Source organism: Triturus cristatus, chromosome 2_1, assembly GCF_964204655.1.
Source record: "Triturus cristatus chromosome 2_1, aTriCri1.1, whole genome shotgun sequence".
NCBI classification, from domain to species: Eukaryota; Metazoa; Chordata; class Amphibia; order Caudata; family Salamandridae; genus Triturus; species Triturus cristatus.
Window position 1 is genome coordinate 1072957271 of NC_140581.1, and position 144179 is coordinate 1073101449.

Sequence of the window (144179 nt, forward strand, 5' to 3'; positions counted from 1 at the left end):
TCTGAGGCCAGACACACGAACGGGTTAGAACAGCTTACAGTAGGTACACTTTCTAGGAATATTGCAAAGGTAGAAGGCAGATAGTAAAGGTAGTATAGATACACGTCCGGACTTCTTCACCCATGGATTCAAATCAATTGCTGCCACACTCACACTGAATTTACTGTAGTACTGGGTCAATGCTGCTTGGATTTAGCATAGTGAGTGTCTTCCTGAGCCTCATGTGGCTGTCATGGAAGCCATTAGTATAGGTTCACAGGGCATGCGTAACGTTCTGGAAGGGGGTGGAGACTTGACAGGTGGTAAAATAAACAGTCAGTCATTATGTCTTGTGGCATATGAATGTGATGGGCCCTTGCATGGCGGCAGTATGCTTGTGTGAGTGCAAGTGATATAGTTGTTTGGGCCCGTGGCTGGCGGTAAGGAAGTCTTGTGTGTGGCGTGTGAATGGACCATAAAGCGGTTGGTGCCGTGAAGTGGCTTTATGGCTCACCTTCAGAAGACTTAGCTTCAATATTTATATACTTTGATAAGTATTTGTGCTTTGAAGCCAGCGATTCTGGAGGTGCTAAAACCAACCAGTGTAAGTGGTAGATTAGCTTTATCAAATTAGTGTTAGATTTATATTTGTGTCGGTTTAATGGCCTTTTGTAAGATTTGTTTTTGTCAAAATGGGTAGCAGGGAACTTTCTGCTCTAGCTCAGTCGTCACCTGGGCAAACCTTTACATTCTGGAGTATTAGACAAAGGGGGGGGGGGGCGGTTGAAGTACAAGGGTGAATGACTTGCGTGGCTCTCACTGCTTTTTTTTACCCAATATGCCCTGCTGGCCTCATTCAGTTGAAAAAAAAGCTCACTTTTTCCACACATTTTTGTGTGGGAAAGTTGTGGCATCACCGGACTGACACGAATTTCCTAACACCTAGCGTTCCCCCAGGTCTCCCAATAAACATGGTGCCTCACTCGTGTGGGAGGCCCTAGTACCCACGACAGGCAAGGGCCCAAAATGTATTGAGAAGACATCAAAATTGCCTATCAAAAAACAACCTTGTTTTGCGAGGGGGTCCCCTGGGTTTTTGGCCCCGTGCTCGGCGGACAGCTAGAGGAACCTACCAAACCCACACATTTCTGAAAACTAGACACCCGGGGTTTCCAGGGAGGTATGGCTTGCATGGATCCCCCAACGTTTTCTTACCCAGAATCCCCTGCAAACCTCAAATTAAGCTGAAAAAAATTATTATAATAATAATAATAATCTTTTTCCACACATTTTTGTGTGGGAAAGTTGTGGCATTGCCGGGCAGACATGCATTTCCTACCACCCAGTGTTCCGCAAGGTCCCCAGATAAAAATTGTGCCTCACTCGTGTGGGAAGCCCAAGTACCCGCGACAGGAAATGGCACAAAACGTTTTGTGATAGGCAATTGTGATGTTGCCTCAATACGTTTTGGGCCCTTGCCTGTCGCGGGTACTTGGGCCTCCCACATGAGTGAGGCACCATTTTTATCGGAACTTTGGGGAACGCGGGGTGGGTGAAATTTTGTGGATCCCCGCAGATTCCAGAACTTTCCACCACAGAAATGTGAAGAAAAAGTGTCTTTTTGGATAATTGTTTAGGTTTACAAGGGATTATGGGTAACAGAACCTGGTGAGAGCCAGTCAAGTCACTCCGTCCTGGATTCTCCTGGGTGTCTAGTTTTCAAAAATCTATAGGTTTACTAGGTTTCCCTTGGTGCCGGCAGAGCTAGGGTTCATAAACTACAGCTAGGTACTTTGCAAAAAAAGGGTAATTTTTCCACTGTGAAAATGTGGTGTCTCCACGTTGCGTTTTGGGCCGTTTCCTGTCGCGGGCACTAGGCCTACCCACACAAGTGAGGTACCATTTTTATCGGGACCCTTAGGGTAATTCAGATTTGTAAAGCAACTGTTTTTACCTATTGACTTTCAATGCATTTCTGCCTTCCAAATGAAAGACCATGTGTAAAAAAAGAAGTCCATTTGAAAAATGACCAAAAATTCTCATGCTAGTATGAGTATTCCATAGTTCGGAAATGTGCGGATATCTACTGTTTCTAAACTCTATATTTTGTTCCCATTTCAGAAATGCATAGAAGTCTTTCATACCGAATTTTCCATGTATACATTTTCCCAGGATAATTGCTATATACCCGGTACATAATAAAAAACCATTGCAAGACGCTGCTCAGTTTTTGGCTCTGGGTTTGTCGGGTTCTTGGTGAACCTACAAGTCCTATATATCCCCACAACCAGTAAGGTCCAGTGGATGTAACGGTATATTGCTTTCAAAGAGCTGTCCTAATTAGAAGAAGTTACAGGTGAAAACGTTGACACAAAAGGCTGTTTTTTTCAACAAATTTTCAATTTTTCCTATATTTAACTGTTAGTTTCTATAAAGAAACGTTAAGGATTTACACAATTGACCCCTTGCTGAATTCAGCATTTTGCCTACTTTTCTAAAATGTATAGATTTCCAGGATCCATTATTGATTTCATACCCATTTCTACCATCAACTGGAAGGAGGTTGAAAGCACAAAAAAAAAATAGCAAAAATAGGCTATGTCCCAGAAAAATGCCAAAACTGTAAAGATATTTGGTTTTCTGACAAACGTCTGTCATTCCCTAAAAGCAGGGAAAATGGAGATTTCAGCCCCACAAACCCTTTTTTGATACCATTTGCAGGGAAAAACCCAAACACTTTCATATGCAGGACTTTATTCCTATTTTTCCCCAAACATAATTTAGCTGTATTTTGGACTAAAATCTGGGACCCCTCCAGGGGAATCCACCAACCATGGGTACCTTTAGAATCCCCATGATGTTGGAAGAAAAGGACGCAAATTTGGCGTGGATACCTTATGTGGTCAAAAAGTTAGAGGCCTAATCGCGAACTACTACAAATAGCCAAAAAAGGGCTCAGCAGGGGGGGGGGAAATTGCCCAGCAGTTAAGGGGTTAAATAGAGACAGTCATTCAACAATAAACCTTTCCAATGGATGCTAGTATTCATTGGTGTCCTTGAATGAAAAAGAAATAGTTAACTGGAAATGAACAAAAGTTTCAACCATATCATTTGGTGAGGAAGCCCCTAAATTTGAAGATTGAGGTTAACAAAATTAATAATAAAGTAAATCTGAAGGATTCCACTGGTCACATCACAATTCCCTACACTAATCACCACAGAACTAAGATTCATCCATGCTTACTGAATGAGGTTAGTCTGTTTTCTTTTCCACTATGCACCATGATGCCAAAGAGGAGTAGGAGCCTGGTTGCAACAAATAACATACAATTAAACAAAATGGACTGCACAAATCTCAATACCACAAACACTTGCTGTATATATTGCTTAACGCCAACATTGGCTGCATCTTAGAAGGTGGTGTTTGTTAAGCGGTAATCTTAATTGCCTGTCAACATTAGAATTAATGCAGACCAAATAATGTACTTCCTCCCAGATTAAGTTCTCTAAAAGATCCAATAATTTTTGAGTTTGATAAAATATGACACCAATTAGTCTACTGTTCATACTGACCATTAGATTTTTATAACATTTTGAAAGGCTGACTCAAACTTTAACAGTACAAAAACAGACAGGAACATTTAACAATTGGAGATTTGCTCAGGGTTTACCAATTAAACATATTCCAACAGTTCATGTGGAGGAGGGGGTATAGATGCTACAGTATTCAACACACTGGCTTGGAGAGGGCTGAAGATGACCTTTTACTTCATAAGGTAACGTCGCCAAACAAAAAAAAACAACAAAAAAAAAAAACACCAAAGAGCTTGCCTAACTCTAAAGTGCGGCCACACAGGACCTACTCTCCTCCGCAAATGCCCATCATGGGAAGGGTCAGGTGATACTCATTAAGCAAGTCAGAGACGTTTTAAAGAAATTCTAACCTACAAGCAAGAAGCATGAGCCACCCAGAAAACTGTTGTAAGGCGGTTGTACCAAACCAGTAGGACACAGATGTGGGACCGAAAGGAGGGGCAATAACACATTACTACTAGTCTTAATTGTGAAAGACAGGATCTAGCAGGACAAAAAGATCCCCTTATTTCCACTTAAACGGATACTACCCCTGAAACAAACAAATGTCAATGATAGTCTTCAGCCATTTTACAATCTAAAGCAGAATACCAGCTATTTGCCAAGACACCAACTATTAGCTTAATACTGGGATGACTATCACCAGGGATTTAAATCCACAAACTTGTTATTCAAATTATAAAATTCCCAAAACAGACTAGACAGAAAAAAGTATAGTTATCATCTTTATTGCAGAGACGGAAAGAGTGTATGCTTAAACAGTAGGTTTCTGAATAACCCCACTTAATTTACAAAGATCAAGGACGAGGTTAACATTTTAAGCATTTTCCTTTTTGTGGTTTTAGGGATATGATGGGCGCTTTAAAATATAGTGAAGCGATAAGAAAGTGACCTGTTTTCACACGTTACTATTGTCCCAATTAGTACAGATATGCAAGCTTAAAAAGGAAACTGGCAAATAGTCCAGAACACATTTAACGGAGGCGGTCAGGTCGATAAAATACATTGGGAGACTGTTTTAAACAGTTCAAAATCTTACAAGTGAAATTTCTCCAGTCTTGCACTTTTAAGAAAAAATAAAAAAGGAAAAAATGTATTGGGGGCAGGGGGAGGCCTGGTTCACCAATTTCTTTTTAGCAGGAACGAAGCAGAGAAAGTATTTTACTAATAAAGCAATGCAGAGCAGGATAATTAGCAAAAAAATAATCAAAAATACATAAAGTATAAAAAAAAAAATGTCTATATAGAAGCCAAAAGGTGGCACAAATTAACTGTCTACAAATGGATTCAGTTTCAAATTGAGTATTGCAGCAAGAGTTTTCAGTGAGGGCCCGAAGTAGAACAAAACTTACAAGTATACACATTGCTTATATTACCATGTGAATATTAACAAGTTCGCAGTCAGTAAGTGCATATAGTAGGACGTCATGTTTTGCATGTGAACATCAAAAAAGTTGTTTATACCACAACCAGGATTACAGCACTAATAACCATCATTAAGCCATCAAGTTTACCTTGCTCAAATCAAGCACTGTGTTAACGTTACAATACATATATAAAATAAACAGTGCTATAATTACTATTTCATTGTGGAGCAGTAAACGCAATGATCAATAGAGAAACACACTTATTGATGGTTGAATACAGATGTAGAGGTTTAGACAGTACTTCTAGCAAAATAAACTTCTAGAGGAAAAATAATTCATAAAACATGGCTCATATCGGCAGTCAAATGTGCGCTGAATACAAATTCTCCAAATAGTGAGATTTAGCATTTATTATGGAACTAGATTTCAGACTTCAGTCAGCTGGCAAAGTACATCGTGATGCACATAGCTAATAACAGTGCAAGAGGGCTAGTTAAACAAGTTACAAAGGAATCAAACTGATAATACAGAGCTCAAATTAAAGGTTACAGAAGACAGCAATAAATGGGAATGAAAACATCTGGCAACCACTTCTGCAGTAGTTTGAAAACTAAATGGCACAGTTTTATTGTAAAACAAACATTTACCAGCAAGTCTATTCACATTTAGTCACCTCAAAAAGAGATTAAGTGCTGACTATTTGTAATGCTTCAAATGTAAATAACAGACGAAAATGCCCACACGCTGATTAACCACTTCAAACACAACCTCTTCACAACTTTCACTCACACACACTAAAGGACTGGACTAGTATTTCGGTCCCATTAAAACCCTCCACCACACTAAGAGCAGTCGGTGCATCTGCAAACCTACCAACGATCCAAACAAAAGCAGGTTGGCAAGTTACTACTTCCAAGTCACATTTTGAAGATTTAGCTATAAGTCTTTATATCCATTTATACATCTTAAATGTGACATAATGTAGGAAAATTATTTCAACAAAGTATCCAATCTTGAGCTTGACAGCATTATTTTAAGTCAAGACATTAAGAAAATTCTAGCAGTAAAAACAGACAAAAAGCTTCTATGTAGTTACAAAATATTGTGCATTCAACATTGATTAATTCAGGCAGCTAACACATTGGTTTATGCAACTTTATTAAAGAAAAATATACAATAAAAAGAGCTATTAGTTAAATACTCATCCATTTGACACTTGAATTGCTCATTCATTCAGTGTGCGAGTAACGGGCTCTGGAGAGAGAACTAATACCTCCAAGATTCCACTGAAGTGGACCATGATGGGGCTTAAGGGTACAGTAGGGAAGAGACAACATAAGCTACACTTTTGGTGGCGCTCCAAAATAGGAATGACCAAAGGGACTCTCGAATCCATTCAGAGTAACAAAAACTTGTATTATTTGCTAGGCATGCATAATGTTATCTCATTTTCTGTTCCACTGATGGAAATTGTATGGACCCGTTCTTGAGCCGTAAAATCAGTTATGAGCGTCAAGTTTTTGATGTAGCCTTTAAATATCAAACATTGCAATGTTCAAATAAGATAAATCCTGCTGGTGCAGTGTAGCGTCCGTTCATGTGAAACTAAGCATCCATCTTCACTGAAGGTGACCTCCTCAGTATGGGGTAGACATGGGATGGTTTTAGTTCACACCCAAGTATGTGAAGACAATGGACATGAATTATGCTCCATTTTGAAATAACTGCTGAATAATTGTCAACTGAAGTTGTGTTATTTTACACTTTCTAAAAGCAGCATTGTCCAAAGATGATCAATGGTCTTCAGATGAAACGAGAACAAAAAAACCAAAAAAACATACTGAGGTCAGATGAGTCAGTGCGGCAGGAAAAAAAAAAAGTCAAAATTAACAGTAATTTATAGTTTATTCCAGCTGTAATGTAGGTTATTTTGCTTGAGGACCATCACATGGCATATTTCTGAGTCCATTCACGAGCTATTCTATTGTACCTACAAATAAAAAGTAAAACAATAATTAGAGTACAAACCTGAGCAACCTGAAAAAAACTGTTATGAAGACAAACGGAATGCCCCAGTAACTTCTACTTTCGAGGGACAATATAGTGTTTGTCCGCGCATTTTCCATCAGTGCCAAATCGGACTTCAGATTTGTTACCAAACAATTAAAATACAAATAGGAACAGGCGCTTGTAGAAAATCTTTCTCCAGTCAATTAGTTAATTCCTTGCTGCCGCCACCTCCTATTAATTTTACCCAGTTACTAACAAGTCATTGTTAAGTTTTCACACTGAAAATCTTTCATTCCTGCTGCATCTGTACGAGTCTGGCTCAAGAAGTATGGAAATAGGCTTCCATATAAAAGTTCACTACCACACTAACAATCCCCTGGCAAGAACTAATTTGCAAATATTGAAAGAAATTCAATGCTAGTCGTTCTTAAAGGGGATTTCACTGTTAAACCTACCTACAAAAACCTATTGATGAAACAAGTTCTTCTGCACCTCCACAAGCTTCACTTTATTTATGAAACCTTCTCAAGTCAACAATATCAAGCCATCTTAGCCAACAACTTTAGTCCATAATCAACCACTAATAAAATAGATTCCCCCACCTCACTATAAGGAATATGCTATTTACCAGTATGCATCTGTTCTTGGCATGTAGAGCTGCAGAGCCACACACTAAGGATAAGATCGCCATCTGGAGTTGGGCTCGGATGATTGCAGGTTGTTGTCGTCGTCTTCGGAAGAAGTCTTTGGTCACGAGATTGGTGACTCCTCCCTTGGACAACAGTGCGCATGGGCATCCACTCTATCCTCAGATTGTTTTTTGCCATGATGGGAAATGGAGTGTGTAAGAAGTAAAGAGAAAGGATGTCCATGTGTAGTGTCTAATTAAGACAATGCTGGAACAGATACAGGTCCCGGGGAGGCGGGTGGGCGTGTGTGGCTCCGCAGCTCTACATGCCAAGAACAGATGCATACTGGTAAGTAGCATATTCCGTTCGAGGCATATGAGCTGCAGATCACACACTAAGGATAGACTATATAGCAGTGTCTCCCCTAGCGGTGGTCACCTGTATCAGTTGCAGCAGTTTGGAATAGAGTTTTTAGGACAGCTTGGCCTACTGAAGCTTGTTGCTTGGATTGCACATCAACACAGTAATGCTTAGTGAAGGTGTGTTTAGTAGACCATGTGGCTGCTTTGCAAATGTCTAAGGGGATGTTCCCTAAGAATGCCATAGAGGCCCCTATTTTATGCGTGGAGTGCGCCCTAGGGGGAACGGTAAGAGTACGTTTAGCTTTCTGGTAACATATTTGGATACATTTGACTATCCATCTGGCGATACCAGATTTGGAAATGGGGTTGCCTTTGTGTGGTGGTGCGAAAGCAACAAACAGTTGCTTGGTTTTCCGAAAAGGTTTGGTTTTATCGATGTAATAGAGCAAGGCTCTTAACATCTAAGGTATGAAGTGCCCTCTCGGCTACTGAGTCTGGATTAGGGAAGAAGACTGGCAGTTCCACAGACTGGTTTAGATGTAAAGGGGAAATGACTTTAGGGAGGAATTTTGGATTCGTCCTAAGAACCACTTTGTTCCGATGTAGTTGTAGGAAGGGTTCTTCTAGAGTTAGGGCTTGTATTTCACTTACTCTTCGCAGGGATGTGATTGCGATGAGGAAAGCCACTTTCCATGTTAGAACTGCAGTTCGCATTTGTGCATTGGTTCAAATGGTGGACCCATGAGCCGTGTTAGAACAATATTAAGGTTCCACACCGGGGAAGGCGGTATCCTTGGAGGAATGATTCTTTTAAGACCCTCCATAAATGCTTTAATAGCTGGTACCTTAAAGAGAGACATGTGTTGTCTATTTTGCAAATAGGCTGCCAATACCGCTAGATCTAGACGTATAGAGGAATACGCTAAATTGCATCTTTGCAGGTGCAATAAAAAGCAAATGATGTTCTGGATGGAAGCATCCAGTGGTTGTATGTCATTGTTAGCGCAGTAAATGGCAAATCGTTTCCATTTTGCAGCATAGCATGCCCTAGTAGTAGGTCTCCTGGCTTCTGTAATGATATTCATACAGTCTGGAGGAAGGTTGAGGTACCCGAACTCTAAGACTTCAGGAGCCAGATTGCCAAGTTCAGTGTTTGAGGATCTGGGTGTCTGATTTCTCCATGGTTCTGGGTTAAGAGATCTGGGGAGAGATGTAGTTTTTGATGTGGAACTAGCGATAGTTCCAAAAGTGTGGTGAACCAGGGTTGACGTGCCCAAGTGGGAGCCACTAGGATGAGTGTCAGCGACTGTTGTTTCAGTTTGCGTACCACAAATGGAATGAGAGGGAGAGGCGGAAAAGCGTACGCAAATCTGCCTGACCAGTTCATCCATATTGCATTGCCCTTTGATCGCAGGTGTGGGTACCTGGCGGCGAAGATTGGGCATTTTGCGTTTTCTGGTGTGGCGAACAGGTCTATGTCTGGTTGTCCCCACTTTTGGAAGAATGAGAGTAAGACTTTGGGGTGTAGTTCCCATTCGTGTATCTGCTGTGTGTGGCGACTTAAGAGGTCTGACCCCTGGTTCTGAACCCCTGGGAGGTGTTCTGCTAGCAGGTAGATATTCCGGGGAATTGCCCATCTCCAAATTTGTTGCGCCAGTTGGGACAGTTGTAGAGAATGTGTCCCTCCTTGTTTCTGTATGTAATACATTGTGGTCATGTTGTCCGTGCGGATGAGGACAGTTTTGTTCTGGAGATGCACTTGGAAGGATTTCAGTGCTAGGAACACCGCGAGAAGTTCTAGGTGATTGATGTGGAACTGTTTTTGTTGAGTGGTCCACCGTCCCGGAGTGGTGTGTTGAAGGAGGTGGGCTCCCCACCCTGTGAGATGCGTCGGTGGTCAGCACAACTTGTGGAAGGGGCTCCAAGAACAGCCGCCCTTTGGACAGGTTGATGGTGTTCCACCACTTCAGTGAGTACTATGGAGATACATGACGCCATCATGCCTAAGAGTTGCATGAACACTCTTGCAGGGAGAGAGTGTTGTGTTTGAAATGTTTCGATCATACTTTGTATGTTGGCTATCCTGGCTATGCTGGGATAAGCTACGGCTTTGGCTATGTCTATGGTGGCTCCCAGGTATTGTTGTACTTGGGAGGGTTGTAGTTGAGATTTGGGGTAGTTGATGGTAAATCCCAAGTTGTGCAGGGTTTGAATAGTGCAGTGGGTGTGGTGAACGCATTTGTGTAGAGTATTGGCTTTAATGAGCCAGTCGTCCAGGTAGGGGAAGACGTGGATTTGTTGTCTCCTGAGATATGCTGCCAAAACTGCCAAGCACTCGGTGAACACCCTTGGTGCAGTTGTTCCTCCGAATGGGAGAACTGTAAACTGATAGTGTTGACCGTCTACCACGAATCGTAGATACTTCCTGTGAGCGGGATGCATAGGGATGTGAAAATATGCGTCCTTGAGGTCTAATGTAGCAAGGAAGTCTCCTTGTTGAAGTAATGGAAGGACCTGTTGGAGAGTGATCATGTGGAAATGATCTGATTGTATGTACTGGTTCAGTAGTCTGAGGTCCAGTATGGGTCTCAAAGTTTTGTCCTTTTTGGGAATGAGGAAGTATAGAGAATATACTCCTGTGCCCCCGATGTTGTAGTGGAACAGGTTCTATTGCGTTTTTCTGAAGCAAAGACTGTATTTCCTGTTTGAGGAGCGTGAGGTGGTGAGACGTCATGGGACGGTGTCTGGGTGGTATGTTTGGGGGCGGGTTTATGAGTTCGAGGCAGTAGCCATATTGGATAATTTGTCTTACCCATCTGTCTGTAGTGATGGTATTCAAGACAGGTAGGAACTGTTGAAGTCTGCCCCCGACTGGAGTGGAATGGTCTGGGGGGAGTGGTGGAAAGTCACTGTTTGGTGGCTGTAGAGGAACGGGTGTTGTTGTTGCCCCGGCCTTTATTATGGTTTCCCCGATAACCTCCTCTAAAATATCCTTTGTTAGGGGATGTTTGACCTGATGTTTTGAAGGTGGAAGAGTTGTCTGTTCCCACATTTTTGGAAGCTCCTCTATAAAAGGAGCGACGAAAGGAGCTTCTGGGTTGAGTAGACTGCAATACTCCCATAGATTTTGCAGTTTCATTATCATTCTTCATTTTTTCTAGGGCAGTGTCCACTGCCGGGCCGAATAGTTGCTCCCGATTAAAGGGTTGAGCAAGAATGGAGGTTTGTACTTCCGGCTTGAAGCCCGAGATGCGCAGCCATGTGTGGCGTCTAAGCAATACGCCTGTGTTGACCGCCCTAGAGGCGGTGTCCGCTGCGTCTAATGCACATTTAATGGAGGCATTGGATATTAGTTTGCCTTCTTGTATGAGGTCAGTGGCCTGTGTTTTGAAAGGTTCAGGCAGGTGTTGCAAGAGGTCCTCCAGTTGATCATAATGGGCTCTATCATAACGAGCCAATAGGGCTTGTGTATTTGCGATACGCCAGTGGTTAGCCGCTTGAGCGGCAACCCTTTTGCCGGAAGCCTCCAGGAGTTTAGACTCCTTGTCTGGGGGCGGCGTGTCTCCGGTTGTTTGGGAGTTGGCCCTTTTTCTGGCATTGGAGAAGACTAGTGAGTCTAGGGGGAGTTGCGCCTTGATGTACGCAGGATCTTGTGGCGCTGGTCTGTAATTTTTCTCTATTCTGGGGTTGAGAACCCTGGCCCTGACAGGGTGTTTAAAAACCTCAGTGGCATGCTTTATCACTCCTTTAATCATGGGTAGAATGTGGACTGTTTTCTGGGACTGCTCAAAAGTTTCAAGTAGAAAATCCCCCTCAGGAGTGTCGGTGTGCATGGTGACACCATTAAACGACGCTGCTCTGTTAATAAGCTGACCGAACCCTAAATGGTCATCAGGAGGGGAGGGTTTTGAGGGGTATGGAGCGGGGTCAGGCACATCAGGCATAGGGTAAGTCCAGTCATCTACTAGTGCTGTGTCCGGGAGTGTAAAGGGATCAGTAGGATCAGTGGGATAAGTAAAGAAATCTGGGTCTCCTCCCCCCCCAAAATAATCATCCTGTGGAGGTGGTGTATGAGAAGGAGATGGTAGAGGTGCAGGCGGTGGGGGTGGGGGGGATGGAATAGGAGGTAATGTAGGAGAGGAAGGACGCAAGGGTGAAGTGGCACAGTCCTTCTTTGGAGGTGCTGGAGGAGGTGGCGAGTCCAGCTTCCTTTTCTTGCAGGGCACCGCCGTGACATGTCCAGTTTTTGGATTTATGTAAATCCGTTTTTGCTTAGGATCAGGTCGAAAGAGTTCCTCCGTGTCTGAAGGCGGCTGTGGCGCCGACTTTTTCGGGTCTTTATGGACGTGTTTGGGCACCGAAGATGTTTTGGGTGCCGATGAGCTTTTCGGTGCCGAGGAGCCTTTTGGTGTCGGTGGAGATTTCAGCGCCGAAGAACGTTTCGGTGCCGGTGGAGATGTCGGGACCGAGTGACGTTTCGGGTCCGATGGAGTTTTCGGTCCCGAAGCCTGCTTTGGTGCCGAAGGCACAATGGCGTGAGGTTTGCTCGAGCCCGAGCCACCTGCAGGCTTACTTTTCTTCGGAGCCGGACCCAAGGGCGGGGCTTCAGAAGATGTTTTTGGATCGCGACTGGGCCCAGCTGGCAGAGTCTTGACAAATGTCTTTTTGGGTGGTGTTGGGGTAGGGGGGCTGGTACTCACAGGCTGCCCCGTATCTGAATCGTCGGCCTCGGACACGATTTGGAGATCTTCGGAGTCATCGTCAGGGACGTCCTGTGCAAAGATGTCTTCTGGTTCCGGAACCGGCTTGGCCACGATATGGCGTTGAGCTCTCCGGTCCCGGATGGTTTTCTTCGAACGGAATGCGGCGCCGGCTGGACAGCTGGATTCGTTGTGGTCTGGTGAAAGGCACAAATTACAGACCTCGTGGTGATCGCTATGAGGGAACTTTGCTCCACATTGGGGGCATTTTTTTTTTTAAAGGTGTCCTTTCCATCAGCCGCGTCCGGAGTCGGTCCGATATGGTTTTCGACGTCGAGTTTTGAAGTTATGAGAGTTGTAGGGATTTCTATAAGTTTTCTGCTGGAGCGGAAAAAAGTTCATCCGAACCCAATGGCGGAAAAAAACAATCTGAGGATGGAGTGGATGCCCATGCGCACTGTTGTCCAGGGGAGGAGTCACCAATCTCGTGACCAAAGACTTCTTCCGAAGACAACAACAACCTGCAATCATCCGAGCCCAACACCAGATGGCGATCTTATCCTTAGTGTGTGATCTGCAGCTCATATGCCTCGAACAGTACAAGTTATATCCCTAGAGTTGTGTTTTTTTTCCGATGGATACTTTATCTTTCGGCAAGTATCTGTATGGCCGATGATTATGGGGGGTTGCTACTAGGTACTAGAGTGGCGTCTGTCATGTGGCGAAGTGAGCTAAATAAAGAGGATGGATTTAACCCAGTACTGTGACGGGGCAGGGGGGGGGGCTGGGGGAGGCGGAAATTGGGGGGAGGGGGGTGGGAGGAGGTCTGAACAGTTTCAGCGCTCTGTCCATCATCACCTTGGGTTTGCTTTGTTCGCTTAAGTTGTCAGGGTATGCCCAGACGTGGCTCCCTTACTCACTTTGCCACTGGATTCAAGCTAGCCTGGCTGATGATGGCTGTTCGCCCGAAACCGGTCCCAGGATGCTGGTTTCCGGTCCAGGGAAGACAGGACTCGGCAGTTCAGGCTGGACTGTTCCCATGAGGAATGGGGTCACGACTCATTTGCATATAGCTGTGTCTGAACTGGGGGTGGCGAAGTGAGCTAAAGAACGATGATGGCTTCAACCCAGATCTGTGACTGGCGGGTGAGTGTCTGAAATGTTTCAGCGCTCCGTCCATCATCTCCTTGTGTTTGCTTTGCCATATGCATGCTATCATTTTGGACCTAAGTCTCCATAAAAGTACACCCCACATCTAGGGCTAGAGTTCAGTTTTATTTACCTAACTCCAAGAGACCAGAACGTGGAAAAGAAAGAGGAAAACAAATCATGCAAAGAGGACTCAAGTTCAAAATAAAACTATTGGAAAAGTCCTACTTTAATTCATATGAAGAAGAAAAAAAAAACCGAGCAAGTAGCTCTTAAAAAACACTTCTACAACCCGCTCTCTCCCCAAGAACTTTAACTCGATAGATGTTATCAACCATCGAATGATCGAGAAGTGTTGCAAAGTGCTGCAACTTGTTGGTCAGTAGCAAGAAAAGCTATTGCCCAATATCACATCTCCATCACAGGTTAACACCTCCCACCATCAGACACCGCACGCCCGGATTCCAAACCTCAGTGCTCACCCCCATGATTAACTACCAACAATGTCTGGAATTTAAGAAAAACATTAAGAACATGTTCTAGATTACCCCCCTTTGCAAATGTCTTCCAAATGCTTCACTACAGCAGAACCCATACTTCAGTCCCCCAGACACCTTTGCCAAGTGATACTAAATTAAGTCCCTAGTATAATGAGTAAGTATTGGAAACCGAATGCCTGGTTATTTGCAAACAATATAAATTATGCTTGTGTTTGTATAGTGCCAAATTCTATTTTCAAGACCTAACATCGGAAGATGTAACTGGATGCTCTTTCAAGTGGGACATTGGAGGTCATCAACTAAATGTACTAAGCTGTTTGTTAGTAAGAGACTAGGAGAAAATATTGGGAGGGGAGTAGATCAGGATGAAAGTGAATGGTGTTCAACCTTGAGTGTTCATTCACGGTTGGATGTGCAGAAGAGCTTATGCTTTTGGTGGTAGCTGGGACATTGTTCAGCTAGTCAATTGTTAGCTTGCTGAGGCACGCAATCACTGTGCGGATAAAAGGGTGATGTGTTAACATTGGCCCTACTAAGGTGTTTCTTGGGACGCATGGTACTGTGATGTGCGACAGTGCTGTTGGTTTGGCAGTTTTCCAACGATGTAGCACTGGTGCATTGCTAAGTGAATGTGGATCAAAGAGTTCTTTTTAAAGAGTACGGTCTGAAAATGGCCATTTGAAGGTGTCTGAAAGGAATGTGCTCGATACTGAGAGGAGTACATGTAAGGTAGGAGTGGTGTGTTGTGTACATCTTTTAAAGGACATTCGAAGCTTGAATCCCAGCCAGACCATCCCACTTCTCACTAGGAGGTAAGTTACAGTCCGATTCACCATTCTCCAGTTCCACAGTTATGGCAGCAATTCAGTTCACTTCTTTAGTCGTAAGAACTGTTCACTCTTCCTGGACTCAAACTAGTATTAGTCACCTAACCCTCCATATCAACCTTTTGGCCAAATGGTCTTGCGATTAACTACCGCTTTATGCACTCTTGTTACTGTAGGGAGCTAGTAAAGGCAGTGTCAAGGTTAGGCAAAGAACAGTTGTCCATTAGAGCTCAGGTTACCTGTAGCACACCAAAGGCTGCAGTCTTTTGTAAGTAGTGATGGGGACAGGGAAAGCAAAGAGCAAAGGGAAGAGATGCACAATGCAACAAATGGAGACAGTGGAGATTCTTGGTTATATTGACATGCAACTGAAGACACCAGCACCGTATTGACCACACTATCCATCTGCCCAGCAGTTATCAAAGTTGCTTAAATGGGCACGGATTGTTGCATCTGGCAGTCTGTGGATGAGGAGAATGATGATGATGGATTTATCACAGTTAGGCAGATGGGGTTCCTGCCCCCGCTAACACACCGCCATCTTAATTGGCTTCAAGCATTCCTCTCCTGTCTTAATTATGTCCTGGATTTTGATAGAAGTTCTTAATGCAGAGGAAGCATTGGCAACAAGCAGCGAACCCAATGTGTGCTTAGCAGCTAGAGAGAAAGGCCCGATTAAAAGCCAGAAGAGATCCTATGCAGAGATGTCAGGGTGGGAGGAATTTCTGATGACTGACAAGTCAACTTAGAAAAACAAGTTACTTACCTTCGGTAGCACTCTTCCTAGTATAGACTACCTCACTGCAGATGCCTCACCTTTTGGATATTCTCCAAGCCATCAGATGGATTCGAAAAATTTTAAACAGTACGCCTGCCCGTCAGCGACTCCACACCGATGTCACTCCGCACCAGAAGTAATGTGCACAGGCCTATATGTGCACCACCCATGTGCACTGATACCAGTTCCTTTCTTTCTACTCCAAAAGATGTGAATCCCCAGCTACCCCAAGTCTCAGACTATTTTTTAAGTTTTTTTCAAAACATGTTCACAATTTTCTGCAGTGTGCTACGGCTATGCCCACATCAGTCTACAGGGTTTAAGACTTGTAGGGAATGTCACAAACAAGGTCTGTGACTGATCCCACTTGGTGTGCTTGTCGTGTCAGGGGTAAGACCACAACTCCAAGACCTGCAGCGACTGTGCTATGACGCATTCAAAGGCTATTCAAGAGTGGAAGGTAAAGCTTTTTGTTGCCAAGTATCAGAAGACCCTGCTTCAGTTTAAGTCACGGGGGAGATACATGTCCCACTCCCAAAGCCGGTCCCATGAAAGGTCAAGGTCCAGGTCTCAAGGTAAGTTCAATTAGGAGAGGAAGAAGTCAAAGTGGGACTCTGCCCCCTTTCGAGAGCCATTGCAATCCTCAACTGTATCCGAAGTTGTTGTGCTGTGCTGGTTCCCCATCAAACCCTGTACCAGTCCAAACTTCCCAGGCCAAGCCACAATAAATTATGGAGTTTTCAAATGCAATGTTACACATTTTTACATGACAGACTCCCTCTAGGTTGCCTATAGGCACCAAGGAGCATAGGGACCTCCCATCTGGACTTCCGCTGGCAGAACCTCCCAAGGAGCCAATTGGGCACTCTGGATCCGCTCCAGAGTCTGTAGCAGGTTTGATACTGAAGCCCAACATATCCTGCTGCCCCCTCGCCCACCCTAACAAAAACTAGCATTGGAGCAAGATCAGCCGATGCTGGCTGACGGGCAACCCATAGCGCTGACCAGCAAAGACCTTACAACACCGACCAAGGCAGTGCTTGATGCTGCTTATTCCTCCACAGATGTGCAATCCATCTGACACCGATAATGTGCTTTTGACTCAAGGGACTCTGCTTTTGCATTACCTTTTGGGACAGATTCGGATAATGGCATATATGATACTGGGGATTAATTTGTTCAGGCCTACACGGAGTCGCTGGCACACAGCTGCTTCTGGACATTTTCCAGATCAAGTCTGCCGCCATGGGGAACTTCAAAAGGTGGGGAATCCGCGGTTAGAAATCACTATCAGATTTCATACTATTATTACAAGATCTATCCAATCGGAGCACTGCATAAATGCATTAAATGCATGGACCCAAAAGGGGCGGTCAGAATTCAGCATGGAATTCCCTGTTCTGCCAAAGGAGTGGTTTGGGGGTTGAGGAGAGTGAACACAGACCTACTTTGCCTGCTCGGAGCATGCGATATCTGCCGAACCTCTGTGCAAGAGAAGAGAAGGGGGGCTGGGGGGCAGTGGGGGTTGGAGACGGGTAATGAGGGATGGTAGGGGAGACCAGGTTCTATTGACAGGGAGTGTTAGGCAAGGGTGTGTACGATAGAAACATGTTTGCAGATGTTCTGAGGGCAGTAATGTTGCCATAGAATTTGATCAAACATTCTTACAATCAAAAGAAAGGGGGTGGGGGCTAATGGAGTAGGGAGATGGAGGAAATGGGCCATATGCCCATGAAAAGAAAGGTGGCACGTCATTTAAAAAATGATCAACATGGTGTACTGTAGTATGCAGAGGAACAAAGCTTCCTGTGCTTGAAAACCAAACTACTAGGTATCTTACAATAGCTGCCATACTTACTTCGCTCTATCTGTTTTGTAGATTCGTGCAATCTCAGGCACTAGGGGGTCATCTGGGTTTGGGTCACACAATAGTGAACATATCGACAAAAGAACTGCAATTAAAACAAATAAAACAATCACTTAACTTAATACTTATCCTACATTTCAGTAAAACACATCCGCACCACAATGGACTGTTGCTTGAACCATGCATTGGCAAAGTCTAGTGACATAATGAACAAGTTACTTACCTTCGGTAAAGCTTTTTCTGGTGGATATAGTATCTGCCTGTGGAATCCTCACCTTGTGAATATCCCCTGCGCCAGCAACATTTGGAAACTTTTGTAGCTCTCCACGCCGACGAAGTCACAGAAGCACGGCTCCACTCGCGGCTCCGCCCTTTTTTCCGTGCCTTCGAGGCACACGGACTGACAGCAATATATATATATATATGGAATATGCTACTTACCAGTATGCATCTGTTCTTGGCATGTAGAGCTGCAGAGTTGTACACTTAGCATAGGTCGCCATCTGGTGTTGGGCCCGGATGTTTGCAGTTTGTTTTTCTTCTTGGACAGTCTTTGGAAGTCACGAGTTTGGTGACTCCTCCTTCGGTCCGTACTGCGCATGGGCTTCGGCTCCATCCTCAGATTGTTTTTCGCCAACAGGGAAATGATGGAGCGTAGTAATAACAGTGAGAAACCCATGTGTTGTATCTAAATAAGATGTACTGGAACGGATACAGGTAGCCGGGGAGGCGGGTGGGCGTGTACAACTCTGCAGCTCTACATGCCAAGAACAGATGCATACTGGTAAGTAGCATATTCCGTTCGAGGCATATGAGCTGCAGATTGTACACTTAGCATAGATTATATAGCAGTACCCAACCTTAGCGGCGACCACCGGTATCCGTTGCAGCTGTTTGAAAAAGTGTCTTTAGTACAGCCTGGCCCACCCTAGCTTGCTGCTTGGAATGCACATCTACACAGTAGTGTTTTGTGAAGGTGTGCGGTGTAGACCATGTGGCTGCCTTGCAGATGTCATCTAAGGGTATATTCCCTAGAAAAGCCATAGAAGCCCCTAACTTTCTTGTAGAGTGGGCTTTAGGGGGAACAGATAATGTTCTCTTTGCCTTTTGATAGCAAATTTGTATGCATTTTACAATCCACCAAGCTATCCCTGATTTTGAAATGGGGTTGCCTTTATGTGGTGGAGAGAAGGAAACGAACAATTGTTTAGTCTTCCTGAAGGGTTGCGTTCTTTGTATGTAGTATTGTAACGCCCTTTTTACATCAAGTGTGTGTAAGGCCCTTTCTGCAACAGATTGGGGTTGCGAAAAGAAGACAGGTAATTCCACTGATTGATTGAGGTGGAAGGGGGAAATGACTTTGGGCAGAAACTTCGGATTTGTGCGAAGTATGACCTTGCTGTGATGCATTTGTATGTAGGGTTCCTGTATGGTGAACGCTTGTATTTCACCAACCCTTCTAAGGGAAGTGATAGCTACAAGGAAAGCTGTTTTCCAGGTGAGAAACTGTAGCTCACATTTGTGCATTGGTTCGAAGGGCGGACCCATTAGTCGTGTAAGGACTAAATTTAGATTCCATACAGGGGAAGGTGGTGCCCTGGGAGGAATTACTCGTTTAAGGCCTTCCATGAAGGCTTTAATAGCGGGCACTCTGAAGAGTGATAAATGCTGTCTGTTTTGTAGATAAGCAGCGATCGCTGCTAGGTGTAGGCGTATGGATGAATATGCCAGGTTACACCTGTGAAGATGGAGCAGATAGCATATGATGTGCTGTATGGATGCATCTAGGGGGTTGATTGTATTGTTACGGCAGTAAATTACAAATCTTTTCCACTTTGCGGCATAGCATGCTCTAGTGGTAGGACGTCTGGCTTCCATGATGATGTTCATGCAATCAGGGGGAAGGTTAAGGTATCCGAATTCTAAGATTTCAGGAGCCAGATCGCCAGGTTGAGCTGAGCTGGGTCCGGGTGCCTGATTTCTCCATGGTTCTGGGTTAGGAGGCATGGGGAAAGGTGCAGTTTTTGATGTGGTACCACTGATAGTTGTAGTAGCGTGGTGTACCACGGCTGCCTGGCCCACGTTGGAGCTACCAGAATGAGTGTGAGGGAGTGCTGTTGTAGCTTCCTGACCACTAATGGAATTAGTGGGAGAGGTGGAAAGGCGTATGCAAATCTGCCTGACCAGTTAATCCATATCGCATTGCCCTTGGACAATGGGTGTGGGTATCTGGCGGCGAAGCTTGGGCATTTTTTGTTTTCGTGGGTGGCGAAGAGGTCTATTTGAGGATGCCCCCACTGTTTGAAGAATGGGTGAAGAACTTGTGGATGCAGTTCCCATTCGTGTAGTTGTTGCGTTTGTCTGCTGAGCAGATCTGCTATGGTGTTTTGTACTCCTGGAACGTGCTGTGCCAGGAGAAAGATGTTTTGGGGAATTGCCCATCTCCATATGCTCTGGGCTAAGCGGGAGAGCTGGGGAGAGTGTGTCCCCCCCTGTTTTTGTATATAATACATCGCAGTCATGTTGTCTGTGCGAATGAGGACTGCTTTGCCCGAAATTTGTTTTTGGAAAGATTTTAGGGCTAGAAAGATCGCCAAGAGCTCCAGATGGTTGATGTGGAGCGATTTTTGCTGTGGCGTCCATAGACCTTGCATTGTGAGGTGTAGGAGGTGCGCTCCCCAGCCGGAGAGCGATGCGTCCGCTGTTAGAATCACCTGAGGAACCGGGTCCAGGAACGGCCGTCCTTTGGAAAGGTTTGTGGTGTTCCACCACTGCAGAGAGTAATGTGTGCGGCCGTCCACCAACACCAGATCCGTCAGCTGACCCTGGGCCTGGTTCCACTGTTGTGCTAGGCACTCTTGAAGTGGACGCATGTGGAGTCTTGCATGGGGCACTATAAATATGCAAGACGCCATCATTCCTATGAGCTTCATGAACACTCTTGCTGGAAGAGAGTGTTGGGGAAGGAATGCTTTGCGTAAGGCTTGAATGCTTGTGATTCTGGCTGAGTTTGGATAGGCAATACCTTTGGAGGTGTCTATAGTGGCCCCGAGATATTGCTTTGTGTGAGATGGTATGAGGTGGGACTTTTGGTAGTTCACCGTGAAGCCTAGCTGGTGGAGCAGTTGGATGGTGCTGTTTGTATGTTGCACACATTGGTGGTAGGACGTGGCTTTTATCAGCCAGTCGTCTAAGTAAGGGAAGACGTGAATGTGTTGACGTCTGAGGTGTGCTGCTACTACTGCTAGGCATTTGGTAAACACTCGTGGTGCAGTGGTGACCCCGAAGGGGAGAACCGTGAATTGGTAATGTTGCCCGTCCACCACGAACCTGAGGTATTTCCTGTGAGAGGGGTGTATTGGAATGTGAAAGTATGCGTCTTTCAGATCCAAGGTTGTGAGAAAGTCTCCCTGGCAGAGGAGTGGGAGGACTTGTTGTAGAGTGACCATGTGAAAATGGTCTGAATGTATGTAGGCATTTAGAGGCCGGAGGTCCAGAATGGGTCTGAGGGTCTCGTCTTTCTTTGGTATTAAGAAATAGAGAGTAGACCCCTAGATTTCGTTGGTTGACGGGGACCTGCTCTATAGCGTGTTTTTGCAGGAGTGAGAGTACCTCTTGTTTGAGCAGTGTGGAATGTTCTTGAGACATTGGACGGTGCCTTGGTGGGATATTGGGTGGGGTAGATGTTAGCTCTAGACAGTACCCTGACCGAATGATTTGGGTCACCCATTTGTCCGATGTTATGGACTCCCATACGTGGATAAAGTTTTGTAGTCTGCCCCCGACCGGAGTGGAATGGTCTGGGGGGAGCGGAGGAGAGTCATTGTGCGGGGGGGGGGTGGCAGAACGGGTGTTGTTGGTTTTGCCCCTGCCCTTATTGTTGTTACCCCTGTAACCACCTCTCTGATTGCCCTTTGAAAAGGTATTTTGAGGAGGGGACTTGTAGGAGGTAGAGGCGTTATCGGTGGAGGAGCCTCTGCCTGTGCCACGAAAGGACGAGCGTCGAAAGGAACGTTTGGAGGCTTGTGTTTGGAGTGCCCCCATAGACTTTGCTGTGTCTGTGTCTTTCTTCATATTTTCGAGCGCTTAGTCTACCTTTGGCCCAAAGAGTGTTTCCTAGTCAAAGGGGTGATTGAGTATGGATGCCTGGACTTCAGGCTTGAACCCTGAGATCCTGAGCCAGACGTGGCGACGAAGCAGGACACTGGTATTTATGGCCCTAGAAGCAGTGTCGGCTGCATCGAGGGCACACTTAATGGAGGTGTTTGTAATTAGTTTACCCTCCTGTATGAGGTCATGAGCCTTGTGCTTGTATTTTTCTGGAAGGTGCTGCATAAGAGCCTCTAGTTCGTCATAGTGTGCTCTATCATATCGCGCAAGCAGTGCTTGTGTGTTTGCAATGCGCCACATGTTTGCAGCTTGGGAGGCGGTGCGTTTACCAGACGCGTCCAGAAGTTTAGATTCTTTGTCTGGCGGTGGGGCATCTCCTGAGGATTGGGAGTTAGCCCGCTTTCTAGCTGTGGAGACAACTAGGGAATCTAGGGGAGCAGGGCCCTTGATTTAAGCAGGGTCTGTGGGTGCCGCCTTGTACTTCTTCTCTATTCTAGGGTTCAGTACTCTGGCTCTGACAGGGTCTTTGAACACCTCTGTAGCGTGCTTGGTGACACCCTTAAGCATGGGTAAAATGGAAGTAGATTTGTCTTGTATATCCAATGTATCCAGTAGGAAGTCTTCTTCTACTGGTTCACTGTGCATGTCCACCCCATGGTAGTGTGCTGCTCTCTGCACTAAATGATGAAAACCTAAGGAGTCCTCTGGAGGAGACGGCCTTGATGGGTATAGGTCGTCCTGAGGTACATTGGGTATATCAGGGTTATTGTAATCCTCCCATGGATCTGGGGTCCCTGGTGGAGTGGGATCCATTGGGGCGTCCGCCGGGTAATTGTCCGGATCCCCATCATCCGGATCTGGGGATGGGGCCGGATCGTAGTGAGGTAAAGGTGGCGGAGACCTGTGAGGTGGAGGCGGTGGAGGAGGTGGAGGGGGTAGGGGAGGCGGTGGTGGAGAGGGCACTCTGAGGGGAGAAGTAGCAGAGTCCTTCCTTTTGGGTGGAGGAGGAGGAGCCGGAGCATCAAGGCGTCTTTTCTTGGTAGTTAAAGTCAAAAGCCCAGTCTTTGGATCTTTGGACAAAGTCTTTTGTAAAGGGTCTGGTGTAAACAGAGCCAACGGTGTCGAGTCGTCTGTCGGCACCGGTGATTTCGGAACCGGGGGTTTCGATGGTCTGTGTGCGCCATGCTTTTTTGAGGTCTCCGGGTGTTTCGGCGTCGAATGATGTTTCGGCGCCGGAGCGTCGGTGCCGACAGATTTGTGTTTGTGTTTGGTCGGCACCGAGTGTCCAGGCTTCGGCACCGGTGGTTTCGGAGTCGAGCTGGATTTTGCAGCCTTCGGTGCCGGATGCTGTTTTTCGGCACCGGGTGTCGGCTGGCTCAATCCCGAGCTGCCATGAGACTTTGGGTGCTTCGACACCGGGCCCGAAGGTGGGGTGATCGAAGTTTTGGTTTTGGTTTTGCCCAGGCCGGCAGGCGAGGGAGTAACCTGAGTCTCTTTGGTTTTCGGCGCGGGGTGGGAGGGGGCATAGTACTCACGGCCCGCTGCGCTGGTGTAACGTCCTCCACGTCGGAGTCGTCGGCCTCGGAAGCGCTGACGACGTCTTCCTCCTGCTCGGTGTGTTTGCCCCGAAGCTTCGGCGTCGTCTCCGAAGATGTCCGGTGGAGCTGCAGAGGATGAGTGCGCCATGGTGCGTCGAGCTCTTCGATCTCGGATGGTCTTCTTCGATCGAAAAGACTTGCAGGCGGGGCAGTCTCTAGCCTCGTGTTCCGGAGAGAGGCAAAGGTTACACACCTGATGGAGGTCGGTGTGGGGAAATTTAGACCCACATTTTGGGCACTTTTTGAACGGAGTCCTTTCCATCGGCCGGGACCGGAGTCGCGGAGGGCCCGAAGGCCGGTGTCGATGTACGGGATGGAGAAAGTGCCGCTTCGAGAGATGAAGATGATGAAGGAACTCGAAGAATCGAGGATTTTCCGTCGAGGCTGGAACCGTAGAAGTTCGAAGCCGGAGCACGAAGTATCACATCCGAGCCCGATGGCGGAAAAAAACAATCTGAGGATGGAGCCGAAGCCCATGCGCAGTACAGACCGAAGGAGGAGTCACCAAACTCGTGACTTCCAAAGACATTCCAAGAAGAAAAACAAACTGCAAACATCCGGGCCCAACACCAGATGGCGACCTATGCTAAGTGTACAATCTGCAGCTCATATGCCTCGAACATATATATATATATATATATATATATATACATATACATACACACACACACACTATACACAGTACATAATATACAAAACACAGTGTGAAGTTAATACAGGAAGGCAAAAGAAATAACACTGCCTTTGACAGTAACAAATATATTTTGAAACATCATCAGTATTTTAGGTATACAAGGGTGGACAAAGGGGAGGCGGGTGGGTCAGTGAGATCCACAGGCAGATACTGTATCCACCAGAAAAAGCGTTACCGAAGGTAAGTAACTTGTTCTTCTGATGGATACATCTGCCAGTAGATTCCTCACCTTGTGAAAAGATTCCCACAGCAGTCCCACTCCCGGAGGAGGGTGTCCACCCTTCTTGAGGACTTCCTGGTATAGGACGGAACGAGCAAAGTGTCCGTCCCTCCTCACCTCGGAATCCAAGCAGTAATGCTTCGCGAAAGTGTGGAGGGAGGCCCAAGTTGCCGCTCTACAAATGTCCTCCACAGGAACACCTCTAGATAAGGCAGATGTAGAAGACTTTGCCCTGGTAGAGTGAGCCTTTATACCCTCTGGAGGTTCCTTACCGGCCAAAGAGTAACATTATCTTGATGCACAAGATAATCCATCTGGAAAGGGTGCGCTTGTGCACCGCTCTGCCTTTCATGCACCCAACAAAGCCCACGAAGAGCTGGTCATCCACTCGAAAGTCTAATCCTATCGAGGTAAAAGCTCACTGCCCTCTTAGGGTCCAAGCAGTGAAGCCGCTCCTCCTCCTTGGAAGGGTGAGGGGTAGGATAGAAGGTAGGAAGGGTAATGGACTGCCCCAGATGGAAAGGAGTTACCACCTTAGGCAGAAAAGCAGCCCTGGTCCCGAGTACCATTCTTTCAGCATGAATGGTCAAGAACGGGGGTTTTGAACTCAGCTTGAAGCTCACTTACCCTCTTTGCCGAGGTAATGGCAATGAGAAATACCGTTTTGAAAGAAAATAGCCTCAAGGGACACTTGTACAAGGGCTCAAAAGGAGAACCCATCAAGTAAGTTAAGACAAGATTTAAGTCCCACTGAGGCACAATAAATGGAGTGGGCGGAAATTTGTTGGTAAGGCCCTTAAGGGACCGTAGGTGACTTCAACAAGGACGGCTGATCCGGCAAACAAAGGAATGCCGATAAAGCCGATAAATATCCTTTCACTGTAGCTACAGCAAAACCCTGCTGAGCAAGAGAAAGAGCAAATTGAAGGATGTTGGATAAACAAGCCCGAAAAGGGTCAATAGATTTCTCTCCGCACCAAAGAACAAATTTAGACCACCTATAAGAATAGAGTGATTTAGTGTTATGACGTCTGGCAGACAATATTACATCTACCACATCAGGCAGGAAAGAAAAATAATTCAGGTTGCCCCGTTCAATCTCCAAGCAAGAAGGTGCAAGCTCTGGAGGTGGGGGTGTAGAATCTGCCTCTCCAACGGTGAGAGGAAGTCTGCCCTGAGAGGGAGACGGAGCGTAGGGCACGAGGAGAGGTGGAGAAGATCTGTCTACCACACCCTTCTTGGCCAATCCGGGGCGATCAATATAACTTGGGCCCGGTCTTGGCGAATCTTCTCAGAACCAGAGGAATCAAGGGTATGGGAGGAAATGTGTAAAGGAGATGCGAGTCCCAACTCAACTGAAACACGTCCCCCAAAGCCCCCTGCATCGGATACTGGAGACTGCAGAATGACGGACAGCGAGCATTCGTGAGTGGCAAACAGGTCCACCTGAGGAGTTCCCCACGTCCGAAAGACGAGACAAACCACCTCCGGATGGAGCATCCACTCGTGGTCGACAGAGCGGATGACAGACTGTCTGCACGCACGTTCAGAACTCCAGCCAGATGACTTGCCATCAGACAAATCTGGTGTTCCTGAACCCAGGACCAGAGACGCAGAGCCTCTGTGCAGAGACAACGCGACCCCAGTCCTCCCTGCTTGTTGACATACCACATCGCGGTAGTGTTGTCCATCAGGACTTGAACCGACTGACCGCAAAGTGAAGGGAGGAAGGCCTTGAGTGCCAAACGTATCTGCCGCAACTCCAAAAGGTTGATGTGAAACAACCTTTCCTCTGGGGACCAAAGACCCTTGATCTCCAGATCCCCCAGATGCGCACCCCACCCTAAAGTGGATGCATCCGTCATCACTGGCCACCAATGGAGGTAGATGGAAGGACTTTCCTTGAGACAGATTGCCCTCCACGCTCCACCAAGACAGATCCGCTGCAGCTTTTCTGGAGATCCTCACATACTCCCGGAGATCTCTGTTGTGCTGATACCACTGCCTGCGGAGGCACCACTGGAACTCCCTCATGTGCCAGCGTGCATCGTTGACCAACAGAATGCAGGAAGCAAACAGACTGAGCAGACGAAGGACCTTCAGGACTGGAACGACCGCTCCATTGTAAAACAAGGGAATCATTTCCTGTATGTCGACAATCCTTTGTGGAGGTGGGAATGCTCGACACACAGTAGTGTCCAGTACCACCCCTATGAACCGGTTGCGCTGAGAGGGCACCAGGTGAGATTTGGGCACGTTTATCGAGAAACCCAATTCGTACAACAGCTGGGTTGTAACTTGCAGATGATGAAGCACCTTCTCTGGTGACTCCGCTTTGATCAGCCAGTCGTCCAGATAGGGAAAAACTGGAATCCCCGATCTTCTGAGATGGGCTGTCATTACTTTGGTGAAGACTCGAGGTGCAGTAGTAAGACCAAACGGAAGGACCGCAAACTGATAATGTTGCGGCCCTACCGTAAGACGGAGTTACTTCCTGTGCGACTTCAGGATGGGTATGTGGAAATATACATCCTGCAAGTCGATCGACACCATCCAGTCTTCCTGTTGCAGCGCTTGAAGAACGTGTGCATGGGGGAGCATCTTGAACTTCTCTTGCTTCAGAAAAAGGTTCAAGATCCTGAGGTCCAGAATTGGACGTAGCCTGCCATCCTTTTTCAGAATCAGGAAATACCGGGAGTAGCATCCCTGACCCCTCTCCTGCTCTGGAACCACCTCTATCGCACCTTTTTTTAGTAACGCAAGGACTTCCTCCTGCAGGAGAAGGTGGTCTTCCGAGCAAGCACCTTGGCAAGGAGGGTAATTCAGAGGGAATTCCCGAAAGGGAAGAGTGTACCCATTTTCTACAAGATCTAGAACCCAAAAGGTCTGTAGTGACCGATTCCCAATCTTGTAGAAAATGGGTAAGCCGGCCCCCCACAGGACCAAAATGATACAGAATGGTGGATCTAGGGCTGCTTTGCAGTGGTGGGGGAGGGAGGAGGAGGAGAGCTGCCAACCCATAGCACGACCTCTGATTCTGCCCCTGTAGCTCTTATACAGAGTATTCTGTTGCTGCTGGGCTGTCTGTAGGTCCGAAAGGACGACCTCCCAAAACCTCTGTATCTCCTAGAAGAACGCCTAAGCGGAGTCTGCAGACCCAGGGATTTGGCCCTGTCTTTTCTTTCCTTGAATCTTTCCAATGCCGCATCAGCCTTTTTACCAAACAGCCCAGAACCGTCAAAAGGCAGGTCCAGAAGCATTGCCTGCACATCAGGGGAGAACTCTGATGATTTCAGCCACGCACTCCCCTTGTGGCGGATGAGGAGCCCATAATTCTGGCAACAGAGTCCGCAGTGTTGAGGGCACTCTGGAGAACCCGACGCGCATCCGCCTGAGTGTCTGACAGCACTTCATTAAAGTTCTGCCTGTCCTCCTCAGATAACTTAGGAGCCAGCTGTTTAGCGGAATCCATGAGAGCGTGGATATAACGGCCCAAGAGACAGGTGGCAGTTGTTGACTTTAAGGCCATACTCGCCGAGGAGAAAACTTTCTTGGCCGACTGGTCGAGCTTTTTAGCGTCCCTGTCACTAGGAACCTGTGGAAAGGCCCCGGAAGATCTTCGAGCAGGCAGCCTGAACCACCAGACATTCCGGAGAAGGATGGGAGGTAAGAAAGTCTGGATCACCTGGAGCAGCCCTGTACCTTCTAGCTACAGTTTTAGAAACCGCAGGAGCTGAAAAGGGCTTTCGCCATACCTCCATGACTGGTTCAGTGATGGCCTCATTAAATGGAAGTAAAGGCTCTGTCACGGTGGAGGGAGAATGCAAAACCTCAGTGAGGATGTTAAGTTTGAATTCAGCAGTTAGCAGCTGAAAATCCAAAAGCTACGCTGCTTTCCTAATGACCACGTGGTAAGGAGCCACATCTTTAGATGGAGTATCAGCTGGAGGAGTAATCTCCCATTCTGGTGACACATCTAGGCCACTAGCCTCCTTCAATTCCTCAAATAAGTCATCAGACTCCATGAGCTCACCTTCTTCCATCTCTTCAAACTGGTACCTTTGTTTCTCCAGGACCCTTTGTGCTTCGCCTGGACCTGATCCTCAGGACCGGCGTCGGTGGCGCCGCAACCCACTCAGACGGAGCGGAACACGGATCCGGAGGAGCAGCCGGAGTCGAACGGGGTCGAGCTGGAGCCAGAGAAGATGGAAGCGGAGTCAATGTCCTCGGTGCCGGGAAATGCCAAGACTGCGTCGCTTTGGGGGGGGGGGGGGGGGGAGAAAAAAAAAAGGCATGAATGGAGCCTGAGCGTAGGCTTGAGGAACCCCCAGATTAAAAGCCATTGGACCCATGGGACCCGAAGGTGCTCCAGAGGGGTACATCGCTCGTGAAGACGCCATACATTGCATTTAAATAATGGGATGGGTCTTGTCCCGGACCTGGAAAGGGGGGGGATAATGCTCAGATTGAGGCATAACCGGACTAGAGCCTGACGGTGGAGCCAGCGGAGTCGAAGACTCATCAGGAGCCGGAGCTTCTTCAACCGGAGCCAGAGAATGCGTCGGCGATGGAGCCGGAGAGTGTTCCGGTGAAGCCGCAGGCGAGGTCAGGCAAACAGGATTAGAGACAGGAGAGGAAGAAACAGTCCTTATGACGAGTAGGCGAAGTCGATCTCGGAGCCGCCTCCTTATCCGAATGGCGTCGAGAGCCATGCCTCTTCTTTTTATGCTTCTTGGACTTAGAAGCATGTCCCGACTTCGATCCCGACCTGGAGCGTCTTCGACCTCCGATTTCATCCTTGCTATAAACAACTTAGCTTCTCTTTCTTTCAGGGCCTTAGGATTCATTTTGCGGCAGCAAGAGCATCCCTAGACGTCGTGATCCGACGACAGGCACCAGACACAGTCCTCGTGTGGATCCGTGATGGACATGTGCTTACCACACTCTCTGCACGGCTTGAATCCAGACTTCGACGACATCTTTAAACAAGAAGCAAGAAGAAAGAGAATCACCAGCAGAAACACAAAGTAACTAGCCAAAGCTACGGAGAGTCCCAGAAAACCGTTGGCGTCGACGGCGCAGAAAAAAGGGAACTGACGTCATCACACAGACTAGGTCCTCTTATGGATCCAGTGACGTCAGCGGAGCCGCGAGCGGAGCCGTGCTTCTGTGACGTCGTCCTCGTCGGCGTGGAGAGCTACAAAAGTTTGCGAATGTTGCTAGTGCAGGGGATATTCACAAGGCGAGGAATCCACTGGCAGATGTATCCATCAGAAGCTAGTTTATTTTTTGTTTTGCATCGTAGAATGTCCGCCAGCCATGTTCTAATGGTTAAATTAAACAGTCAAAAGAACTGCTGGCGTCTCACACCACATGGCACACGAAATGTGTGCACACAGAAAACATCCTGGAATGGATTTTAGCATGCATTCTATCCATTCCAAGATGTTTAATGCATGTGTGCATGTGTCATCATGCCTGCGCAAACAGGCCATTCCGAGATGGACGAGACAAAAATGTGATGAAAATCAAATAATTTTAATTGTGCTCAAATTACCTCCAAGAATGCCTTACCTACCAGCAAAGTTAGTTTTCGATCAGCAGAATCTTTCATACATCCTTTCACTAGAAGTGGGATGTGTTATCAAATGGGCAACGATGACAGCTGGGACAAGTGAGACACCCCCCTTGCTTTAGAATGTAATACATCGCTGTTCTGTTGTCTCTTCATCAGGACTGTTTTACAGCAAATTACTGTGTAAAATGCAATGAAAACCAAATTTAATTCCGAGCTCCAGGTAATTGGATTGACAAAACTGTTCGAGTCAAGGTACCCTTAACAGTCATGTGATCGAGATGTGCTCACGAACCCCATGAGAGGGGTACCTATAGTAATGGTCACTTGTGGCTGAGAGTTCATAAATGACCCGCCCGCCATCAATTCTTTTTGATTCTACCACAGGACAATGTGCTGGGTTCTGGGGTCGCCTCTTTCAATAAGCCTATGGGAGAGCTTCACCGAACCCCACCTCCTCCCAGTGAGAAAGGTCATTTTTGGAAAGCAGTCCAACTGAAAGAGCGATCCTCCACTGACTGGCTACTCAGTATGCCACTCCCTTCCCTAGCTGCATACATTTTCTCTTTGTCTGAAGAGGAGCACCAGCAGTTGCCTAAACGAAGGTTTTCAAGCAGTATTTATCATCAGTCAGGTGGAACATGGTTTCGGACATTGTCCTGGATTAAAACTGGGTTGCCTGGGGCAGCCTTACACTTCGACCCTTAGTGTGACAATCCTCACCTTGGCAAGGTCCTGGAAGTTGTCCATATGCTTAGTCATGTTTTTTCGCATTTGTAAGCATTAGACAGACTCTCGGATTTAGAAAGGATTTCAACTAAGAAGTTGTCCTCCTCAAGCACATGGATCTTAACCTTTTCTGCTTGTGCTTGCCTTTGGATAACTGCATGGTATGCAGGCGGGGGGTGGCGCGTCATCTTAACCAGGCAGGGGATCACAGGCTATGGCAGGTCAGTGTCCTACTGGGGAGGTCATAGTCATTTTAAGGATCATTCCCATCCTCTGGTGTCACACGATTGTGCTAATCATAGGGGCTACCTTGGACCATCTGAGTGCGGGATGAAGGAATATATATCTGTGGTGACGGACGAAGTGGCAGCATGCAAAGTCGAGAAGGTGGCCATGTACATGACCTTGTTGGAGGTGTATGTGGTCCTTTTGCAAGCATGGTCAAGCCAATATCTTCCTAGTGGAGGGATGAATGAAGAAGATCTTGTGTTACCCAAAAAAGGGTAACTCAAGGAACTGAGCTGCTTTTCACTCAAAACTGATCTTTGCGTTAAGGCCTGCCACTGAGCCAGCTTAGATGTCCATTTCTGCTTTGGAACAGATTTAAGCTTAGATGGTTTTTCGGGTTCTGGGTCGAGTAGAGGGGGAATGGGTGGCTACTGTGAATCCTGTGGCCTTTACTGTAGGATTGCCTGGAGCTGGAAAGGGGATGGGAAGAGGGTTGGGGTGAATGCAGTGTGTCTAATGGTAGAGAGGTCTGAGGGCTTGGAGTTGGACCCCGAAGGTCAGTGTTTCTTTTAGCTTGTCTCAGGGATTGAAGCTAGACTTCAAGAGCAATGCTTGAAACGAAAACATGTGAATGATATTCCCAAGGGGGTAGATTCAAGAGTGTGGAGGAATTGAGATTATAGTGGTAGTTTCTGTTCTGGGGCCTATGCTCTGGCACAACTGAACTTCCTCCTCCTCGACTTGCAACACATAAGAGGTCAAAACCTCAAGGTTTCCGTGTCCTTACCCTGGCTGGAAAGGCCAGCCTCATGTTCAACACTCATTATCTTCGGGCCTGAAAAGGACCGGTGTTTCAAATGTCTGACGCTTCATCTTGTGGTGGGCTCAGCAACATTTACAGCAATAATTCTTTTTACTCATGGGCTCATTGCATGTTGATCAGGTGGACTCCTCGAGCTCTGGAGACTAACAGAGGTTACAAACCAGAGTCTCATCAGACCATGGGGATTCACCGTTGCACTTAGAACAGAAGAGCAAAGGTGTTTTAACTACAACAGCTTCTGATTTCCATGGAAGAATCTGCATCAAAGCAGTTTAAAGTGGCGGGATGAAGGGTGGCCTTGCAAGCCACAGATGGTGGACGCATGAGCTTGTCATTTCTTCGTTTGGGGATCTTCACTTCTTTTTAATTATTTACGTATTCAAACAAACTCATTGTTTGAAGCACAACCTCGTGGTTTTTCACTGATCACAACGAGCTCACAATTCTATAGTTTGACTTTACACGGTTGGTTCTTCTTCTTCTAACATTAACTCTGCTCATTTTCTTCACTTTATCTGTTTAGTAGCGTTCTTATGTCATAACCAAACTGATCAATAGTATTTTAAAACAATTTATGTTGTAAGTATTTACAGCCCTGAAGGCCTCTGGAAGGGTGAAACGCGTTGGCTGTATCCTAAAATACTTAAAGGAGATCTAAAATAAAAGATTTACAACACAACCAACAGTACCTGCGAAAGACTAGTGTTAATCCACTGTTGCTTTTGTCTGTATTGCCTCTCATCAGCCCGTTTGTTTCTTGTATTTATCTGTGGCCATGTAGCAGCTGGCCATTTGAGGTGGGCAATGTGTGCTTAGAAATACTAGTTACCAGACTAGGTGGTGCAGTTGTCGCTAACCCTGTTGCTTCTCTTGTGCAGAATTAAACTAAACCCCCTTAAACTGTAGGCCATGGTGCGACTGGGACCTGGCCAGTGTGGGGGATGTCAGTACTGATTTACAGCACACACTGGCACCTGTGTGCATCTGTGGTACGAATAAGGAACTACACACACACACACACACACACACACACACACACACACACACACAAAGTAACCGGGCAGGTGATACTGGGCTACACCCTGCCCTGGGTTTACTTAGTGGCTGTGCCTCACTTAGTGCAACGGATGCTTGCAGGCACCCTAGGGCTGTGAGATTGTTACCCTTCCCGGGTTGCTGGTAGCAGGATTAACTTTGCCAGTCCGCAGAGTCCAACTTGGACATGCCTGAACCTTGTCAGCCTGAGCTCACCATCCATATTGGGAAGCAGAGGACCAGACCAACAGGCCCACAGCTGGGCTGCGGGGATCCTTCTAAACCCTTAATCGTGGAGACTCAGGGATATTTGCCCACAAATTCTATACTACTCCAACTTGACATAGCAGACCCTAAAAGCAACCTCCAATAGGACATTAGCGCTGTGTCGGTGGGATTGGGCCTCTTACAGGCCGAGCACTGCAAACTAGCAGACCAAGTGAAAGATGTGAATACCTCACTGGGTGAGCTACAGCCGGAACACCAGACACCAAACTGCCGAGTGGCAGATCTGATAGACAGGGTGCATATTCCGGAATATCAAGCTGAAGACGCAGAGCCCCGTAATCATTGAAACATTTGTGTAGTTGGACTCCCCGAAGGTATGGAGAGGGGTAGGGGGTACAGGGAGGGCCTCTGCGTGGGAGGTCTGAAGAAAACACGGAACTGGATGAGCCTGTACATCATAGCCTGCCATTTACCGATTGGCCCCGTGGCAGGAGACTGTAGGTGTTCTACAGACAATGTTTCTACTCTTAGTTTGGTTGGCCAGCTGTTAAGCTGCTCTTGGAAAGGGGATTTCAAGATTGGGGGTTACGGTTATTGGTCTCCAGGGTTACGATACAGGTTGCTGTATGAGGTTTGGACACTAGGGGGAGCCAGGGTTGAATACAGGGCACACAAATACTTTTAGATCAGATGTCTGATCAACAACACATAGTAACATTGCTTGTGGAATATTCCAGGGATGGGCTCGGCAACTAACGTCATACTGAGGTGGAGATTGAATGCCTATGGCGTCAGTGGTGAGGCCAGTTATCCGGTACCTCCTACGCTCGGGGCATTAATATAGATTAGGGCAGGGGCACCCTTCGAACATGTCCACACCTCCATTGACACTATGTCCTTGTTAAGGGTAAATTGCTGGGCAGAGATCACCTTGGGGAGTATTTATGCTTTGAACCATGGCAAAGAAATGCCGCCCCCCCCCCCCCGGGAACACAGACAAACAGGATAGTGGAGGGCATCAGAGTGTGGCTGTAACAATGCAAGATGCTGGATACCTGGAGGACTCACCATAAGGTAATGCAGGATTTACTCCTATTATACGCCTATCTACCAACTACACCCTACATTGGATAAATGTATATGTTTGAACAGGCTCACTCAATAGGTGACCCACATCTAGTACTTAAGTCGTACACACTTGGCCCACAGCCAACTCACGGTTGCTGAGCTTTCCACCAGTGGCAGAGCGAATCCACCCAATGCCGCTTAAAGATGCCTGCTTTAAAGATTCCCTGAGGGAGGCGGTCACTTGATACTTCAAGCGTAATCAGGGTTCAGTGTCCTATGGTCTGGTCAAATGGGAAGCATTTAAAGAGGTGAACCATGGTCATACTTTAGGTCACTCGGTTGAAGTCCGAAGGGAGTTGGACAGGGAATTACAGTCCCTAGAAGACACGTTTCACAGGTTAGATAGTGATCTAGGCACTGACAAGGCTGGGCTCCCTAGACTACAGAGTCCCAGAAACAATATAATACCGCCCTAGAACGCCTACAATGCCACACTTACAAAAACTATATTGCCAGGGCACACGACGAAGGCAAGGTAGGCTCTGGCTCAGCTCAGACATAAAACTCGAGAGGGGCCCATCAAACAAATCCAAACAGGGGAACACAAGACACTATTACCCAAGAGCGATCAATGCCTCCTTTAAGGAATACTATGATACTTTATAGGTGCCCAGTGCTTCCCCGACCAGGGATCCAGACCGTCTTCCTGGAACAGCTGTCGCTTGCTTGAGAAACGGGGAAGACCTGGGGGCCGGTGACAGTCCAAGAGATTCGGTTTGCCATTAGGAAAATGGCTGCAGGTGAAACCCCGGGGCCAGACTTTCAGAGTTTTACTCCACTTTTGTGGGAGACCCTGGCCCGAAGCTGGAGTTTCAATGTTCATTCCCTGGGATTGGGAGCGCTACCGGATTCCACATGGGGCGCGGTTGTGATCTCGCTTCCCAAGACCAAGGTTTAGGGAGCTCATACCTCTGCGTTCTGTTCCATGTCCATGCTCAACATGGACTTCAAAATCCTTAGCAAGGTCCTGTGACTCAGACTACTCCATATGCCCACAATGATCCACAGTGACCAAAATAGTTTAATTCAGGCCAAAGCACTTCCCTCAACCATAGGCCGTTATAACATGGCCTCTACCATCCGGAAGTGCAGTCTCAACGAGAGGGTCACACTTGTCAGTTGACCTTGACCAGGCCTTCCACACAGTGCGCTGGGACTTCCTGTTTGAGGTCATGCAATGGATGGGACTGGGGAGCATTGGATCAATTAAGTTTAACTGCTATACTCAACAAACGCGTCAAAACAGGCACCACTCTCTCCCAACACACAGGATATACAGAGGGACAAAACAGAGTTGTCCCTTAGTCCCTTTTCTGTTTGCATTGGCCATCGAACCGCTGGCAGAGCTTGTTGGGAGGACTTGTGCACCGGCATAGTGGTGGAAGGCCAGGAACGCATCTCTATGTAGACCACCTCTTGCTCTACTTGGATGAAGGCCCAATAGGTGTTGCAGCATTAGTGCCCCTTCTGTCCGTTGGGGCTGCTACCTGGAAGTGGGGCGGAGGGGGTGGGCTGGGGCTAGTGGGAATGGGGGTAAACAGTTTGTATGCAAAACAAAAGTTACATCCCATCCGGCTAACTCAACTGCGACCTCGTACTGGCTTCTTGGGAGAAACAGGAAGCACCAGTGCACCCACACTCTCCGCAGCCAATCACAGCGCTGCAATGCAGCGTTGTGATTGGTCTGAGCGCCGTGACAGGGCGCTCAGCCAGGGGATGGAAAGGTGGGCATTGTCTCCACGCAAGCTGTATTGCAGCCTGCATGGCGAACAGGGAAAGTGAGCATGACCGTTTTGGGAAGCCCAAGGGGGCCAGCCAAACAGTTAATACGTACTTAGGAGTGTTCTACCTTTGCTTCCCAGCTCTGCAGCCCCACCTCCTCACGCAAACTGCCTCAGCAAGAGGACAAAATAACATGATCACATTACATTATCATTTTATTTCTTCCTTCCTTCCTTTTGCGGCTTCATTGCATTGGGGTGACGCTCCTCATCCTTAGAGGAGGAGCCGCCACTGCCTTCTGTAGGAGTTTGAGAAAAAAAAAAAACAAGACCTGCATGTTCCCGTGTCAATGGGCATGCAGCAGCCTCCAGATTTTCTACTGAACTTGACTTGGTTCCCTAAATCCTTTTGGTATACGGGTATTCAGATGTTCAGTTCACCGTAAGCCTTGCAGGAGGGTAATCCAGGGAACGCCCTTCGAGGATTTAAAACCTTTCAGAAATCTCTTAAACTGTCAATTATGGTCTGGACATCGAGTCCAAAATGGGTATGCTCCCGAGGATGCTCTACTTATTTATTAATCTCCGGGTCTGGAACCCCAATTCCTTGGTTCCAACAGCTAGAGAGCCTGCTTGGGGAATGGATATGGAATGGTGGCCGCCATAGAGTTACCTTGGAGTTCATCCTACACCCACCTGATGAGCGGCACAACTTCAGTGGGTCACTCCGTGGCTAAACGGGGCTCACCAGGAGGAACTGTGCCTAGTCGGGAGGGCACAATAACAGGGAACACGGCTGGCAAAGCTGGGTGGCAATTCTCCATCCGGGTGCATTATTAGCGATGGTCTTGAAATGTTGGAGGCACTATGAGTTGAAGACTGCAAGAACACCCCTTTACGCCCCTGAATTACCGTTGGAGGAACTCACATGGGGACCCGCTTTCTTTTTTTACAGCCTTGCAGTCGTCTGATTGGACAGATATGGAGTTGGTGACAGTTGCCGACTTATAAATTGGGCACCCGGCTCCCTCTGGAAGACTTGCTGACCCAGTACACCCTGCCCCTGGGCTGGTATTTGACCCATTAGGCATTGTTACGAACCTTCAAGGACTTGTGGGACGGGAGAAGCCAGTAACACGTGTACTGCAGTTGTTGGAGTCAATGGGTTCAGCATGGAATTCAATGACCTGGTTCTACAGGGCACTAAGCAAGATGGTTTGGAAACCTTTGTTAGCACTCAGGCGCAGGTGGGGAGCGGTACTGGGACACGACCTTACGTACCCAGAGGGGCATAGGGTTCTGCTATTCCTAAAAGTCTCTAGGAACACGAGGTTGAAATACATGCAATATAATTATGTACACCTGTCCTACACGACACCTCACAGAATCCATATCTATGGAAGAGAGCTGCATGGCTGCCCTAGATGTTGACTTCTGCCACATGACCTGGAACTTCCCCCATCTACAGCTGTTCTGCAACACAGCGAGATGTACCCTAAATACTACACTGGGTCACACGCTTGCTTGCACGTTGGAGGTCTGTCTCTTGGGGCAGTTTCCTAGACCTTGACAATGAAAAGTAAGCTCTAGGTTCCCGATTTGGCGCTGGCTGTGAGATGGTAGCGATGGCCTAAAAGTCTGCATTGGGGCCAGTCGCGTGGACTTGGATGAAGGATGTCACCATGTGGGCCAGAGCAGAGGAAAGGGCTCTGCTCAGAGAGGACGTGCAGAGATGTCGGATAGCGGGACTGTGGATGTATGGAGGACTGGTAGAATCCACTGGAAGAGACATAGGAGGGACCTGACTGGCAGGTTGGACCGACTGGTGGAAACTGGGAGTACACCTCAGGAGACTGATGAGGAGGGGAGTGTACACTAGGAGAGGCCAACTCACTCCTTTCCAGTGATTTCTAGCATTAACAAACGTGTGCATCCTCAGATGGTTTGGTTTCTTCTTTTAGGTCGAGCCTGTAACAGCACGCATGCGCTGTTCTGGCGAAGACTTCATGTAGGGGCTTCGGAAACTAACCTACGACTCGCACACGCTCGTGCGTGTGCTTTTTGTTTTGGCCCACGCTATTGCCCTTTGCATGCGTCTTTTTAACAAAGACAGCACACAACTGGCCAAAGGCGGGCGTATTGCTCCGCCCATGGCCTGTTGGTGTTGGTTACCCGCAAGCCTGACATCTGTTTGCAATTATCGTGCACAGAGGCGTGCACGATAATAGGAAACAGATGTCTCGGTGTGGGGCTCGCGTGCGCACCACTCGTTTAAAAAGTTATCGCCTACTTCCTTGTTAAGACTTAGGACGTGTACTGGTCTATAATTTCTCCCGAGCTAATTACCTTTTCCTGGGAGTGGAATACCTTACCCGTCAGTGAGAAGATTGGCAAGTTTGAAAGTGTGGCTCTTCCAGTTTCCAAGCACGATCATTTACCTCCCGTGCCCCAATATTTATCCGCTGCCTACTGTCCATCTGTTTCGGGATCTTACCAATGCATTCTTCAGAAGTGAAAAAGAGCTAAAATCGGGCAACAAAGTCATGCAGTAGCGATGACCTGGGATGTTTTTTTTAAAGGAAGTATTTAAACCACATTAAGATCTCAGTTTCACCCTTCACCACTGTGGTCAACTAGTTACTCAGGACAGCATTGGCCACGGTTTTGAACAATGTTCTCTGACCTAACACCGTACCACATCCAGCCACTTTGCACTTCAGTTAGTCCCAGGAATCCAACAAGCCTTTGCAATGCAATAGGTCTCACAGTTACGCGAGTTTAAGCTATTGGCATTGTAAATAACAATGCCTTTTATTTAGGTTTTAAAAAGGAAAACAAAAATAAAAGGCATTGTTATTTTCAATGTCAATAGCTCAAACTCACGTAAATGCAAGACCTATTGCATTGCAAATGCTTGTAATTTCTTCATACGTTGACTTCCACGTTTCCCCTTTCTCTCAGTCCTTAATAGACAAAGAAAATGACATGATATTGACAGCTACACTCATTGGGACACTTCATAGTTTATTTTACTAGTCATGTCCTGGGCGGGGCCACAGTGGAGGGAGTTGGGGAGGCAAGACCTGAGCAATGCATCTTTATTGGGACCCTGTATTACACTCCACTCCCATCAAGGGACTACTAAGCTGTTCATTTTTCTTTTTGCCCCACATGGGGAGGCACTCCAGCTTGATAGGTTTACTTGACCAGCTTATAATGTAAAATTGTATAGGCATGCCATGCTTTATCGGAGTAGATTTTGCTGATAGTACTAAAGCTGAACTGACTGGAATGTACAAACTCTGGTAGGTGATTGGAGGGGAGGGGGGAGGGAAGATGGGTAATCACAAACTGAGGAGATTAAATATTTGTCTGATGCATTGTGGGCTAAGTAAGGAGTCAGCAGCTTCTGTCTATAAATACATATAACCTGCAAAGGTCTGCACCCAAAAGGTAGATGTCAGGATTGAGCAAAACATGTGAATCTACAACACATCCTACCAATATAGGGTTTTCATCTATGTAAAGAAAAGCGGTGGGGCTGGACCGCGAAGAAGAGCAGGTCAGGGTCGTGGGTGGGGAAAGAAGGGAAACAGGCACTAGAGAGGGATCAACCTGTGGGAGACAGGAGTGAGAAGACCAAGGAGAAACAAGGGTGAGAGCAACAGGAAGCTTGGGAGGCCTAAAGCGCACAAGGAAGACAGCTGAAAAACACATGCAAACTAAAAGGGTTTTTAACAAAAAAAAACCAAAAAAAAACAAAAAAAGTAGTTCCTTGAATATAGGCAGTGGAATGGCAGAAGTAAAGAAAACCTGTGCTCTAGGTGAACGCTGCACAAACAAGTAGTAAGAGACAAGGCACTGAATAATATGCAATCAAATGAGTGACTATAAGGCCAACCAATAGTATGTAATGGGCCGGCCTTAAGCCCATTGCAAGTTCCAGGTAAGCTGACAAGAGGTCTTTAGCAACCTCCATAGGACTCTGCTCTACCTGAAAATTAATCCCTTCGCGCTCCCGTCAGCCAGCGGCCGTCGCGAGCACTACCTGGGTAGTGCTGCGCACGTCCGTTGGCCGACACGCCCCGCCCACTTTTTCAAACCACCGCACCGTGGTTAAGCGGTTAACATCTTATTTACAGGCAGTGGCAATATGCAAGCAGTCTAATGCCAGTTTGGCCTTCATGCGGTTTTAGTGTCAGATCTTTCAAAGTCAAGTAAAACATTTTGATTGCTACAATTCTAAGTTCGACCCAGGGAATAGGCGCTTTGCTATAGGCTGGTGAAATCTGAAGAAAAAAAAAAAGCCACAGCTCCCTAAGGTCTAACAGATTCAGGACAAGAAAGGGCGTTCACAAGCTTTACTAAGGACTAATTATTTCAGTGATGGCCATCTCATTTGCCCGCTTTTACCCATAATGCACGAACCTTTTTACAACGTGTTTTTTCTCATTTTACAATACAAATACAGGGTGGTTGGATACAGTCTTCTCCAATATTTTAAAACAGTCGACTTCTAGGGTCAGTAGACCTCCAAGACACATCCACATTACACGATTATATAGTACGACGTTTATGAGTAGTAACTGACATTTACCACATTACACAAGATTCAATTTGCCATTTCACTATTGGTATCAGAGGTATCATTCTGCCCATTCTCATTTACTGTTGAGTTTAGAAGTTCCGTACATAATTCTCTCCAGAGCACTAGGTCTTTGGCTAATTTTTCTTCCTTTCTTCTGGATTTCATATGCAATTTTTCCGCAAGAGACCATTCTCCTACGTTCAACATGATGTGTTCTTAAATTGATCATGGTCTATGGCTTTTACTTTTGACAGATAAACAAGGAGATCGCATTGATTTCAATTGGAGTGGTTTGAAAAAAAGTGTTATTAGAACAGCCTGGACAACAATGGCTGTTGACGTGCAAAGATATCTACAAAATGTTTTGCGAATGTGTGTGGAGTGGACCATGTTTCTGCCTTGCAAACAGCAGTAATGGGAATGTTCCCCTAAAAAATGCATAGAAGATCCTATTTTCCTAGTGGAGAGGGCTTTAGGTGGAACAAGTAAAGGCTTTTTAGTATAGCAAGTTTGGATGCATTTGACTATCCATCTTGAAAATCGAGATTTAGAAATCACCTTTCCTATGTGAGGAGGGGTGAAGGCAAAGAATTGTTTAGTCTTTCTAAATGTTTGGATCCCGTCAATATAATACATTAAAACCCTTAATATCTAAAGTATGTAAAGCTCTCTCTGCAACAGTCTGATTGCGTAAGGAAAACAGGTAAATGTATTAATATGAAAATTGGAATTTAGAGTTTGTTTTAAGTACTACCATGTCCCTATGAAGTTGAAAGAAAGGTTCCTCAATGGTTAGTGCTTGAATTTCACTGATTCAAAGTGAAGTAATAGCAATTAAGGGTCCTCGGCCCAATCCAGGATTGCCCCCCCCAGACCCATCATTGCCCATGGTGTGAACTTCAGAGACCGTGACAGCATTGCGCCTCGCCAGTGAACGTGGGGACACCATCTGGCAGGGTTCTAAACTAGCTCTTTATCCAGACTTCACAATAATGGTGCAGGAGGCCCGCCGGATGTACAATGGGGTGAAGGCAGCCCTCAGGAACTTGGGTTTCAAATATGGTAGGTTACACCCCGCCAGGTTGAAGGTAGATGTGGGTGGCCGAGCCCGCATATTTGACACTCCTACGGAGGCCCAAGAATTCGGTCATAAGTATAAACAAAACAGTGGTCGGGCAGGGCGACAAGCTTGCGTTCACGCGCGAACCGCAAGCCTTCAGCAGCGCTTTGAAAACTCACCTACTAAAGTGTCTCCGAGCAGCGCATGCGCGCTGACTCAGCGAGGCCTAAAATTGCGCATTACGCCGGCGATGCTTCCGTAAAGCAGCTCGCCTCCGCCGGGTCTTCGGGGACGCAGATTCCCAGCAAGTAATAAAAGCGGCTTGTTTTCTTTTCTCATTATTCTTTCCAGTGTTCGAGTCTTCTCTACCATTTCCTCCCTTCTTTTTTCTGAAGTCCATCTGTGGCTCCTCTTAATCTCGTCCATCTTCCCTTTCTTTCCCTTGCCTTCGATCCCTTCATGCCCCATCTCCTCTTCCCACCACTTTGCCCCATCTCCTCTTCCCACCACTTTGCCTCGCCTCCCTTCTCTCCTCCTTTCACGCCTCCTTTTACACCACTGCCGTTCAGCTTGCTTGCTTCCCTTCCCATGCACGTTTTCCTTTTCCCATGACTCATTGCAGCGTTTCATTCGTACTTTTCTGCATCAATTCCTCCGTTCACTCTTTGCTATATTTCTTTTACACTTTCCTGACCTCCCTTCTAACACCCTGTGGCCCTGTGTATTTTGTCGCTGGCATTTGTTAGTGAAATGTAGCACACATTTGACCCTATACATTTCATCTTGTGTGTGTATGGCGTCTTCCCAGCTCTTATTCGGTCATACTAATTTTTCCTATGCAGCCTCTTCCTCTCTAAGTTTCTATATTATACAGAGGCACATCTCTTTACTAGGCACATGCACTTTTGTCACTTAGGGAGCATGTAGTACTGAGCAGGGTGTTTGCAATGTTATTAAATGGATCTTTCTATGCAAAGATTTCCCTCAAAATGAATTTCTCAACTCTGGTTTGGATGTTGATATTTTTAATGCCAGGAGAAGGCACCATGCGCACACCTCATTGGCGACAGAACACAAATGTAACCCGCGGCTCAACGGCTTGTCTAAAATCCACTCTGATTTTCCTGGCTATCCGTTTTATTACACAGATTATCTAGCTTTTCCGAATCGACTTTTAAGGATGCCATGGAGAAGCACCCAGAACCTTATTAGGACCAACATAAAATAGACACATTTTGCTGCATTTTCCAAAACTATATTCATGTGGGCAGAGTAAGGAATCAATTGTTGAGTGGGTCACCGATAGGGCACCACTATTTGCATGCCTTGTTGGCACTCCTGCTGTGTGGGTCTGCTGGCGATGCCCTGTAAAGGAGCAAGCACACACTCAAGAGGTGGACGAGCCAACAAATGAACAGAGAGCAGAGCCTACCAAGGATATGCCTCAGGCCCCAGTGTTCGCGCACGAGCGGGGCCCTGAAAAGTGTTGCTATGTAAAAAATGCCAAGCAAAACTAAGATAAAGTCCTTTCAAATTTTAGAAAATTCGTGTATTTCTTTAACTTGCGCGAGTATTTCACCTTAGTAAATCAGTTTATAACCAGAGGGTAGCAACGGCACAATACACCTCAGTGCACGGAAAACTCGCCAGATTGCCTGTTAGGCAGGTAGGACGCCGATTGGGCAGAAAGGGCTTTACACCCGCCTCCCCACTCCCTCCACCACCCTTGCCAGCTTACATGGGCTGGAGCTGCAGCCAGGTGGCTCAGTTTGATAATAAGACGGATACCACGTTTCAAGGATTTTGCAATCCTTAGAAAATATAACTAAACGCATTTTGGAATTAGGACAAACGTTTAACTTATAGCTTGTTTTATTTCCTGGTGTTGTGAGGTCTTCCAGAACCGGCGGTGCTATTTAAACGTACACAAAAGAAAAGCCAGGTTGCATTCTGACATTGATAAAGTAAATGTTTGCTACTGTGTTATTTTATTTAATGCTTCGAACTGTAATTCTGCTGTTTGGAAGCACTGGGAATAGCAGAGGTTACTACCACGCAGTCGAATCACATTCAATTTACAAACCTCAGAAGGATAAATGGCTGAGTCTACCTTGCTGGATTCAGATCTAACAGTCACATCATTTCTGCATCAAGTATTTAACCACATGTTGTATGCATCGCACTTAATGCACATGATGGCCACGTGTATGTATGCATTAGCATATATTTGTGGCTATACGTCACAGTAATGCATATTTGTTGGGGGTTTATGTGTAAAACTGCAGAGTTGTGTTTGAATCTCAGTAGGGGTACTGCAGCCTTTACTCCTCATAAGGTGGACAACATGCTTCACTGACTTAACTACAAGGCACTCAGTAATTACAGTATAATGGCTGCAAAACCAGCTGAAGCAGCACATGTAAAACATTAGATATTAAATATTTGCTCATGAAAAAATAAAGATGTCAAAGATAAAGGCAAAATGGATACAGATTGCCATGCTTGAAAAAATAACTTCTAGCACTCCAGAATTGTTTTAACTGTTCCTGAACGATAAATATGTTTGGGTGTTATGCTGTGTCGTACTGGTGATCTCGGATTAGTTAAGGGTTTCGTATAATGAGTGTTACTGAAAAGCACCTTTGCTGATTTCAGCTGCCTTACAGTGCCACTGTCTGTGAGCAGCCAAATGTGTCAAATTTGAAGTGGAACATTGCATTTGGGCCTTTTACTGGGTGCGAGGAAAGGTGGGCAGCATAGCAGCCAAACATAAATGTTGGCTTGTGATGCTGATAATCCTCACAACATTCCTGTTTTCACCTTTTCCCCCCCTTAAATCTTATTGGAAATTTGGCAGTAAATCAATGACAGTGAGTAGTGCCTTCGTTATGAGTTGCAGTATTCCCCCACAATGGTAACGGAGTAGAATTCTGCCATATGCCACTCTGAGTATCCCACTGAACAGAAACTACAAACCGTCAATGAAGAAACCAAAAGGTACCCCACTTTTACCCTTGTCATGGGGTGGAAAGCCACTGTACTAAACTGGTTCTGCATGCAAAATGCATGTTTCATGGGTAACTGAAAATGCATAGAAAACGAAATGCCTCGTCCTCTCCTCTAAACCTAATACTGGATTATCAACAGTATGGCTTGAAAAACTAGGGACACAGGGTACTACCTCCAAGAGCCCAGCCTCTAGAAGTCACACTGGATTCTAGACTTGGCATCAAAGCTACTGCTAAACAGGCCGGCTCTAGGATTCGGTATCTGGGTGGGCCATGAAGAAGCATGAGTGGGCCATGATGATGAATGGCTTTGCGTAGCATCTCCCGAATGACTGACACCTGGGTCTGGGCATGCTGGACGGCATTGTAGGGGGATGAGCTGCATACTCCGCCTACTGTGGAGGTCATGCTTGCCAATTTTAACTCCATTTCTAGGGGTTGGTTTGTATCTACGTTCTTTTGCTCTCTGTATCACTCTCCATCTCACTCTGTGCTCTTCGCTGCACCCTCCTTTCTCTATGCCTCATCCTTTCTCTCTACCTTACCCTCCTCTGCCTCCACTTCACCATGCTCTTCGCATCCTCACAGGTTAAGAGGGACAGTCTCCCTTAACCTCACCCTCCTCTTTCTCTGCCTCACCCTTCCTTCACCATCTCATCCCCACTGTCTCCCTACAGTGGCCTCCACTATCTGACCACTTCACCCTAATCTCTTCCTCCCCTCAGCTTCCTACTGCATTAATATCAGTTTAACACTTAAATGCAGCAGTCAGCAACAGAGGAAACCTTCCTCTCCGTGACAAAAAACTGCCACTGCGTGACAACACATGTGGTAGGGTTTTAGTAACTTTTGATCGTTGATCCGTTTGGGCTAGAAAAGTTTTATTTTTAAACTATCCAAATTATGCAGAAGACGATGGACTATGTGGCTAGTGAGGCCAATCCATAATTATGTGGAAACCACGCCATCCGCATACTCACAAAATCCCAGCGACTCTGCCCATATATAATATTTGGTAAACATCGTTTACAACGATGTTAATACATTGCATGCCATTACAACGCGGTTATTACAACGACCGCATTGTTACATCGCATACCATTACAATGCAGGTCGTTACGACGACTTGCTGTAGAGGGCAGAAGGTGTTGGCCTAACGGCTAGGGTGGTCGACCTCGAATCTGGGGAACTGGGTTCGAGTCTCGGCAATAACGCTGAACATCCTGTGATTCTGGGCAAATCACTTAATCTCCATGTGCCTAAAAAATAAAATGAAATTGTCCTCATGTAAGGCAACTGGTGCTATGTAAAGCGCTCCGATACCCGATTCAGGTCAAGTTAGCGCTATATAAAAACTGTCAAAAAACAAAATCCAACACCTTCCCTATTGTTGCACAGACTGGAGTTGGAATAGTAAATTATACTATTCCAAATTCCAGCACCCCCTACAGCAAGTTGTTGTAATGACTTGCATTGTAATGGTATGCACTGTAACAACGCGGTCGTTATGACCGCGTTGCTTTGTACACGCTTGTGTTGTAACATGGGCTCTTCATATTTGGAGTACTGTGTAATGGGATCTTGTGGGCTCTTGACACAATAAAGAGTCACAGGTATCCCTGCTTTTCACGTATGTGTGTTAACAGCCACCATCCCCACAGACTTCACACCTGTCCCAAGGCACTTCAAGTAGCCGACCATATTGGGGTTTGCCATGGAAGGTAAACAATTAGGGTCAGAGAGCATAGATGCAAGCCCACGTGAATCATTAGCAACACAGTAATGTTTTTCTACTTGTAAATGGGTATTAGGAGGGCCAGAAGGCTACCTGCTCGAACTGGGCCTGCTGTTAAATGTACATTCCTTTGGCTGTGCACTCAGTCATTTCCTTTTCAGATCTGACCTAAGCCACTTTGTTCAAGCACCAGTCATATCTCAAATTAAATATTGCACCACACTCTTCATGGACCTCCCTGAATATAGCCTCACTCCTTTTGTTATTATTTCGATTATTGCTGGAAAGAAGAAATTTTATCACGTTTCTCCCATTCCGAGATCTCTACTTTGGCTACACCTGGGGACACGCAGCACCTTCAAAGCTGCCTGTATTATGCACAAAGTTTGCACTCAGAATCCACTTCTTATTCAGCCTGCAATCTGACTCTTCCCATTGGAACAAGCTATTTGACATGGCAAGTAATCCTTCACCTCAACTTCAGGAGAATAAAAAAAATTACCAACCATGAATAAAGCTTTTCTTGTAAAACATCTTACACCTGGAACCCTTTGGATCTACACATTGCCTCCTCCTTCCCACTGTTTGTACAAAAATAAGTGCCCAAGCCGTCGACTGGAGGCCACTGCAGCTTGCACCACCCATTGTCCCTGCCAGCACTGCCAATGCCAGTACCAACAAAACTACTCACCATCACACTCATACAGGTGTGACAATTCAGACTAGTCCAGGCCCCCACAGCTATGAGAATGGGTTGGGTGGCAGGTAATAGATATTTTAATGCACATTGAATTAATAGACAACTGTTGTTGTGCTCATCTCTAAATTAAACATCGCCGACATGTGGCAGACTATCATAGGTGACGGTGTTGACAATTAAGTGCCAGTGCCGAGCACCGAAAACCCCCGCCTCAAATTAAGCACTGCTAATGGTTACTGGTAAGAGTCATAGCCCTCTAATCCTGGCACCTTTAGGCCCTCACCATTCATGGATACCCCCTCTGACTACCACATCTTTGCATAGTGTCTGCTTTTGTTTTGACATATTTGTTTCACCATCGCTGCTGCATTTCTCGCCTATGCTCTTAACATGATACTGTTTAGTATACCTCTTGTTTGTTTTGCTCTCTGTGAAGCTCGTGGAGGCCCTCCCCTGGGTTAGGCTGGGCCATATAAGAAGCTAATAAAATAAAAACAAGCATTGGCATAGCCAATAGGTCTCACCTTTGGGACCTTATAAGAGTTTAGTTATCCAGCACAATATCCTTGGTGCAACAATATCAACTGTTGCATGGCTAAACACTTCTACTCTACCCCCTCCCCACTCTAGGCAGAAATGCCAGTACTCGTTACTAGGAGAGATGGATGCACATACAAATCCTTGTAGTGTAGAACTAAACATAGCTTGGACTTCTAGCTTGTACTAGAAAACCGCACATCTTGCGCTCACAAAATAAATTTGTGCAAGACCTTCAAATTAAGATGTTTGCGCTCTACCTCTACAAGTCAGAGCCTATGGTTACACGAAACTTAGTGAGCATCCTGCTTCTAAAGAGTACATTTTCAAAAACAGTGCAAAATAGACCAGGTTTAAAAATACTTTTAGTTTTAAGGCAGTGACAAGGGGCCACCAAGCACAAAATACATCACCTAGCTTTACAAGGCAAAGCCCAAGGAACATTACCTTTGGAAATAGTTAGTGCTGGAGACCATTGTGATCTTAGAATATCCAGGCAAATGCTTCCATTACTGTTAATGTTCGGATGGTAAATTCGCGTTGTAAATGCAACCTGACAAAAAAAAAAAAAGATTAACAAGAAGGTTATTTTTGCTATCGAACTCTAATGTACACCCATACCTTTTGCCCACACCAATGGGACATGCATTCAACCACATAGCTCACTTTCTCCAAGGAGAACATACTGTATAATCAATATTGCATATTGGGGCAGGGTAAACAGTTGACTTAAATTAGATGAGCCTTTGAGACTGGATTACAATCAGGGAGGCTCTTGAGAAACACTCAAACGCCTTGTAATGTCAGCACATAATTTGCAGATAATAGGTTTTAACAACGACACTCACTTCACAGAATGTCCGTCTGCATAACGTAGCCTTTTTTGGAGTGGGGTGTGGTTTGGACAATAAGGGAAGGTCCACCTGCTTTAGTCGGCACCAAGGACCTTCCCAACAGAGCACCACGAATAAGAGGAACTGTAGCAGATAAAGATCTTTAAAGTACATACAAGGGGGCAAGTTCACTATTAATGCAATACCAAATGCAGAGTTAAAGCAGTTTTAAAATCTGTTTGAGACTGAATCCGGCAACGTTTGTCATTCCGCTAAATACAGAGGTACTCCCAGCATTAACTAAAACTGCTAAGGGCTACATAATGGAAGGAGTCTTGTGAGGAAAGTATTATTCCCGTTTTTCTGACCTTTTCATGCAATACTAAATGCTTCTTGCACGAGACGGCCCAAGTATCCTTAGGGATTGCAGGTACAGGAGGTGAAAAGTACTGTCACTTTAAAACGTTAGGCCCTGACAAGGCCCCAAAAAGTGGGTCTCACTCGAGAGGGGGTGAACACCATTATTTCAGGATCTCTTGGGCTGGTTGCAATGTCAACCAACATTGCTTTAAAACACCCAAGCCCACTCCCCAATGGACAACTGGCTGAAGGGCCACCATTTACCAGCTTGTATCATTTCTGCCCGCAATCCCAAAGTGATTTTTCCCACTATTTACATTTTTTTGTTATAGAACTCACTGAGGAATGACTGAGGCTCTGCCGAGCTGCAGCTTGGCCAAACTCTTGTGCATCAATACTTAAGAGGCGTGGGGGTCCTCAACAGCCTGAAGCATGGCAGTGCTTTTCTTATATAGTAATTAGTCTTCATTTCAACCCAACAGATCCTTTGAAAACCATTCACTCAGCCTATTTAACACCTAGTGTTGGCCTACTAACAATTATGTAGACTTGCCTTGGGTGGTTTGAAGGGGTAGTCTGTTGGAAAGTGAATCGTCAAGAAGAATACGCCACCTTGATATGGGCTATCGTTCTGCACAGACAAAAAAGTTAAAGCAGTAAGTGATCAGAGAAATCAGTTTATAAGGGATATCTACTGCTTGAAAATGCCCCACACCCATCCAATTGAGCAATTGGATTTCATGACTGGAAGCTAACAATGCAGTTGTATTTTGACAGTTTCCTAAATTATTAGACTTTTCATTCACACTTTCAATAGGAATTTCTAGCAACTTCGCTAAGACATTACCATACTATGTAACATGCATGTGCTGCATTAGCTCTGAATGTAAAACAGGAACTGGGTATTAAGTGCTTGGTTAAACAAAGTTTGGAAAGAGCAAGTTACATACAAGGTCTGATTTGATCTGAACAATAGATTTAATAGAAAGTCTAGCAGTAAAGTTTAATTGATAAAGGGAGGAAGATATCTGCTGTAACCATCAATTTGCAAATGTACATACACAAGCTGGCTGTACATCCTTATGGCAACTAGTGGTTGGAGTCAGAATGACACCTTTGTTTCCCTTACTTTTAAAGCAGTCAGGTGTTGACCACAAAGGATCCATCCCCCGCCCCTTCCCCCTTATAACTGGCTAATAGAGCTCCAATTCTGGTTTTATTTGGTCCAGACTGGACCATCTATAATGAGCAAATGTGTGTACCACTTCAAACCTTGCAGGTAAGTGAGTGTTGCCTGTAAATCTACAACTTTAAACTGGGAGTGACCTGTTACAAGCAAATAAAGCTTTTTCTCATTCACATCTTTTTTGACTGAAAAGCTGTATCATGCTTCAGAATCAGAATGAAGGCGGCAAGTGGACAGTGGCATCAAACAGATAGAAAGGTTTATGGTTCATTACTGTACCAATCAATGCAGTCGACAACTCTATTGGAAATGGAAACCACAGCACCTGCTACACGACTTCACATACACTTCTGTATTAGCAACAGTGTGGTCTTTATCAGTTTTTCTAAGCATGGCTTAATATCCAGGAACCAATCTTCTTTTAAAAAGAGCCCACAAACATGCCTCAATTCTAAATGATCCTTAAAGTGCACATACTTAACCTGCTGCCCATCTAGTTTAGGAACAAAACTTGAAAAAAATTGACAGTGAAAAATTGCTCTAGGCTTTAAGCTCTGACACATGTTGCTCTATTATATGCATGGGAAGCTTCTCCTTACTTGCTAAGGATGGTGAAAATAGAGGAGCCACTCTGGCCTCCAATTTAGAAATCAACAAGTACTGCATAATTCTACAGGTAATCTCTCGCCTCCTGCCATTTCGTCCAGGTGAACTAAAGCTCAGCTAACTTCTGCCTACTCAATTGGCACCTTTTTACGGCTGCAGGTCATCTGGCGGAATAGGAGTCAGCAAAGCTTCATTTAATTTAGTGCTTACTTCAGTTCAGCCTAAAGGTCTCTGGAATAGGTGTTGAATACTTGGTTGGTATCATCCGATAATGCCCATTGTTCCCTACAGCAAACAACTGACCTAGGGCCTCAGTGTACATTAACCAGCTATGCCCAGTCTTGTCACCCTCGTTACCAAAGGTGTCCTATGCTTCGAAAAGCTAAGATTTATTGTATACAAGGCACTTAAAAGTCTAGGAAAGAAACTATGGGCACCCCTTTGGTTAGGAATGCATATTGCCAACTGGGATGATCACTAATATCTGCTCACATATGGATACCCAGATGCAAAGCCAATGATATTTGTTACCTAGTCATTATGAGTGGCATCCCTCAGGGTCCACTGGAGTATGCGGGAGGGTGGCTCAAAGACAAGACTTCAAGTTAACAGCTCAAGCAGTCAGAAACTCAGATTGGCCTGACTTTTACATCTTCGAATGTAAAAAAGTTGAATAAATCCATATATTTGGATACTCACCACCATCAACTACAGTACACCACATTCACCTTCAAGTTAGGAGATGACCATCTACCATGAGGTCTTAAAAAGTATTTCTACCCAACTTCTTTCTTTCTTCAATGGAATTGCAAGTCAAATCAGAAACAGCATATTTAGAATGTTGAGTTGAACTGCTAAGTTAGCACAAACGTCTTTATAATATATTATGGGTTGCGCTCCATAGTGATATCACCTACTGTAAATAGCTCAAACTACATGAAGAGAAAAAAGATTTTTTTTTTTTTTTTAAAACCATTTTATCGGGTTTTTCATTTCGCATATAGTGCAGAACAACATTGACAGATACAACTAATGAACAGGGAGTTCTTTTACATCTCTAGAAAATGTTCACTGCTGGGTCAGTTCACGTTTTGGGAAGGAATCTATTGTGCTGTCTGAGTGGAGATGTATTGGGTCTGTTTGCACCGTCTTTGATGCTAAGGCTCCAAAGTTGGGCCGGTTTTTCGAGGGTGCGAGGAAAGGGTGCTATTGCCCAACTAGGAATACTTCTCGCACAGAATTATAGAAAACAAAAACTCCTCGAAAGAACTTTTCAAAATTGTCAAAGAACTATGCAGTCCCGTGGGGGTCTCATCCAACCTCCCTCCTTCTCAAGAAAATTGTAATAAAATCAATGATTACTTTTGCAACAAAATAGATACAATCTACTCCTCATTTTTAAACACCAAGTCGATACACATAGAACCTCAGGGACCACCCTCCCTGCAGGCCAACTGCCTCAATTTTGGCCCCTTCTCAGAAGAAGAAGTGAGTAAAGTCATGTTAGAGGTAAAATCAGGCTCCCCCTCAGACCCATGTCCTCATTTCATTTTCTCACAACTTGACCCCGATAATATGTCCGGCAGTTACAAAAGCTTTGAACTCCTCCTTAAATCTTGCCGAATTCCCCAAAATCTGGAAGAATGCCATAGTGACCCCTCTATTAAAAAAAGTGGGAACTGATGTAAACAATCCTGCAAACTACCGACCCATTTCCCAACTCCCCTACCTATCCAAAGTACTTGAAAAACTGGTCAACAGACAGTTGTCCCACTTCTTAGAAACCAATGATTTATTGGATATATCCCAAACAGGGTTCCGAACAAACAATAGTACGGAGACAACCCTCCTAGCTGTAACAGACAACATCAGAACCATGGTAGATCAGGGGAAAACAGTGGCCCTGATACTTTTGGAGCTCTCGGCGGCTTTCGACACGGTACCCCACAATCATCTACTAGAAATCCTAGCAGCAAAGGGAATTCGGGAAAAAGCTTTAGGATGGCTACAGTCCTTCATCCAAAATAGGACGCAATCAGTACAGATGGGTGATTTTCAATCCCCTCCCCGGAACATCAAGTATGGGGTCCCACAAGGGGCCTCGTTAAGCCCGACCATGTTCAACATATTTGTGTCCTCACTGGCCAAAATAGGGCGAAAATGGGGTGTCGAGATCTGCTCTTATGCAGACGACACCCAACTGATGATCTCACTGGATGAGGAGAATGACCCCAAAGGCAGATTACTCAACTGCCTTACTGATTTAGCAACCTGGATGCATAGTCATTGTCTGAAACTCAACGCAGACAAATCTGAAATAATGCTATTTGGCAGACATTCCCAGCTATGGGACAACAGCTGGTGGCCTACAACATTAGGCACCCCCCCAGACCCGACTCCAACTGCAAAGAATCTAGGGGTGTCTTTGGACACAGCTTTAAGCATGAAAACCCACGTATCCACAACATGTGGTAAAGGCTTTGCACTTTTAAAAATGCTGAGGAGAGTCTTTCCCTGGATACCATTGGACTGCAGAAAGATTCTGGCCCAATCCCTACTAATGAGTAGGTTAGACTACGGAAACTCTCTGTTTGTAGGAATGAATGACTATCTTTTCACTAAATTACAAACTGTACAAAATGCCGCAGCTAAGGCAATATGTAATAAAAGAAAATTTGACTCAGCCAAGAGCTGCATGAGGGATTTGCATTGGCTGCCGATTCGACAAAGAGCTCTATTTAAGCTACTCTGCACAACATATAAAATACTACATAATACAGGCCCGTGCATCCTAAAAAATAAAGTCACACTCTATTTCCCATCCAGAAATCTACGTTCTCAATCTACTGCTAGAGCCAGAACCACACGCGTCAAAACCGCAAAGATGGGAGGGCGAGCCTTCTCCCACCTGGCGGCTAACAGTTGGAACAATCTACCAGTGCACCTCAGACTAATAACTAATTACCTATCCTTTAGGAAACAGCTAAAAACGTTCCTCTTCCCCAAACCCGACTAAAAACGTAATCATTTGGCACTTTCCCCGCATTACCTACGCACTTTTGTCTGCAACTATAGCGCCGTGATATCCCATTGGGATGATTGTTTGCGCTTTATAAGCACCCCATAACATTAACATAACATTAAACTGGGGTTGGGTGGATGAGGGAGGGGTACGGGGTGGGCAGTTGCGTGTGTTCTTTCAGGTGGACAGACTGCACTGGATGCAGAATTAGGACTACAGTACTGACGAGAGGGGGGTTTCTATGCAGGGGGGGGTCTGTTAGTGCTTCCGGGCATGAAAGGTTATAGGAGGGAGGGGGGCTTAGTGGGAGACATTTGTTGTGGTTTATTATCGGGGGGGGGGGGGGGGGGGGGAGAAGGGGGAATTTAGGTCTGGTGGCCTGGTCGGTGTAGGCGAGTTGCTGGGTGATTGGGCCGGTGTCCTTTGTTGTTTAAAGAGGCGTGGGGGAGTGTTGTCCGCTCCATGGATATGTGACGTTGTCGTATGCTGCATGCCTCTACAACCCTGATCACATCATCTTCTGCCACACCCATTTAATTACAGCTGCTCTCCATGCTTCTAAGGGGGGGGGGGGGGGGGGCCTATAGGTGCGCGCCAGTGCATTGCAATGCATCGCTTTGCTAGATGGAGGGCTAGGGCCTCAAACTTTTTTCCACGTCGGGTTATGCCTAGTGCACATGCCTCCCATGTGTTGTAGCCCGTTAGTCCAGTGGTCTCTTGTATTGTGTCATGTATTTGTGCCCAGTAGGGTTGTAGGGTTGTAGGATGTGGCAGTTCCAGACCATGTGTTGGAACGTGGCATCGAGGAAATGATACCGCGGGCATTTAAATTGTGTCATAGGATAGAAGCATTGGAACTTTACTTGTGTTAAATACGCCCTGTGTAATATGTTGAATTGGATGTTTTTAAAATGCGGGTTGCGGGACACTTTCTTGGGGTATTCTAGTGCGGTCTGCAATTCCCAGTCGTTCAGTGTGCGTCCAAATTCCTCCTCCCACTTCTGCTGGAGCAGAGTTAGTGATGTACCTCTAAGCTCTTGGATGGCCTTATAGATCCTTGTGACATCCAGTACCCATGGTCAGGAGCATGTTGAGTGTGTTGTAGGCTAGCTACCCTTTGGATATGTCCCAGGTCTGCCTGAAGGCCGAGACGATTTGCCTATGTAGAAGAAACTGTCCCTCTGGGAGCCTGCTTCCCTCCACCAGACCCTCAAACGAGACCTACTGTCCATCTGCGAATAAAGACTCTCTCTGTGAGAGAGTGTTTGGTCCACACTCGGAGCTCACGAGCGGGGCAGTGGTTATGGCCTGGAGGCAGGCCTGCTAGCGGGAGTAGTGGGGTATATATAGTGGTATGCCACGGGAGATGTGGTGGATTCGCTGCATACCGGACCTACCCATCGTCAGCTGGATGGGGAGAGTCAGGTGCCCAGCGAGAGTAGGCGGTTTATCGCTGGAATCGTCAGGGGTCCCGAGCTCGCCCTGGTTTCCTCTAGATGTCGTCATGCTGTCCAGCGTGACAGCCACTGAAGTTGTGCTGCGAGGAAGTAGGCCTGGAACGATGGGGCGCCCAGTCCTCCCCAGTCTATTGGTAACCAATGTTGCTAGGGCTATCCTGGGTTGTCTCGTCTCCCATATCAGGAACACTAATAGAGTCTAGGTCCATAAAGAAAGACTGTGGGGGGATGAACGGTATGTTTGCGAAATAGTAGAGGAGGCAGGGTACCACCACTATTTTCGCTGGAGCCACCCTTCCTATTGGTGTTAAGGGTAGGATACACCAGAAATTGATTTGAGAGCCAATTTCCCTGCAGTGCTCTATTATAGTTACCTACAAATAGGTACTTTGGGGCATGATATAGTCTAATTCCCAGATACCTAGGGGCATCTCCATCCCAGGCCAGGTTGACCGGCCCAAAGTGGATTTCCCGTCGGGGAAAATGAAGAGAAGAAAGATCCCATTGAGCTAGCATACCAACATACTGATTTCATTACTTCAAGAAACTCACCTATCAAAAATGGAATCTGAAAAGCTGAAAGAGGACAGGATTGGAGGAGTCTTCAATAACTGTTCACTTGGGTCCACCCAACTTTTGAAAACTGAAATCCTGAAAAATCTATCCTGGGTTTCCAAATCCAGCTTTAAAAATAGTAGTATACAGTCCATACATAGTTTGATTTTAGCCATTTGAATGATGGTATTTATGGCTTTTTCATTTCAAATTACATTGAATGAAATTGGTCAATGGGCTGCCCAGTCCAGTTCCATGTTCCATGATTAACTTTTTAATGTGCGGATTTCAGACTAGTTCGAAACTAATCTTGCTTTAGCAACTGTTCATTGTATTGCAAATTAATTTATAGTTTTTAGGTCTCGCCTGAGCCAGTGCATGCGCTGCTCTGGCGAGATATTTAGAGAGAGTGCTTTAAAAAGCAGACCACAGCTTTTTGTCTGGCCTTGAACGTACGGTTACACGCACAGAGGCTCGTAACGGTGCGTGTAACCGCTCGACCTCTTCGGCTTGCTCGCGCTTCAACGCTCCTTCCCCACCACAGAGGACGTCTCGCGGCCGCGCGTCTTGTCTTAATCTTTGGACTTCAGTCTGTGACTCATGGCAGACTCCATGCCCCATTGTTGGAAATAAGAACCAAGCCAGAGCTCCCACTACTGACTGATGAGTGCCTTGCTTTATTTTCCAGATACTCCCTCAAAATGCATTTATATCAAACACTGTGTATGGGAATACCTTACCCAGTCGGCGGTTATCCTAAATGTTGTGGATCATTCTTCAACACTTCAGCCATAGATTATTTGGCGTGGTTACAGTTTTTTTTCGGTAGGTGCGGTTTTGGTTATACTTTCGCCGGATCGCTTTCATCAAATGGCGTATTTATTATTTATCCTTCGTGCGGTCATTTATTTATGTTCTTTCCACCTCCCCAGTCCTTCTCCTTCAACCCTAGAATAACGCTCTGTAGCTTCAGCTTCACCACTAATGCCATTAACTGTCAGACACATTTTATTCCCTAAACAGTAGGCAAAAGTTTATATTCTGTCCCGCTCCCTTGAACAGCAAGCACATAATTCCTATGTATTTAATTGGAAGCAGCGTCATTTACGAAAGTGCACTAGAAGATTATTATTATGCCTATATCCGTGGCTACTCCATCTACCCTTTTATTAAATGTTACCCTGAAATGAGGCAGAAGCTCTGCATGTGTCTTTTCACTGAGTAACATTCACTTTTTGCCTAAAGCTATGTATCCATAGCATGCAAAGTTGGCTGTTTTTTATTTGTTGTATAATTTCAGTGTGACGCGATTAGCATTAGTAAATAGGCCAGACACAACCTAACAAATTAAATTAAGTTGCCAACTGCAGGTAGGGTCAGTAAAATCATGCAATGCTCCCTTTCAGTGGCATTGATTGGTTTACCTCCACCATGCATCTTAAACGGCTGCATCATTGTAAAGATCAGTGTGAGTGGGACTGAAATACAGCCTTGTGCAGGGAGGGACTGTTTAATATCAGAAATTTGCTGAATTCTAGCATTTTGGTTGGGGTGGTTCGACCATTGATGAAAGCATTATGCACTGGACAATACAAGTAAGAAGAGTTCAAAATTATAACTCCACAAAATTCTTAATTTTGCAGATAATCCTCTGGTAAAATTGTGTTGTGGGAAAATACATCCTACAAAAAAAAAAAAAAAAAAAAAAAAAAAAAAATGCGCAAACATTTCATGAACTACTTTTTTTCTCAGTTTTATGAAATGTGCAGAAGCGTAGGCAATCAGGTTCCTATGTTTCAAAAATGTATATATGCATGGCATGGATGATCAGATATGCATCGACTTGCTTGAAGTGTGCGCAATGTATGCATGATGTACATACAGACTTCTGCACCATAATGGTACACTCATTATGAAACTGTCTTTCTTGGTGGTTCTCTGACAAGTTGATTTCTTGCAGTGTTGCCTGTTCAGATGCTGTGTTGCTCAGGGGTCTAAGATCAACAAAAGACCACAGTGGCTTATTACAACAAGCATTTGCAATGCAATAGGTCTTGCATTTACGCAAGTAAACTGTTGGCATTGTAAATGATAATTCTTTTATTTATGTTTTAAAATAGGAAAACAAAAATAAAAGGCATTGTTATTTGCAATGTCAATAGCTGAAACTCACGTAAATGCTAGACCTACTGCATTGCAAATGCTTGTTTAATCTGTATTAAATAAACCAATTGGCCTAGATGAAGTTATATCCTCTTGATATATTTTTGTTTGAGGCATGTAGTGCCATAGATTCAGATGCTTAGCATAAGTCTGCCATCTGGTTTGGGCTCTGAAGTGCGCAAGTTGTTTTTCTTCAAAGAAGTCTTTCGAGTCACGCGGTGTAGGGACTCCTTTTGTTTGCAATGCGCATGGTTCTAGACTCCATTGTTAGATTGTTTTCCGCTTGGAGGGTGAGGATGGAGTGTGAAGGATGCATTCTAGTGAGAGGTTGTGTAGACAACCGCAACTAACACAGGTGCCTGGGAAGGAGGGTGGGTGCATGTGAATCTACATCACTACATGCCACAAACCGATGCTTACTGGGTAAGTAACATTTCCTGTTTGATGGCATGTGTGGCTGTAGACACCAATGCTTCGCATAGACTGTAAAGCAGTTTACTTCCCAAAGCAGAGGTAAACCTTTGTGGGTTGCGTTTGATTGGAATAATGTTCCTAAAACCGCTTGGCCCACATTGGCTTGTTGATGGGCCATAACATCTATACAGTGATATTTTGCAAATGTGTGTGGTGTAGTCCATACAGCTGCTTTACATGTCAGCCATGGGTATATTGCCTAAAAAGCTATGGAAGCTCTCCTTTCTAGTAGCGCGAGTCTTTGGAGGAATAGGTGGAGTTCGTTTAGCTTTGGTGTCACAAGTTTGCATACATTTTACAATCCAATGTGAAATACTTGCTTTAGACATGGCCCTCCCTTTGTGCGGTTTGAAGTATGCAAAAAAGTCGTGTCTTTCTGAATGATGGAGTTCTGTCACTATAATACACAAGAGTTCTTCTTACATCAATCAGGGTGTGTAAAGCTCTTTCCACAACAGAATCAGGCAGTAGAAAGAATACTGGCAACTCAAAATTAATTGGAACTGTGAGACCACTCCTGGAAGAAATTTAGGGTTGGTAAGCGGCACCACTATCACTATGAAGTTGAAAGAATGGCTCTTCTAGAGTTAAAGCCTGAAGCTCACCGACAGGTCAGAGTGAAGTGATTGCAATGAGAAAAGTAACTTTCCAGGAAAGGAACTGGAGAGGGCACGAGTGTGAAGGTTCAAATGGGGGACCCGTTAACAATGTTAAAACAGTGAGGTTCCATGCTGGTGTTGTAGGAACTCTAGGCTGGATAACTCTGAGACCCTCTAGAAAAGCTTTAACAAGACTCCTGAATACAGTTTGTTCTCGGTTTTGGAGAAATACAGCGACTGCCGCTATGTGTAGTCTTATGGAACTGAAGGCTAACCCTGAAGTTTGTAAATGGAGAAGGTAACAGACATTGCCATGAGGCTTTGCTGTACACGGGTTAATATCCTTTGAATGGCAATAGTGAAATAGTTTCCACTTTGCCGCATAGCGTGCTCTAGTAGTGGGTCTTCTTGCCCCTTTAACAATATCCATGCACTGTTGCGGGAGATTCAAGGATCGGAATTATGAGACTTCAGGAGCCAGATTGAAAGATCTGGGGTTTGGATGCCTTACTGCTCCTTGGTTTTGGGTTAGCTGGTCCTGCCGGTTGGGTAGTGCCCAATGTGAGATTACTGAGAGTTCCAGTAGCGTGGCAAATAATGGTCGTCAGGCCCATGTGGGAGCCACTAGGAGTGTGAGACAACTACCGCAGTTTGCGAATCACAAACTGAAGCAGCGGTAGAGGTGGAAAAGTGTAAGCAAATATCCCGGACCAATTCATTCATAGTGCAATGCCCTTGGGCTGTATGTTTTGGTGCCTGGAGGCGAAGTTTGGGCATGTGGCATTTTCAGCTGTGGAGAATAAGTCTATGTCTGGGTGACACCATTGTTGCAAGAATGCAGAGAAGTCCACAACCAAACAAGACGGTGGAATAAAACAATCCAACAATGGAATCGAGGACCATGCGCACTGCAAGCAGCAGGAGTCACTACACCTCGTGACTCAAAACACTTTGAAGAAATACAACTTGCACACTAACGAGTCCAATACTAGAGGGCAGACTTCTGCTAAGCAAGTGTATCTACAGCCACACATTCCATCAAACATTTTTACAGGAGTTCAATCACGCACTCATTTAATAGTTTGTGATGCACATTTTTGTTATAGGGCAGCCAATACTGTAGGCTAAAACTACCATGAAAATGAAGATACAGTTCGTTTGAAGTGATCCTGCAGAGCAGAGCAGAGCAGAAAAAGTTGTTATAACATGTCAACAACACTAAGTTCATGATCAACTAACTCTATGCAGCCTTTGCTGAAGGAAGTGCCGAGCCAGCAGCAGCCTCTGCAGTCGGAGGTGAAGGACAGCAGATGGAGAGCAAAGGACATTGAAGAAAGCTCCTGGCGCAACATTCGCATGATTGGGCTACCAGAAAGTTAAGAGTACTTAGTTGTTCGTGGAGGAGTGGTTGTTGACTACGATGTTGATCGGCATGGTCCCCAAGTTCACTGTTCGAGTGGGCGACCGGGTACAGGGGTGTGTACCCCCGCCAGTCAGACGGTCACTCAATTTAACTAAGGAGCACAGATATCTGCTGCTGCAGCGCGTCATAACAGACAGACTGTGGCTCTACAATGGTATCATTAATGACCAACCTGAATATGCCTCTAAAGTTCAAAGACAGCATGCATCCTTTGTAGCTGTTAAACAAGTAAATGATGGGCATGAAGTACACCCTCCTGTTAACTGCAAAACAGAGGATGGTGGAGAAGATCATTACGCATGTGAACCAGTCTCATGAGCAAGCTTGGGCATGGTTATAGACAAAGGGAGCAGCCACCCTGCTAGATATGGAGGGCCTAGAACCCTCCATATCTAGAAACAGTAGTCAGGCTGTAAGGAGGAGAAGCAGGGGCATGCATGCCTGGCTCTTGGCTGAACAGGCTGTCTTAGAAAGGGTACAAGCAGTTACCAATGTACTCCAGCACAACCGAAATCCATCTGAGGTTCTGACACCTGACAAGCATTTGGAATCGGAGGCGGGGGCTACTGGCTCTGTACACTCGGACAGTAAACAGCCACATGTTTCAGCGCTGACACCCGAACACATCTCAAATGTTACAAGGGTCTCAGGACATTGCACCTAGGACCCAAGTCACAGACACGGAATATGGTAAATGGATTTTTACATTATGAACTGGTTATACCCATGTCTGCATTGTGGCAATATACAAGTTCTCCTCTTTGCTGGGGTTGGGATTGTTATTTTTGTTTATACTCTTCAGGAACACTTGCTTTGGCTACAAGGAAACCACAACCTGGGAAATTTGGGGGACAAGGGGTAAACAGCTGGATTGTAAGGATGCAGACAACAGGGCGGCACACTATACCCACAGGACTGTCACAGGCAATAGATACAATATATTGACTTCTAATCTGCGCAACATGGCCACACCTAGCAAACGTCACAGGATTAATGCCCATCTCAGGCGAAGACACACATACAGCATATTTGCATGAGACTTCATAGGCTCCAAACTTTGGAAGCTGTCTGGCCACAGGAGGGAGCCGACATTTGAGAGCACATACACGTTTGCAAGTGGGGTCTTGGTGTGGATTACACATGGGATTCCTCCAATGAGTCACAAAATGTATAGATGCGAAGGACAGGTGCATGGTTGAGGGAACACTAGGTGGGGATCCACTCACACTGGTTGCAGTATATGTTCCCAATAGTAATCACTCCATATTCCTGGACTCCCTCTACCACACATGCTCCAAGAACTGAATGACTAGCCTTGGGGAGGCATTGTAATTGTGTACACAATACTCACATGGATAGGTCTCTTCTCCCTCTGCCAGGTACGCAAGTGGTCAGAGCAAGAACATTTTCTGCACTAGCCATCTAAGAGTCAACTGCATGATATTTGGCGTTTGATGCACTATGAGGCCATGGTATGCTCACTGGTGCATCAGCTCCACACAAGTCTAGATTATTTATATTGTAGTGATGCACTGCACTCTGGCTTAAAATTGCAGACATTGAATATTTAGATTGCACCTTATCTGATACTTTTCCCCCCTCGCCTGGTCCTCACAGGAGGTACAGCGTGTACGCATACACCCATGTAGAAGCTGCACAGAGCCATTGCTGGCTGTCCCATTCTGGGAGACTATAGATACCTGCAGCAAGCGCTATTTTGCAAAAAACAAACTATGCCTAAAGCAAACGCGTAATGGGAGATCTTCAAAGGGGTTGTGGGTTGCCACTACTTGAATCACCAGACTAGCATTGAATAGGTGCATTCTGGGGAAAGAAAACATTCAGCAACTTGGAAAACTGGCAAGCACATCACAGGAAGCGCAACGGCAGGTTAGGGAATGCAGAAATTGGATGCAGAACGTGTGCAGTGCCGAGGGCTTATGTACTACGGGGCATATATTGGCCCAGCGACAAGCTGAGGGAGTTAGACCGGGGCTTATATTAGCCTGGCTGCTGATATCTGAGATACCTAGGACTGACAGGTGCCATCAAGATGAAGGGAGGGTTGCTACTTAACAGTCAGGAAGGCATTAATAAGAGTCTTTGTGGATTAATATTCTTAACCGTACTCCGCTCCAGCAGCTTGATTAGGGGCTTATGTGCGCTCTATTCCCTTTTCTTAAGTAGACCTGCTGCAATTCCAGGAACTAGAGACTGGAAGAATTCAGGCAGTTATGGCTTGGAATAAAACACAAGGGCTAGATTGACTCTCGCGTAATTTTACAGCACATAGTGCTATACCGTGCAGAAATGGTTAAATATGTATCATGCTGCTAGGCACACTGGCTGACTCTCAGAGACTCCTTGCGAGAAGCACTCATAGTGGGAGGAGTAGGAGAGGTTGGGGTGTGTAACGATTGGCATCTGGCGGTGTCACTTGATAAAAAGCATTCAACACCACGGTTGGTCTTTCCTTACAGCAGCACTGGCGGCCAGGGGCTTGGGGGCCAGTTCTTAGTTGGATTAAATTGCTATATACAGGCCCTCTGGCTAGAGTTAAAAGTGGCCCAAAAATTTCCGAGCATTTCACTAGGCAGGATTTTCCCCAATTATTTTTGCTCTTGCAATAGAACCTTTGGCATGCTTGTTGCACTTAAGACCCAATGAGGGGTACTCACATACACGATATTGAGCACATTATTGACCTATATGATGACGATAAACTTATTTATATCTATGAAATTTAAAGGGTGTTTTATAAGTTGATGAAGGTATTAGACTAGTTTAGGGAGTTCTCTGGCCTCAGAATTTAGGTAAGTCTTTTGTTAGCCCGGCTCTCGGCCTCCAGACATTTGAGGCTACTTACTATGTACAAGATTAGAAAATCAATACTTTAAAATATTTGTGTTAATGTCGATCATGCAGAAGATGGGCTGTTTGACGGTAGTTTGGGCAAGGTTCTGTCGGCATCCCAGCAGCCGACACCTTTTGAATTGAATTGCTTTGCCACTGGCCCCTTTGCAGTATGTGGTAGTGGAAATAATTTCACTGTTGCGGAGGTTAATTTATATGCGGCCTGACTGATGTCATGGGAGGGCCTGTTTTTGCAGAGCTCCACAGTCTGCTATCCAATTTAATTTGGAGTAATGGTATGAACAGGGTAGAGCTCAGTAAAATACAATGTCCCCTGATGGAAGAAGCATAGGGGCCTCGGACTTTGAATTTTATTATGCAGTGGCCCAAATCCAATGGCTGATGAGTTGGCTGCGTGACTCGCTTCATCTAGAGTGGACTGCCTTAAAAGAAGCACTGCAGGGGGGCTCGAACATAGGCTGGTTGTTGGATCCTGCTTGCGGACCTCCGAGACTTGGCAGACTTGAGACCACGACAAAGACATGCTGGCACAGGTTTGTGCAAATGCATGGCCACTGTTTTTCATATGCCCTGCAGTTACCTCAATGGTGGTTGTTCACCATAAAGAAAAGGAGTACTTTGGTACACAAATTCAGGCCATGGCTAGATGCTTGTGTGCACCTAAGGGGCGGGGGGGGGGGGGGGTTATGGCTTTCAGCACTTGCAAGGGAACTATGAGTTGGGAGTGGGTCTCTTCTTGACCTATAATGCTTTTAGCGGCTGGCCTCCGTTGAACGTGGGGTTCAGAGTGATCTACGCCTAGTACCCAACATACTGCAATGTTTGTTAACTCTCAGACAGGGTGGAAAAGCGGTTACTGCCTTGTAACCTGCACTCTTGCCAACCCGGGCACAAAAGAAATGGTAAAGAGGACAGGGCCTGGGGCTCTCCAAACAAACAATGGGCTACAGCATTCGCATATGTTATGCAGGTGTCGTGGAATCCCAAGCTTAAATGTATGCAGCTTAAGTATTTAACTAAACTTATTTTACTTCTCAGCATATAAGGCGGATGTTCCTGCAGATGTCTTCAGACAGCCGAAGAAGCAAACACCCCAGTCATGCAATATGGCTGTGTCCAAATCTACTAAAGGAGTGTGCAAAAGCTATGGACATCATAGCTGACCTGACTTGCACCCCACCTTGCTATGTCTCTTACCTAGGACGAAGAAAGACCGGTACACACGCAGGTTCATGGACCTGGTGCTGATCCTGTTTACAATTAATTGGGCGGGGAACATTTTACAAATAAGAATGAGGCAAACAGCAAGAAGAAGTCCTTGTTAAATGTATGTTGGGCAAGATAATCTACTCTATCAAGGCATCAAATAATGCACCTTGATTAGGTTACAAAAAGACTAAACACTGGTTCGCCTTTTTCCTGTTCAGTTTACCCATAAACCATCTTAAACCTCTGTTCTAGGCAATCCCATTGGCTTTCCAGACCCTGTGCTTCTCCTAAACTTCAACACTTTAGAGAGCAGATTTTGGTTTAAAGACTACCCTGTGTGAATTGTGGTTTTTAATAACAAAAAAAGCATTTTCTAAGACAATTCCGGTGAAAGTTTATAAAAGGATAATTATACTACTTACAGGTCCCATAATTGTTGCTTGCCAATGGAACACTACAAAACAGAAAAAGGGGGGAAAATGTGATTTTGAGTCTTGTTCAGTAGTCCACAAAATGAGAAGAAAATCATAAACAGTACTTTACTTACTATCATCGCCAACTGGACCTGCAGAACACTGTGCTGGCGGATCACGAGCCAAATCATTAAGTTCCTACACAAAAGAAAACAGGGTTCATTTCACAAATGTGAAGAGGATTTCTACAGTGTTGAATCTTTAGATTCAGGGAATTTTCAGCACACTAACAAAGACCAATTAACCATTTCCATACCAAGAGAGTCTATATGATGTTCCAAACATTGCAGAAAATTAAAGTTGCGTATTCGTATAATGCAGCATTAGTAGACAATAATTCCTTAGTGGTTACTACTGTCAACCGTCTGTATTTGGATACACTATTCATCAGGTTCGAAAATAATATTTCTGAAAACTTGAAATTCATCATGCATTATTAACAAATACATAGAACTTGCACAAAGCACGGCAAAGTACTTTATCTACATTATTTTTAAAGCTCATTAAGTTCAAACAGGTCATTAGCCGCACTGCCGTCATTGGAGCTTTATTTTACCCTTATTAATCTTATAACGCGTTACTGTCATTCCTGGAAGGCCAATATTCAGGCCCTGTAGACAATTTATATTGCACAATGCCCTAGTCTGTAGGATAAATCAAGTTAATACCATGATACTATTCTAATACTAGTCTCCTGAAATATGGTGGCAATGGGATACACTTAATCCTTATTGGTTACTGCCTACATATCGCATACCGCACTTGCAGGACTAAACTTTAAAACAGCAAGTCGGAATTTGCCGTATATGATCCCCTTATCTTGCAGGGTGTTGGACTCAATGGTGTGGTGTACTCCCGAATCTGGACTCCATAGACCGGCTTTCTACCTATGGCATCTACGGAAGCCACTGGCCTGCTGTAATAAAGTTCCCAGTCTGCCCACTTCCGGACTACTCTGCACCAATGCACATCTCATCGAGGATGTTCTTGTATGTGTGTTATCTAAAAGAATTTGGGAGTAGTTTGTCCCAGGACTGGGTCCCAGTTAATCAAGTGCCAATGCTTTTGAATGATCTTCCCAAGTTGCCCTTCCTGTGGACTGAAGCTGTTTATTAACCTGCTCATTAGTTTATTTTTCTTTTGGCATCTACTAGGGAAGAACAATTATGCCCTACTCCTGGCTTGTACCTAGACTATTGCTGTGGCCAGGGATTCATTAAAGTACCCATGTCGTCTAAATCTAACAGCCATCTCCTCCCTACCCACCTTCCAAGCATCAATGCAACTCAAAAGTTCACCATAAGGAATGCTAGCCTCCAAATTAACCAAGGTTGAATTCCCTGCAGTTTTTTTTTTACAGCCTAGTCTGTAGTTTACCATCGTGTACAAACCTAGATATAAAATAATTGTATGTCAGTGCAATACGTAGTAGTGCTACAATAAAAGGGGTGGGAGCCTGTCTTGGTCTTGTATCTAATAGGTCTTTGATCACCTGTATGCACTCTTGTTGCGGTATGTTTGTATACAGAGCTGTAAATTCACCAGCGGGGACTTTGATCTACGCATTTACCGTATGACAGGTATTGATCTTATTTATAAGTCACACGCTACTGCGTAGAGTAGCAATATTTTGTAGTAATGGTTGGCTGTATTTTCTTTCAGCGTGCTACAAAATAGGTGCGCACCGAGAGTCACAATCACATATTTTGGATACTTTTATCAGATAAAGTCTTCCTACCTCCCCGCCAAAAGAGCAGTATCATACGCTCATTGTGAGATTATAAAATCGAGTATCCACATTTATGTATACAACGGAGACTCGACAGTATTTCCTCACTGCCTGATATTACCCTCATAAGGGGCAAGTTATTTCTGTTTGTGCAACCATGATGGTATAATTTAAGTATGCCCTCTTTTTTCCTCCTTGCTTAACATTGACACCTGTACATGTATTCTTCTTACAGCACCCGGTCGGGTACTCCGATTTCATTTCTTCACTAGACTCACGGTGTAACTAATTTCTTTACATCAGGTGGTGCATCGAACCATTCAGGTACAACTTAACTAGTAGTTATGGCCTACACCATCTTTTCACGAAGCGCTTGGTTCTAATGGTATTATTCCATTCCCGTTTTAGGTGTCCCTATATTTTAAGGTCCCGAAGATACCCTACATCCAACACAGGGTTGAAACGCCGTCGACAATAGACAAGGGCGAATCACTACACAACACCTATGATTAAGAAGTGTTGTGAATTAGATTACTTAATTCTAGATGATCGCTCTTCTGTTTAATAATTCAAAAATATATATATATATATGTTATAACAAATGTCACTTTTTAGTTTAGGTTCAATCACTTTTTCACTGGGACACCTTTGTATGACAAATTGTTAAATTTGCTATTGTAATTGTGTATTTGTACACTGTGCATCTGTTGCTTATTTGTAAAGATATAAAAGTACATTATCATGCATTGGGTTGTCGGATATGTATAGCAAACTTCTCTTTGACATCATACTGAACCTTATATATTGCCATTGTGCCTTTCTATATCAAATACGTTGTTACAAGTTTTTTCCATAGAAGCCATTGTTTCCTTTTTAGACATCAAGCCCAGCCAGAAACGTACAAGTAAAGGCTTCTTCCGCAGACTTATTTTTAGAATTCTAGGTGGTCCCCCCCCCCTCCCGCTCAGTGCTTTAAGAGGGATCAAAAAGGTGGGGGCTGGGTCTCCAAAGGGACGTGGCTAAAAAAGCCTAGCGAGAAGTACTTTCCAAAAAGCTTAAAACATTTGAGCCAAAATCCTGTTCTTGAAACAAAGTGCCCCGTGATCACTATTTAGTACCAGAGTTTTCTTTAATTGCATCAGATATATCGCACAGCAATGGCATGCACCCAACACAAGCCAGATCTATTGATGTTACTTATGCTTACTGTCAGTATCATAGAATGAGTAGCACCAGTCACAACGTTGTGAATTTTACAGTTCTGTGGAAGAGGCAGATTAGGAGTTAATCATTCACTCCAGTTCTTCCTTTTTTCCATCCATTCTCTCATTCTGTTGTATCCATATTTTTCTGAAATGCGCCACTGCATATTTCACTCATCAGCTCCTTCATCACAGTCTGTGCACTCAGAACTTTTTCAGACTCTTACTTGTGTCACCCCCTTCACTATGCCCTCGCACGCGCACACACACACACACACACGCACACAATGACTAACACGTGCTCACAGACTTGCGCTGTGACACATAATCGAAAATCGCTGTGAGAGGCCACTAATTGCGTGCGCATGCGGTCTGCACCTCTTCATGAAACACGACCTTTCTTCAGCCTCGCTTATTAATGGGGGCCTTTCATGAACACCCACTCATGACCTGACATCTATAGGTTCCGTTCAGCGCATGCGCTGGGGAAGAGTCATGCGTAGCATGAAAATTCTACAGAAACAAAACATCTGTAAAATGTAAACAATCTGAGTGACTGCAAGATGAAGTAAAAGATGTGAAATGGAAAGAGGTACTTACTTCCCCTATGACATGGATTGACCCAAGGGTCGTGAATGTATTGAGAAATGATCAGTGTTTACACAGACCCAGGGCCACCTGGTGCAGCGGCTCTTCTTAGGAGCGTTATTTGTGCAGCTGGAGACCTTTTGGACGGAGTGTCCGCACTAAATAAACAAGCAATACTATAGGTCCCCCAGCTGCGAGATTTTGAGTTATTGGCAATGTAAAGGACAATGCCTTTTAATTGCGTTTAAAAAACCTGCAATAAAAGGCATTGCCATTTACAACGCCAATAGGTCAAGGTTTTCCTCTCTCACTACCTGTTTACCACCTCTCACTTTCTCGGTCGCGTCCTGACATACTCTCGGCCTCTCCCTGACTCTTTTCTCCGCCTCTCTAAACAGTCTGCGGTTTACCCTCTGCCTCGTTATCTCTTTCCCCTCCACCACACGCCCTTCTCTCTTTTTAAATCCAATGTTGACTTTCCTCTAGTCTCCCCATTGAATTTAATGGCCCATAAAATGCCCCCTTTCCTGCTCTCCCCCCTCCTGATCTTTTGGTGGTGATGCGCAACGTGAAAGTCAGTTTCCGCCTTTCTCTCTTCCTCCCTCGTTCTGTGATGAGGACCCCGGCGCCCCCTACCTACGCCAAAGGCCTCATTACTGGAGCATGAAAGCGGAGCTGGACCGAGCCACCCTTCTCCTGGCTGGCACCTAACCTGCGCCCCCCTCACTCACGGCCCCCAACCCACCCTCACTTGCGTCACCCCCACAGGGCAATTTTTTTTAAAAACAATTATCAATCCATACAGCCGGCGCCTCTGGCGCTATCCTCAGGCCAAAGATTATGCCCCCCATAACAAAACATTAGCATAGCCAATAAGTCTCGCCTTTGGGACCTTATAAGTTTTTAGCCATGCAACAGTTGATAATCTTGCACAAAGGATATTGTGCTGCATAACTAAATACAGCCGATTCACTCCAGAGCACCTCAGTTCTGAATGACCGATTCCAGTATTTAAAGCCTGGCTGTGTGGCAACTGGAGTCATTTTATCTTGTATAAATTAGAGGACAGACTGATAAGCCGGGACAGGTTCCATGCTATTGTAAAGTGTATTTAAACAGTTAGTGCTTCTCTCAGGGGCATTATTCCGCTAGCTGCTAGTTCAGATTTTTTAAATCTTACCATTGACAATTTAGGCTACATAGTTATTTTATAAAAAAAATGTTTAACGTTGGGTTTTACTGTTCCCCCATCTTTTGTTTCGTAGGCTAGATTTTTAGTAGCCATTATTTTACACATTTACATTTTTAAGGCGTTTGTGATTACTTCACATTTCTTTAGCGGTGCCCTAGGTGTTTATATCAGTCAAGAAGTAGGAGGTCTTCTCTGGCCCCCGGTATCCGATCATCCGATCCATTTCCACAAGCGACTTGTAACTGAACAGTGAAGTAGAAATATTCATCTGTCATCTGTGTGTGCCGCTTGGCTGCTTCCTTGGAACCATTGTGCACGTCCGAGTTGAGCGTGCTTTTTAGGTCTCGCCTAGCGACGCAGCGCACGCGTGCTGTTCGCCTTGGCGAGATCTATTGTTGCTGCTTTCTGTGCCAAAGGGAGACAGGAGATGACACGCGGAGACAGGAGATGTGCCTTCACTCTCTCCCCCATCGGCTCCACGGAGCCAGCTTGTTAAAGTCTGCTTTCAGTTCTTGCCATGGAGTAACTTTGATTAATGCATTTCTTTTAAATCAGCAGCACATGGTTCTGTGTATCTCACACCAGGGACTGGTAACACTCTACAGAATGTGGGTTCTCACTGAGTGTATGGTCTCATAATGAGGTGATTTGCAGGGTGTACTTGTCAACCGATCTGGGATTGGATAACGGTACATAGCTGGATCTGAAGACAGGCCAATGGAGTCTGGCGAAGCACCACGGACTCTGCGAAGTTCCCAGCTCTTCTCAGATTCCAGAGGTAGTCAGTCTCCAGGCTCTGCTGTCTAGTGCCAGAAACGTTTGGTCTGGAAACCAACAGCTACAGCCCTCAGGTCCCAAGTGACCTTCAGTTACTTTAGGAGACTCCCGTAACACCATCGGAGTTCCAGCTAAACTTTCTCTATTTTTCACTTGCACCACTCTCTCACTTGTGGTGGGCGCCTTCTTTAGGCAAGAGCGCACTGCATAAGATGCAACGAGTTTCATACCTGCCTATTTTGGGTGTTTTCTATAGGGCTTAAAGCCACGTGGAGGGTACTTCTAGGTGCTAGTCAGCCATGCGTATGCAGAGTAGATACTCAGGACGTTAAGGTTTTAATAGAAAATACTTTTAAAGTAACTACAATTATCACAACACCAATTTCTTCTACAATATCAGCCCTACATTACAACCCCCCATATAGAATATGTTGACTTTATCTAGAGCAGGGGATGTCCAACGTTAGACTGGAAGGCCCAGATCCATTCCATATTTGCAGGATAGAGACGTAGGACAAATGTACATATGAAGGCTCCAAACTCACGTACAAAGTCAGTGCTTATCCTGACAGACCATATAAACAAGCATTTGCAATGCAATAGGTCTTGCATTTTCGTAACTTTGACCTATTGGTATTGTAAATGACAATGCCTTTTATTATTGCAGGTTTTTTTAAACAGATAAAGGCATTGTCATTTACAATGTAAAAAGCCAAAATCTCGCAAATGCAAGACCTATTGCATCGCAAATGCTTAAGTATGTGACATTCCTTCTGCTATTCAGGATTTACAAATCCCAGTTCACTATACACGGGACAGCCCATGCTGCGAGTGCCTTTTCACATCTACATTAACTATATAATAAACAACCGGGGACACTGGAATCATGCGAATCCGCGGCCGCTTCATTTTCTGCATACTTATGAATTTACTGCATGTGCCACATAATTCATCTGCTGCGTGAACTGCAGGTTTTAACAACAAGCATTGGCATAGCCAATAGGTATCGCCTTTGGGACCTTATAAGTGTTTAACCATGCAACAGTTAATGTTGTTGCACCAAGGATATTGTGCTGCATAACTAAATACTTATTGGGGAGAGGAGTTCGCCTAACGGCTAGGGCGCTCGACCTGGGGGACTGGGTTAGAGTCTCGGTAATGACGCTGAACATCCTGTGATTCTGGGCAAATCACTTAATCTCCCCGTGCCCAATAAAGAATGAATGGGTGTCCTAATGTAATGTAACTGGTGCTATGTAAAGCGCTCCGATATCAGATTGGATTCGGGTCAAGTTTGCGCTATATAAAAACTCTGCAAAAAATAAGGTCCCAAAAGCGAGACCTATTGGCTATGCCAATGCTTGTTTAACTAGTTTTGCACTTGGAATAATTATTACCTGTGTCGCATACACTGTAGTTAAGAAAAGTGAAGCAGGGGTTCTTATGAACAACGATACTGTTTTAGGGACATAAAAAGTAACCCCACGACTGCCAGAACGGATAGCCTCAGTTTCAGATACTTACGGAATGTTTGCCTTTACCTTGTGCAAACATGTCAGATATCTTGCATGGCAGTATGCGATTATGACGCACACCGTCATAAGGGCGTATTTTGAACACCCTTTCACAACATGAATAGGTATGTCATTAGGTTAGAGAAAGGGTTAAATAAGGGTAGTGGTTTCAGTGGTTCCAAAAGTAAAGTGTGCACATTAGAAGAGTATACCAAAATTATTGCCCAAGTGTGCTGAAAAGGTTAACTGCACTAAAACAGATTTTTTTAGTACTCTATGCAGACTGCAGGGATGGTCCAGAAAAGCAGTCTCCAGACCTCCAGTTGACCACACACTCTAGGGAGCTCCGAAATTGGAGCAAACTATCATGTGTCCCTCCTTCTTAAAATTATTTTCGATACTAAAGCATACTCATTTGACTCTAAACCATTTCAAAAGAAAAGCCCAAATCAAAATTACCGATAGTCAAATCAGTAAACAAGACTTAAAGGGTAATTGCATAAATTCTAGAGCAACTCCATATTCTGGTCTATGTATGGCCTGCGTCAGATCATGGAAGCAGCACGACAACTGAACAAGTTTCAAAATAGTTTTTTCCTGCAAATGTGGAAGATGGGAAAGCAGCACAGTCCCACCTCCCCATCTGCGAATGGATGCTTCAGGTCTTTCAAGACAGTGTCAATCGCAGAGCAGCCTGCAAGACGTGGAGGTCCCATGACTCTAAACATCCGCTGCTTCTAAAGGGCATCGATGGAAGGGCCCTGAAACCAATTTCACAGGACATAACATTGCAGGAGTGCTCAGAGTGCTGAAGGATCGGACTAAGATAAAACGATGGGAACCGGATATCCCAGGAAAGCACAGTATGTCCTTCTCCATAAGTGTGCTAGTGAAAACAAATGAGAAAGTAAACACTGCTGGGGATTAAAATAAAAGTTTTAGAAAAATCAATGTGTCCAAGGGACCTAGAGGGGACTTCAGCAAAAGACAAGTATAATCAGTGGTAGGTGGCAAATCTGACCGGAGGGGCGTTGGTCCCAGCAAATTCATTTTGATCATCAAAACTAAACTTTGATTACTAAAAACCACTTAAACTACATCAAATTCCAACACTCGCAGAAATGACATTATCCTGCATTTTGACAGCACAATGAGCGGGAATCTTGATTTCACCAACGAGATGACCCTTTGATGCAGTCACACTTCAGCTCCAATTAGGTTTATTAGTACTACCTTTGCACGCCTCTCCCTATAATCTCACCTTCCCAGTTGGTGTTGGGGCGTTGCTTGGGCACATTGCTCAGCCAGCAAATACTAGGGTGGGCTGCTAGCACACAATTTGAATACTATGGAAGACAGGCTGAGGAATAAAAAGGATTCAGGTAAAAAAAAAAAAAAAAAAAAAAAAAAAAAGTAAAGAAATTTTAATCAAAAAAGTGCATGAATCTCTTGCCCAAAGTGGATGGGAGGCTTCATGTACAGTGTGGAAGTAGGGAGGCATCTAAAGTGCTAAAGCTATTGTTACAGTATGAACAAATATTAGCGCACACACACGGGGACCACATTGAAAACCTGATAGACTGGGAAAGAGGCGAAGGAAAAATAAGAGCACAGCAAATTAATCCCTTTGGAATAAAGGGGACCTCTGCAGTTAAGTAAATGCAAAGGAATGTGGAAGGATACTTGAAAGGCACAAGATTAATGTTTTGATGATTCAGGAAAAATATCTGTGCAGACAAGCCTCCTTTGCAAGAAATGAGGATGCCACATATTGTTTGACATAACACTCCAGAGAAGTGATTACAATGACTCACAAGTCTAAAGGATTAGCTGTAGCAAGGCAGTCACCAGCCCAGTCAAATACATGAATGTTGATAGTACTGTTACTGATAACGGACTCACGAACTTACATGGATGAAAGGTGGTTAACTCATGCTTTTGAAGAAATGAAGGCGTATTTATTGTTCATCAGCTCTGACACCTTTAATGTAATACTGCTGTTGAGAAAGACATCTACACCCCTACCAAATATGTAATCAATAATACTACAGTGGCAGGAAGTCCAAACCTCTACAGCTCATGATTCATCATGTATCGATTTAGGTGACTGCAACAGATCTGATAGTTGACCCGGTTATTAGATGGCGTCTGAATATTAGTCTGTACTACTTTTAGCTCTCTTCGAAAAAGAAACTACGACATTATAAAAGCAGCAATGTGGTGCTATATTCATTACGCTCCTCCCTAAAGTAAAACTGAACATAGCTGAAGCGAGTTGTTGGAAGGCAAAAATATAAAGATGTAATGAACATGCACATTAAAAAAAAAAAAGGGAAAATGAACCAATACAAATTAACAATTTAGGAAGACAACATGCATGGCGGCAGATCAAGTTATGCTGCATTAAGGCAGTGGATCCAAAGTCAATTAACCTTGTGCCAGGTACATATCTAGGAAAAGTAGGTAGAGACGATGCATTGGGACGCCTCTGTGTGTACAAAGATGTGTGTCAATATTAGCACAACAAGGCTGCTTTAAGTCACGGCCTCACAAAATGGCAGCAGAGTCTAAATTTCTAATACACAACATGAGATTGGTATTTGTGGATATGTCGAACAAGCAGGTTAAACTGAAATATCCTTTATACAGCAAAGGGTGTAAATAGGGAGATTTACATTTTCTGCTCATTTCAGCTTTGACTGGTAGTTATATTCACTTTCTGTGGCCATTTCAAAGGTAGAATGCTAGTGTAGAGCAAAGGTTGCCTTGGGAGAGGAGCATTGACTTCCACTAATGGAAGAGGCAACAAAATTTAAAAAAAATTAAAAAAGTTAAACAAGTTTGTCACCATCCCTTCCAGTATTTTAAAGGAACAGTGGTCCCATTCAAGAGTGGTCAAAATAGTTATCACAATTACTACAATGAGAAATTCGAATACAAAAGAGTGATCAATGCAAGTTATGAAAGAAAATTTATAACGATAATTAAGAAAACATAAAAATCATCCGATTTCCTTAACCCAGGCTGGCGACTTAAAAAGGTGACTTTTTAGTGAACAGTGAAAGTACGTAAAAGTCAGATCAGCATCTCATACTCAAATAGATATACAATAAAGTATCGAGTTTAGAGACGAAGGTCGACGACGTTTCGATCCCCATACGAATAGTGGTATCTCTTCAGGACAAGGCGATGGTAGGGGTGCCTGGGAAGTAGCGATTGCTGCTCCGAAGTTTACCCGCACGTTTACCCCAAACTACTGCACGGTAAGGGACGCTACGTCCGTCTCCCCGCCCCATGTCTCCTATATGCCGCCCCGTTACTACCCTGCTGTCTTCTTCCTCCCTACTAGCAGCAGAGGCCTCACTTCCATCCCGCCCGCCGCGGATCGCCGTACCCTGCGCTGCTCCTGCGATCGCGCATACCCGCTGTCGAGATTGTGTCTACATCGCCGCTCCTGTAGCTTTCCGGCCCTTCCTCATTCTTGCTACTACGCAAGTCCGACTGCTGCTTTACGGCCCCCCTTCTCTCTTTCCCCACCATATCCTTCCCCCCCACATCGGGCCGGGTTTTCCAGATCTGTCGCACCCATGCCCCCTGTGCCCTCCACCTTTGCTATTACGCCTTTTTCGGCCTCCACGCCCCTTCTACCCTGCTCAGCTTCACTCTGATTCTTTTTCTCATTCCATCAGGCCATCTACACACGCCACTTCCCTCTTACATGTAGCTCTGCTCCAATCACTTATCCAATTATCCTCATATAATGTGGTTCTGGTAAGAAAGACTTGCTGCACCTAGTCTGCTCCTGCAACACTGGGAGCCAGCACCTAACTAGGGCCTTCAACCAAAGGGGAATCCGTACAAGAAGGTACTGTATTTTGGCCTGCTTTGACCCAGGGGATGCCCAACTGAACAGCAGCTTTGTTAAATTTCTAATAAAGTTTGAGCAAAGACTACACCACAATGCAATTGGTCCAGCCCAGCAGACAAAAACTGCAACATAATTGGAAACATCATCATTCAGTAACAGTACCACCTTCCAATAGGTAACACCAGAGCAGACCGTGGCCACTATGACTTTGAACCCCACTTCTCCTTCAACAAACCAATAGTTGTAAATAAGTCGAATGCAAAGTCTCACATTTTAAAACTATTCTCCTTTTTACATGCGACATCGAATTACTCAACAACATCTATCAGGCCATAAAGCTGCTGTCCCTGGTTTATTAAACACCTAACCCCACCTTTCCCCTTTTATAATCAGATACTTTTAAACGTGAAAGTACAGATCCCATTTTAAACCGGTCAATTTTAACATGTACTTCGATCTTGTCTAATTTTATTGCAATGGTTTTAAGTAACTTAGTGTTTTAAAAAGTTTATTAAATAATTGCTCGTTTAAGACCAATCAAAATCAACTTTAATGAGAAGAGCCAGCTTCACACTGGTCACAGAGAAACGTTTAGGTCTGAAAAGGTCAGATACAGGTGCACACATTCTTTTACTATGGTCTTTGACCACCCCGGAACACCACACTGTTACGGGCAGGAAAAAGGTGGCAGAAATAATGAAGATGGATGTAAAGGGAGGCGCTACATTAGGGTGTGCAAATGGTCAAACCATCTTTTCAGCAACAAAAGGCGGTACAAGTAGTCACTGACAACAATACAGAACAAGAAACTGCCAATCAGGACAGAAGGCCACAGAAACAAGATTTACAGATGAACAAAAAGAAATCATTGTTTAGTCTTACCTGAACTGGGAAAGGGGAGGCCATCTTATTAACCCAGGTGGAGGCCTTGGGAACGTGGCGGGCTAACATTATTACATGCTCACTGAGGTGGGTGGGATGTGTGGAGGGCATACAGGTTATAGAACCAGGCACCTGTCAAAAGGTGGTTGAAAGCAAGGTGGCCACCCAGTGCAGTAGTTACACAGGTTATCAGTTTGGACGAATTTGGTCATTTGAGGACCCACTAGTTTCTGATTAAATGCCTCACAACACTGGAGGAATGGGCCAATGGCGCTATTGTCGTCACTGCAGATTTCCATTTGATGTGGGACATATCCCAAGAATTTTTGGAGGGGGGGGTTGCGACAGGAACTACATCCTTCAGGAAAGAGAATACTCTTTAGCACCCCCCCCCCCCCCTTGGAGGCTGGTTCCCAGACAGCTTGGGGACGATGCTCTACTTAGGGAAGCATTGGCAGAGCAATTAAAGAATGTTTACAAAACTATGTCAGTCCTGCAGGAACCTCGGCTACAATAAAAGAAGTTATACGGGGTAAGTGTATTTGCATGATGGCTCTCCTCCATGAAATCCAGAGATTGGAGGCTGCAAAGCTACCAGCAGCCATATGGGCAAGTAGACAATGTAGAGACCTCCTCAAGAGTAAACATGAGGCAGCTTACACTAACTTACAGGGCGAACAGAGTTTTACACACCAATGGGCCAAATTCGTGCTGTATTTAGCAGAAAATAAGTGGAACTCCATCTAGCTGGACAGCTAAGAGACATACGAAAAAGAATATGTTAAGGAACTAAGGACAGAGAAGGGAGATGCTTGAGGCATTCAGCAAGAACGATACTAAGTTAAACTCTAGAGATACCCTTACAATAAGAAGTTAGAAACTATTTTTAGATGAGACTATGTCACCCCATGTAATAGACATCCAACGACAATCTCTAGACTCGGGTTTCAGAGTAAGAAATAAAGCAGTCAATGAAAAGTGTGAAGCAAAATAATGCTACCAGCCAGGATGGGCTTACAAACCCCTTCTATTAACTATTTTCATGACATATTGGGCCCCAAACTAGAGAGATTATTTAACTACATAGCACATCAAGGGAGGATCTTAAATCTAATGAGGTTCGGGAAAAAGAATCCATCATATTCAAGTATCTCTTTATGCCGAAAAGGCTTTCCACTGGGTGGGTTGGTCCCATCGAGGCTGGTCATGCAAAAGATGGGATTTAGCAGACAATTTATAATAATGGCTATCGCTCCCAAACCACAAAGATTGCCTTGAATGGATTTTTGTCGGGGGATTGTGAAAGAGGAACTAGGCAGGGTTGCCGGATGCCCCCACCCTTGCCTTAAGCATAGGACCCCTAGCAGAACGAATAAGCAGTGATGTAACATCTCACCAGCATTTCTTCAGGGGCAGATAAATACAAACGGTTGCTTTATACAGAAGACACTTGCCTTACGTCAGGAAACCTGGATATCTCATTACCTTCAATGGTTGGACAGTTAGGTAGATATCAAAGGATATCCAGGCTGAAGATAAATATGGATAAATTAGGTGCGCTGAATCTTAGTCTCCCAGCTCAAACCGCATAGGCACCAAGGGATAAAGTTCTTTCAAGTGGACCCTGACACAAATACAATACTTAGGGCTACAAATTATGCCATACATACATCAGATTTATGAAGCACACAATCCTGCCTGTTGCTTGAGGTTAGAAGAGTTCTTTAGCATTGGCAGAATCTTATACTTTCATAGGTACAGGTCCGATTAAAATAAATATCCTCCCATGGGTAATTTTATGTGTTCCAGGCCCTCCCTATAAAAGCAGAAAACACACTTGGAGAAACTATGCAGGCCAGCAGATGGGTTTACTGGGAAGGGAACCAGATCTCCGGCGTCACTAAAGCATTACCAACAATCTAGAAAGGATGAAGATTTGACATGGGCCAGATTTTAAAGTAGATTACTGAGCCTCACATGTGGTGATATTACAGAATGGTCTAAATCCAAAACAAACAATGGGTATTTGTGGACTTTGTAATAGTAAGAAGATCTCTACCATTCGGGAAGGACGTAGAGAGCACTCTAGGCTTTCTGCTCCCATTTGACTCGAAGGCACCATTACTAGGGCTCCAACCAAAGAATTGCACACATGGCCATATTCTAATACTATGTAGCATTACAGTAACTAGAGGGGGTAAACTATTGCACTAGTCTGGGAAAAGTAAACCCACCTTTGATTGAACAGTGGTACCAGCAGCTATGAAACGCTCTAGTTATTGATAAACATTAGCAATGTGGAGGGTTTTCATCTCCTTTTCAAAAGCCATGGGGGTGGGGACCACTGCTGGGTATATTTTCTTGAGTTGCCTGGGGGTTGGGAGGTCACAGAGGAAGAAGTAGGGTGTGGGCAATTTGGAGCGGTTGGGGAATGGAAGGGCGGTGAATAGATAAATATGATTCAGCTAGATATTTCAAAATATGTTGTATTAATCTTGTGTGGGGAGGGGGGGGGGCTAACAAAGTGGAGACGCAGGAACCAACTGAGTTTGATATACATCTTTTCATACTTGCCAAACAAATTTATGTGATGCATTTTCCTATAATTGAGGTATATATTAAATGCCGTAAACCCAGTTAAAAAAGGTTGATAAAATATTTTTTGAATATACATTTTAACCCCTTCTGTGCCCATGACGAGCTGGACTCGTCATGGGCCGCGGTTGCGCTGTGCCCATGACTAGTCCAGCTCGTCATGAACCCCGCCCGCTAATGGAACGCCCGGCACAGGGCGGGGAAAGGGCGTGGCACACAAGGGGTTAAGCCAGGTAGCCGCGGGCCAGCAACAGCAAACATAAAGGTCATGTTAGAAACGAGATCTGTAGACAACGAAATTCATGAGATGCGTACCATTCAACCACCATTTAATTGAGACTGTAATAAGACCCACTCCTATGAGAGTTACTATATAGAATAGCCAGCTACGCAACATCAAACATGGTGCAATGCTCAAGATGAAGAGATAACACCAGTGTGGTGCTTAGGTGATAAGTCGGGGAAGCTCCTTGCCTGGTTGGTTAACCCGGGCAGGAGGAGCACCACATGCACCCACATTGTAGACACAGAAGAGACCCTACACCACTCTCAGATGTAAAAAAATCCTCATTTATATCCATACTACAAAAGGTTACACATCAGCACTGACAAAGGACTGAATTAAGACATTGACCCTCACCTTGGGGGTGGGTGCACTACTTCCCTAGCATTCCCTACCTTGTCACAAGTTAACAGGGACATCCAATTTCACTACAAGAGATCAGGGAGACCACCTCTTTACTAGCATGGGGGACGGTCTAGGGAACTGATGGCTTACCTCTCGAAATTCACCTATGTAGGCAAATTAGCACCCAGGCTCATTGAACTATACAAAGCATATGGTACTGGACAACTCCCGCCCACCAATCAAGAGTAGCTCATTATTGGTCTAACCAAGCCTGGCAGACCCCCACAACAACAACTCTTCCTATTATTCGCTCTCTATCTTAAATGTTGACAACAAGATATCAGGCAAGATCCTGGGCTCCAGATTGCTCCCACATATGACCCAGCTCGTCACCAGTGACCTAAATTGTTCTCCATGCAGGTGTTGCATGGCCCAGAACATTCATAAACTTCTACAAATTATGGAAGCTGATGCTTCGGATTGGAACCAATCGGCTGTGGTGGGGCCTTGGACATGAAAAAGGCCTCAGACTCTCTGAGTTGGAGATATCTTGACATGGTATTGGGCTGTTTCGCCAACAGTAGGCCTTTTGGAAACAGTTTGCACTTCTTTACTCATTATCCACAGCACTGGTTCATACCAGACTAGCAGTCTCTGGAGTGTACTGCGTTTTTAGAGTAATTAGACAAGGTTGCCCCATCCCCCCCCCCCCCCCCCAATTTATTAGGCCTCGCATGCATGGCAGCGCAAAGTGCTGCTCGCCTTTGCGAGATTTATTATGAACGAGGATTTTCAGAAAAGGGCTTTAAGTACCGCCCCTCATTTCCATTGGCTGGCGTCACCGTTTATGCTAAACAGTGGCCTGCCATTGGAAATGAGGGTTTTTGGGTGACGCCTTTTCGCCTCAGATCGTACTGGGTCACCTGCTTTGCTGCTGTCGCAAAGCACTTTCTTATCTTTATGGGGCCATGTGTTTCTAATTAGAAAAACACGTGGTCCCATAAAGACAAGAGATTGATGCTTGTTACACCCATGCTCCGGCTGCAGTGCGGTCCTCTTTCACTTTCGGGACTGCACTTTATTAAATTAATTAATCTGCAGTGGAATTTGCCAGTCGGGCCGTTTTCACTTTGGCGGCCGGACCGCGCTTGTGGTCATGGCATCTAGCATGGCGCCTGGTCTCATCATTTAATTTCACCATGGCGCCCGCTTAACGGGACGCCATGCACATTAGTGAAACATGAACGGGCGCCGTGCTTTATATTTTAGCATGGCCCCTGCTTTCATCGTTCTTTTTATTTTATAATTATGGCGCCCGTAGCTTCTGGTTCTGGCCATTACTCCACCTCGTTTCGCACCAGCCTCCACATCCCGTGCACTCGCTCAGCACTGGCAGCTCTGCTGTTTCAGGCCAGGGGGAGAGGAGTTTGGCGCAAAACTAACGGCCTCGCTGCACACGCAAGGGAGGCGCAGTCCTCTGTCAGCGTAAGGCCACATGATGCAGGCCCCTTCCAGGCATGCCGCCCACACATCCGGAAGTACCGGAGTACAGTGGTTTTGCTAGCCACTGATCATTCGTTCTGTGCTGGTGCAGTGGATCCGAAAGCAGCAAAGGAAGCAGGAGGCTTGGGCGAAGCTTCTCTCCGCTACCCCTGCCATCAATGGGCTGAGCAGTCATCAGACAGCAGCAACGGAAGCAGGAGGTTCCGGTGGAGCTGCTCTCTGCGGACCATGCCATTCATGGGCAGAGCAGTGACCCGAGGCGCTTCGTTATAAGCAGGTGAGGGACCCATGGGTTAAAGGCGCAAATCAAAGTGTCAGGCGGGGGATAAAGAAAACAGCCCCCACTTGTCATGTTGTCTTCCCGTTGTTTGCGACCCCTCTCCATCCCCGCCAGAGTCCTGCCTCGAGCTGCCCTATAGTGCTGCAGGGCAGGGCTCCTGTGCATCGTTATCACAAGAGACTAAGGGGTCTGCAGAACCAGGGTTAACCTTTGTTTTATCGCACAAACTCGACACAAAGGTGTCCGAGCGCTTAAAATTAGCACCAGTTGCATTACAGATTGACACATTCCTTTTTAGGCATTGGTAGATGAAATAATTTGCCAGAATAATAAGATGTTTGAGCCTCCCGCCAGACTCTAACCTGGTTCCACAGCTTCGAAGTCAATCACTCTAGCCGTTAAACCACATTCTTAACTTGCCAGTTACCATTTGACTATAGATGTAAATTCAAGCTTTAGCTCCAGTGTAAGAGATTTTTAAAAGCAATCACTCATTAAAAAACAGCTGAAAGTTGCGATTCTCAGATGGGATTTTCTAATAATGATTAGGAACCCTCATTCGACTGCCAAATAATTTGTTTTTGTTCTCTTCGCTATGACGAAATGCCAATATCCCCTTGTAACACGATCTGTGTGAGTGGCATAAAAATCTCCTCCCAAGATGACTGACTGAGGTGGCCATCAAATGTTCTTTAATAGATTTAAATGGTGGCGGCCACCTTCAAGTGCCTGATTTTACATTTACTTTTAAAAGTGTGGTTTTTATTATGAATTAATTTCAATCTACTGTGCTTTGAAAAATAAGTAGTGACACGTAGTAAAAAAAAAAAAAAAAAGGTAACATTTTGCATCAGGCTTCCTATAAACAACTTTACTTAGTTCTGTCCTGGCGGCAGATGCAAAGCTATTGTACCCATGACAGTCTTTTTAGGTCTCGCCTGACCCAGCGCATGTGCTGGTCTGGCGAGACTTATTGAGAGGGCTCCAAAAAGTGCTACCAGGCCAGCCTAGAGCTACAGTGCATGTGCGCGCGCGCTGCTTTTACCGCGATTACTTTCACTTTCGCGGCCGCTTTGATGTTTGATCGCAATCACTTTCACTTTCACTGGCCGCTTGGCATAGCCAATAGGTCTCGCTTTTGGGACCTTATAAGTGTTTAGTTATGTAACTGTTGCATGGCTAAACACTTATAAGGTCCCTAAGGCGAGACCTATTGGCTATGCCAATGCTTGTTTTTTATGTCTATCCCTCACACCAGTTCCTATTCCTCCTCTGGTGTCCTGGCTCCTTGGTGGCCTGGTGTACCGCACCGCCTTTTATCTCCTCTGTTTGTTCTACAGTGTCCTCTGCTCGCTGTCCTGCACTCTTTGCTGGGTCCAAAGCTCTGATGCTTTTTATTGTAAGCATTTTTTAATCAAATTGTTATCCTTGTAATACTCTGGCGTGCACTGTGCGATCATTAAGCTTTGTCGGCATTTGCGTCAGTGTGGTCTCGCTCGCCTTTCAGTTCAAGCCCTCCAATGTCCCTCTGTAGCCCTCGTTCTTCCAGCAAGTGGGTGACTTCACTCTCGCCATTTTGCTTTATTTGGTTTTATGAACCTGCTGCGCAATACCCGATAATAGAAAAAAAATAAAAAAATTTTTACATAGAGCACTGGACGGTTAATCTTAAAATTCAAACTTAGTTCACCAATTCCAAAGTAAGCTGCTTTACCAGTTACATAACTCCACCGAAAAACTTAAGTAAAAAACATCATTTACAATGGCAATTGCTCTAACTTTCACAAATGTTATTATTATTAAATGCGAGACAGATTGCATTGCAAATGCTTGTTTGCACCTGTGATAGAAGTTGTACCATAAACGGTTCTATCACTTACAGCAGAAGATCAGATGTTATTTCATTGTATGCAGATAACCCGCTTCACAATCTTAGAAAGGTGGAGGCTGAGGTCACCAGAGCACTGGGCAGGTTTGGCGACATATCAGACCATGGCTGAATGAGAGTAACCTAGCATATTTCCCCAACTACATGGGACTCCAACTCGGTGTCTCTTCCTCGCTGGAAATCAACCACCTCAAGGAACTTGGGAGCACTGTTTCCTGTAAGGCGTGCACACCTATGTGAATCCGAGCGCGCAGTGTCTTGTTTGAATCGCTTACACACACACCACAAGAGGCAAGTATTTAGGTTAATCGCATCGCCGTGTAGAAACATGACGGGTGCTGCGATTAACATGAATACTTTAAGAAAAGCAGACAGAGAGACAAGGTGTGCTTTCACAGTCATTAATCTAGATTAGTGATTATGAAAGCACAAGTCATGCTATTAGGCTTGCTGTGTTCTTCTTTTTAAGAGAGCGCGGCAGTTTGTTTGTCTTTTTTGAAAGTTTTAATGTTAAATGAAGCCCCGTGTGTAAGCATGTCGAGCGCTGCAATTAACATGAACATTTTCAAAAAGGCACACAATCTGCTGTGCTCCATTAACAAAAGGCATGCAGCAAGCCTAACAGCACAACCAGTGCTTTCAGATTCACTAATATATATTAGTGATTCTGAAAGCACACGTCATGCTTCTTCTAGACTTGCTGCATACCTTTTGTTGATAGATAGGTTGACCAGAATTTTAAAGTAAAAAAAAAAAACAGGACATTTCACAAAAACAGAAAAGGGGCTACAAATTTTACTTCATGGGAGAGCACAAAATAACGGCACTCATCAGCATAGAATTACAGAAAAGGCAGTAAAAACCTAGATAAAATAAAAGTTTCAAAGCCCGTATCATGCTAGTTAATTACTTTAATTTTCATAACAGCTAACTGGAAAACATAAAAAAGGCACCTCTAACGTTTTCAGTTGACCGCTCTAAAAACCAGGACATGGGCTAAATTTACCGAAATCTACTGGGACAGGTGGTGAAAACCCGGGACTGTCCCGGAAAATTAGAGACATCTGGTCAACCTATTGACAGAGCGGTGCAGTGGGTGCCTTTTGGAAAGCATTCAAGTTACAAGCGCTGAAATTAACATGAAAACTTTGAAAAAGGGCACACAATCTGCCATGCTTTATTAACAGAAGCATAGCTATCGAGGTTTCAGATTGCTACGTGTAACATTTTCTTAATTTCAGTGAAAATATGAGTGCCATTTCAATGGCAGACAGTTTCTCGCGAGCAAAATCAAGGTATGAGGTAGTCGGACCGGCACCACTGCGGTGTGCTAAATCTATTAATAAAATTTAAAAGCACATTTTGAAGCAGTCACCGAGGCACTAACACCTGCACTCAGTAATTTCAAACACACCAGAACAAGGGAAGAGCCTATAGCAAACTGCACCGGACAATACAAGTTTCAAATAGAACAATGTGTCGGTTATCATTGAGAGCAAAGAACCTAGGAGCACTCCCTTTATTCTTCTGAATGGGAATAAAAGAATTTTTCCTTTTGACATATAACACTTGGTTCAGCACCCTATAATTGTTGATATGTCCAAATGTTAAACTGTATGCACTTAAAGATGATTCCAAACTTCAGACGTGATCTTTTCTTATTAAAAGACTGTTCTTTATTGTATTTCCTTTAGAATTCACAGAGCCATTGCCAACGCGTTTCGTCTCCACAGAGACTTCTTCAGGGCGCGATATTAAATTGGCAGCATGGGCACATGTCAGATAGTAGTCGGAGGTGAAACCAGGGCAAGATCGTTAGCCCTGATGTTTGGCAAGGTTCAAACGTATATTTAGCACTCCATTCTTATATCGTGAATCAAACGAAAGGACGATGCTCAAATAAATGTTAATTTTTAAACCATTGATTCGACTTAATGGGACGTTAAGGAGCAGGATAGATCGACGGATACAGACTTGCTTGGTTACCATGCCGCTTCAGTGATATGAGGACCATTGTGAACAGCCTACTTTAACATACGTTTGAAATTTGACTATACTTTCAGCGTGTCACTAAGCTGGGTTTAGGATATCAGGACTGTTGTGAACAGTTAATCAAAGCATTAGCTTGAAAACCGATCATGCCCCCTTTATCCATGCCCCAACAAAACGCGTTGGCTATGGCTCTGTGAATTCTAAAGGAAATACAATAGAGAATAGTCTTAAATAAGAAAAGATCACGTCTGAAGTTTGGAATCATCTTCATGTGCATACAGTATAATATTTGGACATCAACAATTATATGGTGCTGAACCAAGTGTTTTACCTGCACTCAGTGTTACTCTTTCCCTTGTATGCTTCCCTGCTCCATGTTGTTTTCCTCTCTTTGAGTGTTGCTCCATCTGCAAAACACTCCTGCTCTCCAAGTTGCTCTTGGTCCCCCTTGTGCTTTTCTCTGCAATCCCCAACTGCTCCATGCTGCTTTCTCCCTCCTGTGTTTCTCCTACCTTTAAACTTTCCCTCCCCCGTGCTCCTCTTGCTCTCTTCCTGGTGTGCTATGCTTCCTCCTGTTGGAAAATGGCCTCTTAGTGAAAGAGCAACAAGGAGCAGGGGCTATCATGCAATCACTCATTCCAAAGACTGCCAGTTCTCCCAGGACCTTCAGACAATGGGCAACTCAAATTGTCCCCAGACAAAGTTGGGCTCCGCAGCTAAGGGTTACCGGCCACAGCGTTGCTGGAAATTAGCAGGCAGCTAAGCTGTTTTTGGGTACTGCGCCCAGGAGGAGAGTGGAACATTTGATGGGCTCTTCCATTCTAACACACCAAGTGTGGGGGCCGGGAGGGGGGAGGTCCTGGGCCCCTTTACTCCCCATCCCGCACAGCAGAGGGGTCCCTCTCCTGCAGTGCTACAAGTCACATTTGCCGCATGATGCATCCGGTGGTGCATCGCTACCAAGGTACTAACTACCCTTTCAGACAGGCACAAGTGACCCCCCCAGGCCCGTAGCCAGGCCCCTGCAGCCCACACGTCCAGAATGGAAAGATTAGGGTCTCACCCACGCTGCTGCATAGCAGCCATCTTACTTTCTCTACAGCAACACTTAAGTTGGTTTGCTAAGGTCACCCCTGTGCTTAATTTAAGCGGCATTTACTGAAATCCAACAGCCAGTATGCTCTCTGTGAGATTAAGAAAATAGACGGACGTATGCTGATGGTTAGATATGGCTGTCATTTGTTTATTTGTTTCCGATTATGCCTACTGGTCTAGTAGTGTTGGTAGCAGAAGAATATCCGGATGATCAAAAGAGTGTTGCACAATGAGACCATCTGGAAGCTTGAACATAACACGGTTATCTACTGCAATAGTGCATGTGATGTGCACTTTGCAGCTGCAGTCCAAGCTTCTCCCTCACAGCACGCAGGTATTGTCAAGGTGCTACAAATGTGTGATTAATGCATTTTAGTGTGGTGACCACCACACTAAAATGCATTACTCTAATGCCCGATGTGTGGTACTTGGCAGGGCTTAAGAAGGCATGCAAGATATGCAGCAGGAGATAAAAAGCATATAAAGAATGTTCTGTGGTTAGCTAAGGACAGGACACAACAAGGCATTTACACAGATTCCATTGTTGTGCAATCTTGAATAACAGACACCTCTCAGGGATGTAGCATTCACATTTGACAACTGATAGTAAGGGACACTTTGTTACACAATTAAAAGACTTCATGGAGAACGGGCTCTTGAATGCGGAATCCTTTTTATATTGCAAACCTGCCTTAAGACCCTTCATGTGGTGCTGTATGTGTAGATATGCACCGTCTTTTCACTTTATTAAGCAAATGTTTGAGTGATATTTGAACTGATATTGGTCGCTGCACCCAAAAACGTGGTTACATTCTTGGCACATATAGCCTTGGCTGCAGTGCAGAGAGACCTTGTACTCCTGCACACAGAGAAAAAAAAATTACAGGGAACATTGCTTGGGAGTATGGATATACCATGCGGAATCAGACGTCACTGAGGGAAAACAATGGACAGGTAGTAAGAGCCCTCCAGTCGAAGGTGCCCCCTTTGCAGAGCCGTGGTGGTCAAAATGGTTGTGTAGCCTAGGCTGCTCTATTATTAGGTAACATTATTGTGTATACTCACTAACATGTTTTAGAGAAATGGACAATCTCCTCGTGGACCCGACATGAAAGCGAGACTACCACAGGGTAGCACAAATGTGATCACTACTACCTTTGGGAACAGACCCAGTGGCTCTCACAGTGGCTAGCCAGTTTAAGCCTACAGGAGGTCGGGAACACAGACATGGCGACCGCGATTCCCAGACTGGCTGGGTCCTACGACCTTCATAACTACGCAATACACAATCTAGGCTATTCAGTGTGATTCAAGAGCCATTGGCAGTTCCTGGACCAGGCAGCTGTTATACTGTCCTAAGCCCAGACATCACGCTTTCTCCATGGTTCGTACTCATACCCACACTGAGTAGGAGGACAGCAGCCCTATGGTCCCAATCCAGCTGAATGTTAGTTGGACACCTCTTTGGAAATGGGGTGGTCTCACCCTTTGACTCACTACGAGATGGCTCCGAGCTCCCTCCTAGATTGTACCCAACTCACAGGGCATTGCTAGCATGGATGCATGAACTCTTGCACGTCACCACCACTGAACCACAAACACATGCATATGCAAACATTGGTTAGCATGTGCATCAGGTGCAGATTAATTACATGGTTCTATAGATAAATGAGAAAACTTCAGACTCTCCCCTGAAATCTTAAACTCCTGAGGAAAGTGATCTAGGACACTCGGAGGACGATACAACAGGAGGCAAGATAGTGGAATTCACTCGGAAGGCCCCATTGCAACAAATTCAGTACCTATACCCTCACATTATCAATAAGATATACCCAAACACCACAGACAATACCCAAACACCACAGACATTTTTCCATCGGTGCCGAGCGCCTGTTGCAGGCTTTTCCACGTCATGTTGAGGTGCCCTGTAGTAGAACCGTTTTGGCATGGGGCACACAGTCATGAGGAATGTCAGAGGATGGGTACAAAAAGCACTGAACCTTGGGCCTCCACCCGAATGGGGGAAAGCAGCAGCCACAAAGTTTGCAGATCTATCCCTCAAGATTAGGGCTCCCTGTTTTCAGTTTTTACAGATAAAGACAAAGCTATTTTCCGGTCTATATTTATTTTTAAATGGAGAAAGATCTGGAAAATAGGTCTTCTTTGGATGATTTTTACTATAGTCAATCATGAGTGACAGGTCAGTAGGGGTACAGATTAAGAGGTAGGGGAGATGAAAAAGACAATAGATTTCCTAATTAAGTGTAGATCTACAGTTATTGATGCTATTCTACAATGCAAGTGTTTTCAGATCACGCTATGCACTGTATATTGCTGAAATCTCTTGGACATTCAAATGAAGAGTATTCATTTATCAGCCAAATAAATGTAGAAAAGTACCCATTGAAGCTTCATTTATATAGAATTCATAAAATTTAAGTGGATGAATACAGAAAATTATTAGCAACAAAAAAAAAATATATATACCGCCGGAAATGCCGAAATCCCCCACTAGGACAGAATGAAAATGGGTAACTAACTACTTAAAATCCTGGATGGGGAGGAGAGTTTATGTTGTCCGTTTTGTTTCATTTCATAGGATGATGGGACATTTTCAGAACTGTTTCCTAAGGCAGAGTTTATCTCCATCCCAGGCAGGAAGGGAACTACTCCTGGTAGTTTGGGGCAGATTAGTGATCCTGCAGGAGACCCATTTAGTATGCGTCAAATGTCCTTTTTTGGAGTGTGAAGATCACCTACAGTGGTACAAGGCAATTTGAGGGATTCATAGGGAGTTGCAATACTAACGTGAAAACATTTGTATAAAACCAACACGGACAGACCTTCAGAAGTGCTACGTAGGTTTCATAGGATACCTAAATGGAAGACCCCGTCTCAACTGGAAGTATATACGCCCTGCGCATACAGTGAACCACCTCTTCCACTATTCTGAAATGTACCGGATCATCTGTAGCATGACTCCCAGCGGGTGGCTTGAAGATAGAGTGCTAGACTGGCAAAGAAGGGGTCAAGCTGCCAAGCCACTTTTCAGGCAGGTTGGGACTGTTGATGTCTGGCACCACTTTCATCCTGATCGTAGCGAGTTCCCCTATACTTAGCGCACAAAAGCCATTTTCAAGGCTAGTCAATATCCTAATGCTGAATTACAGAAACGCAAGTACTTATTCTGGCTCTGGCCTCTCAGACAACTCAACCGGGAGAAACTGAAGGCAGCTGAGCACTCGATTAATGGATGCAGAGTTTAAAAACTACATAGTAGAGGAAGCTAAAATTAACTTTGCTCAGAATCATGGGTCTGTGGGCTGTCAAGTGACACTATAGGAGGCATTTACTAGGGAAAGGATTATTAAGTCACAATTGAATAAGGTAGGATGAAGCAAGAAGAAGTGTCCTGCCTAGGAGTTTTCTTACAAGGTATAAAAGCAAGATAAGTCTCGAAGCCTAACCCAGAAAGAGAGCTTATAACAAATCTAAACTTTCTCAAATGGCCCTGGATGAGGCTAGAACCCCTCTGCTTGCCTTAAATAGCCACACTTATCAAAGGAAAACAAGGCAAGTAAAGTATTAGACCGCCTATGCCAGCAACCACATTAGTCAATTCCAGCAGGACATTTGGTAACTAGCATCACCCCATTGTGAAAGCCTTTGCAAAATATTAGCAGCCTCTTTACATGAGCAAAGATAGTCTATTGATCCACTGCGTCTGAGAGTTATCTTTGGACCTCCCAGTAGGCTGCATCACAAATAAAGAACATGTTTTTGGGAGGGTGGGGAAGTTATCCTCAGCCTCGCAGTGATGGCAAGAAAGGTGTCCTTTGGTCGATTGCTGGAAAAAATGCACCAGATGTATCAGTGTCCGGGATCCAGGGACGGTGTAGCGGAGGGAGGGCCAGGTGTTCCAGGTGCAAACAGGTATGACTTAGGCACGCCGGCGCAGTGGCCTCCATAAGTTGTTCTGGGAGGTGTCGACAAGGGGGGAGGGGCAAGAGGCATGACAATCCGAATCTACAAAGTGCTCAAAACACGTAACAAGCAATAGCTTAACAGTAAAAAAAAAAAAAAAAAGAAGCAACACAGAAGCAAAGAAATAAGGGCCAAGTAAATAGGGCAAAACTAGTGGCTGAAATAACGACAAGGCAAGAACCAAACCCTTGAATCCCTACAGGGAGCCAGGGGGTGCTGACTGGAAGTGGCAAACTAGACCACAAAGCTTGAGGGCCGCTCAGAGTCCACGCAGCAGCCTCCATAAGTAGTCTTGGGAGGGGCTGGCTGGGACGTGAGAGGGGCCAGGTGGGAGGACAGGAGCGACAAGAGGCAGGAGAATCGGCGTCTGCATCAAGCTAAACACACTTAAACAGTACCTTAACAGCAAAAGAGGATCATACGTTAACCTTCTTGTAGTCAAGTCCTGTGTCTAATGAAGCAATGGGTACATGGAATAACACTTTGTCCACACTTCTGTGATGTTTGGGCGAAGGTTCTGGGAACACACCACACATGTTTGAGGAACATGACATTTATTTTTGGAGTGGGGTCCAGCACTGAGCTTACTACTTTCTCAAGGTGTGGAAGGGAGGACACCAGTCAAGATTGTCTGCCAGGATAGATTGTCAATTTCTGCTGGATTGCAGATTAAAGCTCTATCAAGATGAGTAAGTGGGATACTGTAGGCAGAATAACTTTTTAGCCCCTTTTCAACTTCTTTGTGGTGGTCATGCGTGACAAAAAATGCAGCTTTAGAAGGCTTAGACAGCAAAGATGCATCTTCAGCACAGGCTGCAAGTGTGTGGGTGATGCATTCAGGAAGGGAAACTTAAGGCATTTATTTTTCCCTACGATGCAAGCCTCCCCAAAAGGAGGGGTGGTGAATACACTAACTTTATTCACTAATTTCATATGGCACTCTGGATGTATGTGTACATGGAAGTAAATAGCCAGCCTCAGGTTGCAACTGCTGGTTCGCTAGCAACCATGTCTCTATGGTCTGCTAGATGCAAAGAGCCTATAGAGCATATATGGTGATAGAGTAAAAAAGGTCTCACAAGTCAATCACGCAAAGAAAGGGATTAGATGTGAGAGTTTCTTCATTTTCACCTGTTTTGGGAACACTCTCATGGCCTACCAACCTTGGCCTCAGAAGGGTCTAGAATAAAAGGGACTGTAGGGACATACTCGCTAGAATTGCAGAAAGTATTGTTACACATGGAAGTAAAGTTCGCTAACTGCTGTGTATCAGTGCAGCAAGTAGTAGTTCTTTGGTCATGCTGGAGGCCACAATGATGAGAAGCATTGCCTGGTGTTAAACACTGCACTGGAAGGAGTCAGGCATTTTCTACAGGTCCAGCTAGTTGTCAGGAGCATAAAGAAAAATATATGGAAGTGATAGGGAAGAAGATATAGTAGTAAGCAGTGGAGATGGCGGAAATATGAGCGTAGAGGTACCAAAAATGACTGGCGGATGGTATGATCGGGGGGGGGGTTTACTTGAATGGTTTTGGGAGTAACGAGTGACTGATTGAGGGGACGGAGTCATGGAGTCACACTTAAGTGGTTAATGGGATAGCAGAAGACTATCTGGAATGACTGCTAGGGCAACAGATGAGTGGCTAAAAGGGCGAACTGGGCGGAGCTTCTTGTGTTTATGAGGGTAATGAAGGGAAAGGTAAAGTGGGCACCAGTCAAGGATAAGACAGGTGTGTCACGGCTGCCAGAATAGGTCAACTGGAGTAATTAGGAGGTAACCAGCTGGTCAGGGTGATTCTGGTTGAATTAGCATCAGAAACAATTTGAGGCAGGCTATCGAATGCCTTGTTGGATAACTTGTTGCAACTGGTTGAAAGAGGTTAAGGATTGGACTCCTTTAGCAGCAGTGTCAATGCTCTCCTGGTTGGGGGTCTTTACAGACTTTTTCCAGTTCCTCTTCTCCCAAGGTCAGCTGAGATAGTACGATTGCGCAGACATGGGTTTGTGTCCCTACACTTCAGAGATTTATCCATTAACCTGCTGCCACCAACCCGTCAGCACATATGGCCTGATTAACTATTTGGCGGAAGGATTAAATATGGTTACCATGGCTGAGCAATTCACCCAAGCCATGGTGAGGGTAATCTGCCATATTTAGAGAGGTTAGCTGAACTGGGTGCCATCTCTTGTATTTACAGGAACCTCCCTCACAGCGGTTTCTGTAAATGCATTAAAACTTTGAAGGGTGGTTCCAACAACATGACAGAGCCATATGTCAAACTTTCAATGTTTTTTTATTTAGATAAAAAAATCTCCAAGCAGGATTGGGTTTTTGGAAATTATATATTTTTTAAAAACACAGTAACCACCACACAATTGGGAGATCTTTCATAGGGGGGTTGATGAAAAACAGCAAAGAAAACAGTAGAGCACTTTCTATGGATTTTCATGATCGTTTAGGGCTAGCGGGAAAGAAAAAAAAATGCCGGAAATCAAGCTGTGCAGAAGAATCTCATCACTACATCTCTGCTTCTAAAAATTGGAAGTCTTTAGAGGGAATAGATGCTAAGGATATGGGCCTTTGAGGAAGGGGTCATGGACAGCAGGACGCCAAAATGGTATTTTTGGGAGGGAATCAGCCCACTGAGCCATCTGAAAAAGTACAAGATAGAAAACAGTCCTTCAAGTCACTAAATTTGCCACAAAATTCCCTTCTATATGCTGCAAAATGTCGCAATATCCTGGAAGGTCTGACTTTAAAGAATGCTGAAACTAGTTTGGTGCTATCAATGCTCTCTAAAAAGGACCTGGCTTTGAAATTCAGACTAGACTGAGTTATAGAGCAATTCTGATTTTCCACTGGTTATTATTTAATTTAGAGATTTACAGTGAGTGAAAAAGAGAAATAATGACTGCAATTGCCTCTTAATTAATCACCTGTGGCTGAGATAAATTCAAACAATCAATTAATCACTTTGTTTTTCCACCACGAATACCTCATGCAGGCAACCATAATCATCACATGGAGTATCACATATCTTAAACTGGCCCAAAGACTGCTATTCTGCTAGGATAAATTAGAGCTACTCAACAACTAGCAAAATTATGTGACATAACAATTTGCTATATCAGGAGTATTGAAAGACAGATTTACCAAGACACAAACTGACTTCAGTACATTAGAGATACAACAGTAAAATAGGACATTATAAAGGACTGGGGAAAACAAGAGAGACGTGCCAAAGCGAAGTAATAAATAGGAGAGATCACTGTATGAAGGCAGAAAGTGATATGTAGGGAAGAGATTGTCCTGGAAGTGACAGAAGATCTGGGCCGCCGTGAAAGAACACCTCAGCTTGAAAGAGGAGATTATCACCAGAGTTCAGGTAGACTAGAGCCATTGAAGACAGACAATTTGAGAAGTCCTTGAACTAGGCAGTGGTATTTTTAATAGATAATAGGCGCTTGTAGTTAGTACACCCGGTATTCATGAAGTTCTAAATCAGTTACGGTGCTAGAGGGTAGGGGAGAACCACTAGCCTCCCTAAAGAATTGTGGCCAGAGCAACAAAAGTCAAAAATAGGGGTACCCAAGCACACGCAGAAATAAAGTTTACATAGATTATTACGTCAAGTAAAACATGTAACACAATAAGTGAATCTCCGTTTCTTTCTTGTAACTTTCTTCAATTTAATATTCTTGTTTCCATAGTAATTTCATAGTCTTCACAGTGGTTTCCAAGCCAACACGTGTTTCGTCGCCTCTAGTAATATTGTACATGCGACTTGTTGTGTTACATGTTTTACTTGACGTAATAATCTATGTAAACTTTATTTCTGCGTGTGCTTGGGTACCCCTAAATTTGAGACGTCCACCAACCACAGAAGAAAGAATGTGGTAAATCTACCAGAGGAATAATTAAACGGGGAATAGTGAAAATCTTCCAAAACCAAATGTTAACAGTGTATTATACTACAAATGCTAGTGGAACTACATATGAAAACTTGGTTACTTATTAAATACAATTTAAAAAGTTTTTTTTTTTTAACTGTTTGCTTTGCTAAAAGATCTGTGGAAGAAACCGGTTCCATCACAATCTGGGTCTTCAAACTAAGTCTACAAATAGATGTGAATCACTGCATTTAAAGAAATATATTTTCACAACACCTACTTAGGGGGTGACTGTTTCGAAAAATCAAATATTAGCATACCAATAAAGAAAAAAAATGCAAAATTCAAACTGCTCTGTAAAGGTGAACGAATTCGGAGACTAAAAATGAAGCTTGGGTCCTTAGCTTGATTTAGGAAGCACAAGTGCCACATACTGAATCTAGTATGAATTACTGGCGGCCTCAATTGAAGCACTGATATGGACCCCAAAAACAAGCAGCATTCATGAAGAACAAAAACAAAATAAAGGATATGCTAGAGTTTAGCATGTTGCGTGGTCTTTTAGAAATTAAACTACACTTGGAAAAGCTTCACCTTAGTTTAAAATTTGTGAATTTTTGCTTGTAAATTTAATAGTTGAACTGTGTATTTGTTTGATGTAGGCTTGTTTCAGTATTTGTGTGCATCATTGGGAAGTTACTATAATAGACAATGCTTAAGTTGCAGTCCCAGCTTCCAATAATGATTCAGTATGAGCTGAGACAAGTCAAACGGTTAAGAGCCACCCCCCTGCACGACTTCTACGTTAAATTAATGATGAAAGTTTGGCTGGTACACTTCATTGGGCTAGTGAAATTTTGAAATCCCGACCTGAACAGGGGGTGGGGGGTATTTTCAAGCCTCTGCAGTAAGCTTAGCAATGTATGCTAGCACTAGTGAGTACCACGAGTAAAGTAGCTGGGAGTTTGAAGACTCCATGCTCCTGCACAAAAAACAAGCATTGGCAACGTTAATAGGACTCGCCTTTCACCTGGTCTTTTAAACCATTTTGTAGAGCAGCATGGCTACTGTGTAGCATGGTTAAAAGGGAAAAAGGGCAATTGAAGTTGTAAAAACAGGGCAATTGAAGTTGTTAAAAACAAGATGATGCAGAAAGGTAAACAGTGGTTTAATATAACTTTTAGCTATGCTGCACAGCAGTCACCCCACTCTACAACACGATATCTGGGCGATTGGGTGTGGTATGCGTGCGTCAGGTGGGTTTGCGAATGACTAAAACATTATGCCCACGTACTTTCATAATCAGGTACAAGTTGCCTACAGCAGCCACCTTCGTAAAATATTCAACAGGGCAACATTTAATCTATTTCAATCCAAATTGGGAGCTTTGCATGTATGTATGTATAAATATAAAAGCTGGAGAAATTGGAGAAAGATTACCAGTAAAAAACAAAGAAAATGTATTAGAGATTTTAAAGACTATCAGGCTGGAAGAACATTGACATTCCATAAAAAAATACGATCATTTATTTTCTGAGACTGCAATGTCCAAAACAAGTGAGCAATCCAATATGACATCCAGAGGTGAGATTACTGAAGAAAGTGATGTTTCGGACAGTAATACATCGGATATATCTGTGGAGACATTGGCTCAGAATGTACCAACCAGTGTGATAGGGAAAAGTAACTTCCTCAAACAACTCCAGATGATTACCAGAGCAATACAGAATCAAGCACAAGGAGAACAGGATTTTCTTCGTGGCCGGGGACGAGGCACACGAGGAAAAATGAGGACGCAGAGGAACCGCAGAAATAAGGAAGCAAGGGCAAGGAGACGCAAAAGGAGAGATCGAAAAATCGGTGGCTTGGTCAACCAGAGCCAAGAGAGGTGCAAGATGACGGTAGTCAACTTATCAGATTGTAAGTTATCTTCCGTAGACATTGAATTATTATCTTGAGGACTCTCATTTTGCCCCTCTAGACACCTTGATTATGTACAGACTCGCATTGATGTCTTTTGTTTTTTACGGAAACTTAAATTGAAGAATTGGTTTTTCACAAAGGCTTCAATTGATAGGACAGTGGCAACTCAGCCAGAGGCAGAAACACTTGATTTCAGATATCGACATGTTACATACTATGGCTGAGCTTAATGAGAATATTGTCCACCATGAAGATCCACTCATTAACTTAGATGTACTGCAATTACAAGTGGACTCAATGGAGTCAAGCAAATTTAAAGCTAAATCTGTATTTACACCAAACATTCATTGTGACGCAATAGAGGTGTTTGAAAAAAGTGTTTTATATGATCTGAAAAAAATTGAGGAATGATATGACAGAAAGAGCTAAAACAAATCTAAATGATGCAAAATTCAAAGCTATTCAAGACCTTAAAAATGATTATCAGATGTTCAGATAAAGGTGGAAATGTGGTTGTTTGGAGTAAAAATGAGTATTTGAAAGAAGGTACATGTCAGCTCAGTGTTCCATTGTGTTACATATTAAGTAAAAAATCGGAGGTTTTGTCATCTTACTCACGATATAATGAGATGCTAGTAGACTGGCAAGATCAGGGTCTACTTGAATGGGAGGAATTTCAGAGTTTGTATTGTAAACATCCAAAATGACCTATTATGCATTTACTTCCGAAGCTACCTACTGTGTCTTCAATGGTTTCTCAACTGGAAATGACGTCAAAATTCATTGATCATTATTTGAGAGCTTTTGTTTGTGCATTACCAGCTTACCTCAAAGATACAACTCACTTTTTGACACTTATAGATGGTGTGGTCTGGGAGGAAGATTTTCTACTGGTCACGCTCGACGTGACCAGTCTTTACACTAGTATCCCACATGACCTGGGGCTCCAGGCAATGAGACATTTGAGAGCAAGTCCCATCTCATTATTGATGCACACAGAAATGCTGTTAGATACGATTAGATATTGTTTAACCAACAATTACTTTCTCTTCAATAACAGTATATTCAAACAAATACAAGGGATAGCAATGGGCACCTGCTTCGCCCCCAGTTATGCCAACTTATTTATGGGCTGGTGGGAGGAGCAGGTGTCCCAAAGCTGGGAGATGCAAGGTGACAAGGGCACGATTTATAGATAGATTACTAATTTGTAAAGGGGATGAGTCCTCAGTCAAGTCAAGAATACTTTATTCAGTTTAAAAGACAAAAACCATGAAAGCTACAGCATCAATTTACAGTAACAAGTTACACACATAGAAGATAAAAAGGAGAAGGGTCTAATTAAAATACATCAAAGCCCAATGTTTTCCTGAGTTTAAAAACATTTTTTTAAAAACTTAAAACTACGGTAACAGTAAGAACAGTATCCATTCTCTGAAATTCTAGGAAGCCTCAGTCAATTTATTTATAAAGGAGCTGAATACAAAATGATAACAACTTAACATTCACCGCACATACCAGTAGGACACAAATCGTGTTCTTGGATGTTGAGGTACAAGTTCACAATAGAACATTAGTCACCAAATTACACAGAAAGAAAACTGCTGGTAACAGCCTCTTGAATGCACAAAGTGCACATCCATCTAGCCTAATACAGAGTATTCCTTACAGAGAGCTGTTAAGGGCAAAAAGAAATTGCAGTACTCAAGAGGAATAGGAGAAGGAAAAAGTAACTATGACCAATCGTTTCAGAGAAAGGGGTTACAGCCACAAAAACAGCAAACAGGCGATATTGAAAGTTGATGCACTTCAGAGAGTAGATCTATTTAGACTTAAATTAACGAACGAGAAACAGTTTCCTGATCTTGAAGGCACTATTTGAAAAGGTGGTAATAAACCTTACATTAACTGACTATTTGAGCGCAACTGGCATATCCTTCACAGTGATGCTATCCTTCGAAAATATTTGAATAGTACACCACAAATAACATATCGTAGAGGCCCATCACTGAAGGATGCGTTATGCAACAACGCTATATCCTCCAGTGATAAAGATTAGACTAAAAAAATACATTGGATTTAGGACATGTAAACACTGCAAGGCATGTGCTAATAGCAAAGACTGTATAACATTAGTGGTACCCCCCATACAGGTAAAGAGTTTGTGATCAAGGGAAATTTTACATGTGAAACAGAATATTGCGTCTGTTTAATCTGTCCTTGCGGGAAATTCTATATTGGTAGCACAATCCATCGTGCAAAAAAAAAAAAAAAAAAAAAAACAGGTTTCAGAACATCTACGTGCCATTAGACGTAATAAGCAGTACCCAGTGGCACATCATTTCTATATGGCGCACAATCAAGATGAAAAACTGTTATCCTTTATAGTGATCTATGCCATCGCACATCAGGAAAGGGGAGGTGACAGGCAGCGCCAATTGAGATGCATGGAATCAAGATTTATAATTGACTGACTAAATGATACCTGTAGGATTAAATTCAAGTGAGGAGATGGCAGTGCATTTATAAAAAAAAATTTTAATCTGTAGAATTTTCTTGTATGAATTTAGTAGATTATTGGAGAAATCCGATTGTACTAATAGGTTTATATTGAATGAACGTATATAAGATGTTTTGTCTTTTTCGTCTTTTTTAGCTTGTCCGGCCTTAATTTGATCTTATTTAATGAATTATTCAAAGAAAACTTCCAGGATCATGAATACAAGAGACGCCTAGTGTTTTTTTATGGTGACATTTCCCAAAATCATGTGCAATGTGACTGCTGCCCACATGGGCGAGATGCGTATGATTATTTGATTTTATTTTCATAATTCTATATATATTTTGTTCATTGAATATGAAATAATTGATATATTCTTTGACGTTACAATTAAGTTAGTTAGGATGTATAGTACATTGCCCACTGGGGTATAAGAACAAGCAATACATCGTAACATATCGATGTCCACTTGGACATGAAGATTATGGAATACATGGTCACATATTGATAAATTGTTTGTGAATCGCTAAATTATAATTGACTTTGAAATGGATAAGTAAATAATATATAAACTGTACTGATTCACGTTTTTAAGAACCACTCTAAGATGGCGCTGGTTTATAAGGATGAATTGTATGTATCAAATGGTCCTACCTTTGTTTCGGGAATTCAAACGAAACTTGTTCATAAAATGAGGCCGAATAAAGCTTTCGCTATCACCGTGAACAAGCTGTAAGCGAAACGCATTGGTGAGGCGTTTTAGTGCCTGAAATAAATTCTAAAGTGTCACCTTTGGGAGTCCTCGATTTCTTTCATCAAAAATGTGGAAGTATCTGTTTTGATAGAGATATGTGTAGCTATAGAGATATGTGTAGCTATAGAGATATGTGTAGATATAGAGATGTGTAGATATAGAGATGTGTAGATATAGAGATATGTGTAGATAGAGAGATATGTGTAGATAGAGAGATATGTGTAGATAGAGAGATATGTGTAGATATAGAGATGTGTAGATATGTAGATATATATATATATATTTTCCCATACGTTTGCCACAGTTATATATATTCTAACAAAAGTCTGACCCTTCAGTTCCAGGGAGGGAATACGGAGCAGGTACAGACCACAGCAAAGTTGTATCCCAGAAAATGCAAAAAGATGGGTTCAAAGTTCCATGTTCCGTTTTTTTTTAAATCTTATTATTCACCCATAATGGTCCAGACAAGTGTCCGCCTCAGACACGTTTCGATCGCCTCCGCGATCTTGTTCACATGACGCGCTGATGCCGGACCACCATTTTTAAATTATGTGCATCCAATCAAAAAGAAGGATTGGTAAAAGCGTAGAATACATATGAAAAAAAAAACCAAAAAAAAAAACCACACACACACCTCAACAGGGGAGCATGTAGTCAAAAACCAAAAGAAAGACTTATTTAAACACTCAATGCTAAACATGATCTTAAAGCTGCCTGTGATGTTAAATTGATAATAAACAATTCGTCTCATGGATGAAATTATCACCGCACAATGCCTTCTCATACGGCAGATTTTAACAAAGTTGTTGCCAAAATGATTTTATGTGTACCAACCATAGCTAACTAAAATAATGGCAAGTGCTTAATACTGCCAATGTCGGTTCACCGCTGACTATATAAATAAATATATATATTTTTTTTAAATTGGACAATGTAACTAGTACCAATAATAACCTACTCAAAAGGCATTTATGAATAATTAGATATAAAACGGCTGCTGATAAATAAGTACAACAATGCTCCTCAATAACATATGCTGAGCTGAGTGCAAATGGTGATACATATAAAAAAAAAACCACAATAAATAGAAAACACATACAAGTGGTGGGGCTGGTGCAAGAGGTAGCTGAACAATGTAAACAACACTCAAAGTGCTAATGCGTATGTTAAAGCTGGCAATGAACAGTACAAAAATGTGCAATAATGTATGATGTTATTAAAGATATCAGCGGGCAAAAAAAATAATGAACAAAATCCAGTCCAATTATTGGGCATTCTATTGTCGAGTAAAAGAATGAAATTAGACTCCAACTGACGTAACTGTCTTTCCCTGTTGCCCCCTCGGACTGATGGAGGAACTGCCCTAATTACAAAGTATTTTAAATCACAGATTCTGTTCGAGTGGATGGCTTTGAAATGCCGGGCGACTGAGTAGTTTGAATCAGAGTTCACAATTGCACGCAGATGTTGCAGTATGCGATTAAAAACTGGCAACTTTGTACTGCCAATGTATTTGAAATGGCAGGTGCACTCAAGCACGTACACTGCAAAATCCGTCCGACATGTAAAATGGCTTTTGATAGGGAATGGAATGTCGCAAAAGGCTGTGCAATACTCAGATACATTAATCACAAATTTGCAAACTCGACATGAGCATTTAAAAAAAAAGCCAGATCTGGATAACTAAGTAGATTTAAACGTTAGTTCAGGGCTAGATTTAACTAAGGCATCCCTCATTGAGGGTGCCCTCCTGAAAGTTATGATGCCTGGGGAGAGCAGGCAACAGAAATTTTAGGGTGATGTCAGTTAGGATAATAGGCCAATGTTTGTAAATTATCTTGCAAATTATTTTGTCCTGTCTGCAATATGTAGTAATGAGTGATAGATTGCATGTCTTCTGTTGTTCTATCACTCATGTTTACTGCATTATATTGTTGTTTGGTCACAAGACATAACTCACAGGAACGGGCATTGGCTTTAAGGCTTTTTCTAAATTGGACAGTTTGTAACCCCGGGCTTAGAAGCGATTTAACGCTTCATTGTGACATTGTTGTAAGTCCAATTCACGGCTACATATGCGCCGTAAACGGAGAAATTCACAGTAGGGTATATTGTGAAGGAGATGTGGAGGGATGGCGCTGCTGGACTGTAATGTTGAATTGCCAGCAGTGGACTTCCTGTGGAGTTTGGTTTCTATTTTATTCTCCAAAATATACACCTCCAAATCCAAAAATTCTACCCCCAGAGTACTGAAGGTGGCAGTAAACTGTAGATTCATAGCATTGTCATTGATAGATGTTACAAATAGAGTCGCCTCCTGTTCAGTGCCCTCCCATACAATGAAAACACCATCTAAATATCTGCCATAATATTTGATGTGCGAGTCCCAAGCCTCCTTGTGGGTTACCATGAGGACGTGCTCCTCCCAACCAACCAGAAGGCAGGCATAGGTTGGAGAAAAACACGCCCCCATGTCCACCCCTCTCAATTGTCGGTACAGGAGTTTTATCAAATAAGAGTACATTATTGTTTAAGCAAAGATCAATCATTTGAAGTAACATGCGGTTATGGTCATGTAAATTGATGGCACGAGATTTACAGAAGTGTTTAACAGCTTCCAAACCTTGTATGTGTAAAATACTGGTGTACAAGGAGGCTATATCGAGTGTGATTAGTACATAGCCAGACTTCCACTTCACTGCTAGTATTTTATTCAAAAAGTCACCCGTGTCCTTTATAAAAGATGGCAGGGTGGTCATGTGGGGCTGAAGAAAATAGTCAACATATTTAGACATTGCCTCCAATAAATTATTCCCGACTGAAATGATAGGTCTACCAGGTACGGGGGAGGTGCCCTTATGAATTTTGGGGATAAAATACAAAGGTGGCAGTAGTAGGAAAGTCATTTTGTTAAAAAAAGATATTCATTTTTGATAAAGACCCTTTCTTTTCCATTGTAGCAAATGACTAGTCACAGTAGTTTTCACCTGGCTCAAATAATCACGGCCAACTTTACAGTAACAATTGGGGTCCGAGAGAGGACGTTGAGCCTCTTGAAACTCACATTTTGGCCATAAGACTATATTACCACCCATGACCACAATTTCATTTTTGTCACGCAGCTTTTTAATCAATTCCCAATAGTTTCTTACTCTGTAGTTCTGCTTACGGCTTTGGGAATGACAGAAATATTCAATTTTTTTAAGTTCTCAATGACCATCTCACTAAAAACATCCACTGAGTCTTTTGGCATAACTGGATAAAATAAAGAAGGGGGACGAAATGGACTGGCAGCCGCCATTCCAGTATTGATTCCTTCAAGACACTCAGAGTCTGTGTCAGATATCTCACAGTCAGAGTTTTCTTTCAATATTGGTCACATTAGTTTATTTGTTTAGTTGGAAAAACTTCTTGAGTTTGATTTTCCGTGTAAGTTTATATATGTCAATCCGTGACTGTTTGTAGGAAAAGTTAGACTCAGGACAAAAAGGACAAACCCGACGCTAATAATTGGTTTTCAGCTTTGGTAAGTATGGTGTCAGATGAATTGATGATGGTATTGTCCTGCACATCTAACGGTTCCATCTCCGCCCCCCTATTCCTTTGTTTGATGAGTTTGAGCCGTTACCTGCGCCTTTCCCTCCGGCGTTAGCTGGTGCTGCGCTCATTTGGGTTTGGGGGTTTCTGGGGCGGAGAGTTGCTCGCTTGTCCATGGTTAAACAATTGAGCTCCTCACCCAAGTTGCGTTTGGTTGAATTGCATGCGAGGGGCCCATGCCATCATCCGAATCGACACTTGTTAAAGAGTTGACATCAGAATCCTCTTGAATTGTGCTAGTGTTTGCACCCTCAGATGTTGAAGAAGGCGGTAGCTGACTAGTTAAAGCTTTCCTTTTGACGTTATCAAATTTGCAAGAAAAGGTAAATACCCTTCCCGCCACATAGTCGTACCGATCGCTGGCGAATTTTAAAGGTTTGCGAACTTTGATAGTGTCCTCATGTTGTTTAAATTTATTTAAAATGTCAGCTTGCCCCTTGGAAATAAGATCTTTTTGATCACTGGCGTCAAGAATACAGTTAAGTTCATCAATCTCTTTGAGAATACTGTCTGTCTATATCGTATTTGATAAGGATGTGGACCATATTCATGGACGCCTGAAGACTGGTCGTGGCCCATTCAGAAAGCATATCAGGGTGTGGATTTTCATAGGAAGGTGCAATCATTACTCTCAAGCCGCGAGGCACCCTTCCTGAATCCAGATTCTTTTCCAGGGATTTCCTTTCCCACTACTTCGTGAGCTCATTTTTTTGTAGTTTTTCCAATTTTCGTAATAAGCCACCGATATCATTTACATTTGTGTTATTTGGTTGTTTGTCAACTTCAACATTGGCAGCGGGCAGATTATCGAACAGCGCCTCTGCTGCAGCCTCCCGGTCACGCAGCACGTCTTGGGCTGACAAATTAAACTGTGAAAGTTACGAAGTACGTTTAACCCGCTATTCGAAAAAAGTGATAGTCATGGGAAATAACGTAATCTCCCAACCCATACTGATACTCCTTTAAGCAAACGTAGCTCCTTACCAGCGGTTGATGGTGAAAACCGGGTCATCTGACTCCAAAATCCGACAGCTACCAGCTCGATACACGGAGATGCAAACCACCGCTGCTTGGAGAGACAGGGGGCGTGGCTGACTTACTCCTTCCGAGTCAGATTCACTCGCTTGCGCGATGTCCAGCTGAACCACACCACTTTACAGGGAGAGGGTCTGAAAGTCCGGAGTCAGCCGACTTCCAGAGAAATTGTAAGAAAACAAAGTCCTGACCCTGCAGTGCCAGGGAGGGAATACAGAGCAGGTACAGACCACAGCAAAGTTGTATCCCAAAAAATGCAAGAAGACAGGTTCAAAGTTCCATGTTGCTTTTTTTTTTTTTTTATTATTCACCCATAATGGTCCAGACAAGTGTCCGCCTCAGACACGTTTCGATCGCCTCCGCGATCTTGTTTACATGACGCGCTGATGCTGGACCACCATTTTTAAATTATGTGCATCCAATCAAAAAGATGGATTGGTAAAAGTGTAGAATAGATATGAAAAAAAACACAACAGGAGAGCATGTAGTCAAAAACCAAAAGAAAGACTTATTTAAACATTCAATGTTAAACACTATCTTAAAGCAGCGCGTGATGTTAAATAATAAACAATTAATTTGTCCCATGGATGAAAATATCACCACAGAATGCCTTCTCATAAAGCAGATTATAACAAAGTTGTGACCAAAATTATTTTATGCGTACCAATATATATATATATATATATACACACACACACACACACACATACACCCCATTTGCACACAGGTCAGAAATTATAACTGTGTACATGCCTAGACAATGTTGTCAATACACAGTAAAGTCTTGAGTCTTATCTCAAAAAAGATGTCTTAACATGAATAGTACATAATCATACAAGAATTTAAGTTAAGAAGGATTTATTCTAGCACATTGCACTTGGTAAAGTGTATAGTAATACAGCAATCATGATGTGAATATCATAGGCAGTCAACACTTCAGAGGACTGATTTTAGAGGATTTATCCCGATATTATGTACAGTGAAAACAGTAATAAGTGATTTGTGTTATTTAACCAATAACTTTTTAAATGTATCAAGCAAACATTAAGTTTTTTACATTTATTGTTTTCTTAAATTAATTGATATTTACGAACATAAGATGTATAGATATGTTTTCTAGGTCTATGACCACGTGGTAACTCGATTGCTTGCACTTGTCACTTTAAATTTTGCACTGACTCACCAAACCATGTGAACAAGGCTCGGACGAGCCCGAAACGCGTAATGGCGACGGGAAAATAAACACAGTCTAAATGAACCTACCAGGGTCCCTGTCTGCCGTTTCTGAAGCTACCTTCATCATGCAGCGGAGAAAAATGCAATATATAGTCTGAGTATGTATATATATATATATATATATATATACTGAATTGCGCCGACGCGCGTTTCGGAATTTAGAGAACACTTGATGAAAATAGTTCAACCTTCATCAAGGGACTGTCTGTACTCTATATATGGTGGCAACTGCCATCCATTCTGAACTTGATCCAAGTACTAAAAGGGAGCTCACATCAGGTCTCAAGCCTGGTTTATATGTGTTAGTCAGCTTGACTTCAAAAGGTGTCATCGTGAAAGAAAGAGGTCTCATATGTAAGAGCAAGTACATATAAAGCTCCCAATTTGTACAATACGTAATTTAGAATTCCAATGAAAAAAAATGGAACTACTGTTACCCTACTGTAATATACCTGCTTTTATTTTTTGATGTGCATGTCTTAGTAGAGCATGATTGAGTGTGAGTGTTACTGGAAACACGCTATGTTGTATTGTTTCTTGTTCTTTTTCCTTCAAGTAGGTTTATGTTTGAGTCCGCAATATTTATGTACATATTGGCAAAAAAAAAAAAAAAAAAAAAAAAAAAAGTCTATTGTAATATATAAATATTTCTATTAATGATAAATTATAAACCAAACTGGTCTGTTCTATGTCTCTTAAAACACTATGCTGCAAAGTGCTTTTGATTTAATCTAAGAAGCTATTGTTTTTTTTGTAAGTTTCCTCTTCTGGACTTCTCCTTAATTAGGTCTCAGGGACCCTCTTTTGTTTTTGACACCTAGGGACAGGTGCCATAACGAAACTGGAGGTATCATTTCCTAGCTGCCACATGTTCAATCTCGTCAAGGAACCGCTCGCCTTAAACTCATCCTTCACCAAGAGGAAAGCATCAGCTGGTGGGCCAATGGAGGATTATGAGTATGACTGCATTAGGTTTATTTTGTACTGGTCATAATTGGCTTTTATGGTATTCTTGCTAATAGACTCCGCTGTCATCGGGTCTTCCCACAAAATCCCATTACCTACCTTTCTCAGTGGGTCTCGGATGTATCTAATCCACAGGATGTTGTAATTTCCTTATGGTGGAGGGATGCAGCTAAACAGCTGACATAAGTTGAAATACTACCATGGATTGCTCATCGATTCAATCGCTAATGTCTCAAACCAGAAACTGATGTTCCTGATCCAGGTAGGCAAATAAATGGCTTAACCAAGGCCCCTTAGAGTATTCTAGAATACTATATATTCACCATTAAGCGCAAGTGGCATTAAATGGCAAACCTAAAAATGTTGACTTATTTAAACTGCTCCGTACCTTGAAGAAAATCCTGGACGAATGCAAAAAATGTTGCAAGCTATAATTATCTCCAGCCTCCTCCCCGTCATGCATACCATTGGAGTACCTGAGCCTGCTGTCACCCTGACGCCACACCTAGAGAGCCTGAAGCCTCTCGCGGATTCAATAGTTTCCCCTCCCCCATCTACTACAGACGTGACCAGTCACTGCCCAGTGGGCCTCACCCTGAAGACCCCTTGCCGGGAACAGGCCAGGCTTGGCTCCAATAACTTCGCCCCCTCTACCACTGCACACTGATAAATACCAAGTGCTACCCAAAATCCAAAACCATATTCCAAAACACACTCCGTCCCAAAACCTCTCTACGATTCTTCAATCAACCTTATATTCCAAAATTAGTTCCCGACAACGCTCCTCTAAAAATTGTCACTGACTACGCTTTATCACTTCTCATTCTGGTTTTCGATAAACCCATAACCACACTCGTCCTTTACACCTCCGACCCTACCTTATGGATCCGTTTCAGCGCCATGCTGGGTTCGTTCCGGGGCTGCCTTGGGTCCTAGCTCTGGTAGGGGCGGGAGGTGGCGGAAGGACGGGGGTCAGGTGAGGTCAGGGCACCACGGGAGTCAGCACCTGGATTACCGGCGAAGGGCAGGCATGGCTCCTGCTCACGGAGCTGCTGCTGTTTGGAATTGGGGGGCTGCTGAACGCGCTCCACCGCCTCACGGCCCTCAGCTTCCGCCGCTGACAAGGCGCCGCTGCTACGGGCCACGCGCCCTTCTCCTCCGCCGCTCCTGCCTCTTTAACAGCGGCGCGAAAGGCCTCTCTGGTTACCCTGTCCCGCTTCCTCCCTCTCCTACCGCGCGGACTTAGCCTCTGCGGTGACGTCACCTAAAAGGCCTGCGCTCAACCCCAGGAAGCTGCCTGGTGCGCCTTTGCCAGACTGTGGTGCTTCCGCTCGATGGGTGGAGCAGCCCTGTTGTAAAGGCAGCCGGGAACGGGGGAGGAGCCACAAAGAAGAACGCCAGGGCTGCGCATGACAGCGCTTGTAAATGTTGTGGTGCTGTTGATGCGAGCGTGTTGCTTGAGTCCCTCCCTTGAACTAGTTTCTGCTAGTAAGCGGTAGCAGGTTTGGCCGTCATTTTTGCTTAGCAACGATGCATTAATTACAGTGAGACGTCTAGCATGAGAGGAAGGACGATGCAAAACAATGTCGGCAAGTACCACTGAAAGGATAACCGCGTTTGTGCGCAGACATAGCTGTTTGAAGGCAGTCATATTAGGCTCAGGCGTGAAGTTAGATAGTCACACCTCCCATGCTATACCAGCGTTTTTAGCAGACACTAGTAGAGCCTGACTCTAATATGGCTGTTCATATCACATGGTCTGGGGCATAAAATATCGTGCGGAAGGAAGGTGTGAAGGAAAGGGTAATTAAATTAAGCCTCCAAGCAAAAAAGCGAAAGTAAACTTACAAAGCAATAAATTAGACTAATTTATTAAAGATTTGGATCTCTAACGAGGTCCACAGAAAACGTACACAATTTCCAATAGGTCATAATAAAATTAACATATACAAGTAACAAAGCATTTCATTACCTAATAAAGCACGGATAACAAATTATCATCACTGTAGTAAAAGATTAAAAGCTGCTAGTTCCAGAAGTGCCATACAGGCAGGGCACAAGTCCTAAAAAAAAGAAGTGGGGGGACGCTGGCGTCACAACAGGAAGTGACGTCACGAAAGGTGGCTTGCACCATCAGACTCATTGCCTCCCCTCGCTCACCCCTTAAATGCGATTGCATCAGAGAAGCCAGCACGGGAGCAGCGTCCTGGATGAGCTCTGATCTCGCCCCAGAGAGGCCAAAGAGTGAAAGTGTGGCTTCATTTGGCCCAGTTATCGAGCGCCCGGTAAAATAAGTGGGGGGACGCCGTCCACCCACGTGGTATCCCGACTCGAGCCCTGCATACAGGTGCAGAGTGATGTGGGTGTGGCGTGGAAGGTTGAGTATGAGTCTTGCGGATGTGTTCTTGATGGCCTGGAGTCTGTGTAAGAGTTGTTTGCAGATTCTGGCGTAGAGAGTGTTGCTTTAGTCCAGCCGGCTGGTGATGAGTGCTTGCATGATAGTACATCTGGTGTTCTGAGGCAACCATTTGAAGATCTTTCATAACATGCGTAGGATATGGAAGCAGGAGGTGCACCCTGCATTGACTTGAGCTGTCATGTTGAGCTTGTTGTCTAGGGTGATCCCTAGATTTATTGCCTGGTCTGTGGGTGTTGGTCCTAGCTCCGGCAGCCACCAGGTGGAATCCCATTTGGAGGTCTTATTGGCCGAAGACTAGTACTTCCATCTTGTCGGAGTTGAGCTTCAGGCAGTTGGTTCACATGCAGTCTGCTATCATGGTCATGCAGTTGGGTAAGTGGGTTCTCGGGGTGTTTGTCTTGTCCTTCAGGGAGAGGATGAGTAGGGTGTCATTAGTATAGGACATGACGGTGATGTCTTGCGATTGGATAATGTTGGCAAGCAGTGTTATGTATATGTTAGAAAGGGTATGGCTGAGGGAGACCCTATATCAATTATTTGATCTCTGATGTGGCAGCCTGACTCTTTGGGTTCTTCCCGCAAGGAAGGAACAAATCCATTTGAGAGCAGCTCCTTCTATGTCAATCTTGTGGAGTCTTTGTACTATACTTGCATTATGGGCGATTGTCCCCCCCCGGTTATAATTATTGGAGATCTGAATGCCAAGGTGTCGAAGTCCGCCTCTGCAATTTTTGCCATTGTCGACAAGGAAGAGATATGGTCCATTCCAAAGTTTCTGTTCTATAATAAAATTAGAACAGGCAAGCTGGGGTTTCTACTACTTGAGACTCTTAGAAAATTCAATCTGATTATGTTAAATGGGAGATAGTGAAGCCACTCCGTACAACTTTTATGCTTCCTCCACACAGAGCCTACTTAATTATGTGGTAGAAACCTTACAAAATGTTGAGGTTTGTGCGAAACTCTAGAGCCGATGGTCCCCGGTTGCCAAAAAAAGTCCAATTCTTCTTTTAAGGCAATAAATCATGTAATAAACGTACTAATAAGAAAACAGCATTTGATGTTTCCTGGGAGTAGACAGCATGAAATCGACCGCCTTAAGCTGTTAAGAACCAGATGCAATCTCCTTGAAAGCAGAAGGAACATGATCTAAAATTGATCAATCTAAGAGAGGTTGCAAGTGCTAAAGATTCTGGTGCAAGTACTGGTGTTTGATAATCGAATATTGTGACTCTAGAGCAGAGGTCTTCAAACTTTTTTAGTTTGAGCCCTCCAGCTGAATTCTTTTAGAAGTCGGGCCCTCCCACCACCTGACAGAAATTTCTGGAACCTGGTAAACTATATAGTCGACCGCCACCCACATAGCCCAGGCCATATCTGGCAATTAATGTTAAATACAGTAAGAGCGATTAGTAAATTGCAGGTTTGTGAGTGGGTGTGGTTAAATGACAGAGGCTTATTACACAGTTCAAAACACAATTCCCAAGGTAAAATTTTCGCAAATAGTTTTTACTAGGATGCTTTGTTTTACACATATAACACATAATTTGACATAGATTAATAATAGCACCACCAAAATTAATGTGATGGGTGTGCCTGTATTTTGCCACAGAGAAGATCAATTTGTGGATGGATTTTTGATGCTGCCATCCTCAGGTTGTTCTCCACATCTAGTCTTGAATGGTACTTAGTCTTTAATACCGCAAGTGCTGAGAACCCAATTTCACATAAATATGACAAGCTGAAAGGCAAGAGAGTTTTGATAGTTTCTCTCAAAGCTGAATGTTCTGCAGACATTGTCAGCCAAAACTCTCCCTATGAGACTTTGCCGAATTGCATCTGCAGAGTGCAGTCACTTTGGAGATCAATCATTTCTTCCTGCATATGAAGCAGGAGATGGGTTGCCAGCTCTGCCGGAAATGGTTGAAAGCAGCGGTGGGCGGAATTTGCGAAATTAACTTTCGCAAATTATCGCGAAAATGTTTAAAATTATCGCAAACAAGCGGAAATATCGCAAAGATGCGGAAGTTTTTTTCCTGCATGTTCGCGAGATTTTCTGCATGGTTGCGGGTCGCCAACTTACCCATGTGGTTGCTTGCGGGCGCGGCCATCTTGTTTTGAGTTGTCTCGCGGTGCATGATCGCGAGAAGAAAGACGTGATCGCGCGACGCATGACGTCACTGCGGGCGCGAACTGTCGCGAGACAGCGCAAATGGCTAAAAACAATACAACATCTCATGGAGAACGCGACCGGATCAAGAAAACTTGTCGGCGAACGCAGGGATTCAGGTAAGGCGATCGCGCGCGCGCGAGAATGTATTATTTTACAGCGCGAGCAAGAAACAAATTATCGCCAAGCTGCGGAAACCGGAATTTTTGACATTTTCGCGCTCTCCGCGGAACGCGAAAATGTCAAATTATCGCAATTTCCGCGAACGAAACGAAATTTTCGCCCAGGCCTAGTTGAAAGACCCAGTAATTGAAGTGATCGTTGTCCTCAGGAAAATACTTTTGTAAAAAATCCATGAGAGACGTCAGGTGATTTTTTATTATCTCAGCAACACTTTGAAGTTCATATTCGGTGTCCTCAAGAGCATCTGCTAAGCATGGAAAAGGATCAATAGGCCATCTTCAACTATTCTGCTCCATAATTCCAGCTTCTTCTTGAATGCAGTTATTCTTTTATTCATGGTAAAATGAGTGATTTCAGCTCCTTGAAGAGACAGATTCAGGGACTTTAATTTCTCGAAAATGTCAGCGAGGTATGCTAAAAAGCACAAGCCAGCGAGGATTGCATAGTTGTTCTGCTTTGCTGTCGCCCAAACATAGAAGAAACTGCCATACTTAATTCCTTAATTCAAAGTTGCGAGTCAGCACTTTCCCCCGGGATAACCACCACACTTCTGTATGAAACAGCAAGCCATCATGCTCAGTTGCCATTTCTGCACATGAAATTGCAAATAGACGAGCTCTTGTGGGATGGGTCTTTATGAAATTTACTATTTTTGTGGCAGAATTCAGCACATCCTCAAGTTCACTGGCCATATTTCAAACCCCAGGGGCTTCCCGGTGTATTATACAGTGGGTCTACAGCAGTGGTTCCCAAACTCTTGACTCCTGAGGACCCCCACTGAATCACTACTGGAGTCCGGGGACCCCCAAGCAATTTTTACAATTTAAATGTCAAAAAATTAAAACAGGCTGGCTTTAGTGCTGGTGGCGCCCTGTGAGACAATGTTTGTTGGCGCCCCCCCAATGACCACCTCCACCAGGGAGTCTCTCACCAGCACCCTTTAACAGTGACGAAGTCTCCATAACCACACTCTCTCAGATGCATTGAATTAGTTATATAGCGCCACTCATACCAGTGCAGGGTGTTCGAGCACTTTGCATCACACACACATTACACAGAGACAATCAATCATACGTGTGTAAATCAGTGTATAGGAAATGTTACGTAAGCCAAAAGACTAAAAGTGTAGGAGTCACATGTCATCCATACTGGTAGGCAGTATAGTTTAAGAGTACTTGGTGTGGAGGAGCCCAAACTCAGAGTCGAAAAAGAAACTGCATAGTTGGGAGTTCTCTTTAATAATAAGAATCGATTTCTGCCAAATTAATCCTTTTTGCAACATTAATCAATTTTCTAATAATGTATTCTTTGCAGTGTGTATGCAGTTCTGGGATGAAAGTCAATAGCTCACTATTCTATATTAGGAATTTAAGTTATAAATTGCAAGTAACAAAAGGAGGTTTCTTTTGAAAGCAGTAACCTGCTGATCTGTACATACGCACTCTGTAATCACTTGGTACACGTTCTTTGCAGAAGGCATATTAACCCTCTGCACTAACTTCACATAAGTCAAAACCTCAACTATGCAAAATGCTGATCTGTCTCGGACGATAATTAATCACAGGAGTTATTGTGACATTTATGTGAGCCTGGTAATTGCCGGGGGAAAGAAACGCTTCAGCAGGTGCTTCAAAAGCGTAATAAACGTTCAAGCACGGCGCCCCCAGAAAGGTGGCACCGGTGGCACCGCCCTAAAGCCGGCCCTGGCGCTCCATGCTTCTTAAAGTTATAAATTGCAAGTAATAAAAGGAGGTTTCTTTTGAAAGCAGTAACCTGCTGATCTGTACATACGCACTCTGTGATTACTTGGCACACGTTCTTTGCAGCAGGCATATTAACCCTCTGCACTAACTTCACAGAAGTCAAAACCTCAACTACACAAAATGCTGATCTCTCTCCAGGAAGATAATTAATCACAGGAGTTATCTTGACATTTATGTGAGGCCTGGTAATTGCCGGCGGAAAGAAACGCTGCAGCAGGTGCTTCTAATCTAAAAAGCATAATAAACTTTCCAACACGGACCCAGGAAGCCAGCGGCCGGTGCGGTGGCACCGGTCGCACCGCCCTAAAGCCCACCGGCCGCTGGCTTCCTGGGTCCGTGTTTGAAAGTTTTTTATGCTTTTTAGATTAGAAGCACCTGCTGCAGCGTTTCTTTCCGCCGGCAATTACCAGGCCTCACATAAATGTCGCGCAACACCCATTGTACTCCCGTTGTGTGTGTCGGCCCTCAGCCCGGAATGAGACTTCACCCGAGCACTTCAGAGGTATTTAAAAGCCCATTTGCACGTTATTGATGCCTTACTGTTTCACCCCTTCTAAGAGCCCTGCGCAGCTGCGGGGCTCTTAGAAGGGGTGAAACAGTAAGGCCACAATAACGTGCAAATGGGCTTTTAAATACCTCTGAAGTGCTCGGGTGAAGTCTCATTCCGGGCTGAGGGCCGACACACACAACGGGAGTACAATGGGTGTTGCGCGACTGGTACACCCGGCCTACACACGACGACCTAATTCCCCTGGCCTTGCCCAACAGGTGTAAATGTAACATTTTTAAAATTAATGATAAAGAAATAAACACTCACGTGCTCTAGTAGTGGTCCGAGGTGCCAGAATGCAGGTATTTAGCGAGGCGAAGCGGAGACAGGGCATTGGGCGGCAAAATGCTCCTGGGCTGGTTGCAGACGAGAGGGAAGACGCACTGCCGTGGGAGCGTGCGCGTCTATGAAAAAATAAGCCAATCACCCTTCAGCTTCCCCGGCCTAAGCTGAAATGGTGATTGGCCCGATTTTTTTTGGTCCCGCCGCCCCTGCGCTGTCATTCAGAGTGCTTGTATGCTTAAATGCTTCGTAATATTTAAAAATAGCTGACTCGAAGGCACTCCAGTTCGCGGACCCCCTGGGAATGTGTCACGGACCCCTGGGGGTCCGCGGACCACAGTTTGGGAAACGCTGGTCTACAGCATATGTGGAGCCACTTTCAACACGTTAGCTTTTAGGCCAGCCCTAGCACCACACATTGAAGGAGCACCATCTGTGCAGAGTCCAACACAGTTATCCCATTTTAAGCCATGGATACTCAGGAGTTCATTGAAAATGTCAAACAAATTGGATCCTGTTGCTTGCAAAATAAAAAATCTTCGAATAGTAGTGTTTCATAACATATTGAACATAAGCAATAAAATGTGCATCCTTTGACACATCAGTTGCTTCATCCAACTGCACAGCAAACAAACTTGATTTCAACTGGGCTATGAGCTGTCCCTGGATATCTTCTGACATGTCAGAGATGCGGCGGCAAACTATTGTGTCTGAGATGGGTATACTTTGGAACTTCTCTGCTGCTTTTTCACCAAGCATTGTCCTAGTCATGTCGATCAATGTTGGAAGAATCACTTTTTCTCCATCTACAAAGGGCCTTTTGTTTTTGGCAATGTGGTATGCAACTTGGTATGGTGCTTTTAATGCATTTGCTGGAGTATTTGCCACATGTTTCACCGCTTCTTTCTGCTGAGTTATCTCTTGCAACTTCCTGGCAAAAAAATCTCTACTTTTTCCTGCTAGAGACCCCTGTTTTGCTTCAAAGTGGCACCTTAGTTTGGTTGGCTTCAAGCTGTCGTTAGCTAAGATCACGCCACAAACCACAGACTGTGGTCTACTTTTTCCACTAACAACAATGCAGGTGAAACCATAGTCCAAATAGGAGGCATCATATTTCCTTGTTATTGCATCTTTTCTCTCTCCATCTGTTTTTGTTTCAACCTTTAGCTTGAGCACTCTATCATCTTTTGGCAGCTGGAAACGATCCAGGTCAAATGTGTGCTTAACCTAAGATACAAAATTCTGAAGCTGCAGTTAATAATTAGTACATGGCTGCAATTTTACAGCTGCATGAGGTACAGCAGGGTTTTAACTTTGTAGTTTCAAAAAACTCTTTGAAAAATATCTTCTTATATTATATATAAAATAAATTTAGATAAATTAATAATTTCGGGTTATGTGGATGAAAAGTAATTCCCTTGCAATGAAGAGAAAATGTTTAAGAAATATTACATGCATGTTCCCAGTATGTTTTGCATGAGACATCATGAAAGCTCCCCTGAGATCAGAATCATAGTGATGGGCAAAGGAATGAATGACATGCCAAGAAGCTACCTGCTGTCTTATCTTAAGGGCAAATAAAATAAGCCATGATCTGCCAGTTATTAGTTTGAAGTCCTAATGGCTGGTAAGATAGTGTGACAGACTCAAGAGGATGTACATAAGTTTCATGGAGCCCTGGTCTTTGCTTGTAGGCCTGTTCCATATTACAGATGGAAGGCCAGGACAAAAAAGCACTGGGAAAAAGAACTAATTTTACAGCATCAAAAAGGCTTCCTGCAACGTGTGCTGCTGAATGGCAGCTGGAAAGGGACAAGGAGAGCTCCTGGGATACTCAGTACCGCCCACTGTACCCTTTTAAAACATTGTATTCAAACTATAAATCTTTCCTATGCCAATGCTAAGATTCCATTGGTTAAGGAACCACCTTTATAAAATTGGGAAAAATGAGTGCCAAAAAGTAGCTCAATTGTAGTCCGATATTGGTAATCTCAGGGAGGAGTGGCAGGGGCAACGTCAAGCAGGTAGTAAATGGAGATTTGTTGCTGGACTATCTTACAGAGGGGATCTGTGCAGAATGTCTGCTCCTGCTAACTGCTTACTTTCTCTCTGATTGCTCGAAGGGAGGAGATTACCCTAAAGCATAGCAAGGTGCAGGCAATGGAAATTGCCATTTTGGCTGCTATTTGGGTACTACAATAGAGCAATTTCGAAGGATCAATGGAGCCCTCAGGGTTTTGGCCCCTAGTGCCATAGCACCTGCTGCACCAATAGCAGTACCCCTCCCCTTTCTACTCCGTGTGGTGCTCAGTCACAATCAGATGGGCAGTAGCCTGTACCTCCTTCCAGCAAACTGAACTTCACCATGAGTTTTAACCCCTTCAGTGCCACGCCCTTTCCCCGCCCTGTGCCGGGCGTTACATTAGCGGGCGGGTTCATGACGAGATAGTCTCGTCATGGGCACAGCACAACCGTGCTCCATGACAAGACTATCTCGTCATGGGCACTGAAGAGGTTAAGGTTTGCAAAAAGCGTGCAGTAACAGTAACATTTGGCGCAGTTGGAGACATCGTTATAGCCCATGGGTTGGTGTTTTAAGAAATGGCTGCCTCTCAACATTTTCAGGTAGTTTGGAGAGACACTCACTATATATATTTTCATGTATTCTATTCTTTTTGCGGTTTTGTGCAAACATGACCCGGAGATATTGGAGCACTTTACTAAACTCTAGTTACTTACATTGCACAAGGACACATTTCTTTCTTTATTTTATGCACAGGGTGATTACGTGATTTGCTCAGAATGACAGGATGTTGAGCCAACACCAAGAATGGAACCTGGTTCCCCAGTTATAAGTCAGCAGCTCTGGTGTATTTTAAGCAAACGTAACAAATACAAAATTTAACAACCTGGTATTTATTTACATGAGCTCGGTTACCCTTCTCCCACTTGTGAAACTGCCTAACAATCTCGTGGTAAATGTGATGGGGCGGAAATTATCAATCCAAGTACAGCATGCGAACAAGCATAGTGGATGAGCGCAAACAAAAAGAGGGTTGGGTTTCACTAAGTGTGATTGCCTTATGGAATAAATGAGTTCAAACGATGCATTGTACATCATACATTTTCAGAAAACTTACTACATAATGAAAGAGAATGGTTTTAAATGGTGCATTTTACTGCCAAAGTATTCCTCAGGTATAATACCCAATTTGCCTTTTATCAAAAAAGCCTACAACCCAAAATCAAGCCCAGGGATACTTTAACCCATGGGCTACCTAAAAGACCTGCTCATTGATAACAGGAACCCCAAAATATGGGGACCAGGGGAGCACAGTGCTAAGGGGAGTACAGCTGCAAAAGCAGATGATGCAGTTGCCTATGCAACACCAGCCGTCACAAAAACTGAAAAAACAGTTTGATATAGCTTTTGGCACTTACAAACTTACATAAAGATTTGAAGAAATAATGTTTCAGGCTTGAGTAATATTAACAAACAAACATATTTGCACAAAAGTTTCTTGGGCTTTTGCCATCAGTACCAGAGGCTCAGGTTTAAAAGGAAATACAATTTAATCAATTTTATACATAATTGCGTAGGACCCAGCAACTGTTCACTCAAGATTGATATTCAACTCTCAAAAGGGTAGTTTTTCTTGGGATTTTTTAAGAATCAGCGGAAAGTCACGTTGAAGTGAAGATGCTCAGACTCTGGTACACGAGGAACAGTACTTCACTAGAAATCATTAACAAACTTTCCAGGCTGCATTATAATAGAATAATTGCCCACCAACCAGTTATGGATCAGAAGACAAAGGTGAAAGTCCACATAGAGGCGCTGAACAAACACCACATTGAGAATTCCTTAGTGGTATGATAAGGTACTTGCATGAAGCAGTGGGGGTTTAGGACACAAGTCAGGCTTATGTTTAAAAAAATATAACTAATAAAAACTGAATCATGTTGCCTATTTTACTTCAGAGCAATGTTGTCTGACAGACTTTGTACTGATCAAAAGGATCTGGGTCCAGCTGCACAGTGAACTGGCAGCATTGCAGTGCATGTAAATGTGCACTTTTGTAATTTAGAAAGAAAACCGTGATGGGGCACAGCATGTCCATGTTTTTTTTAACCTTTATAGCACGGGCATTGAAATGCATTTGCAATGCAATAGGTCTCGCATTTGTGAGAGTTTAAGCTATTGGTATTGTAAATAACAATGCCTTTTATTTATCTGTTTTAAAAACAACACATAAATAAAATTCATTGTCATTTACAATGCCAATAACGTAAACTCTCATAAATGCGAGACTTATTTAATTTCAAATTCTTGTGTTTTTTCTGCGTGTGTTTGTTTATTCTTCTTACTTGGAACATTAAGGGCAGGCATGGACATTCACATTATTGAGGAATGGGTTTCTAGTGATTTATCAAGGCAACGCTTCGTCAGGGGCAGAAAACACTTGATAAACACAAGACTTCTTACCAATAATTTGTGAGCTATGCTTATCACGGAAAGTAGTCACTGATAATGTTCTCAAACATGTCCATGAGTGCGCTGCGCATGGGAGTGCACAACATAGGGTAGGCAGCGAGAAGATGTTAAATGTCGAATGATTGTGCAAAGAACAAATAATGCGCCTACCTCCACTAGCTCCGCCCCTTGCTTGTGCTTTTCCATGAGTCGTGCCCTGCCGATTGCACAATTGTTTTTAACAAATGATAAAGGTTTTCAATATTATACAAGTAATTCTTGTCAAAAATTGGGGATAATTTCCCATGGAACAGCAAGCACAACCTTTTAACTATAACTATTTGTATTGTTGCACTCTGGAATTAGCCTCCAGCATCGCACGCTCACATTGGTAAAATTGCAAGGAGACGCTACTGGGTGATCGTTTGTCTCGTAATGCCCTAACGAATGCCTGGGACCCACACGGGCCTGTAGAGTAGGGCAGAAACATGTTGGCGCATGGAGTTTAGTGTCATAGGACTACAATATCCTGATTGCCCCCTCCCTTTTTACTTTTAATTTCCCCGTTCACCTCACCAATAAATGGATACCTGGGGTGAATTAGGGATTTTGATCTTAATGTTAAAACCCTGAGCAGCAAGACAATTTGTTTCCTTAGAGCTCCCTGGAAAACGGTTGAGCCCACCCTGACCTGTAGGAGTCAAGGTGAACCCGATGATGAAGCATGCCACTATTACAACTCTGGACGTATTAACAGTATGGCAATTTAATATCTGAACTAAGGGCATGATTACGACTATGGCGCACCTTCAGACCTCCATAGTCGCGGTGGAGGTCCGTTGACCACCAGACTGGCGGACCACCTGCCGTATTACGAGTACAGCAATTTGACCACCACTGGGCTCCTGCAACTGCCGGGACCCTTGATCCCTCAGCAATGGCGCATCGGTCGGAGGCTGTAATATGCTGGCAATGCCGTAGCGGCACCGCCAAGCATATTATGAGTTTCCTCTCCGTTCTACTTTTCTCGGGACTCGAAAGCGATCAATGAGTCGTGATTTGAAGAGCGTGGCTAATCACTCATGCGGGTATCCAGGCACTGTGATTCTGCTGCAATCAGTCGAAGAGCCAGGTCATGAGTCCCTTTCTTAAATCTTGTGAGGAAGGATGCTGTACAGAGGTGGAGGAGGTTATTCCCGTCTTTGCCGGCGAGGCAGGAGAAGGAGCGCCCTCTACTGCATCTTTGGCAGATGCCGGCTGTGTGCACAAGGGCATGGGGTGCGAAGCGTATATGTCTGGTGGGTTAGTGGTAGTTCGGGCAGTTGGTCCTTGGTCGTGGAGGGCCTTGTAGGCATATGTCAGCACCTTGAATTAGCATCTTTCCTTGATGGGGAGCCAGTGCAGGTTCTTAAGGTGTGTGTGGCGTGGGGGCATTTGGAGAGGTGGAGGATGTGTCTGATGGCTGAGTTAGGGATCGTCTGCAGTCTGTTTAGGAGCTGTGTGGTGATTCCTGCTTAGAGTTAATTGCAGTAGTCTAGCTGGCTGGAGACTAGTGCTTGGGTGACGGTTTTCCTGGTGTCAATTGGGAGCCGTCTGAACAATAGGGCCAATGAGTATCAGCACTGTTAGTCATTTTCTTTACGAGAAAAGACCTGGAAGTCAGGAAAAAACTCTTGGACATCTAAGAATGCACAATTATTTGAAAAGGAAGCTGGAACAGCAGCGGTAGGAGTTGAGAAGCTTTCCATTAAGTTGAGACTGGAGATCCAGGAGTGAAGAAGAGGATGAGGAGATTTCAAATACAATTGCAATGCACTGGACCATCAAATGAGCTTAACTTAAACACTGATACTGCTGGTCTAACCTAGAAGTGATAAACAGGCAGCTTGGTTTGGGTTTCTGCCTTGCTATGCATTTTGCCCCTAAATATATAAACACTGAGTTCAGTGCGCTGCCCAGCATAATTTATATGTTTTTGAGAGAGGAACCCAAACACAGAGGACATGTATGTCTTTCAGTAGGAATAAGTAAGAGTTTGGAGTGCTCTTGAAGGACAAACTAAGGCTGAGGATGAAATACTCATTTGAGGTTGGGGCGTGAGCATCAGGCAGTGGGCACACAACATGGTAGAGGGTACTTCTTACGTTGTAAAAGAATAAGTGCCAGGGCCCAAGGTTATGCTTAGAAGTCTACGGCCAGGGTAATCGAAGACCGAGGTATCGAATAACAAGAGTGGCTGAGTAGTCTTTATTCCACCTCATGCCTGTTTTATCAATCAACCACTCTTCCTGCTTTTTTATTATCTCACTCCTGCGTGGTGTTTTATCTCGATTTGTCACTATTTTTCCATCTTTCTCTTCCTCCTTTCCCCAGTTTGTATTTTCCCCTCCCTTGCTCTATTTCACATGGTCTGTTTTTAGAAAAATAAGTGCCTGTCCTGAAAAAAACAGTGCCGGGGCAGGAGGGGAAGGGGGCGCAACCTGCAGCCACTGGCTCAAATTAAGCACTGATAGAAGGCCAATATGAGACACACTGAGATAGATGGTGCAGTATGCACCAAGGATGGCATGACATATCTCAGGAATTTGAATTTGAATTTGAAAGTATTTATAAAGCGCACGTATACCAGCGGTTTCTTGGCGCTGTGGCTAACGGAAACTGAGGTTAGAAACAGGGAGGGAAGGGGAAGTGTTTATACAAGGGATTTAGTGAATAAGTGGGTTTTAAGGCATTTGCGGAACTGTGAATAGAGGGTGATGGAACGAAGTTCGAGGGGAAGGGAATTCCAGAGGGTAGGGGCAAGGATAGCAAATTTAGATCCTCCCCACTTCTTTCTCCGAAAGCGTGGGATGGTGAGGAGGAACTGGGAAGAGGAACGCAAAGACCTGGTGGGGATATATGAGGCAATTTCAGAAGAAATGAAAGCAGGTGCCAAGCCCGATCGGGCCAAAAAGGTAATGGATGCGAGCTTGAATTGAATTCTAGCTCGCACAGGGAGCCAATGTAGTGAATACAAGAGTGGGGTGGAGTGATGAAATTTAGGAAGATTGAAGACCAGGCGAGCCGCCTGGTTTTGAATTTGTTGTAGGCGGCGCAGACTGTATGCGGGGATACCGGCACACAGGGCGTTCCCATAGTCCAGGCGGGACATCACCATGGCCAGGATAATGAGTTTGAGGGCAGAAAAAGTGAAGAAGCGGGACACCCTGCGTATAGTGCGCAGTGAGAGGAAAGAAGAGGAAACCACAGAGCTGACCTGGGAGTGAAGGGTGAGTTGAGAATTAAGTTTTATGCCTAAAGTTTTGACTGAGGAAGAGGGAGCAGGAGAGGGACCGAGGGCGGGGGGCCAAAAGAGAGGGGACCAGGGGCTGGATGAACCGCCCGTCAGCACCAACTCGGTTTTATCAGGGTTGAGTTTCAGGTGGTTGTGGTTCATCCAGTCCCTGATATGAAGCATGACAGTTTGAAAGTTAAGAACAGCTGAAGGAGAAGAAAGATTAAAGACCAGCTGGAGGTCATCCGCATAATTGAAAACGGTGACCTCCATCTGTTGAAGAGAAAAAATTAAAGGGGCAATATACAAATTAAACAGCAGGGGAGAGAGAGAGGAACCTTGGGGGACCCCGCACTGAACTTTCCGGACGTCCGCTGTGAATTCACCCAGGCGGACAGCCTGGGTGCGGTTACTCAGGAAGGAGGATAACCAGACAGTCCCCCCGATCCCCGCCGCCCCGATACGGGAAAGCAGAATGTTATGGTCCACTGTATCAAAGGCGGCTGAGAGATCGAGGAGCACGAGGGCCTGGTACTGGTTAGTGTCCATGCCCTCCCTGAGGGTGTCTAGAACCGACATAACAACGGACTCCGTTGAGTGTGCGGGGCGGAAGCCAGCTTGGCGAGAGGCAAGGGCTCCGTGCTTCTCCACAAAGGAACTCAGAGCGCGAGTGACGTGGCGCTCGAGCACTTTAGCCAAAAATGGCAAAAGGGAGATGGGGCGGAAATTGGCTGGGTCAGAGGGGTCTGCCCCTGGTTTTTTCAAAATGGGCACAATAACCGCAGATTTCAGGGAGCTGGGAACTATGCCTTGAGAGAGGGAGCTATTTAGGAGATGAAGGGGAGGGTCTGGGCAAGAAACAAAGATGTAGCGGAGGATATGGGCAGGACAGGGATCGTGCGGGGAGCCAGATTTAATCAAAGGGATCAGAGAGGTAAAGTTTTCCTTAGTGATGGGAGGAAAGGTGGTCAGTGCGCCCTTGGGGGGAGGACATCGAGGAACATCAAAAGAGGGGGAAGGGAGAGGAATGTTGGCCTTAATGGTTAAAATTTTTTGGATGAAATAATCATTGAGAGAGAAACAAAGATCTTCAGACGGGACTGGTCTAAGAGTAGTTCGGTCAGAGAACGCCAGGCTGTGAACGATGGTAAAAATTTCCTTAGACTGATTCTCTGCTGCTAAAATCTTGGAGGAGAAATAAGATGTTTTAGCCTCCATGATGGCTTTCTTGTACTAGCTCAGAATGTTAGAGTATTCCAGTTTCAAGGTGGGGCAATAGTTTCTCCTCCAGGCCCGCTCCGCGCGACGGACTGTTAATTTGGTGGTTTTGAGCTCTTTATTAAACCACCGATTAGCATCTTTGTCGCGTTTAGAGGAAATGCGCTTGAGCGGGGCAACGGAGTCGCAGCTATGAGAGAGCCACTGATCTATAGTATCAACCTGGGAGGCGGTGGTAAGGCCCTGAAGAGAGGGGAGAGAGCGGGTGAGAAGAGAGGAGAGGTTCTCGAGATTGACCCTGCCCCATGAACGGACCCAGGTGTTTTTGGGCCGGGGGGGCTTAGCTGGAGGGAGAATAGGAAGGAGAAAGGAGATCAGGTGGTGATCAGACCAAGAACAAGGGGAAATAGCAAGTGATTCCACAGGGCAGTTCAGGGACCAGATCTGGTCAAGCCGATGACCTTTAATGTGGGTGGGGGAGTGAACGTGAGAAATAAAGTTTAGAGAGTGAAGGGTTTCGGAGAATTCCTTTGATGAGGGACATTCGGCGGGATCAGAGGGCCAGAAATTAAAATCCCCAAGGAGCAAGATGGAGGAATTATTGACTGTAATGGTAGCCAGGATCTCCAAAAAGTCGGGGAGAAACTGCAGGGGGGACTGAGGAGGGCGGTAGGTGAGGAAGCAGGTTAGAGGGGGAGAGGTAGAAACTGTGCGAATCACCAGAAATTCAGTGGTGGCAATGGTAGGTAAGGGTAAAGGAGGCGCTGCAAGACTGGATGCGAGACACGGTCTGAATTATGACACATCACACTGCTTGGATGGAGACTATTGAACATTTTGTGATGAAATAATGCATTTTATTTGAGAAAATGGGTGTAGAATTTAACAGGCAGAAGGGGCAGAAGGATGGCCAATCGTGGCCAGTGGATCATAAAATCATTAAAAGGCAGCAAAGAGAACACCGACCCCATAAGGGTGATGTTATAGTATGCTGTAACTCTGAGGGATGAGAGTGTATGAAGACATGGGATTTGGCAAATAGTAGCTTATGGAGGGCTCTCACATTACTTCAAAGCAGTTGATCTGTGGATGAAATGGAGCCATCTCAAACTGAATGCTTCCAAAACAGAAATATTCACATGCTGCGATTGGATTAATTTTGACTCACTTTGCACCTGGCCTGACGATCTGGGACCACCTCCTAAAGTATCTAAGGAGGTAAGAAACCTTGGAATTACCATGGACTCCAAGATATCAACCAATGCCCTAGTGGACGAATTAACAAGATCAAGCTTCTTTACTATTAAAACTCTGCAACGCCTCTTCCCCTCCTGGGATTTCTACGCAAGGTCAAGGCAACTATCTAAACTTGATTATTCCAATGGCCTCTACCACAGATCATCTTTATCAACTTTGAAAAGACTACAATGGATTTAGAACTCTGCTGCAAGACTGCTCCTACATGTAAAGCCACAAGCGCACATCTCCTCTGCTTTGAGGGCCCTACATTCGTCACCAGTTGCAAAAAGACCCACCTTCAAGCTGCTTTGTATCACCCAGAAAGCAATACATAGGCAGGACCGCTTTTCATCAGGAATAAAATCGCCAAATACATTTTAAAAAAAGGAACCTCTGCTCCAGATTGGCACCTCGCCTCAAAATCCCACCATACAATAAAAAAACATAGCTGGGCCATCTTTCTCTGTTCAAGCAGCCAAACTATGGACTTCATTACCCGCAAGCATAAAATCCAAAGATAACTATCTTATCTTCAGAAGGCTACTCAAAAATTGTCGGTTTCCTACATAACCATCATACTCAAAAACAAATGTAGGGCATATCCTGTGTATATAAACTTTAAAATTTAATTATATGTAAGGATCTAGATATGTATATTTCTTGATATAAATATGTATAGGAATAATGTTTTTAAAATATATAGATATTCTTCAGGTCTAATTAACAAATGTACAGATTACGTATGCTTAAATATATATATTATTCTGTGCTTGGCATGTATTTGGATCACTGCGTGGTCTTGTAGGTTGTTTGATTGGCTGCTTATGGTTCTCCATCTTATTTATCTATCTGTGAAATATTGGCCGCTTATTACAGCGAGACAAATGTTTCAAAAGGGTATTGGAAAACTGATCCCTCTTTTGCTCGACATGCATCACAAACGGAATATAACAATAATCGTGTATGCCCAATTAAATGTGCAGCTGTCAGTGTTTCAAGCAGTGGAAGGGCATGGTGATTGTGTTCGTGCTCCAGGGTCAAACTGAACATAATATTTATCAAAAGTTTATCATAACTATTTGATCTACAATTTGCTTCACTAATGAAATATTCAAAAATATATTTTTTTAAAGATATATATATATATATATATATGTTGTAAAACACTGGTGTCCCGTTTGAGAAGCACTCGGACCAGTAAGAAAGGTAACCAGCCTTTTATTTAGAAGTATGGACAAAGTTCAATCCGCTGGTACATAAACAGCCTGCCGTCTCGCCGACGCATTTCGAATGATTTCTTCTTCAAGGGCTTCTAACAGAAGGTACGTGCTTAAAGGTGCTCCTCCTCCGATATTTGCATGTTCCCCCTGTATGGGGTTGCCTTAGCAGTCATCAGCATTCTGAGAGTTGGAGTGCCTCAATCATTAATGAGTAATCTCGTGCACAATTTCTGCTGAATTAAAACCTGGCATGGGCCCCAGCGGATGGAAAAGTCCTCAATCTTTCCTTACTTTCCCGCATTGTGGTCGGTGTATCCTGTCCACGCGGCCCCCTCTGTGTATTGGGGTGGTGCTTCCTCGCGACTGGGCAGCCGCCTATTGTTGTAAAACACTGGTGTCCCGTTTGAGAAGCACCCGGACCAGTAAGAAAGGTAACCAGCCTTTTATTTAGAAGTATGGACAAAGTTCAATCCGCTGGTATATAAACAGCCTGCCGTCTCGCCGACGCGTTTCGAATGATTTCTTCTTCAAGGGCTTCTAACGGAAGGTACGTGCTTAAAGGTGCTCCTCCTCCGAAATTTGCATGTTCCCCCTGTATGGGGTTGCCTTAGCAGTCATCAGCATTCTGGGAGTTGGAGTGCCTCAATCATTAATGAGTAATCTTGTGCACAATTTCTGCTGAATTAAAACCTGGCATGGGCCCCAGCGGATAGAAAAGTCCTCAATCTTTCCTTACTTTCCCGCATTGTGGTCGGTGTATCCTGTCCATGCGGCCCCCTCTGTGTATTGGGGTGGTGCTTCCTCGCAACTGGGCAGCCGCCTATTGTTGTAAAACACTGGTGTCCCGTTTGAGAAGCACTCGGACCACTAAGAAAGGTAACCAGCCTTTTATTTAGAAGTATGGACAAAGTTCAATGCGCTGGTACATAAACAGCCTGCCGTCTCGCCGACGCGTTTCGAATGATTTCTTCTTCAAGGGCTTCTAACGGAAGGTACGTGCTTAAAGGTGCTCCTCCTCCGATATTTGCATGTTCCCCCAGTATGGGGTTGCCTTAGCAGTCATCAGCATTCTGGGAGTTGGAGTGCCTCAATCATTAATGAGTAATCTCGTGCACAATTTCTGCTGAATTAAAACCTGGCATGGGCCCCAGCGGATGGAAAAGTCCTCAATCTTTCCTTAACCTTTAAGCACGTACCTTCCGTTAGAAACCCTTGAAGAAGAAATCATTCGAAACGCGTCGGCGAGACGGCAGGCTGTTTATGTACTAGCGGATTGAACTTTGTCCATACTTCTAAATAAAAGGCTGGTTACCTTTCTTACTGGTCCGAGTGCTTCTCAAACGGGACACCAGTGTTTTACAACAATAGGCGGCTGCCCAGTCGCGAGGAAGCACCACCCCAATACACAGAGGGGGGCGCGTGGACAGGATACACCGACCACAATGCAGGAAAGTAAGGAAAGATTGAGGACTTTTCCATCCGCTGGGGCCCATGCCAGGTTTTAATTCAGCAGAAATTGTGCACGAGATTACTCATTAATGATTGAGGCACTCCAACTCCCAGAATGCTGATGACTGCTAAGGCAACCCCATACAGGGGGAACATGCAAATATCGGAGGAGGAGCACCTTTAAGCAAGTACCTTCCGTTAGAAGCCCTTGAAGAAGAAATCATTCGAAACGCGTCGGCGAGACGGCAGGCTGTTTATGAACCAGCGGATTGAACTTTGTCCATACTTCTAAATAAAAGGCTGGTTACCTTTCTTACTGGTCCGAGTGCTTCTCAAACGGGACACCAGTGTTTTACAACAATAGGCGGCTGCCCCGTCGCGAGGAAGCACCACCCCAATACACAGAGGGGGCCGCGTGGACAGGATACACCGACCACAATGCGGGAAAGTAAGGAAAGATTGAGGACTTTTCCATCCGCTGGGGCCCATGCCAGGTTTTAATTCAGCAGAAATTGTGCACGAGATTACTCATTAATGATTGAGGCACTCCAACTCCCAGAATGCTGATGACTGCTAAGGCAACCCCATACAGGGGGAACATGCAAATATCGGAGGAGGAGCACCTTTAAGCACGTACCTTCCGTTAGAAGCCCTTGAAGAAGAAATCATTCGAAACGCGTCGGCGAGACGGCAGGCTGTTTATGTACCAGCGGATTGAACTTTGTCCATACTTCTAAATAAAAGGCTGGTTACCTTTCTTACTGGTCCGAGTGCTTCTCAAACGGGACACCAGTGTTTTACAACAATAGGCGGCTGCCCAGTCGCGAGGAAGCACCACCCCAATACACAGAGGGGGCCGCGTGGACAGGATACACTGACCACAATGCGGGAAAGTAAGGAAAGATTGAGGACTTTTCCATCCGCTGGGGCCCATGCCAGGTTTTAATTCAGCAGAAATTGTGCACGAGATTACTCATTAATGATTGAGGCACTCCAACTCCCAGAATGCTGATGACTGCTAAGGCAACCCCATACAGGGGGAACATGCAAATATCGGAGGAGGAGCACCTTTAAGCACGTACCTTCCGTTAGAAGCCCTTGAAGAAGAAATCATTCGAAACGCGTCGGCGAGACGGCAGGCTGTTTATGTACCAGCGGATTGAACTTTGTCCATACTTCTAAATAAAAGGCTGGTTACCTTTCTTACTGGTCCGAGTGCTTCTCAAACGGTACACCAGTGTTTTACAACAATAGGCGGCTGCCCAGTCGCGAGGAAGCACCACCCTAATACACAGAGGGGGCCGCGTGGACAGGATACACCGACCACAATGCAGGAAAGTAAGGAAAGATTGAGGACTTTTCCATCCGCTGGGGCCCATGCCAGGTTTTAATTCAGCAGTAATTGTGCACGAGATTACTCATTAATGATTGAGGCACTCCAACTCCCAGAATGCTGATGACTGCTAAGGCAACCCCATACAGGGGGAACATGCAAATATCGGAGGAGGAGCACCTTTAAGCACGTACCTTCCATTAGAAGCCCTTGAAGAAGAAATCATTCGAAACGTGTCGGCGAGACGGCAGGCTGTTTATGTACCAGCGGATTGAACTTTGTCCATACTTCTAAATAAAAGGCTGGTTACCTTTCTTACTGGTCCGAGTGCTTCTCAAACGGGACACCAGTGTTTTACAACAATAGGCGGCTGCCCCGTTGCGAGGAAGCACCACCCCAATACACAGAGGGGGCCGCGTGGACAGGATACACCGACCGCAATGCGGGAAAGTAAGGAAAGATTGAGGACTTTTCCATCCGCTGGGGCCCATGCCAGGTTTTAATTCAGCAGAAATTGTGCACGAGATTATTCATTAATGATTGAGGCACTCCAACTCCCAGAATGCTGATGACTGCTAAGGCAACCGCATACAGGGGGAACATGCAAATATCGGAGGAGGAGCACCTTTAAGCACGTACCTTCCGTTAGAAGCCCTTGAAGAAGAAATCATTCGAAACGCGTCGGCGAGACGGCAGGCTGTTTATGTACCAGCGGATTGAACTTTGTCCATACTTCTAAATAAAAGGCTGGTTACCTTTCTTACTGGTCCGAGTGCTTCTCAAACGGGACACCAGTGTTTTACAACAATAGGCGGCTGCCCAGTCGCGAGGAAGCACCACCCCAATACACAGAGGGGGCCGCGTGGACAGGATACACTGACCACAATGCGGGAAAGTAAGGAAAGATTGAGGACTTTTCCATCCGCTGGGGCCCATGCCAGGTTTTAATTCAGCAGAAATTGTGCACGAGATTACTCATTAATGATTGAGGCACTCCAACTCCCAGAATGCTGATGACTGCTAAGGCAACCCCATACAGGGGGAACATGCAAATATCGGAGGAGGAGCACCTTTAAGCACGTACCTTCCGTTAGAAGCCCTTGAAGAAGAAATCATTCGAAACGCGTCGGCGAGACGGCAGGCTGTTTATGTACCAGCGGATTGAACTTTGTCCATACTTCTAAATAAAAGGCTGGTTACCTTTCTTACTGGTCCGAGTGCTTTTCAAACGGTACACCAGTGTTTTACAACAATAGGCGGCTGCCCAGTCACGAGGAAGCACCACCCTAATACACAGAGGGGGCCGCGTGGACAGGATACACCGACCACAATGCAGGAAAGTAAGGAAAGATTGAGGACTTTTCCATCCGCTGGGGCCCATGCCAGGTTTTAATTCAGCAGTAATTGTGCACGAGATTACTCATTAATGATTGAGGCACTCCAACTCCCAGAATGCTGATGACTGCTAAGGCAACCCCATACAGGGGGAACATGCAAATATCGGAGGAGGAGCACCTTTAAGCACGTACCTTCCATTAGAAGCCCTTGAAGAAGAAATCATTCGAAACGTGTCGGCGAGACGGCAGGCTGTTTATGTACCAGCGGATTGAACTTTGTCCATACTTCTAAATAAAAGGCTGGTTACCTTTCTTACTGGTCCGAGTGCTTCTCAAACGGGACACCAGTGTTTTACAACAATAGGCGGCTGCCCCGTCGCGAGGAAGCACCACCCCAATACACAGAGGGGGCCGCGTGGACAGGATACACCGACCGCAATGCGGGAAAGTAAGGAAAGATTGAGGACTTTTCCATCCGCTGGGGCCCATGCCAGGTTTTAATTCAGCAGAAATTGTGCACGAGATTACTCATTAATGATTGAGGGACTCCAACTCCCAGAATGCTGATGACTGCTAAGGCAACCCCATACAGGGGGAACATGCAAATATCGGAGGAGGAGCACCTTTAAGCACGTACCTTCCGTTAGAAGCCCTTGAAGAAGAAATCATTCGAAACGCGTCGGCAAGACGGCAGGCTGTTTATGTACCAGCGGATTGAAATTTGTCCATACTTCTAAATAAAAGGCTGGTTACCTTTCTTACTGGTCCGAGTGCTTCTCAAACGGGACACCAGTGTTTTACAACAATAGGCGGCTGCCCAGTCGCGAAGAAGCACCACCCAATACACAGAGGGGGCCGCGTGGACAGGATACACCGACCACAATGCGGGAAAGTAAGGAAAGATTGAGGACTTTTCCATCCGCTGGGGCCCATGCCAGGTTTTAATTCAGCAGAAATTGTGCACGAGATTACTCATTAATGATTGAGGCACTCCAACTCCCAGAATTCTGATGACTGCTAAGGCAACCCCATACAGGGGGAACATGCAAATATCGGAGGAGGAGCACCTTTAAGCACGTACCTTCCGTTAGAAGCCCTTGAAGAAGAAATCATTCGAAACACGTCGGCGAGACGTCAGGCTGTTTATGTACCAGCGGATTGAACTTTGTCCATACTTCTAAATAAAAGGCTGGTTACCTTTCTTACTGGTCCGAGTGCTTCTCAAACGGGACACCAGTGTTTTACAACAATAGGCGGCTGCCCAGTCGCGAGGAAGCACCACCCCAATACACAGAGGGGGCCGCGTGGACAGGATACACTGACCACAATGCGGGAAAGTAAGGAAAGATTGAGGACTTTTCCATCCGCTGGGGCCCATGCCAGGTTTTAATTCAGCAGAAATTGTGCACGAGATTACTCATTAATGATTGAGGCACTCCAACTCCCAGAATGCTGATGACTGCTAAGGCAACCCCATACAGGGGGAACATGCAAATATCGGAGGAGGAGCACCTTTAAGCACGTACCTTCCGTTAGAAGCCCTTGAAGAAGAAATCATTCGAAACGCGTCGGCGAGACGGCAGGCTGTTTATGTACCAGCGGATTGAACTTTGTCCATACTTCTAAATAAAAGGCTGGTTACCTTTCTTACTGGTCCGAGTGCTTCTCAAACGGTACACCAGTGTTTTACAACAATAGGCGGCTGCCCAGTCGCGAGGAAGCACCACCCTAATACACAGAGGGGGCCGCGTGGACAGGATACACCGACCACAATGCAGGAAAGTAAGGAAAGATTGAGGACTTTTCCATCCGCTGGGGCCCATGCCAGGTTTTAATTCAGCAGTAATTGTGCACGAGATTACTCATTAATGATTGAGGCACTCCAACTCCCAGAATGCTGATGACTGCTAAGGCAACCCCATACAGGGGGAACATGCAAATATCGGAGGAGGAGCACCTTTAAGCACGTACCTTCCATTAGAAGCCCTTGAAGAAGAAATCATTCGAAACGTGTCGGCGAGACGGCAGGCTGTTTATGTACCAGCGGATTGAACTTTGTCCATACTTCTAAATAAAAGGCTGGTTACCTTTCTTACTGGTCCGAGTGCTTCTCAAACGGGACACCAGTGTTTTACAACAATAGGCGGCTGCCCCGTTGCGAGGAAGCACCACCCCAATACACAGAGGGGGCCGCGTGGACAGGATACACCGACCGCAATGCGGGAAAGTAAGGAAAGATTGAGGACTTTTCCATCCGCTGGGGCCCATGCCAGGTTTTAATTCAGCAGAAATTGTGCACGAGATTATTCATTAATGATTGAGGCACTCCAACTCCCAGAATGCTGATGACTGCTAAGGCAACCGCATACAGGGGGAACATGCAAATATCGGAGGAGGAGCACCTTTAAGCACGTACCTTCCGTTAGAAGCCCTTGAAGAAGAAATCATTCGAAACGCGTCGGCGAGACGGCAGGCTGTTTATGTACCAGCGGATTGAACTTTGTCCATACTTCTAAATAAAAGGCTGGTTACCTTTCTTACTGGTCCGAGTGCTTCTCAAACGGGACACCAGTGTTTTACAACAATAGGCGGCTGCCCAGTCGCGAGGAAGCACCACCCCAATACACAGAGGGGGCCGCGTGGACAGGATACACTGACCACAATGCGGGAAAGTAAGGAAAGATTGAGGACTTTTCCATCCGCTGGGGCCCATGCCAGGTTTTAATTCAGCAGAAATTGTGCACGAGATTACTCATTAATGATTGAGGCACTCCAACTCCCAGAATGCTGATGACTGCTAAGGCAACCCCATACAGGGGGAACATGCAAATATCGGAGGAGGAGCACCTTTAAGCACGTACCTTCCGTTAGAAGCCCTTGAAGAAGAAATCATTCGAAACGCGTCGGCGAGACGGCAGGCTGTTTATGTACCAGCGGATTGAACTTTGTCCATACTTCTAAATAAAAGGCTGGTTACCTTTCTTACTGGTCCGAGTGCTTTTCAAACGGTACACCAGTGTTTTACAACAATAGGCGGCTGCCCAGTCACGAGGAAGCACCACCCTAATACACAGAGGGGGCCGCGTGGACAGGATACACCGACCACAATGCAGGAAAGTAAGGAAAGATTGAGGACTTTTCCATCCGCTGGGGCCCATGCCAGGTTTTAATTCAGCAGTAATTGTGCACGAGATTACTCATTAATGATTGAGGCACTCCAACTCCCAGAATGCTGATGACTGCTAAGGCAACCCCATACAGGGGGAACATGCAAATATCGGAGGAGGAGCACCTTTAAGCACGTACCTTCCATTAGAAGCCCTTGAAGAAGAAATCATTCGAAACGTGTCGGCGAGACGGCAGGCTGTTTATGTACCAGCGGATTGAACTTTGTCCATACTTCTAAATAAAAGGCTGGTTACCTTTCTTACTGGTCCGAGTGCTTCTCAAACGGGACACCAGTGTTTTACAACAATAGGCGGCTGCCCCGTCGCGAGGAAGCACCACCCCAATACACAGAGGGGGCCGCGTGGACAGGATACACCGACCGCAATGCGGGAAAGTAAGGAAAGATTGAGGACTTTTCCATCCGCTGGGGCCCATGCCAGGTTTTAATTCAGCAGAAATTGTGCACGAGATTACTCATTAATGATTGAGGGACTCCAACTCCCAGAATGCTGATGACTGCTAAGGCAACCCCATACAGGGGGAACATGCAAATATCGGAGGAGGAGCACCTTTAAGCACGTACCTTCCGTTAGAAGCCCTTGAAGAAGAAATCATTCGAAACGCGTCGGCAAGACGGCAGGCTGTTTATGTACCAGCGGATTGAAATTTGTCCATACTTCTAAATAAAAGGCTGGTTACCTTTCTTACTGGTCCGAGTGCTTCTCAAACGGGACACCAGTGTTTTACAACAATAGGCGGCTGCCCAGTCGCGAGGAAGCACCACCCAATACACAGAGGGGGCCGCGTGGACAGGATACACCGACCACAATGCGGGAAAGTAAGGAAAGATTGAGGACTTTTCCATCCGCTGGGGCCCATGCCAGGTTTTAATTCAGCAGAAATTGTGCACGAGATTACTCATTAATGATTGAGGCACTCCAACTCCCAGAATTCTGATGACTGCTAAGGCAACCCCATACAGGGGGAACATGCAAATATCGGAGGAGGAGCACCTTTAAGCACGTACCTTCCGTTAGAAGCCCTTGAAGAAGAAATCATTCGAAACACGTCGGCGAGACGTCAGGCTGTTTATGTACCAGCGGATTGAACTTTGTCCATACTTCTAAATAAAAGGCTGGTTACCTTTCTTACTGGTCCGAGTGCTTCGCAAACGGGACACCAGTGTTTTACAACAATAGGCGGCTGCCCAGTCGCGAGGAGGCACCACCCCAATACACAGAGGGGGCCGCGTGGACAGGATACACCGACCGCAATGCGGGAAAGTAAGGAAAGATTGAGGACTTTTCCATCCGCTGGGGCCCATGCCAGGTTTTAATTCAGCAGAAATTGTGCACAAGATTACTCATTAATGATTGAGGCACTCCAACTCCCAGAATGCTGATGACTGCTAAGGCAACCCCATACAGGGGGAACATGCAAATATCGGAGGAGGAGCACCTTTAAGCACGTACCTTCCGTTAGAAGCCCTTGAAGAAGAAATCATTCGAAACGAGTCGGCGAGACGGCAGGCTGTTTATGTACCAGCGGATTGAACTTTGTCCATACTTCTAAATAAAAGGCTTGTTACCTTTCTTACTGGTCCGAGTGCTTCTCAAACGGGACACCAGTGTTTTACAACAATAGGCAGCTGCCCAGTCGCGAGGAAGCACCACCCCAATACACAGAGGGGGCCGCGTTGACAGGATACACCGACCACAATGCGGAAAAGTAAGGAAAGATTGAGGACTTTTCCATCCGCTGGGGCCCATGCCAGGTTTTAATTCAGCAGAAATTGTGCACGAGATTACTCATTAATGATTGAGGCACTCCAACTCCCAGAATGCTGATGACTGCTAAGGCAACCCCATACAGGGGGAACATGCAAATATCGGAGGAGGAGCACCTTTAAGCACGTACCTTCCGTTAGAAGCCCTTGAAGAAGAAATCATTCGAAACGCGTCGGCAAGACGGCAGGCTGTTTATGTACCAGCGGATTGAAATTTGTCCATACTTCTAAATAAAAGGCTGGTTACCTTTCTTACTGGTCCGAGTGCTTCTCAAACGGGACACCAGTGTTTTACAACAATAGGCGGCTGCCCAGTCGCGAGGAAGCACCACCCAATACACAGAGGGGGCCGCGTGGACAGGATACACCGACCACAATGCGGGAAAGTAAGGAAAGATTGAGGACTTTTCCATCCGCTGGGGCCCATGCCAGGTTTTAATTCAGCAGAAATTGTGCACGAGATTACTCATTAATGATTGAGGCACTCCAACTCCCAGAATTCTGATGACTGCTAAGGCAACCCCATACAGGGGGAACATGCAAATATCGGAGGAGGAGCACCTTTAAGCACGTACCTTCCGTTAGAAGCCCTTGAAGAAGAAATCATTCGAAACACGTCGGCGAGACGTCAGGCTGTTTATGTACCAGCGGATTGAACTTTGTCCATACTTCTAAATAAAAGGCTGGTTACCTTTCTTACTGGTCCGAGTGCTTCGCAAACGGGACACCAGTGTTTTACAACAATAGGCGGCTGCCCAGTCGCGAGGAGGCACCACCCCAATACACAGAGGGGGCCGCGTGGACAGGATACACCGACCGCAATGCGGGAAAGTAAGGAAAGATTGAGGACTTTTCCATCCGCTGGGGCCCATGCCAGGTTTTAATTCAGCAGAAATTGTGCACAAGATTACTCATTAATGATTGAGGCACTCCAACTCCCAGAATGCTGATGACTGCTAAGGCAACCCCATACAGGGGGAACATGCAAATATCGGAGGAGGAGCACCTTTAAGCACGTACCTTCCGTTAGAAGCCCTTGAAGAAGAAATCATTCGAAACGAGTCGGCGAGACGGCAGGCTGTTTATGTACCAGCGGATTGAACTTTGTCCATACTTCTAAATAAAAGGCTGGTTACCTTTCTTACTGGTCCGAGTGCTTCTCAAACGGGACACCAGTGTTTTACAACAATAGGCGGCTGCCCAGTCGCGAGGAAGCACCACCCCAATACACAGAGGGGGCCGCGTGGACAGGATACACTGACCACAATGCGGGAAAGTAAGGAAAGATTGAGGACTTTTCCATCCGCTGGGGCCCATGCCAGGTTTTAATTCAGCAGAAATTGTGCACGAGATTACTCATTAATGATTGAGGCACTCCAACTCCCAGAATGCTGATGACTGCTAAGGCAACCCCATACAGGGGGAACATGCAAATATCGGAGGAGGAGCACCTTTAAGCACGTACCTTCCGTTAGAAGCCCTTGAAGAAGAAATCATTCGAAACGCGTCGGCGAGACGGCAGGCTGTTTATGTACCAGCGGATTGAACTTTGTCCATACTTCTAAATAAAAGGCTGGTTACCTTTCTTACTGGTCCGAGTGCTTCTCAAACGGGACACCAGTGTTTTACAACAATAGGCGGCTGCCCAGTCGCGAGGAAGCACCACCCCAATACACAGAGGGGGCCGCGTGGACAGGATACACCGACCACAATGCAGGAAAGTAAGGAAAGATTGAGGACTTTTCCATCCGCTGGGGCCCATGCCAGGTTTTAATTCAGCAGAAATTGTGCACGAGATTACTCATTAATGATTGAGGCACTCCAACTCCCAGAATGCTGATGACTGCTAAGACAACCCCATACAGGGGGAACATGCAAATATCGGAGGAGGAGCACCTTTAAGCACGTACCTTCCGTTAGAAGCCCTTGAAGAAGAAATCATTCGAAACGCGTCGGCGAGACGGCAGGCTGTTTATGTACCAGCGGATTGAACTTTGTCCATACTTCTAAATAAAAGGCTGGTTACCTTTCTTACTGGTCCGAGTGCTTCTCAAACGGGACACCAGTGTTTTACAACAATAGGCGGCTGCCCCGTCGCGAGGAAGCACCACCCCAATACACAGAGGGGGCCGCGTGGACAGGATACACCGACCACAATGCGGGAAAGTAAGGAAAGATTGAGGACTTTTCCATCCGCTGGGGCCCATGCCAGGTTTTAATTCAGCAGAAATTGTGCACGAGATTACTCATTAATGATTGAGGCACTCCAACTCCCAGAATGCTGATGACTGCTAAGGCAACCCCATACAGGGGGAACATGCAAATATCGGAGGAGGAGCACCTTTAAGCACGTACCTTCCGTTAGAAGCCCTTGAAGAAGAAATCATTCGAAACGCGTCGGCGAGACGGCAGGCTGTTTATGTACCAGCGGATTGAACTTTGTCCATACTTCTAAATAAAAGGCTGGTTACCTTTCTTACTGGTCCGAGTGCTTCTCAAACGGGACACCAGTGTTTTACAACAATAGGCGGCTGCCCAGTCGCGAGGAAGCACCACCCCAATACACAGAGGGGGCCGCGTGGACAGGATACACCGACCACAATGCGGGAAAGTAAGGAAAGATTGAGGACTTTTCCATCCGCTCATTAATGATTGAGGCACTCCAACTCCCAGAATGCTGATGACTGCTAAGACAACCCCATACAGGGGGAACATGCAAATATCGGAGGAGGAGCACCTTTAAGCACGTACCTTCCGTTAGAAGCCCTTGAAGAAGAAATCATTCGAAACGCGTCGGCGAGACGGCAGGCTGTTTATGTACCAGCGGATTGAACTTTGTCCATACTTCGAAATAAAAGGCTGGTTACCTTTCTTATATATATATATTTATATGTATATTACCTACTGGTGGTCGCCAGTCGGTAGTTATAGTTAGGACCTATTATCCATAGGAAATCCGCAACGTTCTATTTGGAATAACTTTGGCGCCGGTTGACGAATCTTCATGACATTTTCAAAACTGGTGGGGTGATTTGTCAAGCGGGGGCCGAGAAAAAAGGGGGGTCCCAAAATGGGTTTTCCCCATGCAATTTTCCATAGGAAACGTTAATCGCAGCTGCAGCCCGAACTGCTGAACGGAATTACACGAAATTTGGCAAAGAGGTAGCCCTTGGTTCACACTCGTGCCTTTTGGTTAAATGGTGTAAATCCGTTCAGTAGTTGCTGAGAAAATCAAAAGTAAAATCATAGATATATTTGGGCGGAGCCTAACCACACATCTCATCGTGAGATCTGATTGGCTGTCAGCACTTCAACCAAGAAGTGTTGGCAGCCATCTTGGGACCAATATACATGATAGCACCTCATTAAAAAGCATTGCAGTTAATAGAAGGTTTTAAGACTTTAGTTACATTATAAATCATTTGTTGATGGTACCATACTCATTTTAGGAATTGTGGTGTGTTCTAAGGTGATTTTACCATGTGAAAAAGTCTTCTGCTGGGATATCGTGTATCATGTTTGAGTGAAAACTATTTTCTCATGCTTTTCCCACAGAGGTGTGGAAGGTGATCTATAAGCTAAAATGAGAGCATATTTTCTGTAAATTCACATTATCTTTCTCAGTCATGTGAGAATGAAGTCTGACATTCTCAGTAAAACATGTACATCCAACAAGGGCAGCGACTGTCAGTTGATTCCTTTGTGTTCTACTGCAGCTTCCCAGAGTGTTCTAAAGAACAACTAGAGTGCTAACAGTCCTACTTACGACAAACGTATGGCACACCTGAAGCCATCTTGATTGGAATAAAGTGGTAACTCTTAAAACATTTAATTTAAAAAGGAACAACATGGGGGGGTTCATTTTGCCATAGAAAGTATGATTAGTGCTGCAGAAAGAAAAATTAGGGCACATTTTGAGTGACTTCTCAAATCCTCTTCTATTTCATAAAAATGTCTGACATGCAGACTGAAGCATGCACTTTCAATACCAGCAGCAGACTTCCCTGGTGAGCAGTAGCTTTACTACAGTGATCTAATAAGCAACTAGAGTGCTAACATTCTGAATTTATGGTAAATGTGTGACATATCTGAATGCCTTCTTGATGGAATCAAAGTAAAAAACTGAAAGTATTTCCTACTGAGGAGACTGTAGTAAATGAGGAAATTAGGAAACTTCATAACAAATAAGTCTCCCAAGATGGCCACCAGAGACAATAGAGCCCAAATGTAGCCCAAATATCACCCAGATGTAGCCCAAGTATAGCCCAATGACAGAATGTCCCAGAGTGCTAACAGTCTTACTTATGACAAATGTATGGCACATCTGAAGCCATCTTGATTGGAATAAAGTGGTAATACTTAAAACATTTAATTTGCAAAGGAACAAAATGAGGGGGTTCATTTTGCCATAGAAATTATGATTAGTGCTGCAGAATGAAAAATTAGGGCACATTTTGACTTCTCAAATCCTCTTGTATTTCATTAAAAAATTCTGACATGCAGACTGAAACATGCACTTTGAATACCAGCAGCAGACTTCCCTGGTGAACAGTAGCTTTACTACAGTGATCTAATGAGCAACTAGAGTGCTAACATTCATAATTTATGGCAAATGTGTGACACATCTGAATCATAGAACCAAAGTAAACAAGCATTTAAATTGCAATAGGTCTCACCCTCGTTTAAGTTAAAGCAATTCTGCCTGTAATTAGGTGGCTTTTTAGCTTTGCTTGTATTAGTGTTTTTCAAACATTCATGTACATAACAAGCATATGTATGCATATATGTATATGTATGCATGCATTTATATTTGTATTTATATATATATGCAGATTATATATATGTTTATGTATGTATATTACCTACTGGCGGTCGCCAGTAGGTAGTTATAGTTAGGACCACGTTTCCATAGGAAATCCGCAACATTCTATTTCGAATAACTTTGGCGCCGGTCGACCAATCCTCGCGAATTTTTCAAAATAGGTGGGGCGGTACGCTCCGCTCCTTCCCTGAAAGTCTCGGGGGGATTCGTCAAGCGGGGGCTGAGATAAAAGGGGGGTCCCAAAACGCGTTTTTCCCATGCATTTTTCCATAGGACCTTTAGACAGGGCTACAGCCCGAACGGCTGAACAGAATTACTAGAAATTTGGCAGAGAGGTAGTCCTCAGGTCAAGGAAGTGCCTTTTGTAGGTTTGGTGTAAATCTGTTCAGTAGATTCTGAGAAAATAGCCTTTAAATCAATATATATATCTGAGCCAGCTTACGGTGCGCTTACGGTACGCTTACCGTACGCGTACGGTGGCGTGCGCGAGCGCGATTCTGATTGGCTCTTAGATCTTAGTAAACATTCGAATCGGTCGAAACCAGGAAGCGGCGGCCGCCATTTCGTGTGTTTCACTCAGAAAAAAAAGAGTGATATCTTGAAAAGGGGGCAAGGAGGAGAGTTACAGACCCCCTAACATTTGTAAGGGGGTCAAAGAAGGACAGAAAAGTACAAAGAAAACATTTATTGATTTTAAAAAAAATCGCGGGGTACGCGTACGGTAAGCGTACGGTAAAAAAAAAAAAAAAAAAGAAATGAAAATCAGATTTAAGTGTTAAGATATTAGGGGGCTCTAAAAAGAGCCGTTGTGTTTATGAAGTGATTTTTTAGTGGTACCTACAAGTAAGTACCGATGCAGAGTCTAAGGTTCAAGAGGAAGACTCTGTTCCCTTCATCATTGAAGTGCACACCATCTCCTCTATAAATGTCTTGCATGTCGTAACGCAAGTTGTTGTGGTAAATGGAACCCATACCATAGTCACGGAGGAAAGCAGAAACAGATTTGTTGACGTGCTTTCTTGCTTTGTCAATCTGCGGACAGAAATGATTGGACCAGTTCCATTTTTGCCTTTGGCATATGTTAGAAAACACAAAGGCAGTTTTAGGGAAAAGTGAAAACAGTTGTGCAAAGGTGTCCTTCATAAGCATTTCCAGACCTACCCCAGTCAAAGTGCCTAGGTCATTGCCACCACAGTGCACTATTATGAGGTCAGGGTGTTGGATGTGCATGAAGGATTTCACCAATGGCATCAATTGGTGCCACTCTCTGACCAATCCATTTAATGTCTACATTTGGCAAAGCAAGGTCTCTCACCATATCTGTTTTCTCTGCATACTTTTCACTCCAGAAGACATAGCTGTGCCCTACAATCCACACTGTGAACATCTTCAAAGGAGAACTGGATGCACTCAGGAGGTGTCTTTCAGTAGAATGGCAATATGAAAAGAAAGACAGTTTGGAAATGGAGGCATACATATTTTTTTCAAAAAAAAAAGAACTGATTGGCTGTTTCATACCATTCTAGAATAAAAACTAGGCTGTATGTGTAAATTAATAGAAGCATGTTTTGTATTGGTACAGAAAAATGTGTTACCAAAGAACAGTACTATGGATTTGCTGTTAGGTTTGAAAAGTCAAGCACTCTTGCTCTGTGGAATTGAAACATTGTTTGGTGAACTTCTGACCTAACTCCACACAGCAGTGTTCCATGAGCTGTTGCTATGGTAGCAGGCAGAAGTCAAGTTGGGGGAAGGGTACTAGGCAGAAGTCAAGTTGGGGGAAGGGTACTTTTGGAAAAGGGTTGGTTTTCAACCAATAGAAATGTGTGATTACATTTGAAAAAAGGGGCAAGCACTGAGATTTGAAACTAACATGTATATGTGTGGAAAAAGAGAGGGAAAGTTTGCCATTATCTGGTTCTGCTGAGAGGAGAGAGGTGTAAAGAACAGAGATCCTGGCTCTGATAATCTGCTGTTTGAGTGACACATTTCTTTCACAACTAACTAATTTTAAAGGTGAGTTTAGAGTTTGAGAGGGGATGTATATGGTAAATTAAGAAATGAATAATAGAAATGCAATTCTTTTTGTTGAAGTTGTGTTTATTATCTTCTGTTTTGGGAGAAATTTAAATGTGAGGAACAAGTAAAATAATATGGACTATGTTTTCACAATAAATTAAGGTGTACTGGTATAAAAAAAGAATAGTTTAAGGGTTTGAGGTTGGACTCAGTAATGCAAATACATTCAGCATCACTAAGGCTGGTTGCCCTTGCTGGAGTGTAGGCAGTCACCCAGGTTACAAATGGTGCTGGTCTGAAAAAGCAGTTTGGACATGTGCTTTTTAAAAAATCTGAAAAGTGGATTCATAATGTGTCAGTCTGTAAAAGTGTTTATCACTTGCCAAAAAAAAGAGCAGTAAGTGTGCTTTCAAATTGGCAAAGAAATTTCGTTTTGTGACTAATGTGAAAACATGACTCTGTGTGCAAAGAGGAATTATAGGCAGAGATTTATTGCGTATTGCTCTGGTGATTTCACAGTTGCATTAGATGGAAAGGGGGAGCCATTTTTTGGTGCAGAAGCAGACTCTTAGCACACACCTAGCTGCTTACTATGTGGAATCATGCACAGTATTCACAAGCGAGTGGGGTTTGAGGTTTCAGTCAGTAATGCAAATACATTCAGCATCACTAAGGCTGGTTGCCCTTGCTGGAGTGTAGGCAGTCACCCAGGTTACAAATGGTGCTGGTCTGAAAAAGCAGTTTGGACATGTGCTTTTTAAAAAATCTGAAAAGTGGATTCATAATGCGTCAGTCTGTAAAAGTGTTTATCACTTGCCAAAAAAAAGAGCAGTAAGTGTGCTTTCAAATTGGCAAAGAAATTTCGTTTTGTGACTAATGTGAAAACATGACTCTGTGTGCAAATAGGAATTACAGGCAGAGATTTATTGCGTATTGCTCTGGTGATTTCACAGTTGCATTAGATGGAAAGGGGGAGCCATTTTTTGGTGCAGAAGCAGACTCTTAGCACACACCCAGCTGCTTACCATGTGGAATCATGCACAGTATTCACAAGCGAGTGGGGTTTGAGGTTTCAGTCAGTAATGCAAATACATTCAGCATCACTAAGGCTGGTTGCCCTTGCTGGAGTGTAGGCAGTCACCCAGGTTACAAATGGTGCTGGTCTGAAAAAGCAGTTTGGACATGTGCTTTTTAAAAAATCTGAAAAGTGGATTCATAATGTGTCAGTCTGTAAAAATGTTTATCACTTGCAAAAAAAAAGAGCAGTAAGTGTGCTTTCAAATTGGCAAAGAAATTTCGTTTTGTGACTAATGTGAAAACATGACTCTGTGTGCAAATAGGAATTACAGGCAGAGATTTATTGCGTATTGCTCTGGTGATTTCACAGTTGCATTAGATGGAAAGGGGGAGCCATTTTTTGGTGCAGAAGCAGACTCTTAGCACACACCTAGCTGCTTACTATGTGGAATCATGCACAGTATTCACAAGCGAGTGGGGTTTGAGGTTTCAGTCAGTAATGCAAATACATTCAGCATCACTAAGGCTGGTTGCCCTTGCTGGAGTGTAGGCAGTCACCCAGGTTACGAATGGTGCTGGTCTGAAAAAGCAGTTTGGACATGTGCTTTTTAAAAAATCTGAAAAGTGGATTCATAATGTGTCAGTCTGTAAAAGTGTTTATCACTTGCCAAAAAAAAAGAGCAGTAAGTGTGCTTTCAAATTGGCAAAGAAATTTCGTTTTGTGACTAATGTGAAAACATGACTCTGTGTGCAAATAGGAATTACAGGCAGAGATTTATTGCGTATTGCTCTGGTGATTTCACAGTTGCATTAGATGGAAAGGGGGAGCCATTTGTTGGTGCAGAAGCAGACTCTTAGCACACACCCAGCTGCTTACCATGTGGAATCATGCACAGTATTCACAAGCGAGTGGGGTTTGAGGTTTCAGTCAGTAATGCAAATACATTCAGCATCACTAAGGCTGGTTGCCCTTGCTGGAGTGTAGGCAGTCACCCAGGTTACAAATGGTGCTGGTCTGAAAAAGCAGTTTGGACATGTGCTTTTTAAAAAATCTGAAAAGTGGATTCATAATGTGTCAGTCTGTAAAAATGTTTATCACTTGCAAAAAAAAGAGCAGTAAGTGTGCTTTCAAATTGGCAAAGAAATTTCGTTTTGTGACTAATGTGAAAACATGACTCTGTGTGCAAATAGGAATTACAGGCAGAGATTTATTGCGTATTGCTCTGGTGATTTCACAGTTGCATTAGATGGAAAGGGGGAGCCATTTTTTGGTGCAGAAGCAGACTCTTAGCACACACCCAGCTGCTTACCATGTGGAATCATGCACAGTATTCACAAGCGAGTGGGGTTTGAGGTTTCAGTCAGTAATGCAAATACATTCAGCATCACTAAGGCTGGTTGCCCTTGCTAGAGTGTAGGCAGTCACCCAGGTTACAAATGGTGCTGGTCTGAAAAGGCAGTTTGGATATGTGCTTTTTAAAAAATCTGAAAAGTGGATTCATAATGTGTCAGTCTGTAAAAGTGATTATCACTTGCCAAAAAAAAGAGCAGTAAGTGTGCTTTCAAATTGGCAAAGAAATTTCGTTTTGTGACTAATGTGAAAACATGACTCTGTGTGCAAATAGGAATTACAGGCAGAGATTTATTGCGTATTGCTCTGGTGATTTCACAGTTGCATTAGATGGAAAGGGGGAGCCATTTTTGGTGCAGAAGCAGACTCTTAGCACACAGCCAGCTGCTTACCATGTGGAATCATGCACAGTATTCACAAGCGAGTGGGGTTTGAGGTTTCAGTCAGTAATGCAAATACATTCAGCATCACTAAGGCTGGTTGCCCTTGCTGGAGTGTAGGCAGTCATCCAGGTTACAAATGGTGCTGGTCTGAAAAAGCAGTTTGGACATGTGCTTTTTAAAAAATCTGAAAAGTGGATTCATAATGTGTCAGTCTGTAAAAGTGTTTATCACTTGCCAAAAAAAAGAGCAGTAAGTGTGCTTTCAAATTGGCAAAGAAATTTTGTTTTGTGACTAATGTGAAAACATGACTCTGTGTGCAAATAGGAATTACAGGCAGAGATTTATTGTGTATTGCTTTGGTGATTTCACAGTTGCATTAGATGGAAA

The 144179-nt window shown here is 44.5% G+C and overlaps 1 protein-coding gene across 1 annotated transcript; it reads right to left on the reverse strand.

Annotated features, from left to right (window-relative positions):
• Positions 1–4285: 4285 nt before the first annotated feature.
• UBE2D3 (ubiquitin conjugating enzyme E2 D3) lies at positions 4286–107691 on the reverse strand. The gene is made up of 7 exons (XM_085636142.1): positions 107214–107691; positions 64788–64851; positions 64663–64694; positions 49226–49303; positions 47927–48032; positions 17754–17847; positions 4286–6930 (listed from the first exon to the last, which is right to left on the reverse strand). The coding sequence occupies exons 1-7, from the start codon at positions 107235–107237 to the stop codon at positions 6885–6887; spliced, it is 444 nt and encodes a 147-aa protein (XP_085492268.1). The 5' UTR covers positions 107238–107691; the 3' UTR covers positions 4286–6884.
• Positions 107692–144179: the final 36488 nt, after the last annotated feature.

What these genes read in the sequence shown, in the direction of transcription:
- UBE2D3 (XM_085636142.1), bottom strand. Translation starts at nt 107,237, where the DNA reads ATGGCGCTGAAACGGATCCATAAG. An exon ending in CGCTGAAACGGATCCATAAG is followed by an intron (nt 64,852 to 107,213) that starts GTAGGGTCGGAG and finishes TCTTTTGTGTAG; the next exon opens with GAACTTAATGATTTGGCTCG. An exon ending in ACCCCTTCAAACCACCCAAG is followed by an intron (nt 48,033 to 49,225) that starts GCAAGTCTACAT and finishes TTTTTTTGTCAG; the next exon opens with GTTGCATTTACAACGCGAAT.